This window comes from Schistocerca serialis, chromosome 3 (assembly GCF_023864345.2).
Source record: "Schistocerca serialis cubense isolate TAMUIC-IGC-003099 chromosome 3, iqSchSeri2.2, whole genome shotgun sequence".
NCBI classification, from domain to species: domain Eukaryota; kingdom Metazoa; phylum Arthropoda; class Insecta; order Orthoptera; family Acrididae; genus Schistocerca; species Schistocerca serialis.
In genome coordinates, this window is record NC_064640.1 from 802,833,084 (window position 1) to 802,977,262 (window position 144,179).

A 144,179-nucleotide genomic window follows, 5' to 3' on the forward strand; every position below is an offset into this window, starting at 1 on the left:
GACTTTATCCATTGGTTAGGTGTTCCATAAATACGATAATAATTTGATTTGTGGTGACATCCCAGAATTTATACAGCACATTTAGCACTGAAAGTTTGACGGAATATGATGGAAATAAATCTTCATCACCACGCACCTATCTCTTTACAGTGTTTATTTTATGGTTATTTCTACGAAAATTTGGGGCACAATATTATTTCTTGTTGTTATTATAAGATTTTCTGTGTAGTTAATAGATTCCAGCACTGCGCTTTTATATCAGCAACAGAATCTACTGGTAGCTTTTATCTTTGAGATTGTTGTTGACCGATGAATGTTATCTTGCGTTTGGTGGGAGATTTGTTTGACAATGTCAGGGGGCGACCCGTGATCAACTGTTGTAGTGTCGTTTCTTCGTGTGTATGTTAACGTAACACCGAATGTTTGCGTTCTGACGAGCGTTGATATGGGGAGTAGGGGATAAGGTGTTGCTAAGGCAGCTGTTTGCAACACAGAGGTGAGTGTGAAACAGAAATTACAGAAAACTAAATTGCCATAGTGAAAAATTTATGTAACGCTTGTATAGAACATGAGCTGGTTAAATTTACATTCGTTGTTAATCCATGTATTGTGGTATACAATTACTGTGAGGCTCAGGGCATCAACCTATTATTGTTATGTGAGTCTCTCGTGAAGAATACGCAAAATTCGTAATTTTTCCTGACGTTGAGGCTACAGATTGTTTTCACAGGCTAAAAATGATTGTTGAATGAAATAAACACTATGAAAGTTTGAAAGTTCGTTGGTGTCATTGGACTGTTACTGTCCATTAACTGAGACTGTGCAGCAGCAATATTATTATCGTGTGTTCATAATGAATTATGCAATTAACATGAAGTTATTTTTTTCATTTCTTGTTGCATATACCGCAGCATTTTCAGTCCACTGAAATAAATTTTCATTAAAAACTGGATTATTCCTCTTCTAAATCCATAAGGTACTTTGCTATTCAGCAAAGGAACTGCCTGCACATAATCACGGCTGTACTGTTGTATTCTAAGCCAGTAAGTTGAGGATTTTCATCATGAGTGCTAAGCGTGTTTTTGTTTGTCATTCCATTTTTTATGGACCAATTATCTAACGTATGAAATTCGTTTTAGTTTTTCAGACAAATTAATGCAGTGAATATAGTTTTCTTGCTTGCTCTATACTGCTGCGTGTCATTTTGAATAAGAATAAAGAGTTTTTATCAGCTGTTGATCATATTAATTGACAAAGTCTTTTTCCATGTGTTATTCTTTGTCAGACAGCGACATCAGTTTACAAAAACACTTTATATACAAACATTCAGTAAGTACAATATATGTTAAAACCGTAAATAAATTTGATGAAATAGTAATTGTTTTAAATATAATAAATAAATTTTTATAAATTGATGTACAAGAATTACTGCACTTAGGTCTATCATTTTGAAACTTAGTAACTATTGTACAATTGAAGGATGAGTAACACACTGAGTTAAGCCATTATCTTACAAACTAATACCAGCATTGTTGAGATCATAGACTTCTTGTGTACTATAAATCCATATCTTACCTTTCTGCTGTTTCATCAGTTTTAATCTGCAGTTCATAACCAATAAATTATGGCCAAAGTCAGTATGTGCCCATAGAAATACCTTACATTTTAAAATCTAGTTTCTATATCTTTGTTACTTGTACATAATCCATCTGAACACTTCTTGCGTCTCCACGTTTCGAGTGTGCTGTTTTCTTTAATCTTTCTTAAACCAAATATTTCCATTGATTAAATTTGGCTCTGTGCACATTCTACCAACCATGTTGCCTTTTAATTCCTTCCCCCCACATCCATGTTTCCTACAATTTTTTTCTGCTCTTCCTTATCCTGATATGAAATTCCCATCTCCCATTACATTTAAATTTCCATCGCCCTGAACTAACTGTATAATCTCTCTTACCTCATCATACAGTGTTTCAATCTCTGCCTCATACACTGAGCTAGTAGGGAATCATGTAGTATTGTGGTGGGTGTTGCCTTCATGTCTATCTTGGCTACTATAATGCATTCGCTATACTGTTAGTACTGGCTTATTTGCATTCCAGTTTTTTCTCTTATTATTCGACTTGCTCCGGCATTGTCACTATTTAATTTTTTTACATTTTACTCAACTGACCATAAGTCTTTTTTTCCTACCACTGCACTTCAGTAATTCCCACAATACCTAACTTCAACCAATCCATTTCAGTTTCCAAATTCTCTAATCCATCTGCCTGATTAAGGGATCAAACATTCTGTCCTCTGACCTGTTGAATGCCAGTTTTGTTTTCCCTGTTGGTGACATCCTCCCCATTAGTCCCAGTCAGAGATCCAAATGGATTGAATTTTACCTCTGGATTTACTTGTGATGAAGGTGGCAGAGGTAAAATGCAGGGAGCAAAAGGCTATTTACAATTTGTACGGAAACCAGAGGGCAGTTACAAGGTCGAGGGGCATGAAAGGGAAGCAGTAGTTGAGAAGGGAGTGAGACAGGGTTGTAGCCTATCCCTGATGTTATTCAATCTGTATATTGAGCAGGCAGTAAAGGAAACAAAAGAAAAATTGGGATTAGATTAGATTCAGTTTTCATTCCATAGACCCAAAAAATGAGATGATTCTCGTGGGTGTGGAACATGTCACGAAGTATGACATAAAACATTTGAATGTAATTCTTACTACCCTGATCATTTGTCAGGAGATAGTCAAAAATAAGCTAATACAATGCAGTAAACTGGGACAGCTAATAATTACAGAATTAACACACTGTCAGTATGAAACACTGTTATCCACTATTAATAAATTTATCATATGCAAAATACCTAATCTTGAGCGTTGTGACGAAGTGTTGTCAAAATTGAAATCTAACAGATATTTTTACCTAAGCTGACTTAACAGTCTCTGTAAAGATATTCATCTATGGAGTAGGATGAGTTGCCTATCAACAATTCTTTCAAACTCTGTTTAAACTGTGCTTTATCTGAAACCAAGTTTTTAATGGTTGCTGGCAATTTATTAAAAATGTGTGTTCGTGAATATTGGACCCCTTTTTGGACCAAGGTAAGTGATTTTAGGCCTTTATGTTGATTCTTCTCATTCCTAGTGTTGATGCTGTGTACTGTTGGAAATAGAGATGTATTACTTGCAACAAATTTCATTAAGGACTAAATATACTTAGAAGCAGTGGGTAGAATACAAAGTTCCTTGAACAGGTTTCTACAAGATGTTCTTGAATTTACACCACAAATGATTCTTATCACATGCTTTTGCACCCTAAAAACTTTTGCTCGGTTTGATGAGTTGCCCCAGAGTATGATCCCATATGACATAATAGAATGAAAGTAAGCAAAGTATGCAAGTTTGTTTATATCTCCTACATGTGACATCATTCTCACGGCAAATACAGACTTGTTTAGGCGCTTAAGCAATTCTGTGGTATGCCCTTCCCAATTGAATTTTTTATTGAGCTGTAATGCCAGAAATTTAACACTGTCAATCTCTTTGATCTGCATGTCTTCATATGGTATACTCATGCTGGAAGGAAATCTCTTACAGGTTCTGAACTGCATGTAGTCAGTCTTCCCAAAGTTTAATGACAAAGAATTAGCTTTAAACCACTTATTACTGTCAGTGAAAATTTGATTAGCAGCTATTTCTAAATCTGTACTTGACTTGCTACTTATTGCAGTGTTTGTATCATCTGCAAACAGAACAAACTTAGCATCTGGCATTGTAACAGACGAAAGGTCATTCATATACACAAGAAAAAGTAGGAAGTAAAGTCCAGGGAGAAGAAATAAAAACTTTGAGACTTGCTGATGACATTGCAGTTTTGGCAGAGACAGCAAAGGACTTGGAAGAGCAGTTGAATGGAATGGACAGTATCTTCAAAGGAGGATATAAGATGAACATCAACAAAAGCAAAACAAGGATAATGGGATATAGTTGAATTAAATCGAGTGATGCTGAGGGAATTAGAGTAGAAAACAGGACACTTAAAAGTAGTAGATGAGTGTTGATATTTGGGCAGTAAAGAAACTGATGATGACCAAAGCAGAGGGGATATAAAATTTAGACTAGAAGTGGCAAGAAAATCATTTCTGAAGAACAGAAATTTATTAACACCCAATATAGACTTAAATGTGATGAAGTCTTTTCTGAAAGTATTTGCCTGGAGTGTAGCCATGCATGGAAGTGAAACATGGGGGATAATAAACGGTTTAGACAAGAAAAGAATAGAAACTTTTGAAATGTGGTGCTACAGAATAATGCCGAAGATTAGAAGGATTGGATGAGTAGATCATGTAACTAATGAATAGGGTTGTGAAGAAGAGAAATTTGTGGTACAATCTGACCAAAAGAAGTGATCAGTTGGTAGGACACATTCTGAGACATCAAGGGATCACCAATTTAGTACTGGAGGGAAGCGTGTGGGGTAAAAATCGTAGAGGGAGACAAAGAGGTGAATACAGTAAGCAGATTCAGAGGGATATAGGTTACAGTAGTTATTCGGAGATGAAAAGGCTTGCACAAGATAGAGTAGCATCAAGAGCTGCCTCAAACAAGTCTTCAGACTGAAGACCACAACAACAACGATGCCATCATCATTAGCTCATAAAGAATAGTTGCATTCCCTTGAGAAAAATAATGGTTTTAGTTCCTCTTCCTATCAGCTATTCACAGTGCTGACGTAGAAACTCTATAGTGGGTAAGTGTTACAAGCCCAGATCAGCCATTCATGTGGACTGTTTCTCGTGCAACTACTCCAAAGACTGTTGCTCAGTCTTCAGGAACTAAAAGTTTGTCTAGCTTCTGCACAGACACCTGTCTGTTGTTGCTGCATCTACAGTATGATTGTCCCATTGAAGCATGCAAGCCATCCTGTCTGGACATGGCCCATTGGGGTGTCCCATATAGCCTTGAACTTGTTCTCAGCTAAGTGTCTTACGGGTATAGCTTATACTCTCTAATAATATTTCCTGGGTCTTGTAGAAATGAGATTCTGAAGAACATCTGTAAACTACAGCAACAAAAAATTATTGTTCATGAAGTTTGGACATGATTGTGACTCATACTCCAGGGATCTATTTCTGTGCTTCAAATACCCAGTGGTGGTGCTTCTGCACCCGTACTCTGTGACTCATTGCAACCTGGGTACTGGGTACTACTGGTTTCTGTTCTATACAGCGTATTGTTGGTTCCAGTCTATAAGACTGTTCACTAGCTGTAGTTGTTTAGTGTACAGGATTGAACAGCCAAGTGATTTCCCCCACTGTAGTCTGAATATCTGTTTCTATGAACCATAACAGTTGGCCATGACACCTGCTGTTTTCAACACACTCTGACCTGCCATTGTTGGTGCTTGTGGCACTGGTTTTCTGTATATTAACTCTTTCAGGTACGATTTTTTTCTGGCAGATGGAAATTTTTGATTTATGTGTTAGTGCTGTAGGTGATTTTTAACAGTTTTAGATGCAATATTTATACAAAAATATGTACCTATTTTCAAATCACACTTTGTACATTTGGGTTCATTTTAGGGACTAAAATAACAAATTACAGAGTATTCTCTATTGTAATAAAGAATAAAGAGATCATTCAGTAATTACCAAGCAAAATAACAATATTTAATTACAATGTAAAATACAGTGAACCAACTACTTCCATGTATTCTTTTGGTCATAAGGCTTATGTGCACTGTCATAAGCTGCTGCACACTGCTGCATTGACTTGCTGATATTTTTGTAGTGGTGCCCAACAGTTGGCAGCACTTGCACATAAGGAAAAGGTTGAGCATTCACAAATGTGTGCCTCAAGTTTCCATTGGGAAAAATACTTCTGCTGCAGCTAAGACACAGTGAAAGTTAATGTAGACAATTGTAGCCAAAGGGGCTGAAAGGGTTAAGGTAGTCACAGTACACCCTTTAAATTGTGGTATGGGAAGTGCCCCATGCCTTCATTACCTCAAGAGTGTGGGTACCCAGTGATATAATGTGTGTAACAGAAAGCAAAGTAAAATTTGAAAACAAACTGAAAAGGTTTCTCCTTGACTACTCCTCCTATTTTGTAGAATAATTTCTATTGTTATGATGTGTAAAAGGTGGTGGGCAGGAATTGCTAACTCGCATATGGTGGGGGGAGCACTTGTGAATGATCAGCATGTTCACAATATAGTTTGTGATTTGAATATATAAAGTGACTCATTCTACATCACTTTGAGCTGTCATGAAGATGACCCATGGAACATGAAACTAACTTGTTGATGGTTCAGTGACCATTCTTGCATTCAGGAGGACCTGTGTTAAAACCACCATCCGACCAGTCAGTTTGCAGTTTCTTTTGGTTTATCTCACTCACTCAATGTAAATGCTGGGATGATTCTGCTATTGTCATCTGTAGTCATTAAACCTTAATCTTACTTCCTTCTTACCATTTAGTCCTCTGCAGATTTAAAGTACCAAGCAGTATTTTATCACTGGTCCTGCTTGAATATTATACGCAGTCCATAATTGTAGTAAATATAGGTAATTCCTTCATATGGAGTACTGGTTGTTATACCAACTAGTCTTGTCAAAAATGAGCTCATAGCTAGGTCCACTTGCTTCTTGTATGAAATGTAGGATAAGAGGGTGCAAATGGAGGAATTACAAACAAATGTAGGACATGAAAGTAAAAGACATAGGATGGCATGATATGATAGAAGCTCAAACTTTGAAAGCTGACTGAGCGAGGCTGTCCAGTGATTAGCACAATGGACTTGCATTCAGGATGATGATGGAGCAAATCTGTGTCCGACCATCCTGATTTAGGTTTTCTGTGATTTCGCTAAATCATTCCAGGGAAATACCGGGATGGTTCCTTTGAAAGGGCACATGGCTGATTTTCCTTGTCATCCTGTATGAGACTGTATTTTGTTTCTAATGACCTCATCGTTGATGGGACATTAAACACCAATCTTCCTTTTTTGAAAGCAGAACTTTGACATAATACTATATTGATGAAATGATAATTAAATCAAGACCCTAAACTGTCGACAGACGTTGATATACAGCAGGGACAGTTGAAAATGTGCGTCCCAACCGGGACTCAAACCCGAGATCTGCTTACATGGCAGACGCTCTATCCATCTGAGCCACCGAGGGCACAGAGGATAGTGCGACGACAGGGATTTATCCCTTGCACACTCCCTATGGTACCCACATTCCCAACTTAATGCCCACACACTACATTCGTAGTGCCCCTGCCCATTACACTCATTAATGGCGGCAGACAGTCTTACCGAGTACCGTGAGAGTTCGGGCAATGTGTATGCATCCAGCACAGAAGAAGAAGGTCAATGGCCAGCTAGCCTTAACTATGTATCTGTTCTTTCGGACACGTCCGAAAGACCAGATACCGTCTTCATATAATACTATATTATTCTTGACTTTGTTAGTTACAGGTTATATTATGACTGGCTATAGTATGCAAATTATTTTCTGTGATTCCAGTAATATTAATGACATTGGAAATAATAACAGTAATAATAAAATAAAATTTCTCTGAAGGCTAAAATGTGGGGCATGTCGACAATTTTCCAGATCTCTGGTAGATTTACTCCTGCACTATTGACGATGTAACTGGTAAGTTATTAAACCAAAAAAGAAAAGGCTGTTTGTTAATGTGGTTATGATAGGTGTCAGGTTATGCACTTTAAAATAAGCTTGTCAGCTCTGTGTAAATGCAACGCACTGTACATGTGAACTTGTTATAAAAATTTTTGACAATATTTTCTACATTAGATGTACTTTATTTAATTTCACTATTGCAGTTTTGGTCTTACAATTATTTTAAGGTGTCAGATACTGACTGAAAAATGCAGTTACAATGTTATAAAATGTTAATTACTGTCTGAGGCTACTCTATTTTAAAATGTTAATTTACATCAGAACTACGTGAACTTAATAACAAACATGTCTTTAAAATTATTATGAATGTATGGCCTTATTACATTGTGAATTCATCTGTTGGCATATATGTGTCTTATTGGTTTGGATTTCACTTAATTAGGCTATTATAACTTTCTTCAGATGCAGAACAGTTTCTGGATTGGGAGCAGAATCTCAGATTTCCTCTTCAAGGACTTTTCAACTCATACGTTAGCTGGTAAGTTGAATTTTTTGGTTATCCACTCTGTCTAGAATCATTTCATAATGTTGTCCAGAGTGAAACACTGTAGTGATGATAACTTAAGTCAAATTCTAATTTTTTATAGAAAAATAGTTAGGTATCCACCTAAAATGCATTACTATACAAATATTTATAAACTGCCAGGTGGGTTGCAGTGGAGACCTATAAATTTGTTCTTACGAAAGGAAATTACATACCTGTGATCACCAGACACTATTTAAGTTGGAAGAAATGTATTCAGAAATGTAAATATGATTAGACTTTAGCTGCACAGTTTATAAATAACAAATGAAAATCTGTTCTCGACTAGGACTTAAACCCAGATTTACCACTGTACCCAAGTGGTTGCCGTAACGAAGTAGCTGTCCAAGCTCCAGGACTGACCCATATCTCCATGTGCCACTGAGTGTACATGACCTGCAGTCACACAATTTCTGTGCCTGCATTGATGCTTGACAGAATGAAATTATAGTATACTGAAAAACACAGACACTGCATATAGCAATTTTTGTCTATGATAGATCACTATTGGTGAAGTAGAAGAGATGCTGTGAAAAAGACAGTAGATTTCCAACATTTTAAACACTAATACAAGTGTGTGTAATATCATGTCGCAGGATTGTGGAAAGACGTGGCAATGGACCATAGAAGCAGGAGGAGAACAATGCCTGATAATGATTGAATCCAGAGGACCTGTATGGATGATATATATGTTGCAAGAATGTTTCCAGCCTGTGCGTTTCAGAAATGTGAAGCATTTGAACCTATTGATACCGCACTTCAACTTTGAAGTGTGACATAATGATGTGTGGCATTTGACGCCGTACAGAGTAGTGTAGCCTAGGCTCTAGGTTAGGTTGGTAGGTGATAGCTTTGTTGTTAGTTGGCGGAGCCGATGAATTTGTTGTCATGAGAATAATTATAATTCTTGTTTTGTCATGTGTTTCACGCATATAGGATTTCGCTGAGTGACTGATGTGTGCCACTTTGATTACACCGTGGGCATCAGTAGATAGATGGGTTTAGTAGATTCAGTATTTCCAGAACATCTGGTGTTGAGGCTGGAGGAAGAAAGATCCAGATGACGTGGCTTGAGGAGCAGTTGTTGAAATCTAACGTTATATTTAGTAGCAAGTGCTACAACCAGATGGCTTGGTTGGCATTCAGCCATAGTTTATCGTACCCATACTCCCAATATTTAATGGGTGCAACTACTTCCATTGAGTGTTTTGCAATTGTGTAATTGTGCAGTAATGGATTTTTCTGCTCATTTAACTGCAGTATATTACACTTATTTATGTTAAGGGTCATCTGTCAATCCCTGCAGCAAGCTTCCTCCATTTCACTACAATTTTCTCCCGTTCTAGACAATCTTTATGTAATAGTATCATCCATGAAAGGCCTCATTGAATTTATGTTACTATCCACTATGTTATTTATATGTTTTGTACACCAGAAGTTACTTTTATGTGAGAAGATTCCTCTCTGTTAAGAATGATGTGCTTTGTTGTTTGCTAGGAACACTTCAGTCCAATTAGAATACTAGTCTGATATTCTGTCTCTAGTATTTTATTCATTAGGACACAGTGTGGAACTGTATTGAGTGCATCATGGAAGTCGAGGAACACTGCATCTACCTGGGCAATGGTGTCTGCTGCCGTCTGGATCTTACAGACTAACAAAGCAAGCTATGTTTCAAGAATCACCCCTCCTGCATGGTTCTCGAGCTCCTTAACCTCCACCAGCTGAAACTTCACATTGTAATGGTTAATTATACCCCAACTGGTGGTATCTCCACTGTTAATAATTACAGAATCTTTTGTCTGCCAGCTTCTCTATTACATCAAAGACACAAATCACTGTTCCACTAGCTTTCCACAGTTCTTGTCCCTTTACTACCTGGCACTTTTCGCTGAAGATTCTTCTTTTCTTTACAACACTGACAACTTCCATCGCATTCTGCCATTGAACGTAACATCTTCCAACAGGCAGCTGACTTCAAAATCATAATCTGCTTCCTGGTAACCATAACCACTATATTCTTACCAGTATCTACTTCCCCTTTTAAGATGTCACCTGGAAACAAATCTGTGGCACTGTCATGGGCACTAAAAAGGGATAGTTCTTCACCAACTTGTTCACGGGCCTGGTTCAGATGCACATAGATAATACCTTTAGGATCTTGACACAAGTTAAGGACATCCTGTCCTCATACTTTCAGAATCTCAGCACTTTTTGCCCCATTTTATTCACCTGGTTCTCTTGAGGCAAGTGAGTCATCTCCCCGAGCGTCTACATCCATTTCATTGAAGGCTCCTTAAGAACATCTGTTCACATGACAGCCAACAAACACCAATTTTAACAACTGCGACCCATTCCAAACCATAAAAACCCTTTGATTAAAGTGCGGTCACACTTTGGTACCACTTATGCAGTAACAATCAGTCCCTTTTTCAACACTCAGTCCCCCTTTCTTAAATTGCCATCACAGCATGGCCATGCCTGACCCACTTTGTGCAGAAGTATATCTCCACTGCATACATAAAACATTACTCTCACACTTTCTGGCAACATTTCAGAACCTCTCTGTTGTTACTCAGTGCCACCCAGGACAAGAACCACTTAACTATGTCCCTCAGTGTCTGTGCCAAGGTGCTACATTTTGCACCTAAGGGAGAACCTACACTATGTGATCAAAAGTATCCGGACACCCCCAAAAACATATGTATTTCATTTTGCTGCCATCTACTGCAAGGTACTTCGTATCAGCGATCTCAGTAGTCATTAGACATTGAGAGAGAGCAGAATTTGGCGCTCTGCAGAACTCACAGGCTTCAATCGTGGTCAGGTGATTGGGTGTCACTTGTGTCATATGTCTGTACTTGAGATTTCCACACTCCTAAACATCCCTAGGTCCACTGTTTCTGATGTGATAGTGAAGTGGAAACATGAAGGGACACGTACAGCACAAAAGCGTGCAGGCTAACCTCATCTGTTGACTGATGTAATGTGTAATAGGCAGACATCTATCCAGACCATCACACAGGAATTCCAAACTGTGTCAGGATCCACTGCAAGTACTATGACAGTTAGGCGGGAGGTGAGAAAACTTGGATTTCATGGTGGAGCGGCTGCTCGTAAGCTATACATCATGCTGGTAAATGCATTGGACGATTGGACAGTGGCAAAACTTTCTGTGAAGTGACAAGACACAGTACACAATGTGGCAATCCGATGGCAGGGTGTGGTCATGGCGAATGCCTGGTGAACATCTGCCAGTGTGTGTAGTGCCAACTGTAGAATTTGGAGGCAGCGGTGTTATGGTGTGGTCATGTTTTTCATGTAGGGGGCCTTGCATCCCTTGTTGCTTTGTGTGGCACTATCACAGTACAGGCCTACATTGATGTTTTAAGCACCTTCTTGCTTCCCACTGTTGAAAAGCAATTCGGGGATGGCAATTGCATGTTTCAACACGATCGAGCACTTGTTCATAATGCACGGCCTGTGACAGAGTTGTTACATGACAATAACATCCCTGTAATGGACTGACCTGCACAGAGTCCTGACATGTAGCCTATAGAACACCTTTGGGATGCTTTGCAATGGTGACTTCATGCCAGGCCTCACCAACAGACATCGATACCTCTCCTCAGTGCAGCACTATGTGAAGAATGGGCTGCCATTCCCCAAGAAACCTTCCAGCACCTGATTGAAACCGAGCGAGGTGGCGCAGTGGTTAGCACACTGGACTCGCATTCGGGAGGACGACGGTTCAATCCCGTCTCCAACCATCCTTATTTAGGTTTTACGTGATTTCCCTAAATCGTTTCATGCAAATGCCGGGATGGTTCCTTTGAAAGGGCACGGCTGATTTCCTTCCTATTCCTTCCCTAACCCGAGCTTGCGCTCCATCTCTAATGACCTCGTTGTCGACGGGACGTTAAACACTAACCACCACCTGATTGAACGTATGCCTGCGAGAGTGGAAACTGTCATCCAGGCTAAGGATGGGCCAATACCATATTGAATTCCAGCATTGCCAGTGGAGGGCGCCATGAACTTGTAAGTCATTTTCAGCCAGGTGTCCGGGTACTTTTGATCACATAGTGTATGTTTCTGTATCATCTTCCAGTGAGATTCTATGAAGGGGGATTCCATATCATTCCATGTAAACAGCTGTCTCACAAAAATTTCTCCATAACCCTCGCAAACAGTGCTCTGCATTGTATCTGTAGCACCAGGAAGGCCCTGTAGTACTCTGGACTCACTGTTCTGCCATATAGAATGAAGTGGCACACTATGATGCCCCTGACGTCATATGCGACGATCACCATCAGTTTCACAGAGGAAGGATTCTGACGTTCTGTCCCATTGGTGATATGGCATGTTACTACTCCGTGGACTGACGTTTGAATTATGGTTCATATTCCATGGTCCAAAATTCATTGATGGTGATTATTCATGACAGTTGTGATCACTGTTCTGTTGCCAGTTTGCTAGGTATTCAAAGGATATTGCATATCACATCCACTTGTGAAGGTTCATGTGGTACCTGCCACAATATGATTTTGTGCAGTTGCAGCTCTGTGCAGAGTATCCTGTGGATGGTGTGTTTCTCAGTGTCATTAGTCTGCTGTAAAGCCAGCAGCAGCAATCATGTGTCTTCCTCCAGGAGCTGCTTGATGATGGGACATGCCATTTTGGTCCAAACATTGACAGGTCATCCTTTGTATTGCTGGCAACAGAGCATGCACAATGTCGGCACTAGTACAGTGTATATCCACCTTTCGCAGCAATGCAGGCTGCTATTCTCCCATGGAGACGATCTTAGAGATGCTGGATGTAGTCCTGTGGAACGGCTTGCCATGCCATTTCCACCTGGTGCCTCAGTTGGACCAGCGTTCGTGCTGGACGTGCAGACCGCGTGAGACGACGCTTCATCCAGTCCCAAACATGCTCAATGGGGGACAGATCTGGAGATCTTGCTGGCCAGGGTAGTTGACTTACACCTTCTAGAGCACGTTGGGTGGCACGGGATACATGCGGACGTGCATTGTCCTGTTGGAACAGCAAGTTCCCTTGCCGATCTAGGAATGGTAGAACGATGGGTTCGATGACGGTTTGGATGTACCGTGCACTATTCAGTGTCCCCTCGACGATCACCAGTGGTGTACGGCCAGTGTAGGAGATCGCTCCCCACACCATGATGCCGGGTGTTGGCCCTGTGTGCCTCGGTTGTATGCAGTCCTGATTGTGGCGCTCACCTGCACGGCGCCAAACACGCATACGACCATCATTGGCACCAAGGCAGAAGCGACTCTCATCGCTGAAGACGACACGTCTCCATTCGTCCCTCCATTCACGCCTGTCGCGACACCACTGGAGGCGGGCTGCACGATGTTGGGGCGTGAGCGGAAGACGGCCTAACGGTGTGCGGGACCGTAGCCCAGCTTCATGGAGACGGTTGCGAATGGCCCTCGCCGATACCCCAGGAGCAACAGTGTCCGTAATTTGCTGGGAAGTGGCAGTGCGGTCCCCTACGGCACTGCGTAGGATCCTACGGTCTTGGCGTGCATCCGTGCGTCGCTGCGGTCCGGTCCCAGGTTGACGGGCACGTGCACCTTCCGCCGACCACTGGCGACAACATCGATGTACTGTGGAGACCTCACGCCCCACATGTTGAGCAATTCGGCAGTACGTCCACCCGGCCTCCCGCATGCCCACTAGACGCCCTCGCTCAAAGTCCGTCAACTGCACATACGGTTCACGTCCACGCTGTCGCGGCATGCTACCAGTGTTAAAGACTGCGATGGAGCTCCGTATGCCACGGCAAACTGGCTGACACTGACGGCGGCGGTGCACAAATGCTGCGCAGCTAGCGCCATTCGACGGCCAACACTGCGGTTCCTGGTGTGTCTGCTGTGCCGTGCGTGTGATCATTGCTTGTACAGCCCTCTCGCAGTGTCCGGAGCAAGTATGGTGGGTCTGACACACCGGTGTCAATGTGTTCTTTTTTCCATTTCCAGGAGTGTACATGTCATAGAGTACACTGAATGCCCAATGAGGCATTTAATATGTAGTACGAGGGGCGTCCAGCGAGTACTGCAACAATTTTTTTTCTTAAATTAAATTTTCCCTGAGACATTTAAGTCTCTAATTTATCTGCGATAATGTTGGAAGCTGAAGAAGTGAATTAAAATTTGTGCTGCAGCTGGGACTCGAACCCGGGCCTTCTTGCTTACTAGGCAGATATGCTGACCATTACACCACCACAGCATTATGGTCAACATAGCTGCATGAAGTACCGAAGTTGGGGAGGGTATTTGACTTGGGTAGTTCGTGCAGCTATGTTGACCATAATGCTGTGGTGGTGTAATGGTCAGCATATCTGCTTAGTAAGCAAGAAGACCCGGGTTCGAGTCCCGGCCACAGCACAAATTTTAATTCACTTCTTCAGCTTCCAATATTATTGTAGATAATTTTTTTTCTGAAAGCAAGTTGGTTTTATTCATGATAGTAATACAACATATTATTCCCCACACTTTTGGCTACAAAACCTTATCTTTCAGCATACCTCCATTCAGTGCAATGGGCTTACGCTACCTTACTGGGAGGGCATGTATGCCTGTATGGTTCTGTTGTACTGGTCGATATCAGAGTCAATGTCTTGCTGCTCACTGAGTGCATCCTTCATTGGGCCAGACAGATTGGTGACAGAAGGTGTGAGGTCAACAGTGTAGGGTGAATGAATAAGAACTGTCCAATGCTGTTTTGTGGGCGAGTGTGTCAACACTACCAACAGAGATGTCCAGTTCTGCAGCAAGGTGTTTGATTGTGATTCATTGATTCAAACATTGCACAAGTCACAGCAATGTGCAGCTGACTGGCATGCGGTAGATAGAACAGGTTAGTGTGACCTTGTTGCAGTGATTGACAGACACCTCGCCCAACAACTCAACATGTTTTTGTTCAATGCCAGATCTTCATAGACATTCTGCAAGCACCTATGAATATATGTGATGCTCAGGTTTTCCCCAAAAGAATCTCTGACAGCTCTCTGATTGGGACACATCTCCATTACAGACACCATTTTGAAGGCTGTTTGAAGCACTGCCACCTATTGGGACTTCATGAAACTATAAGGGCTTGAAGAGGGAATATGAGGTTTGCTCAGAAAATTCCAGAACTTTGTCCACAAAATTTTTTGTGCTTACCTTTTACTTACTGTGCATGGTATCCTTCAAAATCTGCAATTAGTACACCACTCCCAGTGGCATTTTCAGTTCTGGAAGCGGTCTTGATATACTTCTTCCTGTATCGCACGAAGTGCCGTCTGTGAATTTTCTTTTATCTTGCCTATCATTGTAAGTCTTCATCCTTTCAATGAGGTTTTCAACTTTGGGGGGGGGGGGGGGGGGGGGGGAATCTGCAGGGTCCAGGTCTGGAGAGTACGGAGAATGAGGGTTAACAGTGATTTCATTTTTTGTGCAATAGTCACACACCGACAGGGATGAATATGCAGATGAGTTATTGTGATGCAGGAGCCATGACTTGTCTTGCCTCAGTTCATGCCTTTTCTTTCTCACATTTTCTCTCAGTCATCACAACCTATCCCGATAAAACAATCAATTAACAGTTTGTCCCTGTGGCACGAATTTGTGATGAACTAATACTTCAAAGTCAAAGTAAGTTATCAGCATGGCTTTGACATTTGACCTGACCTGACAAGCTTTTTTTGGTCTTGGAGAAGCTTTCCTGGCCCATTGTGAAGATTGAACCTTGGTCTCAATATCACAACTATAGGCCCATGTCTCATCAGCATTTATGATTCTCACTCTCACTTGTGCAATCCAAAAACTCTTCACAGATTACGAGGTAAAGGTCTTTCTGGTCTTTATTCATGAGCCTTGGGATGAACTTGGTGGCAACATGATGCAATCGAAGACGCTTTGTCAGAATTTAATGACATGATCCAACGGAAGTGTTAACATTCTTCTGCAATTTCTTCGAGAGTCAGTCTTCAATTGGCATGCACAATTTCATCAATGTTCCTGTCATGAGCATCATTGGTAGATGTTGAAGGGCGTCCTGAATGAGGGTCATTTTTAACACCCATCCAGCCATTTTTAAACTGTGTGAACCATTTGTGGCACCAAGTAAAGCTTAAGCACTCACCACTGTAGGCTTCCTGCGTCATTTGGTGTTCCTGTAAAGGTTTTCTTGAGTTTCACCCAAAATTTAATGCAGACACATTGCTCCTCTAACTCTGTCATCTCGAAATTCGCAAACTTGCAACACAATGTTCTACGCAATACAGTACTGAACAGTAACTGACAGACAAACAACAACGAAACTTCTGGCAGTTACACTTTAAACACAGGCATGTACAACGGTGCCAAATGCATTGTGCTCCAACACACTATTGGTGGGAAATTTTGAATTTTCTGGAATGTTTTGAACAAACCTTGTATTCCATAATGCCCCACAACAAATTTTTTCAACCAGACTTAGCTGAGAAAAAAAGTGTTGCATTACTTATTGAGTGCATCTCGTCTTTGGAGGATGTAGTTGAGACGAAGTTTTTCACATTTTTCATACCATATGTGATTTGGGCCCTACTATTCATGTTATGATGAGCATGAACTGGGATGTTTATTTAAACATTCTCAATGACCAAATGTTTCCCTTCGTGATTATTATCTGTAGTCACTTCCACCCTCCAAGGTGACACAGTTGTGTTCATGGGACAGAGCATGTGTTTTGATGAGCACTCAGTTGCACCTTGACTGACACCTTATCTTAATGAATAGAAAATGTCTGGGTCTATTTGAAACAGTGGAGGAAACCCAAGCTTGGCAGGCATCAGTGGAGGGACTTGATGAAGTGTGTCCCACAACTTAGGGAAGGGAGGGCTATGTTTTTCTGAGGGAGCTCTTCCAGCAGTGTTGGGGAGATATATATATAACAGTCTGTAGTGGGCAGCCACTGGGGTGCTGCACCCTTCCTCTCCCCTCCCCCCTCTCCCCTCCCCCCTCCCCCCTCCCATCGCCCCTTCCGCAGATTGTATAAGGCTTGCTCAAGCATCAAGACTCTGTGTGGATCCACATTTGTTTGTTTGCCTAGCAGCTTGTGGGCTCTCAATGGAATGACCTAAACTCAACTCTACACATGATGCGATGGGTGTACTAACAACTAATACCTACACCCACCCAACAAACAGAGCTTGGTTAGTCAGTCTGCTCGAGAAGAAGTCTCAGAATTATAGTAACAGGACACTGCCATAACACTTTCATTGTAATCAAGAGGGCAGGTAGAGTCTTTGAGAAGGTCTCTCCTTTCTATATTCGCAAGGCACTGGAGGGTATTGCTGGGTCCTTAAAAGTGTTAAATGTCTTCATAATGGAACACATCTAGTTGAAACTGCCATGTCAGACCAAGTATATAAGCTTCTGGGATGCAAGGCCTCAGTTGAGTACCCTATTGTGGTTGAGTTGCAGAACACCCTTGACTTCTTCAAAGGCGTGGTTACCTGCTCTGATATAATGGAGATAGACCCTTAGAAGTTAAGTGAAGAATGGACAAATAAGTGCAGAACTATGTGAGGAGAGTCAGTGGCACATCCAAAAACTGCAGCATTTATTTTAATGTTCAAAGCTGTGGAATTATCTGAACATACTTTTGCAGGCTGTATCTGTTGTAAGGTTCAACCATTTGTTGCCAACCCAATGCGATGCTTCAAATGTCAAAGGTCTGGTTATACCACTGTGGAATGTAAGGGAAGGCTGTGTGTGGAAATTGTGGAGGCTCAGCTCAAGAACCAAATAATAATGTATGAACTGCTGTGAGGATCACACAGTATGGGACAGGAAATACAGGGTCTATAATGAGGAAAGGGAAGTTCAGGAGTTGAAAATTATGACATGCATAGCTTATGGTGAACTAAGACAATTTTCAAAACTATGCAACTTCTGATGTTTGCTACTTCTTTTGCATTGGTCCTTAAGAAGCCAGTTGCCAAGTTTGATGCCTCCACACAAACCTCGACCACAGATTCAAGTACAAGGACATACACTTTTCAGTGTCCCTGTGGGAAGAAAAGCTACACTTTAGCCTGAAATCATTCAAAAGCCATCAACAATGGACTTGGACCCTCAGCCAGAAACTGCAGCACACCATCAGAAGCCCACTAAATAATCCTCCCAATCCATGCAAGTAACTTCTCACATGATGTTGTTGTTGTCTTCAGTCCAGAGACTGATTTCATGCAGCTTTCCATGCTACTCTATCCTGTGCAAGCTTCTTCATCTCCAAGTGATTACTGCAACCTACATTCTTCTGAATCTGCTTAGTGTGTTCATCTCTTGGTCTCCCTCAATGATTTTGACCCTCCACGCTTCCCTCCATCACTAAATTGGTGATCCCTTGATGCCGCAGAACATGTCCTACTAACTGACCCCTTCTTCTAGTCAAGTTGTGCCACAAATTCTTCTTCTCCCCGATTCTATTCAGTACCTCCTCAGTAGTTACATGATCTACCCTTCTAATCTTCAGTATTCTTCTGTAGCACCACATTTCGAAAGCTTCTATTCTCTTCTTATCTAAACTATCAATCATCCATGTTTCACATCCTTACATGGCTACACTCCATACAAATACTTTTAGAAAAGACTTCCTGACACTTAAATCTATACTCGATGTTAACAAATTTCTGTTCTTCAGAAAAGCTTTTCTTGCCATTGCTAGTTTACATTTTATATCCTCTCTACTTCGACAATCATCTGTTATTTTGCTCCCCAAATAGCAGAACTCATCTACTTCCTTAAGTGTTTCATTTCCTAATCTAATTCCCTTAGCATCACCTAATTTAATTAGACTACATTCCATTATCCTCGTTTTGCTTTTGTTGATGTTCATCTTATACCCTCCTTTCATGACACTGTCCATTCCGGGCAACTGCTCTTCCAAATCCTTTGCTGTCTCTGACAGAATTACAATGTCATCGGCGAACCTCAAAGTTTTTATTTCTTCTCCATGGATTTTAATTCCTACTCCAAATTTTTCTTTTTTTTCCTTTAATGCTTGCTCAATATACATATTGAATAACACCGGGGATAGGCTACCACCCTGTCTCACTCCCTTCCCAACTGCTGCTTCCCTTTCATGCCCCTCGACTCTTACAACTGCCATCTGGTTCTTGTACAAATTGTAAATAGCCTTTCGTTCCCTGTATTTGACCCTTTCCACCTTCAGAATTTGAAAGAGAGTATTCCAGTTAACATTGTCAAAAGCTTTCTCTATGTCTACAAATGCTAGAAATGTAGGTTTGCCTTTCCTTAACCTTTCTTCTGAGGTAGGTCGTAGGGTCAGTATTGCCTCAAATGTTCCAACATTTCTATGGAATCCAAACTGATCTTCCGCAAGGTGGGCTTCTACCAGTTTTTCCATTCGCCTGTAAAGAATTCACGTTAGTATTTTGCAGCTGTGACTTATTAAACTGATAGTTCGGTAATTTTCACACCTGTCAACACTTGATTTATTTGGGATTGGAATTATTATATTTTTCTTGAAGTCTGAGGGTTTTTCACCTGTCTCATACATCTTGCTCACCAGATGGTAGAGTTTTGTCGTAGTTGGCTCTCCCAAAGCTATCAGTAGTTCTAATGGAATGTTGTCTACTCCTGGGACTTTGTTTCGACTTAGGTCTTTCAGTGCTCTGTCAAATTCTTCATGCAGTATCACATCTCCCATTTCATCTTCACTTATGTCCTCTTCCATTCCCATAACATTGCCCTCAAGTACATCGCCCTTGTATAGTTCCTCTATATACTCCTTCCACCTTTCTGCTTTCCCTTCTTTGCCTAGAACTGGTTTTCCATCTGAACTCTTTATATTCATACAAGTGGTTCTCTTTTCTCCAAAGGTCTCTCTCATTTTCCTGTAGGCAGTACCTATCTTACCCCTAGTGATGTATGCCTCTTCATCCTCACATTTGTCCTCTAGCCATCCCTGCTTAGCCATTTGGCACTTCCTGTCAATCTCATTTTTGAGACGTCTGTATTCCTTTTTGCCTGCTTTATTTACTGCATTTTTATATTTTCTCTTTTCATCAATTAAATTCAATATCTCTTCCGTTACCCAAGGATTTCTACTAACCCTAGTCTTTTTACCTACTTGGTCCTCTGCTACCTTTGCTATTTCGTCTCTCAAAGCTACCCATTCTTCTTCTACCATATTTCTTTCCCCTGTTCCTGTCAATCAATCCCTAATGCTCTCTTCGAAACTCTCTACAACCTCTGGTCCTTTCAGTTTATCCAGGACCCATCTTGTTAAATTCCCACCTCTTTGCAGTCTCTTCAGTTTTAATCTACAGTTCATAACCAATAGATTGTGGTCAGAGTCCACATCTGCCCCTGGAAATGTCTTATAATTTAAAACCTGGTCCCTAAATCTCTGTCTTACCATTATACAATCTATCTCAAACCTTCCAGTGTTTCTAGGCCTCTTCCATGTGTACAACCTTCTTTCATGATTCTTAAACCAAGTGTTAGCTAAGTTAGATCAAGTTACGCTCTGTGCAGAGTTCTACCAGGCGGCTTCCTCTTTCATTTCTTATCCTCATTCCATATTCACCTACTACTTTTCCTTCTTTTCCTTTTCCTACTATCGCATGCCAGTCAATAACTACTAAATTTTCGTCTCTCTTCACTATTTGAATAATTTCTTTTATCTCGTCGTACATTTCTTCAGTATCTGCGGAGCTAGTTGGCATATAAATTTGTACTACTGTGTTAGGTGTGGGCTTCATGTCTATCTTGGGCTAAAATAATGTGTTCACTTTGCTATTTGTAATAGCTGACCCGTGCTCCTATTTTTTTTTTTTTTATTCATTATTAAACCTACTCCTGCATTACCCCTATTTGATTTTGTATTTATAACCCTGTATTCACCTGACCAGAAGTCTTGTTCCTCCTGCCAATGAACTTCACTAATTCCCAATATATCTAACTTTAACCTACCCATTTCCCGTTTTAGATTTCCTAACCTACCTGCCCGATTAAGGGATCTGACATTCCACTCTCCGATCCATAGAACGCCAGTTTCCTTTTCCTGATAACGACATCCTCCTGAGTAGCCCCCATGTGGATATCCGATTGGGGGACTATTTTATCTCTGGAATATTTTACCAAAGAGGACGCCATCATCATTTAACCATACAGTAAAGCTGATTGTAGTTTCCCCTTGCTTTCAGCCGTTCGCAGTACCAGCACAGCAAGGCAGTTTTGAATAATGTTACAAGACTAGGTCAGTCAATCATCCAGACTGTTGCCCCTGCTACTACTGAAAAGACTGCTGCCCTCTTCAGGACCCACACGTTTGTTTGGCCTCTCAACAAATACCCCTCCGTTGTGGTTGCACCTATGGCATGGCTATTTGTATCACTGAGGCACACATGCTTCCCCACCAATGGCAAGGTCCATGGTTCATGGGGGGAGGGGGGCGGGGGACTTCTCACATAAGTAAAGAAAAAAAGGTCACACAAAAAGTCATTCAGAAGTGAAGAAAGTGGCTTCAGATAAACCCTCAGATAGGTGAGCACTCTCCCTTTCCAGTGCTGGTTTTAATTTTGAGGATATTTATATCCACATAGGGAGACAGGAGAGCCAGGCACTGTCTAGGGTTCCTCTTGACCTCACGGGTAAATCAGCACCATTGAGAGGAAGGACAAGGACAACCATTACTAATAAATGGTGTCCACAGGGACTTCGGTGTTACAATGGAACTTAAAAGGATACTGCTTATATTTGGATGAATTACAGCTCCTGGACCTATAGAGACTGGTCTACACCTGCTTACAAGAAACTCATTTCAAAGTCACCAACTCATCTACATTAAGGGGCAACCACCTGTAAAGGAAGGACGATGTTACTGGAATAGGGCTAAGGTTGGAGTGTCTGTTCTCATCAATAACAGATGCCACACCATTCCTGTGCCTCGTTATCATGGTCATACAAGCAGTTGCAGTGGAAGTTCCCACACCAGTGTGTTCTTTAAATCTTCTGTCTCATGATCTGTTGGATGCAGTTGCATTGACAGAACTCGTCCACATACTTCGGTGCCCATTCCTCTTCACGGGGGACTTCAGTGCACACAGTGTGCTGCGGGGCTTGGCTACCTCTTGCTCCAAGGCTGAATTATCAAATGCCTTGTTCATTCAGAAAATTGCAACTCTGCTCAGATAACACACTTTTCGAAGCTGCAAGTCATCTACATCCATTGATCTTTGTTTTTACTCACCAACTATTGCAGATTCAGTTCAGTGGGAAATGGTCACAGATTTGCATTCCAGTGTGGATTCGCCTGCTGACTCGGTTGCAGTACAGTCAGCAGGTCACCTTCAAACAACACGATTGTGCTCAGGAGATGGTGCACATTATCACCTGTGAGATCTGACGAGCTGCCACAGATTCCATTCCCCTGTCTAGCAACCATATCAGACAATGGCCTGTTCCTTGGTGGAATGACAAGCTGCTCGGCAGAGCCAGGCATGCAGCTTTACAGAAATTTAGACGTTAAAGGAAACCTTGATGCCTTCAGACCTGCGAGAGCATATGCGAGGTGAGTGATAAAAAAGAACAGAAGAGGAACTCTTGGAAGGAATTCACAGCTTCCTTTAATTGGGCAACTTCCAGTCCACAAATTTGGGAGTCAATACAGTGGATTTCAGGCAAGGCCAGTACACCTCCCTTATGGCCTTACTGAGAAATGGAGTCTTGATGAGAAATGGAGTCTTGATGGACATGCCTAAAGACATGCCTCAGTTTTTAGCTGAGAATGATTTCAGTCAGCCAGACAAAACTCCTGCATTCTAGGTGATTGTAGGATTGTGGAGACGAGGTGGCTCCCTTTCTTCTTATATTATCAGGAGGTGTACAATCTTCCATTCTTCATGTGAGAACAGGAATCAGCTGTTTACACGGCCAGAGACATTACTCCAGTACCAGATCAGATTCATTATCCCATGCTCTGTCAACTGTGCTCTGAAGCCAAAGGCAAGCTCCTATCTTGTTTCAGTCAGATCTGGTTTTATAGACTGTACCCCATGACCTGAAAGGAGGCAATATCTATTCCATTTGGATACCAGGTAGGATCATACAAACCCTAACAGTTATTGGAGCGTAATGAGTGCATGGTCTACCACCACTTCTGGCTCCTCAAATTTCAAGGTCATCTATGGTGCTCCCAGTGAAGTTTCAGGTGTTACCATTTGGCCCTTGACAACTTCTGCTGGAGATTCCTTCTGAAGCTGAAATCATTTGGTTGGTTTGTTTTCTGACCTCGAAAAAGCATACACCACTACTTCGAGGTACAACATACTTTGCCAGCTTCATGAATGGCGACTGTGGACGTCTGTTGCTTCTTATTCTATCCTTCGTCAAGGACCGGTGCTTTCGATATTGTGTTGATAAGCCCTGTCTGACTGCTACATTCAGGATAATGGCGTCCCCCAAGGCAGTGTACCTAAGAGTCACATTGCTTGCAGTTGCTATCAGTAGCATGTTCTCCACAGTCCAGAGCACTGTTAAATGCTCTTTGCTTGTGGATGACTTCACTATCTTCTGCTCTTCCTCCAATCTTAAGATGACAGTGAGGTAAGTCCAGCTAACAATCAGAAGTCTGTAAGGTTGGGGCAATAAAACTGGTTTTAGGTTCTCAACAGAGAAGATCACCTGCATCAATTTTAACTGTGCCCGTCAGAGTTTTAACTAGCCAGAGCCCACAGTGGGAGGTAGTGTTTTACACTTTAAGGCCACTATGTGCTTTTTGGGCCTGCTATTTGACTCAAAACTAACCTGGCTCATGAAAGATTTGCAAATGAAAGGATTCAGGTCACTGAATATTTTTAAATACCTGAGCAGAAAGGTGTATAGATTACAGCAGAGGATTTATGGATTAGCCTGTGTTTCCTAGCTCAAGATGTCAGACACTGCCCACTGTGAGAGCATTCGGATATTGTGTGGAGCCTATCGGATCAGCCTATTTCCGAGTTGGTGTACAGAGGCTGGTGAACCATCACCTTGGATTTGGCAGCACCTCTTTCTGGCTCAACAGGCCATGGGAATTTCAGCGTTGCCTCAGTCATTGGTATTTAGTGCAGGAATCTGTCCAAACTTCGAAACAGAGTCCAGGAATTGGTGCCATGCGACCAAGCCATTTGGTATATGTGCTACTGATTGTCTCAAGGATCTAGATACATCAGGCTTCTGGATACACAGCCAAGGATGGAAAAACTGGTGCTTTGGTGTGTTCAGATGCCCAAAGTGATTTTAAGCCTGATACGGTACAAGAAAACTTGTATTCCAGATTACATTTTTATAACTCTGTTTTCTTTAATTGTAAATACATACCACCATTTTGTCATTGTATATGCAGATGGATCCCATCAACGCCCTTGGTTGTTCAGTGTTTTCCCTGATATGGTTTTCTAAGTGCACCTTCCAAAACAACTTGTAAATTATTGTGCAGATATATATGGCATTATGGCACCACTGGAGTCAATTCTTGAGCATCATAGTACGAGGTTTCTTCTCTGTTCTGACTCGCTCAGTGCGCCACAAGTGGCTCACCAAATGTGTCTGGTGGACCAGTTGATTCAGCTCATCCAGTTGATTCAGGTCACCCCTTACTTTGGGTACAGCTCTGTGGCAAGGTGTCTTTTCTTGGGTACCTGGACCATCAGGATACAGGGAAAAGGCATAGCTGACAAGCCAACAAAGCAGCCAAAGGAGCATATCAGAATGGTGTTGTATGTTGATGTGCCATCCCCTTGCCCACCATCATATCAATATCTGACAGATGAATTGTGCGTCAGGGGGAAACTGAATGGTTGGAGGTGACAGAAAACAAACTGCATTCACTCAAATCGACTACACAGGTGCAATGGACTTCATGCCATCCCCACTGACTGAAAGAAGTTCTGCTCGCCAAACTGCACATAGGACATAGCCTTTCAACACAAGGTTTCCTCCTCTGGCAGGAGGATCCACCACTATGTGGAGTTTATGGTGTGCCACTTTCAGTTCAGTACATTTTGGCTGTGTATGTCTTACATTCTGATACAAGGGCAGTCCTTGGTTTGGCTGGAGATCTGCCCGCTATCCTGCCAACACTGACACCAGTATTAAATGGGTTCTGAAATTTGTGAACTGTTGGGGCCCACCAGTAAAGTGATGGGGAGGGGAGGTTGACTTTGCATTATAAACTACTACTCATGTGGGGGGAGCCTCCCCCCCCCCCCCCCCCCCCCTCCGTCCCCAGCTCACAATGAGAATAACATCTACATCTACATCCATACTCCGCAAGCCACCTGACGGTGTGTGGCGGAGGGTACCTTGAGTACCTCTATCGGTTCTCCCTTCTATTCCAGTCTCGTATTGTTCGTGGAAAGAAGGATTGTCGGTATGCCTCTGTGTGGGCTCTAATCTCTCTGATTTTATCCTCATGGTCTCTTCGCGAGATATACGTAGGAGGGAGCAATATACTGCTTGACTCTTCGGTGAAGGTATGTTCTCGAAACTTTGACAAAAGCCCGTACCGAGCTACTGAGCGTCTCTCCTGCAGAGTCTTCCACTGGAGTTTATCTATCATCTCCGTAACGCTTTCGCGATTACTAAATGATCCTGTAACGAAGCACGCTGCTCTCCGTTGGATCTTCTCTATCTCTTCTATCAACCCTATCTGGTACGGATCCCACACTGCTGAGCAGTATTCAAGCAGTGGGCGAACAAGCGTACTGTAACCTACTTCCTTTGTTTTCGGATTGCATTTCCTTAGGATTCTTCCAATGAATCTGTCTGGCATCTGCTTTACCGACGATCAACATTATATGATCATTCCATTTTAAATCACTCCTAATGCATACTCCCAGATAATTTATGGTATTAACTGCTTCCAGTTGCAGACCTGCTATTTTGTAGCTAAATGATAAAGGATCTACCTTTCTGTGTATTCGCAGCACATTACACTTGTCTACATTGAGATTCAATTGCCATTCCCTGCACCATGCGTCAATTCGCTGCAGATCCTCCTGCATTTCAGTACAATTTTCCATTGTTACAACCTCTCGATACACCACAGCATCATCCGCAAAAAGCCTCAGTGAACTTCCGATGTCATCCACAAGGTCATTTATGTATATTGTGAATAGCAACGGTCCTATGACACTCCCCTGCGGCACACCTGAAATCACTCTTACTTTGGAAGACTTCTCTCCATTGAGAATGACATGCTGCATCCTGTTATCTAGGAACTCCTCAATCCAATCACACAATTGGTCTGATAGTCCATATGCTCTTACTTTGTTCATTAAACGACTGTGGGGAACTGTATCGACCGCCTTGCGGAAGTCAAGAAACACGGCATCTACCTGGGAACCCGTGTCTATGGCCCTCTGAGTCTCGTGGACGAATAGCGCGAGCTGGGTTTCACATGACCGTCTTTTTCGAAACCCATGCTGATTCCTACAGAGTAGATTTCTTGTCTCCAGAAAAGTCATTATACTCAAACATAATACGTGTTCCAAAATTCTACAACTGATCGACGTTAGAGATATAGGTCTATAGTTCTGCACATCTGCTCGACGTCCCTTCTTGAAAACGGGGATGACCTGTGCCCTTGTCCAATCCTTTGGAACGCTACGCTCTTCTAGAGACCTACGGTACACCGCTGCAAGAAGGGGGGCAAGTTCCTTCGCGTACTCTGTGTAAAATTGAACTGGTATCCCATCAGGTCCAGAGGCCTTTCCTCTTTTGAGCGATTTTAATTGTTTCTCTATCCCTCTGTTGTCTATTTCGATATCTACCATTTTGTCATCTGTGTGACAATCTAGAGAAGGAACTACAGTGCAATCTTCCTCTGTGAAACAACTTTGGAAAAAGACATTTAGTATTTCGGCCTTTAGTCTGTCATCCTCTGTTTCAGTAGCATTTTGGTCACAGAGTGTCTGGACATTTTGTTTTGACCCACCTACCGCTTTGACATAAGACCAAAATTTCCTAGGATTTTCTGCCAAGTCAGTACATAGAACTTTACTTTCGAATTCATTGAACGCCTCTCGCATAGCCCTCCTCACACTACATCCTGACTTTTCCTCAGAGCACTGATGACCATAATATTGAGTGCCACACATTCAAAATAATAATAATAATAATAATAATAATAATAATAATAATAATAAACCCCGTGGAGGCCCGGGAAAAGAATCGGCCTACGGTATGTTCTGCCAGTCGTAAAAGGCGACGAAAAGAACAAACCACTAATAGGGCTAACCCCCCTTTTAGTGTGATTAGTTGGTTCAGGACAGAACTAAAGAAGCCTCGGACAAGCGCCGTCATGGTCGGGGACGACGCTTGAACCCTATGCCCGCCCACAATGGTAACGACACTGCTAGCCAACTGGAAAATGATTTAAATCCAAATAGAGGTGTTTTGCAGGATATGCTTCCTGCAACCACCCTAGAAGGAAAACAAAGACAGAGGATGAGATGGTCAGATGAAGTTAATCGACACCTCATGTTCTGTTATTACCAAGCAACAAACCTAAGAACCAACACAACTGGATACAGATCACAAGTATACACAACATTTATTACCAGATACCCAGAATTAAAATTTTTAACAGAACAACGATTAGCTGATCAGATCCGTGTAATAATAAAAAATAACAGGATACCCCAGTCAGAATTAGAAAACATCAAACAACAAGTACAACAAATACTGGATCAAAATAATGTGCAATCAGAAGAAGAAGAAAATACAGTAATGGACTCAAACATCCCAGAGCAAACAAACAAAGAACAAACAACGCGCACCAATTAAACAATCAGAGGAAAACGAAATCTTAAGACAGCCACCAGAACAAGCACAAATAGAACACGAAGTGACACAGATGTTAGATATAGAAGAAAAATTTCAGCTAACATATATAGAATACAAAGACACAAATACAGACATTAGACCATTCTTGCGTAGACCACCAAATAACCCACAAGTCGAAACAACAATAAAAACTATCAACACAATCATACACAACAAAATAAATGAAAACACAACTATGGAAGAGCTACAACTACTGGTTTATATAGGAGCACTCACTACACTAAATATACACACTAAGCAGAGATCAGAACCAACCAACACACAGAAGAAACCCACAAAACCAGCATGGCAACACAGGCTACAGATCAAAATAGAAAAACTGAGAAAAGACATCGGACAGCTAACACAATTTATAAGAAATGAAATCTCGGAAAAAAAACGAAAAAAGTTAGGTAAAATCTCACAACAAGAAGCGACAGAGCAATTAGACGAAAAGAAGCAGAAATTACAAGCATTAGCCAAACGACTCAGAAGATACAAAAAAAGTGAAAATAGAAGGAAACAAAACCAAACATTCAACACAAACCAAAAGAAATTTTACCAGACAATAGATAACACACACATTAAAATAAACAATCCACCAAACATAACAGACATGGAACACTTCTGGAGCAACATATGGTCAAACCCGGTACAACATAATAGGCATGCACGGTGGATACAAGCAGAAACAGACACATACAAGATGATACCACAAATGCCTGAAGTGATAATTTTGCAACATGAAGTCACCCAAGCAATTAATTCTACTCACAATTGGAAAGCCCCTGGAAATGACAAAATAGCAAATTTCTGGTTAAAGAAGTTCACCTCAACACATTCACATCTAACTAAATTATTTAACAGTTACATTGCAGACCCATACACATTCCCTGATACACTTACACACGGAATAACATATCTGAAACCTAAAGATCAAGCAGACACAGCGAACCCAGCTAAATATCGCCCCATAACATGCCTACCAACAATATACAAAATATTAACTTCAGTCATTAAACAGAAATTAATGACACATACAACACAGAACAAAATTATAAATGAAGAACAAAAAGGCTGTTGCAAAGGAGCACGAGGATGTAAAGAGCAACTGATAATAGATGCAGAGGTGACATATCAAGCTAAAACTAAACAAAGGTCGCTACACTACGCATACATTGATTACCAAAAAGCTTTTGATAGTGTACCCCACTCACGGTTACTACAAATATTGGAAATATACAAAGTAGATCCTAAATTGATACAGTTGCTAAACATAGTAATGAAAAATTGGAAAACCACACTTAATATCCAAACAAATTCAAATAATATCACATCACAGCCAATACAGATTAAGCGTGGAATATACCAAGGAGACTCATTAAGTCCTTTCTGGTTCTGCCTTTCTCTGAACCCACTATCCAACATGCTAAATAATACAAATTATGGATACAATATTACTGGAACATACCCACACAAAATCACACATTTGCTATACATGGATGATCTAAAACTACTGGTAGCAACAAATCAACAACTCAACCAATTACTAAAGATAACAGAAGGATTCAGCAATGATATAAGTATGGCTTTTGGAACAGACAAATGTAAGAAAAATAGCATAGTCAAGGGAAAACATACTAAACAAGAAGATTACATATTGGATAACCACAGCGACTGCATAGAAGCGATGGAAAAAACGGATGCCTATAAATATCTAGGATACAGACAAAAAATAGGAATAGATAATACAAATATCAAAGAAGAACTAAAAGAAAAATATAGACAAAGACTAACAAAAATACTGAAAACAGAATTGACAGCAAGAAACAAGACAAAAGCTATAAATACCTATGCCATACCAATATTGACCTACTCATTTGGAGTAGTGAAATGGAGTAACACAGACCTAGAAGCACTCAATACACTTACACGATCACAATGCCACAAATATAGAATACATCACATACATTCAGCAACAGAAAGATTCACATTAAGCAGAAAGGAAGGAGGAAGGGGATTTATCGACATAAAAAACCTACATTATGGACAGGTAGACAATTTAAGAAAATTCTTTCTAGAACGAGCAGAAACTAGCAAAATACACAAGGCAATCACTCATATAAATACATCGGCTACACCACTGCAATTTCATAACCACTTCTACAACCCTTTAGATCACATAACATCAACAGACATGAAGAAAGTAAATTGGAAAAAGAAAACACTACATGGCAAGCACCCGTATCATCTAACACAGCCACACATTGATCAAGACGCATCCAACACATGGCTAAGAAAAGGCAATATATACAGTGAGACAGAAGGATTCATGATTGCAATACAGGATCAAACAATAAACACCAGGTATTACAGCAAGCATATTATTAAAGATCCCAATACCACAACGGATAAATGCAGACTTTGTAAACAACAAATAGAAACAGTAGATCACATCACAAGCGGATGTACAATACTAGCAAATACAGAATACCCCAGAAGACATGACAATGTCGCAAAAATAATACATCAACAGCTTGCCTTACAACATAAACTTTCAAAACAACACATTCCTACATACAAGTATACACCACAAAATGTACTGGAGAATGATGAATACAAATTATACTGGAACAGAACCATTATAACAGATAAAACAACGCCACATAACAAACCTGACATCATACTCACCAATAAAAAGAAGAAATTAACACAACTAATCGAAATATCCATACCCAATACAACAAATATACAAAAGAAAACAGGAGAAAAAATTGAAAAATACATCCAACTGGCTGAGGAAGTCAAAGACATGTGGCATCAGGATAAAGTTGACATCATACCAATTATACTATCAACTACAGGAGTCATACCACACAATATCCACCAGTACATCAATGCAATACAGCTACATCAAAACATATATATACAGCTTCAGAAATCCGTAATTATTGATACATGTTCAATTACCCGAAAGTTCCTAAATGCACTATAACACATACCGTACAGTTAAAAGGAAGTGACGCTTGATCAAGGTCCGCGTCACTCCATTTTTAACCGGACTTAACGTCTGAGAAAGTGAAGATAATAATAATAATACTCTGGTAGAAAGCAGGTATCACTCCTCCCACCTATGAGTAATTGAGTTCCCGCAATTCTAGTAAAATCTGCAATTATGAAATTTCACTATATTTATTTTTAGTGTGTTTACAAGCATACACTTACTCATTCTGGGGTCTCCTGTATATCTTTCACCTAAGAACCTTATGTTTCTGCATGAATAGCTCCATTTAGTTGTTTTTATTTCTTAAATATAGTACAGTATAGGCCTAACTCATTTTTGCCAGTAATACCTCAGGTCACAAAGAATGGGTACAATATGCAGAACATACTTAATTTAGTATAAAAAGGTACCAATTAATAAAGTATACACATTTTCAATGTTTTCCAGCAGATACAAAAGTTCAGCTCTTAATAAAATACAGTGAAGAGGATTCATTGGTGTTCTATTCCTTTTTCTCCACCAGTGAGTGTATTTTCTGAGCTAATAGATATCGGGCCTTCTTTGAAAATGTTAGACTTCTTTGCCTCTTACTCTAAGCTTCACCTCTCAAAGTAAACAAAGGGGTGCTGTGGCAAGGCACTGAAGTTGCATTCATGATGACAGCAGTTTAAAGCCCCATTTGGCTGCCCCTGTTCATATTTTCTGTGGTTTCCCTGAATCACTTAAGGCAAATGCTGGTACTGTTCCTCTGAAATGGAGAGGGCCAGTTTCCTTCTACAACCTGAGCATGTACCCTATCTCTAATGACTTCATTAGTGGGGTGTTAAACCCCAGTCTTTCTTTCTTATTCTTTCTTCCTTCTGTCAAATGCGATAATATGATCAATATATGTTAACATTGTAAGTTCTTATTGTTTGACATTTATTTTGTATATCTACCTTAGTTGTATTCTTTATTTGATTATGAAAATATTGCATTAATTTGTTAATGGTAATGGGCTATGATTTTATTAACTTGTTCAGTATCTTTGTGACCAATTCACTTAGGAATTATAGAATAAATATTGAATTTGTACATATCAATTCTTCTATAAAACACATATTGTTTTTATCACATATTACACATTTATGAGGGCCTTCTAATTGTGGGTCTATAGAACGAACATGTCTACTGAGTATAACCTCCTCCAAAGAAATTTGGTGTTATTGTTTAACTGGATTGAATTCCATGAGGCTGGTAGGTGTAAACTTAGTGATATCGAGAATGAATTGACACATATTCATAATGTGAAACAGTTCTGGATAATTTTGAAAATAATTTTGGTAGGAGAAATATAAATAACCTGAAATTACTTTCCAGAATATTTTTATCATGCTGCCAAAAATTATGTTAGTAGTTGGAAATATTAATTAAAATTTAGTGTGTCTTTTTACATTTATTTTCCAGGTTTCATAGCAATATGTTTTGGACTTAGTGCATTAGCAGTTTTGTATGAACTGTTGCTGGTATACCAGATATTGTTGAAGCAAACATCTGGTGTATGGAGGCATGGGAGAAGTAGGATGGTGCACACCTTGCCACACAGAAGGTAAAGTAATTAGTAGGATGAAACTGAGGAAAGAAACAAGATGAGTTTCACAGTATTGCATAGTAACTACGGATCTGAACCTGTATCTCAAAGTCAGAGTGAATGAGGCTCAAATCCCTATCCAACATTCTGAAATTAAGTTTCCTGTTTCTGTTCTTCAATAATTTTATTCAGTATCTATTTGTTTTGTGTTCTATTTGAAGATGAAATGTCAAAGATGATGGCTCTTGAAATGTGACTGATATCTAGGTGTGGGAAGAATTTATCTTTGTACCACTGTTGTTTAGTTTTTGTGCTTCATATGTTCAACTTCTGCAGCTCTCTCTCCATGTTCATAGATTTTGAGTCACAGATAGGCACAACAAAAAGACTCTCACAGTTATAGTTTTCAGCTGCTAAGGCCTTTGCACTCACTACATCTACACCTACATTTATACTCCGCAAGCCACCCAACGGTGTGTGGCGGAGGGCACTTTACGTGCCACTGTCATTACCTCCCTTTCCTGTTCCAGTTGCGTACGGTTCGCGGGAAGAACGACTCCCGGAAAGCCTCCGTGCGCGCTCTAATCTTTCTAATTTTACATTCGTGATCTCGTCGGGAGGTATAAGTAGGGGGAAACAATATATTCGATACCTCATCCAGAAACGCACCCTCTCGAAACCTGGACAGCAAGCTACACCGCGATGCAGAGCGCCTCTCTTGCAGAGTCTGCCACTTGAGTTTGTTAAACATCTCCATAACGCTATCACGGTTACCAAATAACCCTGTGACGAAACGCGTCGCTCTTCTTTGGATCTTCTCTATCTCCTCCGTCAACCCGATCTGGTACGGATCCCACACTGATGAGCAATACTCAAGTATAGGTCGAACGAGTGTTTTGTAAGCCACCTCCTTTGTTGATGGACTACATTTTCTAAGGACTCTCCCAATGAATCTCAACCTGGTACCCGCCTTACCAACAATTAATTTTATATGATCGTTCCACTTCAAATCTTTCCGCACGCATACTCCCAAATATTTTACGGAAGTAACTGCTACCAGTGTTTGTTCCGCTATCATATAATCATACAATAAAGGATCGTTCTTTCTATGTATTCGCAATACATTACATTTGTCTATGTTAAGGGTCAGTTGCCACTCCCTGCACCAAGTGCCTATCCGCTGCAGATCTTCCTGCATTTCGCTACAATTTTCTAATGCTGCAACTTCTCTGTATACTACAGCATCATCCGCGAAAAGCCGCATGGAACGTCCGACACTATCTACTAAGTCATTTATATATATTGTGAAAAGCAATGGTCCCATAACACTCCCCTGTGGCACGCCAGAGGTTACTTTAACGTCTGTAGACGTCTCTCCATTGATAACAACATGCTGTGTTCTGTTTGCTAAAAACTCTTCAATCCAGCCACACAGCTGGTCTGATATTCCATAGGCTCTTACTTTGTTTATCAGGCGACAGTGCGGAACTGTATCGAACGCCTCCCGGAAGTCAAGAAAAATAGCATCTACCTGGGAGCCTGTATCTAATATTTTCTGGGTCTCATGAACAAATAAGGCGAGTTGGGTCTCACACGATCGCTGTTTCCGGAATCCATGTTGATTCCTACGTAGTAGATTCTGGCTTTCCAAAAACGACATGATACTCGAGCAAAAAACATGTTCTAAAATTCTACAACAGATCGACGTCAGAGATATAGGTCTATAGTTTTGCGCATCTGCTCGACGACCCTGCTTGAAGACTGGGACTACCTATGCTCTTTTCCAATCATTTGGAACCTTCCGTTCCTCTAGAGACTTGCGGTACACGGCTGTTAGAAGGGGGGCAAGTTCTTTCGCGTACTCTGTGTAGAATCGAATTGGTATCCCGTCAGGTCCAGTGGACTTTCCTCTGTTGAGTGATTCCAGTTGCTTTTCTATTCCTTGGACACTTATTTTGATGTCAGCCATTTTTTCGTTTGTGCGAGGATTTAGAGAAGGAACTGTAATGCGGTCTTCCTCTGTGAAACAGCTTTGGAAAAAGGTGTTTAGTATTTCAGCTTTACGTGTGTCATCCTCTGTTTCAATGCCATCATCATCCCGGAGTGTCTGGATATGCTGTTTCGAGCCACTTACTGATTTAACGTAAGACCAGAACTTCCTAGGATTTTCTGTCAAGTCGGTACATAGAATTTTACTTTCGAATTCACTGAACGCTTCACGCATAGCCCTCCTTACGCTAACTTTGACATCGTTTAGCTTCTGTTTGTCTGAGAGGTTTTGGCTGCGTTTAAACTTGGAGTGAAGCTCTCTTTGCTTTCGCAGTAGTTTCCTAACTTTGTTGTTGTACCATGGTGGGTTTTTCCCGTCCCTCACAGTTTTACTCGGCACGTACCTGTCTGAAACACATTTTACGATTGCCTTGAACTTTTTCCATAAACACTCAACATTGTCCGTGTCGGAACAGAAATGCAAATGCAACTCATACACATGACTGCAGTCTTGGGCAACTGAAACCACACTGCGAGCAGCAGCACCAGTGCATGATGGGAGTGCTGACTGGTGCGGTTGAGGAGGAGGCTGGGGTGGGGAGGGGGAGGGATACTATGGTGGAGGTGGTGGACAGTGAAGTGCTGCAGGTTAAACAGTGGGCATGGGAGAGGTTGGAGGGGGAGGCGGGGTGGGAGGGAGTAGTGGAAAAGGAGAGGAAATAGAAAGACTGGGTGTGGTGGTGGAGTGACGGCTGTGTAGTGCTGGAATGGGAACAGGGAGGGGTCTGGATGGGTGAGGACTTTGACTAACAAAGGTTGAGGCCAGGAGGGTTACGGGAACATAGGATATATTGCAGGGAAAGTTCTCACCTGCCCAGTTCAGAAAAGCTAGTGTTGGTGGGAAGGATCCCTATGGCACAGGCTGTGAAGCAGTCATCGAAATGAAGGATATCATGTTTGGCAGCGTATTCAGCAACAGCATGGTCCATTTGTTTCTTGGCCACAGTTTGTCAGTGGCCAGTCATGTGGACAGACAGCTTGTTGGTTGCAATGCCTACATAGAATGCAGCACAGTGGTTGCAGCTTAGCTTGTAGACCACATGGCTGGTTTCACAGGTGGCCTTGCCTCTGATGGAATAGGTGACGTTAGTAGGTGGTGGTGGGTGTATGTATGAGACAGGTCTTGCATCTAGGTCTGTTACAGGGTTATGAACCACGAGGTAAGAGATTGGGAGCAGAGGTTGTGTAAGGATGGATGAGTATATTGTGTAGGTTTGGTGGATGGTGGAATACCACTATGGGAGGGGCAGGAAGGATAGTGGGTGGGACATATCTCATTTCAGGGCACAACAAGAGGTAATCGAAATTCTGGCGGAGAATGTAATTCAGTTGCTTGAATACCGGGTGGTACTGAGTTACGAGGGGAATGGTCCTAGAGGGACTGCTCGTCACTGCAGATGCAACAACTGTGGGTGGCTGGGCTGTACAGAAGGGACTCCTTGGTATGGAACAGGTGGCAGCTGTCGAAGTGGAGGTATTGCTGATGGTTAGTTATTGGTGATTGTTAAATTCCATCCTGGATTTTCCATTGTCTGATTTTTGTCCCTATATTTGATATTCAGTTGTCCATTACATTTTTCAAGACGGTTAAATTTTTAATTGTAGTTTTGGGAACAAAGCATCATCATGATGTGGGGTTAGATGGACAAGGTCTGTTCAAAAAATTAAAGAACATTCGTAATTTAGCACCAATGGTGTGTTGGAGCGAAATGCAGTTGGCATCCATGCACACACCTGTGATTAATCTTCAACTGCTGGATGTTTCATTGGTGTGAGTCTGTTAGTTACTGTTCAGTGCTGTATTGAATAGAACATTGTGTCACACAGTTTGTGAATTTCGAGATTGCAGAGTTAGAGGAGCAACATGTCTGCATTAAATTTTGCGTGAAACTCAAGGAAACCTTTAAAGAGACACAGTAAATGATGCAGGAAGCCTATGGCAATGGGTGATTAAGCTGTACTTGGTGTTACAAATTGTTCGCATGGTTTAAAAATGGCCAGACAGAAGTTAAAGATGACCCTCATTCAGGACACACTTCGACGTCTACCGATGGTGCTCATGTCAGGAACGTCAACAAAATTGTGCATGCCAATCAAAGACTGACTGACTGACTGAGAGATTGCAGAAGAATGTAACATTTCAGTTGGATTATGTCATGAAATCCTGACACAGCATCTTGGAGTGTATCATGTTGCCACCAAGTTCATTCCACGGCTCATTAGTAAAGACCAGAAAGACCTTCATCTCTCAATCTGTGAAGCTTTCAGATTGTGCAAATGAGAATGAGATGTACCTTAAGAGAATCATAACTGGTGATGAGATGTGGGTCTATGGTTATGATGTTGAGACCAAAGTTCAGTCTTCACAGTGGGTTGGGAAAGGTTCTCCAAGACCAAAACAAGCTTGTTGTGTCAGGTCAAATATCAAAACCATGCTGATAGTTTTCTTTGGCTTTGAAGGATTAGTTCATCACAAATTCGTGCCACAGGGACGAACTGTTAATCGATGGCATTATCAGGATGTGTTGCTATGCTTCTCGATGGTTACCATGTTTGTGTAGAGGCTCATCGAACACTGAATTCTTCACATGGTGTCACATACACTTGGCTGCTTGAGGGTATGACTCTGTAATCAGGGTGTAACTTCAATCCATCATGTTATGGAGAGGGTCGATGCAGAATTGGTGCCTACCCGCACTCATTTCTTAACGTTTGTTCGAGTGGAGCTCCTATCTAAGATAAAGGCATGCTATTAAGTCAGGAGATGCCTTTCCCCTCTCAGAATCATGAATGCTATGATACTGTTTTTACTATGAGGGAGCTTGAATGTGCTCTCACCTTGTCACGATCCCCTGCTCTAGTATCGGATGATAATCATATTTAGATGTTGCAGCATCTGTCTCGTGGTGGCAAACACTTTCGCCGTCATACATATACTCACATCTGGACAGATGGCACATTTTCCAGACGTTGGCGTGAAGCTACTGTAATCCCCATTCTAAAGCATGGTAATTACTTACGTCTTGCATCCAGCTACCACCCAATTTCCCTCACCAGCAATGTAACAAATGTTCGATGGTCAGCTGGTGTGGTGGCTTGATTCTTGGAATTTATTAACAAATACACAATGTGTGTTTCATAAGCACTGCTCTACAGTTGATCATCTCGGCACCCTGTCAGCCGATATTATGAACAATTTTCTGTGGATATTCCATACTGTAGCTGTGTTTAATTTGGAGAACAGTTACATACAATGGGCATCTCCATACAGTGCACATGTGTGGTTTCCGGGCAGCCTGCCCAATTTTATTTGGGGTTTTAAAGAGACAGGGTTTTTGAGGTACATGTGGGTTTGGCTTCATTGAACACCTTTTTTTAGGAGAATGGGGTGCCTCAGGGGTCTGTGCAGAGCATAGCCCTATTTACCATAGCAATTAACCCTATCATGGACTGTCTCCCGCCAGGCATCTCAGGCTTTCTTCTCGTTGATGACTTGCAATTTACTGCAGCTCTCAATGGACCTGTTTACTTGAGCAACAATATCAGTGATGTGTTGACCATCTTTACTCAAGGAGCTTCACAATGGCTTCAATTTTTACACTGAATTTGTAGAGGCATAAGGAGTTTTTTCTGCTGTCCTTACATTTCAGTCCTGTTGCTCTTTCGTTTGTCAAAACTATGAAATTCTCGAGGTTCACACTCAATAGGAAACTCTTCTGGTCATCCCATATATCTTATATCGCTGCACACTGTACCTGATCTCTAAATATCATATGTTTTTTAAATGGTACTTTATGGGGATTGGATTGGAAAATTCTCCTCCTCTTATATTAATCCTTTGTCTGATCAAAAATGGTCTATGGGTGTCTCATTTAATCATCTGTGTTACCGTTTATTTTATGCTGTCTCAACACAATCCACCATCAAGGCACACGTTTGCCCACTGGAGCTTTCTACACTACTCTAGTTATAAATCTCTGTGCTCATGCTGCGGAAGTACCACTGTCATACCAGTATGATGTTCTCCTCAGTAGATGTGTGTTCCATCTGTCCTTTATGCCCAACCATCCATCCTGTGTGTCCTTTTTTGATGAATCACTTGAGCCCAATACAGGGTAAGCACAACTTCTTTGTTGCCTGCAGCAGTTAGCTTTTGTATACTGATTTGGAAGCTTAAGGTTACATTACCTGCCATTTTACTGATGGGTGAGAACCCTTCACTGTCTTGGCTTTTCATCTTGGACTTATTTTGCTTGCCAAGGCCACTACTCTAGATTCGACCTATCGCTGTAAGGTTTTCAAACTTTGCACACAACTTGGAGACAACACCTTCGTGTACAGTGATGTTGTAAGACTGACCATGGCATCGGACGCTCCTTTGTCATTGGCAACAAACATTTTAGGTATCAGCTTCTAGAACAGCACTTGATTTTTACTGCAGAGCTTTCTGCTCTCTATCAGTCCACCTGGTACATCCGATGTCACAGGCTTCTCAACTGTGTATTATCTTCATATTCGATTTGTACCCTCCAGAACCTCTGTATGCCATACACATACCAAGCCATTGCGAAGCTCCTTGAGTAAAGACGGTCAACACATCACTGATATTGTTGCTCAAGTAAACAGGTCCATTGAGAGCTGCAGTAGATTGCAAAGTCATCAACAAAAAGAAAGCCTGAGAATCAAAGAATACCTCCACTCACTTGCTGATGATGGAGCGTGATGTTCAAGTGTGTCCATGATCATGTCGGAGAGTTGGGGAATGAAGCTGCCAATGCTGCAGTCCAACTACGTAGGCCTTTTAGCTATTCTGTCCCTTCAGATGATCTCTCTGTTGCCAAATGTAGGAACATCGTGTCACTCTGAAAGGAACACTGGTATACTCTATATGGAAACAAACTCTGGGAAATTAAACGCCTCCCAAGGGCTTGGACGACTTCCTCTCACCCCACTCATCGTGAGGAGATACTTTTAGCTAGGTTGCATATTGTGAACTGTCGTTTCAGTCACTGTCATCTGTTAAGTGGAGACCTTGTGCCACTCTGTGTTTACTGCAACCAATCATTGAGAGTATGCCATTTTCTGGCCCAGTGCCTATTTTATAACCGTTTATGTTTTAATGAATGTTTGCCATCTCAGTTGTCAGATATATTTCCACATATAATACGAGCTTTAAATTAATTTTATTTTTCATTTGTTGCAGTAATATGGCGAAGGAAATTTAATTTTCAACCATTTGAGCAACCTCATCAAAGGGGAAGTGATGGTTTTTAGCTATCCCTCTACTCCATTCAGTTATGATCTGAGTGTTATTGACTTCCAATTCATTCATTAATTGACCTATGACCTCAGTTGTTTTGCATTCTTAAGTGACAACAAACTACAATGTCAAGTGTAACCCAGTTCCAGTATGTAACAATGTTAAACCTTGTATGTAAAATATTTTATATAAATCACTATAACATCAGAATAAACTTCCTGTATACACCATTTCTCTGCAATGCACACTGAGATGCTATTTAGTGAAATAATTGTGTAGAAAGTGTAAGATGTCAAACATATGGCCTCCTGTCTGCAACCATACCATCCAGCCGCTCTCCTCAAATGTGCAGAATCAGCTCCCAAACTCAACTGATCAGCTTGAAACTGTTAGCTTGGTGGGCATTATTGGTATGAGCCAAAGGCACACAAAATGCTACCTCTACATTCCTTAATAATAAAGTAGTTGTAGAATATTGGTGAAGAAATGAATCTGATTAGGGGGTAAAACAGCTTACTATCAAGAGGATTGCTGCTATGGTTGTCAATAAAGTCAGAATTATTTATTAAAGAAATATAAATAAATGAAAATATGCCTTCACTTCACTCCACCTATTACATCGTACATCAGCTAACATTTTCTCAACTTAATAATTAAGTGAGGCTTGGGAGTGAATTTTATGGCTCCCAGAGTCAGAAATGTTGCAATGTACTACATAGTAAAAAAGTTACTTGTATTTATTAATAACAATCATTTAAAAAGTGCACATTGTGAAAGAAATTATCCCTTGAGCAGGGGCAACTATGTATAAAGTGCGCCAACCACTAATAACATTGTTTTGCACTGTTTCATTGTTGTTTTACAGTTGCAAGCCCATACCTATTTGGTCATTACTGCTTCAGCTTACACACTGGTAAGTTGTGTTGTCATATGTCCAAGTGAACAGCAGAAATGCAAAATAAACAGTTAAGTAAGTGAGAAAAAATTTACGATCTGTGCTCGAAAAATGCCCCAGATTCTGAGCTGGCAGCACATCCCACAATGAGGCGGTTGTCTACACGATAATAAGTAATTGAATAAGTGTTTGTTGGCTGGGATTTGATGCAACTGCGCTGTTTAATGCTCTGAGTGGGTCACAAAAAAAATTAAACAGTAATTTAACTCACATAATGTATGTTTATTTTATTGTTTAATTAAACTAAGATTAAACTGTGATTTTGCTCATACTACTTTACCTTTCAAATATAATGACAGCTGTTGTCTACATGTTTACAAAGTACACCATGCCCCGCTTTGTGTTATGAAAATCGGTAGGCCCACTCGAGGGTTAATAACACAGACAGAAGAGCTAAAGCTATATGAGACTTAGCTAATCCACAGACAGCCAAAGGAAAATAAAACATTGCAATTTATGCTAGTTGACAGATGCAGATGATTTTAAGAACCATTATATAAATGTAGTAGATACAATTGAATTAACAGGAAAAACAGAAAAATCAAGGCAGTCCTTTGAAAAATGCATCTCCGTAGCAATGTCCTACTTCAGACCTAACTGTATTGCACATACACGTACATATATCTGCATAGTTCTGCATGACTACATTGTCCTGGCCAACTTGTTTGTATGGGCACTGGCCTAGAAACATGTGCCTATTGACGAATAAATGCCTGATCTGTATAGTGTGTTCTTACCTTGAATCCTTCCATTATTTATATTGCACCAAGGACTTTCCAAGGACATAACATTTATTCGTGAAAAACTCTCACCCACTTCCCCTTTTGAAATTAAGAATTTGTTAATCCTTGCCAAAATAAAAAGTAGACTGAAGAGAGGTCAGTAATTACTGATCTATTTCATTGCTGAAACCCAAATCCAAATGTCTAAAGAAAGTAATTTACTCTAGGACAGCATCCTGATTTGCTTGTAATGATATGCTTAGTGATCCATAATTTTGATTTCACAAGGATTTCTTAACTGAGAATGCAATTTACACATTCTTTCAGCCAAATATTAAATAACAAAAAAATTGACATTTAATTTTTGTGTCCTCATGAAGGAAATTCAACATGTAAATCACAGCACTTTGTTTAAAATAAAAGTTTACTGGAATTAATTATGTAATTGACAAATGGTACACATCATATTTAATTAAAATAATGCAGAAGATTGTGGTGTGTGGTTCAGTGACTACAGACAGGGAAGATTTTTCTTATATACTGGGGATTAATTAATGGAGTTCCACAGGGTACAAACTTAAATCCTCTGTTTTTACTCCTATATATAATTGACTATACATTGAGTATGAAAGAAGTGGATGTTACTCTTATTGCAGATTTACTGTTAGACATACAACAAGGGAAGTTGTAAATAGTACTTTTTAAAGTGTTATTGCCTGTTTTTCTGCCAATGGTCATTGCTTTAATTACAAATTGTATTGTCCGCTCTGCCTGTTAGTGTGCATTATTTAATTTTTTGTAATTTGCTTTGTACAATATGTATAAAATCTTGTTTCAATTAAGTTAGGTCATCAGTCACCACTTAATGTTATATTAGTTAATTCTGGCAAATAGTGAAGGTGTTGACTGGAGATGTTACTGTAACTCTCTCCAGGATTTATAGAGTTTTCAGCAGGAACAGGCCCCATGCCAGAGTAGAATGTGTAGTAAGGCATTCAAAGAACGGGGTGGTGAGAAGGGCTTGATAACTGGCAGATTGTACAAAAGTAGGTAGAATTAAAAAGCACAGAAACAGCTTCATGTTAGAGACAGAAACGGGTTTCATAACTTCTGAAGTGGAGAGGAGTCTCAAGTATCTGTAAGGGTAAGGAGACTGTAGCAAATTTTGAATATAGTGATAAAAACGTAAGGTAGAGAGGAGGGTTGGGAAGAAGAAACTTCTGCTGCTCGGTAGTAGACAGTGAAGATTGTCAGGTAGGATATGAGAACTAGAACACTAGTATATCTGTACCTATTCCAGAGCTCAGTCAGTGTATCAGCCATGACCTTGCAAAGAAGGCTCCTGGACCTATCACCGTTGTGCATTTTGTTTAATTGTTTGCATGTCATGATCAGCAGTGCTGTGAAGCTAGTTACTGTAAACCTAGGAATAGCTGTGATGGAAGCTGGCATATCCCAAATTGATGTGATACTGGTCATGGCTATCAGTAGACAGTATGGGGTTTTTCAAAGCAAGGGCTACACCTGAAATAGGTTATTGAATTTACTGGCAGAGAATGTAGTGGGTGAAATCAGATTCGCATGGCCCAGTTCCTGTTGTAATGGGGAAGACTGGTAGATCTTTTTAGTGTGAATTTGACTAACAGGAATCCCTACTTGTGTGTGGTCTTGGTAATTATATAAGGTAATCTGATGGTTACAAAGGAAACAGACTATTGTGCACTACTGATATTTCATCAAAATGTTAGGGAAATCCAGTCAGTGCTGCAGAAATAAATCTTGACTGTCATATATAGTGTTGACCCATTTCTTCTTCAAGTATTCTTTATGGGCATTAGTAGCTGCCATCTGTGCCAAAGATAACATTCTGTTCAGATTGACTGAAGTGTCAAAATTTTGTTCTGAACAAATGTTTCTGCAATTTATCAAGTGTTTATGTATCAGTAAACTACACAGGGAACCAGTATATGAAGCAGTAATTGGTAGAAGTGTGTGTTTCCCTCAAAGAAGTAATGTATAATATCTTTTAGTGCCTTCTTTTATAGAATATAATTGGTTTGGCTGGTTGGTTAGGAGAGTAAAGGGACTAAACTGCAGGGTCATCAGTCCCTGTGGTGATTTGGAAAGTAAAACGTTCATATAAAAAGGTCTAGTGAACAGACTGATATCTCAATGATAACTAATTGAAAAATGCACACATGTGCATGCAAATGGAGAGAGGGGCCAAGGAGTGCCAAATAACACTGAGCACACTTAGTTGATCAAAATTTATGGGCTGTAGGGAGTCAAATGTAGTGAGGCAAGTTTTATAATACAGTGAAGCAACACATAAACATAAAAGTTTGTAACAAGCTATGAAAAACTGGAAAAGAGATGCCAGAATTTTGGTGAAAATGTAAAGAATACAAGTTGTGAAAAAGAAAATGTGTTTACATGTGACTACAGAGAATATTGGACAACTGTGACCTATAGTTGTGCAAAATATGTGACTGTTTATAGCTTAATATTGGAAAAATGTGAAATAAACAAAGACTGTGTTAACACCACAAGTGAAAAACTTGTTCCTGATTTGTGACATACAATTTGTTGTATAGTTGTAATGTGCAGCCCCCCTTCACAACCTTTCAATAGATATTCAAAGCTGTATAGTGGTCTGGCTCCAGACTCCTACAGTCGTCAGGAATGAGCCGGGTGGGATGTGATGGTGAGAGTCTAGTTACACTTGAGAGTGCCAAGAAAACATCATTGACAATAACACATTTATTTAGCAGTAATACAGGATTGTTTTCCAAAGCACTGCACCACAGCTGGGCCGGCAGAGTAGCATCTCATCAGCGGTGGAAGGTTGGCATTCATGCGTTCATCTTGCAGCATCACCAGCACAGCAAAGCATTGGGCGACAGCTGCTACATCATGGGTGGCCGTCGACCATGGAATCTGGTGGCCTCCAACTCTGCGTATCGATCTCCATGGTGCTCATGTGGAGTTAAGCTCCAAGTCCTTATGAAGTACTCAATGGCTCATAGGGGTTGGCTCTCAGCACCTGTGTGGGGAAGATGAGCCAGCAGCCTCAGTGTCTGCCACAGGAATGGGATGAGCAGCAGCGGTACCCACCTACTCGAAGGCGGATGACAGACAATGTCCAGGTCATGCAGATGAAGCCTTCAGCAGGCCTGCAGGGTAATGGCGGCCTCTGCATCCCATCGAATTGTCTTGGAAGTTGGCAGTGCAGCTGGCAGCAGCCACGTCCACCTGGCTGGACTCGTGGTTCCATAGACAGTTGGATACAGTGTGCCGAGGGTTAATTTCCCTAGCCTCCCCTCTCACTGGATAGCTGCAGCTGACACAAGGGCTGAAACTATGCAATGGGCAGCCAGCAATCGGTGCTCATCAGTCAGCCATGAGTTAAGAAGGATGGGATATTTATGTTGGCACTTCCCATGTGCTTTGCGGCAGCAAAGATTGCTATGATATCGTGTGTCCTGGCTTTTCCTTGCTGTCATATCTCCTTGTGACTTCAGACTTTGTCAACTTCATCTTTCAGAGGCTCTTTGCTCTGCTGTCTTTGTACCTGAATATTTATTGTTGTGTTATTCCCAGCCTTCCTTACGAAACTCTGCATTGTCACTACTATGATGGTACCTCTCAGCTCCCATGATGTCATTATGCTTTGCTTGCAGACTTAGGAACTTGGTTGTTCCCTCGTGTTGTGATAGCTTTTGTGTTTGCCGCATCTCGCTCAGCATTTCTCCCTAGCTGGTAGTCTGCTGATCATTGACACAGGTGGTTCAGCTTCTGGGAGCCAGGGCTACTAATCTGGGGCATAACAGCTGAATGATATCAATGCTTTGACCAATTTCAAAAGAAGCATTCACTGGTGGTTTCTAGTGGCAGTTTTATTTACACTGACAAAAAAAATGGTTCAAATGACTCTGAGCACTATGGGACTTAACATCTATGGTCATCAGTCCCCTAGAACTTAGAACTACTTAAACCTAACTAACCTAAGGACATCACACAACACCCAGTCATCACGAGGCAGAGAAAATCCCTGACCCCGCCAGGAATCGAACCCAGGAACCCGGGCGTGGGAAGCGAGAACGCTACCGCACAACCACGAGCTGCGGACTTACACTGACAAAAAAAGCATTCTTACCATTGGAAATTACATTGGTGATGAATAAAGGTATTTTGTTTAAACTTTGTTCTTGTCTTGCGACACAATTCAAGGAACTTTGAGATACACCTTGTGTGATATATACACTACTATTGAAATAGGATAAAATAAATGTATCGTACGTTACCTATCTGGCTAGTTCTTCATAAGAAACTGTAAAATTTACCAAAATTTATTGAGAAGTTTGAGATTGTTAATGTATAGAAATAAAAAAGTTAAGTTAAATTTACAAATAATGAAAATGTTTGATAGGAGTATATGGGTATGTGCATCAGCTGCCATTGGGAAAACAGAATGCACACAAAATATAATGACAATAATTTATATTTAAAGAAAGAGGGAAATCATTTTGAGAATGAAGGTATCAGATTTTGGTACAACATTAGAAATGAATTACTTTCTTAATATGAGTAGTAAGTCATTGATGCATAAATTTCTGCATGACATAATTTGTGATTGTTACAGGTTGTACTCTAGACTTTTCCAAACATTGCTGTACACTGCTCAAGTTCTTCTTTCCTACATACTAATGCTATCTGTAATGACATACAATACTTACTTCACTGCATCAGTTGTACTTGGTGGTGGCATTGGTTATTTTCTACTATCAAATTCAGTTTTGGAACTGAGGGACTTTGGTGGCTGTGACAACTTTGCTGATGATGGCAGTAATAACAGTGAGTACTTTTAATGTCTCCAGTAGTAAGGATGCCATTGAGATATATGAGAAATAGTATGAAGGAATTCTGTCCTTTACATGTTCTTAAATGCTGTGTGGTAAATAGCAGAATAAAATGGAGGTTTCCTTACAGTAATAATTGTAATAATTCATGGAAATAACAAGTACCCATAAAGCTGAAGGTAACTGGACAAATGAGACACACAACTTTCTTATTTGGTCACACACACACACACACACACACACACACACACACACACACACACTGGAAGAGAGAGAGAGAGAGAGAGAGAGAGAGAGAGAGAGAGAGAGAGAACAAGTGGGGGGGGGGGGGGGTGGACCACAGCTCATAGATATAGACGTATGTGTATTGATGTGCTGTGAAGAATAACAAAAGTACACAAACTGAAGTACCAAGGTTCAGATATATTTTCTGGGCTTATGTACTACACAGTGCCTCCAATGGAAGGCGAGGGAGTAATTATCATATTATTATTATTTTTTTTTTCTATAGGCATGTATGATACTATTGTTTTGGCCAGCGTTAAAGATAACACCACCTATGTAGCATATGGTAGCAATGATCTCTGGGTGTCTGATATGAATAGATGGTGGTACGTGTTGGTGCTACTGCTCACAAGGTGGGACCTTTGTGGCTATGCATGTCACTGGGTGACTACTGCAGAACTGAAGGGAGTAGTTTGATGAGAAATAGCTGCCATTTGGCCAACAATAATTCTCAGAGCCATGAGCAACTCTCAAGTGAAGCTCACAGTACAGTAGCAGTGAGAGTTGATTGGTGAATGGTGATACCTTTTGAATTTGTTTGAAGGAATTGCAACATATGACCACCTTACATGAAATAGTGTGATTTGGTTTCCTTGGATTGTTGACTTTCTGTTGCCTTTCAAGATATGGAGGCCTTTTGTGCTTCAGCCTGTATTTCACTTGTGAAACATGCCCTAGCTGTTAACATACCCATCATTTCATAGAAAAGGTTAGCCCTTTAAAGAACATAATTTTAGAGTGTCATATGTCACTTTGTGATAAATATGATCATATCACGATGTGTGGTTGAAGTGGTTACATGTTCACATCCCATCAACAATGGACCTGGTGCACAGTATTTTGGAAAATTCTTTATATGATGTTTGGAACTTTAGTAGTGGCAACTATTTATCTGCAGCTCGTACAAAATAGATTTGTGTTTTGAAGTTTTACTGACCTTTAAAGTAGTCACCAGCACTGTGTATAACTTGGTGCCAGCGATGTGGAAGTCTAATTGTGTTGACAGTTTGAGCGTCGCTGTCTGTTGCCCGGTGAATTTGTAACAGTTCAGTTTTGGAACACAACCTACGACCAGCATAGAGACAGACGTGATAACACTTTCTGCAGGACCTGACCATCATTTTGGAGGACAATGCTCAAGCACGTACAGTGCAAGCTGTTACTGATTTGTTTGACTGATGGGGCTGCTAAGTGCTATACCACCTACTGCACTCACCTGACTTAAGCCCTCGTGAGTTCAACTAGATTTCTAAACTGACAGAAAGACTTCACGGCATTCGCTTCAGAATTGCTACAAATTCGTCAGGCAATAGACTGTGCTGCTCGAACTGTCAACACAACTGGCACTGCTAAGAGTATCCTACGACTTCCACATTGCTGGCAATGGGCTATACACAATTGTGGTGACTACTTTGAAGGTCAGTAAAATTTGGAAAACAGGTATCTATTTCGTATGAGCTGCAAATAAATAGTTGCCACTATTAAAGTTCCAGTATTCATGCTGTTACTGGATGAAATAATTCATTTTCTTTTCTTTCTGGGCATTAGTGGCCATTGTGGATTTGGATAAACCCTTTCTTTCAGATACTGCATGAAAAAAAGAGGCACTGTCAGATCATGTGAATATAGTAACTGAACTACCACTGAAATGATGCTATTGCTGCATAATGACACATTGGTACATATTTTAAGAATATATTATGATATACCATACCAGGTGTAAAAGGGAACATTTTAGCTTATTACATCATATGATGTTACTATATGGATCTGTTTTTTTTGGATATGTTTAAGCGTTCTCTCCAGTCTTTTGCCCCTTTTTGCTGCTTGGCAGAATATTTGATAATTTACTGTTGGCTGATGAGACTAATTCAAATTTGTAGTACATTGTAAAAATATTTAATATCTATGGGCTTTGGTGCACATTAATAAGTAAGTAATAAATTGCTATAGTAGTTATAACATCTAACACACATAAGTAGCAGAGTAGTCAGGCAAATAAAAGTGATTACACAGCTATTTCTAACTTACTGTTTAATATTTGTGTATTCTGAAGTTATATTTTTATAAGAACTATTAATTATTTTCAGATGTTCCTCATGTAGTAGTAGTGAGGAACTTGTATCCTCCTCACTACTTTATCTGTGTGGTATTTTTGGGTTTTACATATGTAACTGATTACTTTTATCCTTCATTTTCAGTCTTACGTTATGATGTAATTTGAAATGAGCCACTGCTTTATCTTTAATAGTATTTGTATCCTTTTTGATCTGGTCTCAGCTTTCTTAGACATGGTATGTTATGCAAGTAATCACTTATCTTCTGGCTAATTCCCCCTCTGCTTCAACTTGCTTACTATGTTTCAGTGGAGTTGTTTTGGCTTAATGTTATTTGGCTACAATAAAATGTATGGATGGGGAGCAGTTTTTGGTCCTTGTCTGTGCTTCATGTAACATTAGCTTTATATGTTTTCTCATATTTTGTGTCAGTTTTACAAATAGCTTTGTCAGAAATGAGGAATTCTCCAAGTATTTTTCTGAAAACACAAGGAGAACATTCTAGTAACTAAATACAAGGCAATGCCACTCCATAACTCCTCAACAGATTGAGAATGTTTCCTGTACTACAGTATCCAATTACTTAAACATTCTGTCCCCCTGGGGATTCCTAGTGTACACCATCTTTTGAAACTTGGGAAATTTAATAATCTAACACAGCACGTGAACTGTTCTGTGGTACCAGAATCAGAATTTTATTGTCTCATTTCATACTTGTTAAATCATTAATTTAGTGTACAGGAGACTTTTTAAGTTTATAACTATAATAGGTTTCTCATGGAATACAACATTTACTAGAACTATAAAAATCTGATTATATATACTATTAATTTTTATCCTGCTCAGATGGTCAGATCATCATTAAAAATTTTAGTAGAGTAAAAGCGTTTTTGTACCAGAGGGCTGTATAATTTTCTTTTTACTGAATTACTTTCAATCGTTCAAAAATTTTTCTTCTTAACTTATTGTATATTTTCATCACCATATATTGTGGGGTCTGTGCAAAAAGGCTGCATCTGTCTAGGAATCATGAAACTTTCTCTGTTCCTAGTTTCATATCCATGCTGGAAGTTATTTGGAGAATACAATTCTGGACTAGTATTTGTGAAAAGAATTATTTCTTAGAATTAAAGTGAATGAGTATATGTTTAGGTCTCTTAATAGAGGCCAACACGATTTTCTTGGCTTTGCACTACACATGTTCCTTATACTTTCTTTTTATAAAGTTAATATCTTGTCAAATTGCTAGCATTTCCTCAAAAGGCAAGGTTGTATCTCACTACCTTCTTCATGTCTATGGCAGTGAAACTGGCTAAGATTGACAAAGCAATTGGCAGGCTGTTCGGTTTATTGTTTAAATAGTCTATATGTGAGGTCCAAAGCAGATTTCTGTCCAACTGTATTTCTAAGGATTTAACACTTTCTGCTTCATTTAGTTCAAGACTTCAGTGCAAAATTTTGATATAATTTATTTTAGACTGTTTTGTCTTCAACTGCATAAGCTGTGTTTTTGAAATATTTTGTTTTAGGCCATTTACATGGCACCACACATCTAGATTTTCTAGAGTTTTTATGACATTCTCAGGAATTTCTTCTGCATTTTTATTTTCTATCATTATTGATGTGTCATCAGTGAATAAAGCTGAATTATACTTCATATTTACGGTTAAGTCGTTTATGTAAAAAAGAAAAAGTATTGGGCCTAGAATTGATCGTTGTGGTACCCCCTGTGAGATAGTTCTCCATTTTGAGGAGTATTTTCCTTTGTCTGATGTTATGATTACCCTTTGGTGTCTCTTTGTCAAATATGACAACTGTAAGGCTCTGCCTATAATTCTGTATTTTTGGATTCTATTTAATAGCAATGAGTGATTCACACAGTCGAAGGCTGTGGATAAGCCACAGAAGATTCCTGCAGTGTTTTGTAATTTATCTAAGGTGGAATTAACTTTATTTATGAATTAATTAATTGCATAAATTGTACTTTTGCCTTTTTGGAAGCAAAATTGATTCTTTGAAACACTCTTAAACTTGTGACAGTAATTTTGAATTCGGATTGCAATGATCATTTCAAATATTTTAGGAAATGCAGGAAGAAGGGAAATTGGATGATAATTTCCCATATCTTCTTTAGAGCCTTTTTTAAATACTGGTTTCACTTTTGCATATTTTAGAATGTCTTTAAGGTAGCCTTCTTCAAGTGATTGATTAATTATTTCAGACAGTGGGTGTGCTATTATATTTGAAGCTGCTTTGATGACTTGGGCAGGTATTTCATCCCATTCCACAGAATTTTTATTTTTTAGGTTTAATATGGTTATTTCTACATCTTTTAATGTTTTATTGTCAAATTCTTGCTATGACTGGACCCAAATAAATGCACATTATCTTGATAGGAGTCTACATCTACATCAGATTTTGCTACTGTTATAAAAATTTTTTAAAACTTCCTGATATTTGAGCAGGATTTACAAGTTTTTTGTCTTGTATCTTTGGTGTGCCTTTCCTTTCCTTTTTTTATTTACTGGAAGGGGATACGTGATATAAATGCCTCGACTCATAAGCTGGTATACACATGAAGATGAAGTTGAGAAGATATCACACTGTCAGAGATGCTAAACATCAGTGTTAAGTAAATGTCAATTAAATCTATAGAACAGTCTTCTTTACATATGTTTTCAAATTATTTACACTGTGAAATTGAGAAACACAAATACTGTGCAATGAAAAAAAAAAGTTTTTTGATGCAACTTACTGGCAATGGGGAAATTGGACAAACTTGGTGGAGATTTATAAAGTAGTCAACTTCTTTGTTTTTGACAGAAATGGGTAGCTGAATTAGTGTCTGCACTTGTTTGCTTGAAGAGGATCCATATGAAGGACTTCGAAAAACTGCAATCTCATATGAAACCAATATAGATAAGAAAATTTACAGAGCAGTCATCCACCATTTTTAGCTCTTGCACTTGGAATTTTGTCCAGTTCACAAATTATTTTTATCTTTCAATTTTTCTCATGCTGCATTTTTGCTGTTGTCATCAGATCATAACCAAGAAACACAAAAATATAAGGACATTGTATGTCATGAAAGTGGACCATACAATGCATAAATAAATGCCGACTGGATAATGAGGTGATACATTCATATTTCTTCATTGTGATCAGATGATGGTGATTGCTAGAACATGCCACGAGGAAAATAAGATGATAAAAACAAATTTTTTTTGTAGTCAAAACTCCGTGTGCAAGAGGTGAAAACATTGAAAAAAGTGCACAATATGTCGTAGATCAATTGACAATTGAAGTTTTATGAAGTAGCTAATGCCATAGGCATATCCGAAGAAGGTACATTTTGCATGAGTAATTAACTATGAGAAAACTTTGTGCACAATAGCATTACATATTTTTGCATGCTGCCCAACATCAATGAAATGAAATTCTTTAGCAATTACTGGAACATTAAAAAAATTGACATTGTAAGCCAATTTCCCACTTAAGCCCATCTCGCACGGAGTAAGATTCACTGCAATCTTACTTGCCACCTCACGGGACCACTCCCTTGAGGGCTCTGTATTTGCTAGCCGTCTGCCCTGCAGGGAGCTGTACATATTTCTAATGATACGTCCAATGCCATATTCCTTATGAAGCTGTACTGGCTGTACTGGCTGTACTGGCTAATCGGGAGTCCAGTATGGTGACTGATGTCACATCCTGCAGGACAGGAACTCTGAGACAATGCCAGTTAACTCTCAAGAGCAAACAGAATGTGACGCACCCGCCGGCTAATCTGCAAACTTTCTCAAATGATTGTAAAGAAACTGTTCAGTAAAAAATTTGGTTCTCACACATCTTTTAGCTTTATTCATCAATTTCTTGTTGAACTGCCTATCATTTTGTTAATTGTCATATTTACTGTGATATTTTAGGATTTAGTAAACTACTCCATGAATTTCGGAAAGTTTGCAGTGAAAAATAGAGGTTTGCTATGAATTTGTGTTTGGTGCAAGTTGTCATATGTTGCTGCATATAAAATGTAACTGACATTTTAAATTTTTCTTTAAAATTAAAAAGATATTGCAATCTACCACCAGTCTTGAGAAAATGGATTGTATGTAAAGCACTGAGTCACAAGTTCGCGTGCTAGCCGAAAAGCCAGTATGAAATATTTACAAAATTCCTTGTATCTTGTAAATAATTTCAGATATCGAAGCAAGATTTTGAAAAAGCAGTATGTAAAGAGGAGAGTATTTCACGATATGATTAATATGTGAAACTCCCATATACCACAATATTCAAGTGACTACCGATTTTTTCTGTGAAATGATGTAATATTGAAGTGCCATCAATAGCTGGTGAAACGAGAACTACTGTGGGTTTGGAACGATATATGTGAAGAAATTAGTTTATTTTTATACTGAGAATGGGCATTTTCATAAACTATTGTCATGACTTTACATCAGTTGCTGTTTTATCATTCTGTCACAATGTCTGCTGCATTATTATGTCAGTGAGGTGAATATTTATAAAGTCAACTGTATTTTGGAAAAGACACTGATTAATGTGGCAACAAGGAGTCTTAGGTATTACTCAAAACTCATCACTGATAACCTCTCTCTGAAGAAAAGTAAAGGTGATGATAAGTCAAGGGAAAATAAATCGCAACTTCAATTGAAATTTTGGTGAAATCCTATACCTCAGTGTATGTTTCATAATGAATGCTAAGTACTGAAACTGGTGAAATCCTATACCTCAGTGTATGTTTCATAATGAATGCTAAGTACTGAAACTGGGCAACAGATTTTATTTCAGTGTCCCAATAATATAAGAAGTATTAGAAGAGTTAACAGTACACAGCATGCCACCTTTTCTTTCCTATTCCTATACAAAATGAGGGATTGTACTTTTTCACCACAAACATCTTTTAGTTTGTCAAAGATGTTGGTAATCTGTTTACACCTTGATAGGTAGTTGACTGGATTTGTGTGTGGATGTGAGCAAAGTTGATGACACTTCACTCTCAGCTCATGGCTGTGTCGGCTTTGGTTACGCAGCTTAAGGCTGCATTGGATAGGCATCACTGTTGTGGACCAGCCATGGGGATCCAATGGACATCCAGCATGGCCAACAAATTTTCTGTTCGGTCTGCACTGGTAGCCAGCCTGGGTACTGCTCGCATTGAGATTGCCTCCTTACCCATGGTCAAGTGGGAGCTCACCTCAGGACATGGCAAGCTGCAGAAGCTAAATGTAAGGCCTCGCCCTTTAGCGTGACAAACAGGTTCCAGGTGCTATCTGTGGCTGACAATGATCAGCCAGATACAGTCTCTTGTCCTGTTTCAGAGGAAATGTCTCAGCCTGCAAGATACAGGCAGTCACAGAGTGTGGAATTATTGGTAGTTTGGAGCTCCAGTGTTAGGTGTGCAATGGGGCTCCTTAGGGGACATGGCTGCCAATGAGGAGGAGAAATCAGTGTTCGCTCCTTTTGCACAACAGGTAGAGTCCTTCCATATGTGGAATAGATCCTGCCGGATGGTGTGCCAAGCACATGGTGCAGCCAACTGCTGGTGGTGGCTCATATCAGTGGTACCAATGATGTGTGTCACTTTGGATTGGAAGAGATTCTCTCTGGTGTCGAGTGGCTATGTGAAACGGCAAAGGCTGTCAGTCTTGCTTGCAAGATGAAATCAGAGCTCAAAATTTGCAGCATAGTTGACAGGACTGATTGCAGACTACAGAGCTGAGTGGAGGGTCTGAATCAGAGGCTCAGACAGTTCTGTGACCATGTAGGCTGCAGATTTCTTGACTTGCACCATAGGGGGATGGTATTTCAGGTTCTGTTAAATAGGTCAGGAGTCCATTATGTGCAGGAGATGGCTGCATGGGTAGCAGGTCTTGTGTGGCATGGACTGGTGTTTTTTTAAGAGGGTAGAGGGACATGGGAAGATGCAAAAAGTGCTTTAGTCTCAAAGGTTGCAGGTCGAGCACAGGAAGAACGTGATCTATGAATCATTGGTATAACAGTTGTAAATTGTCGTAGCTGTGTTGGGAAAATACTAGAGGTTCGTGCGGTAGTAGAAAATACTGATGCTCAATTCATTACAGGCACTGAAAGTTCAGCTGAAATTTTCGCAAAGGATTTAATATTGTTCAGAAAGTACAGACCAAATACAGTTTACGATGGCATGTCTGTTGCTTTTAGAAGTAGCTTATCTTGTAACGAAATGGAAGTAGGTAGTTCTTGTGAGTTAGTATGGGTTGAGGTCATTCTTGGCAACCAGAATAAAATAATTATTGGATCCTTTTACTGAACTCCTAACTCAGATTTTAACAACTGCTGAAATGTTCAAAGAAAACTTGAGTCTTATTCCAATCACATACCCGACTCGTACAATTATACACTGAAGCGCTAGAGATACTGGCGTAGGCATGTGTATTCAAATACAGAGATATGTAAACAGGCAGAACACGGTGCGGTTGCCGATGCCTATATAAGACAAGAGTTTGGCGCAGTTGTTAGATTGGTCACTGCTGCTGCAGTGGCAGGTTATCAAGATTTAAGTGAGCTTGAACGTGATGTTATAGTCGGCGCACGAGCAATGGGACACAGCATCTCCGAGGTAGCGATGAAGTGGGAATTTTCCTGTACGACAATTTCACGAGTATACCGTAAATATCAGGAATGTGGTAAAACATCAAGTCTTCGATATAGCTGTGGCCTGAAAAACATCCTGCAAGAACGGGACCAATGACAACTGAATAGAATCGTTCAATGTGACAGAAGTGCAACCCTTCCACAAATTGCTGCAGATTTTAATGCTGGGTCATCAACAAGTGTCACCGTGTGAACCATTCAACGAAACGTCATTGATATGGCCTTTTGGAGCCAAATATCCACTCGTGTACTCTTGATGAGTGCACGACACAAAGCTTTATGCCTTGCCTGGACCCGTGAATACCGACATTGGACTGTTAATGACTGGAAACGTATTGTCTGGTCGGACGAGTCTCATTTCAAATTGTATCGAGCAGGTGGGCGTGTACGGGTATGGAGAAAACTTCATGAATCCATGGACCCTGTATGTCAGCAAGGGACTGTTCAAGCTGATGGAAGCTCTGTAATGGTGTGGGGCATATGCAGTTGGAGTGATATGTGGCTCCCGATATGTTTAGATAAGACTCTTGACAGGAGACACGTTTGTAAGCGTCATATGTGATCACCTGCATCCATTCATGTCCATTGTGCATTCCAATGGGCTTGGGCAATTCCACCAGGACAGAGACATCTTACATGTCTGAAATTGCTCCAGAGTGGGTCCAGGAACACTCTTCTGAGTTTAAACACTTCTGCTGGACACCAGACTCCCCAGACACGAACATTATTGAACATATCTGGGATACCTTGCAACATGCTCTTGAGAAGATATCTCCACCCCCTTAAACTCTCATGGATTTATGGACAGCCCTGCGGGATTCATGGTGTCAATTCCCTCCAGCACTACTTCAGACATTAGTCGAGTGCATGCCACATTGTGTTGCGACGGTATGTGTGCTCGCGGTGGTCCTATATGATAATATGCGGCTGTACCAGTTTCTTTGGCTTTTCAGTGTAGTTGGTGGCGACTTCAATTTACCATTAATATGTTGGTGGAAATACATGGTTAAATCCAGAGGTATACATAAAAATTATTCAAAACCATGGTAAATGCATTCTCTGAAAATTATTTCGAGCAATTAGTTCATGAACCCACTTGAACGGTAAACAGTTGTGAAAACACACTTATCCTCATAAGAACAAATTATCCTGAACTAATAATGGGCATCAAAATGGGTACGGGGATTAGTGCCCCAGGGTTGTCGTAGCAAGTTTGAATACCGTAACTCCCAAATCCACCAAAAATAAACAAAAAATGTATGTATTCAAAAAAAGCAGATAAAAATCTGTTTGATGCCTTCCTGAGAGACAATTCCCACTGTTTCCAAATTAACACTGTAAATATAGACCAGATGTGGCTTGAATTCAAAGAAATCGTACTGACAGCAGTGAGAGATTTATACCAAATAAATTAACGAATGATGGAGCTGATGCCCCATGGTCATATTTAAACAAATGCAAAATCCCCAAGATTGCCCACCTTTTAGAGAAGCTCGAAATTTAGTGTGGACTACAATGTGAGATGCTTATAACAGTTTCCACAATGAAACTTTGCCTCAAAACCATAGCAGCAAGACACAATCAGTGCCTTCTGTGCCCGATAGCAATGGAAATACTATCGACGGTGCTGCTATAGTAGGGTTACTAAACACAGCTTTCCAAAATGCCTTCAGCAAAGAAGACAAAGTAAATATTCCAGAATTTCAATCAAGAACAGCTGTCATTTGAGTATCTTAGAAGTAGATATCCTCAGAGTAGCAAAGCAACTTAAATCACTTAATAAAAGCAAGGCTTCCAATCCAGATTTTATGCCATATAAATTCCTTTCAGAGTACACTGATGCAATACTTCCATACTTAACAATCGTATACAACCGCTCATTCGATGAAAGATCTGTGCCCAAAGACTGGAAAGTTGCACAGGTCACACCAATATTTAAGAAAGGCAATAGGAGTGACCCACTTAATTACAGGCCCATATCATTAACACTGATATACAGCAGGATTTTGGAATATGTAGTGTGTTCGAACATTATGCATTACCTTCTAGAGAATGGTCTATTGACACATAGTCAGCATGGATTTAGAAAAAATCATTCTTGTGAAACACAACTAGCTCTTTACTCACATGAAGTTTTGAGTGCTATTGTCAAAGGATTTCAAATTGACTTCATATTTCTAGATTTCCAGAAGCCTTTTTGTTATAAAGTCAAGTTGAACAAATATTTTTCAAGGACGACACAATACATGTAAGTCACAGATCAAGTAAACAAAGTAAGACGGGTGTACACTTTAACAGTCAAATCAGAACTGAGTCCGAGTCTAGCGGCTGCTGGCTGGCTGGCCGCTTAGGTGGAGCTGCTGCTGCATGGCTGGCAGACAGCACCGCATGTAGAGGACGCGCATAACTGCATGGCAGCACTTTGAAAGATCGGTGAGTCACAATACTTTTGATGCAGTACCTAACAAGTGGCCTATAAGCAAACTGCACACTTGTGGAATATCATCTCAGTTATGCAACTGGGTTTGTGATTTCCTGTCGGAGAGGTTACAGTTCATAGTGATTGACAAAAGTCATCGACTGAAACAGAAGTGATTTCTTGTGTTCCCCAAGGTTGTGCTATAGGCCCTTTAATGTTCCTTATCTATATAAAAACAATTTAGGAGACAAATGGTTCAGATGGCTCTTAGCATTGTAGGACTTAACATCAAAGGTCATCAGTCCCCTAGAACTTAGAACTACTTAAACCTAACTAACCTAAGGACATCACACACATCCATGGCCGAGGCAGGATTCGAACCTGCGACTGTAGCGGTCGCGCGATTCCAGACTGAAGCGCCAATTTAGGAGACAATCTTAGCAGCCATCTTAGGTTGTTTTCATATGATGCATTCGTTTATCACGTAGTAAAGTCATCAGAAGGTCAAAACAAATTGCGAAACGATTTAGATAATGTATCTGTATGGTGCAAAAATTGGCAATCGACCGTGAATAATGAAAAGTGTGATGTCATCCAGATGAGTGGTAAAAGTAATTTGTTAAACTTCAGTTACACGATAAACCATTCAAATCTAAAGGCTGTAAGGCCAACTAAATACCTAGGAATTGCAATCACAGACAAATTCAGTTGAAAAGAACACACACAAACTGTTATGGGGAAGGCAAACCAAAGCCTGCGTTTTATTGGTAGGACACTTAGAACATGCAACAGATCTACTAAAAAGACTGTCTAAAATATGCTTGTCAATATCTCCTTTGTAATACTGCTATGCGATGTGGAATCCTTGTCAGATAGGATTAATGGAGTACAGCAAGGAAGTTCAAAGAAGGGTAGAATGTTTTATATTATCGAAAAATAGGGGAGACAGGATCAGTGGCATGATACAGGATTCAGAGTAGAAATCGTTAAAACAGAGGTGTTTTTCATTTTGGTGGGATCTTATCATAAAATTTCAATCACCAAATTTCATCTCCGAATGCAAAAGTATATTGTTGACGGTGACCTACATGGGGAGAAACTTTCATAATAATAAAATAAGGGAAATTAGAGCTTGCATGGAAAGATGTAGGTGTTCTTTTTCCACATGCTATTCAAGAGTGGAATAATAGAGGATTATTGTGAAGGTGGTTTGATGAACCCTCTCCCAGGCACTTAAGTGTGATTTGCAGAGTGGCTATATAGATGTAGATGTGGATCTTTTTCAGTCTATCTTCTAAGATAAGCTGTAGGGACAGTATTGCCTCACATGTTCATACAAGCTGATCTTTCCTGAGGTACGTTATTTTTCTATAAATAATTCATGTCAGTCCTTTGCAGCTATGACTCTTTAAACTGATGGTTTGATAGTATTCACACCTGTCAGCACCTGCTTTCTTTGGAACAGGAATTGTTACACTCCATGTGTCTCATATATCCTGCACATCAAGTGTAATAATTTTTTTGTGGCTTGCTCTCCCAAGGATCTTAATAATTATGAGACAATTTTGTCTGCTCAGAGGACCTTGTTTCTATTTAGGTCTTTCAGTGCACTGTCAAATTCTTCATGCAGTATCATATATCCCATCTCATCCTCACCTACACCCACATCTCTTTATATAATATTATCCTCAAGTTTTCATGCCTAACATAGATCTTTTATATATTCCTTCCATCTTTCTGCTTTCCCATCTTTGCATAATACTGGCTGAAATCTGAGCATGTGATAATCATACAGCAGATTATCTTTTGTCCAAAGGCCTGTCCTGTAGTCAGTCCTGCTTAGCCATTTTGCGCTTTGGCAGTCTCATGTTTTAAACATCTGTGTTCACTTTTGTTTGCTTCATTTGTTGCACATTTATGTTTTCTTCTTTTGTCAGTTAAATCCAATATCTCTCTTGTTACTTACATATTTCTACTAAGTCTTACCTTTTTATCCATGTGATCCTCTAGCACCTTCCCCGTTTTAGCTTTTAAAATTACCCTTTCTTTTTCTATTGTATTTCTTCCATGTTTCATCTCTCAATTCTAGCAATTCTTCTTCTATTGCATTTATTTCCCCTGTTTTAGTCCAAGGTTGCCTAATGTTCCCTCTAAAAGTCACAACTACCTCTAGTTCCTTCAGTTTAACCAGGTCCTATTTCCTTACTTTTTGCAATCTCTTCAGTTTTAATCCACTGTTCATCACTAATAAATTATGGTCAGTCTACATCTGCCCCTTTAAATGACTTGCAGTTTAAAATTTGGTTTTGAGCTCTGTCTTACCATTTTGTAATCAGTTTAATACCTTCCTCCATCCCTAGGTCCCTTCCACATATAAAACCTTCTTTCATTATTCTTAAACCATTTGTTAGTGAAGATTCAATTATGGCCTGTGCAGAATTCTGCCTGGTGGCTTCCTCTGTCATTCCTTCTCCCAGCTCATGTTCTCCTGTTACCTTTCCTTCTCTTCCCTTTCCTTCTGTTGAATTCCAGTCTCCAATTCACATTTAAATTTTTGCCTCTCTTAACTATTTGAATAATTTACTTTATCTCTTCATACAATCTTTCAATCTCTTCATCTGCAGAGCTAGTTGGCATATAAACTTGCACTGCTGTGGTGGGTGTTGGGTTCTTTTCTATCTTGCCTATGATAACACATTGTGTGTGTTGTTCACTGTAGCTTATCCACATTCCATTTTTCTGATTCATTATTAGGTCTCGTCTTACATTATGCCTGTTTGATCTTGCATTGTAAGCATGTCCTGACATGAACCGAAGTCCTGTTCTTCCTTCCACCACACTTCATTTGTTCTCACTATATCAGGCTTAACCTATCTATTTCCCTTTTTAAATTCTCCAACATGCCTACACAATTAAGGATTATAACATTCCATTCTCCAACCCACAGCCCCCCAGGGGGTCCACAACTCTTTTGTGGATACGTGCGTGGCGAGCACGGGGCCCCGAGCCATTGCAGCCTTCTTTCTCTCCAGGGCTGCATTTCCTTTCCCTTCCCCTCCTTTCCCCTCCTTGCTCCTTTCCTCTTGCCCTCTCCTCTCCCTCTCTTGGTGTCCTTGCTTATGTTGGCCCCTGCTATCCTCCTGGTTCTGTTGGTTTCCCAATTCGGCTTTGGTGCATAATCATCTCCTCCTTTTGGCATTCCTTGGTCCCCCTCTGGGGTTTGACCTCCATTACAAAATTTCTCCTCCGTAGTGTGAGCCATTTGGGGAAGAGCACCTTACCTAGTGTCTCCAACGTGCACCCTCCTAGTACATTCCACCTTTTCTTTCACGTCGTTGTCTGATACTAGGGTGCATAGCCAGCACGGTAACCAGCCCGTGTGGTGGGGTCGCTATGTACCCTTTTGGTTGAGCCCCCTGAACACACAGGGATCACACTTCTGACACCTGAGCTGTGACCTCCTCATGCATGCCTTGGAGTGGTTGCTCGTCATCCTGGAGCTTTGGAACTCCCAGCAATGGCCGCCGTGCCAGACGGCCCTTGCTGTGGCTTGGTGGCGCCCGTGAGGAGAGCCCCTGATCGGAGTGGGTGGTACCAGGCCGGACGCTATGCAAATGAAACGCATATGGGTCCAGAACTCTGGCCATTCTTCTGCGGCCGTCTCTCTGCATGGAAGTGATTCCTCAAGTGCTGCTTCTCGTGCCCCTTCGGCCTTCCCTTCCATGGCTACCCCCTGGGAAGAGGGTCAGGCCCGTCGGCTAGGGGCAAAACCTTTCCCCCGTTATCTAGTTTGCACCAGGACTGATGGAGATACTTTCACCAATACCAAACCTTTATTCTTAGTGGAACACATTGAAGACAAGTTTGGCGAAGTGGACTCCCTGAGCAAGGTGCGGTCGGGTTCGTTGCTGATAAAAACTGCTTCAGCTGCCCAATCTGCGGCCCTTCGTGCCTGTACCCATCTCGGCACAATTCCTGTGTCCATTACCCCCCACCAGTCTCTAAATATGGTGCAAGGTGTGATTTTTCACAGGGACCTCATCCTTCAAACTGATTAGGAACTTCCAGATAATCTCGGACGGCGGGATGTTCACTTTGTTCGGCGTGTTCAGTAGGGTCCTAAAGACAATCGTATTGATACTGGTGCCTTTATCCTGGCCTTTGAAGGGGATACCCTCCCTGAGAAAGTTAAGATTATGGTCTATCGCTGTGATGTGAAGCCGTACATCCCACTTCCTATGAGGTGTTTTAAGTGCTTGCGTTTTGGCCACATGTCTTCCCGCTGTTCCCAGGCCCCTCTCTGTGGTGACTGTGGACGTCCACTCCATGAGGGGAGTCCCCCTCCTGTATGTGTAAATTGTCACGGTAGTCATTCTCCACGTTCACCAGATTGCCCAGTATATAAGAAGGAAAAAAAGATACAGGAGTATAAGTCCCTCAATCGTTTAAACCTACACAGAGGCCCGTCAGAAATATACACGACTTCACCCTGAGTCCATGACATCTAGTTACGCCTTGGTTACATCTACACCCCTTCCTCCCCCTTCCTTACCCCCATCCCGGACCCCTCTCCTCCCCCCCCCCCCCCTCCCCTGCGGCTCCCACACCTTCTCCTATGGGCACTGCTCCCCCTCCCCAGCCGGAGAAGTGTCCCACTCCTTTGGCGTCTGCCGGTCAAGGGCGCCTCTCCCGGGATGCCCCTTCCCGGCACCTTCCAGGCCAAAGGTCTGTTGCCGCGTGACGACCGCGAGAGCCGCGGTCTGTCGGCCCCCAGGTCGCCCGGTCTCTTTCTGTTCCTGATCTTGCTGCAGCTGGCTCCTTTATGCCACACAGCCCTCCTTGATCTCAGCCTGAAAAGAAGAAGAAACATAAGTCCCGGAACAAAGAGCCTCTGGTGTCACCGGAGGTCCCTTCCCCGACTTCACAACTGGATTCTGACCTGTCGTTCATGGATGTCGCCCCCTCCTAGTTGGTGACTCGTGGGGACCCGGCGGTATGACTGGATTTAGCGTGTTCAGCCCCTATTTAAACCATCGTTCTGTGGTTCTCCAATGGAATTGTAATGGATACTATCGTCACCTTCTGGAATTGAAATCCCTTCTTTCGTCTTACTCTGCAGCTTGTGTGGTTCTCCAGGAATCTCATTTTACTGATGCTCACTCACCGACCCTCCGTGGGCTCCGTGTTTTCTGTCGAAATCGGGTCGGACCCCTGCGGGCTTCTGGTGGCGTTTGTACATTGGTCCGTACAGACATTGCTAGCACGTGGATTCCTCTTCAAACTACATTGGAAGCGGTTGCTGTTAGGGTCCACTTAGACTCTGCGGTCACAGTTTGAAATCTTTATCTCCCTCCTGACAGGACTCTTACACCTGCTGCCTTAACTGCCCTCCTTCAGCAACTTCCTCCTCCCTTCCTCCTCCTTGGGGATTTTAATGCTCATCATCCCTTGTGGGGCAGTGCCTTTCCATCTAGACGAGGTCTTCTTATAGACCAATTTATTGCGGACCACCACCTGTGCCTTCTTAATGATGGCTCCCCTACTTATTTCAGTGCCGGTCATGGTACCTTTTCTGCCATTGATCTTTCTCTTTCTTCTCCCTCTCTCCTCCCTTCATTACACTGGTCGCCACACGACGACCTTTGTGATAGTGATCATTTCCCGTTGATTATCACGCTCCCTTCCCGCTCTCCGATGGACAGGTTACCTCGTTGGTCTTTCCAACATGCCGATTGGCCTCTATACACTGCACAGGTCGTGTTTTCTCCCTCTTTGTCAGGTTGTATTGATGACGTCCTACGTGACGTGTCTGACGCGATTGTTCCCGCTGCTAGCCTTGCTGTCCCGCGCTCATCTGGACCATTTCGTTGCCGGCAAGTCTCATGGTGAAGTACGGCCATTGCCATTGCCATTCATGATTGCCGTCGAGCTTTGCAACACTTTAAGAGGCACCCATCCGTAGCCAGCCTTACTACCTTTAAACGCCTTCGCGCTAAAGCCCGTTATTTAATCAAACAGAGCAAGCGGATATGTTGGGAACGATTCGTTTCTTCCCTTGGTTCTACTGTCCCTCTGTCACGGGTATGGGCTACACTTCGCTCTCTCCAAGGTTGCCATCGGCAGTCCACCCTCCCAGGCCTTCACCTTCCAGATGGCATTTGTACGGACCCATTAGTTCTTGCAGGACATCTTGCGACCCATTTTGCAGTGGCATCAGCGTCAGCCTCCTATCCAGCTGCTTTCCTTCATCAAAAACAGGGGGCTGAAGCTTCCACCTTATGTTTCACCCCTTGTGAGTCAGAATTTTACAACGAACCTTTTACTGAATGGGAATTTCTTTCTGCTCTATCTTCTTCTCATGATACGGCCCCTGGCCCAGATTCCATTCATAACCAACTGCTTCAACATCTCAGTGCTCAACAATGGCAACATCTTCTTGGGGTGTTTAACCGTATCTGGCTCCAGGGTGACTTCCCTTCTCAGTGGAGGGATAGCATTGTGGTTCCTGTCCTTAAGCCTGGTAAGAACCCCCTATCTGTTGACAGCTATCGGCCAATTAGTTTGACCAATGTTGTTTGTAAGTTACTTGAACGGATGGGTCCTCGAATCTCGGGATCTATTGTCCCCTTACCAGTGAGGCTTTCGAGAGGGACGGTCTCCAATCATCATTTACTTCGCTTGGAATCCGCAGTTCGGCAGGCTTTTTCCCAGTGCCGCCATTTGGTTGCAGTGTTTTTTGACCTTCGCCTATGACACGGCCTGGCGCCATCACATCTTACTTACCCTTCATCAGTGGGGTCTTCGGGGCCCACTCCCGATTTTTATCCGCCAGTTCCTGATCCATCGGTCATTCAGAGTTCGAGTTGGTACTGCTTTTAGTTCTCCACGGACCCAGGAGAGGGGCATCCGACAGGGTTCTGTCTTGAGTGTCCTTCTTTTCCTCATTGCTATCGATGGACTTGTGGCCTCTGTCAGTCCCTTGGTCGCCCCTGCCCTGTATGTGGATGATTTCTGCATTTGGGTTAGTTCCTCCTCGATGGCATCTGCAGAACGGCAGCTCCGGGTAGCTATACGGCGTGCCTCTGCATGGACCCTCTCACACCGGTTTCAATTCTCTCCTTTAAAATCGCGGATGGTCCACTTCTGTCACCGTACTACGATCCACTCTGATCCAGAGCTCTATCTCGCTGCACAACGATTTCCTGTGGTCCCACAGTTTCATTTCCTGGGTCTTCTTTTCGACAACAAGCTCACTTGGCTGCCCCATATCAGACTCCTGAAGGTAGGATGTTTCCGTAAACTCAATGTCCTTCGCTTCCTTGCCCACTCCTCTTGGGGTGCGGACCGTTCCCTCCTCCTCCGTCTTTGTGTTCTAGTTCTGTCTCGCTTGGACTATGGCTGTCAAGTTTATGGTTCAGCTGCTCCTTCCACACTGCATGTGCTGGATCCAGTCCACCATCGTGGTATCCGTTTGGCCACCGGTGCCTTCCCTACTAGCCCTGTTGATAGTCTCCTGGTTGAAGCTGGGATGCCCCCCCCCCCCCCTTTCTGTTCAGCGGTCCCAGCTTCTGGTGTCTTATGCACTCACTATCTGTTCCTCTCCCAGTCATCCTTCCTATTCTATCCTGTTCCAAGACCATGGACGTCGCCCACCCGACTCCCGCCCTCGGGCGGGTTTACCGGTTGGGCTCCGCCTTGCGTCTCTTTGCTTTGATTTTCAGCTTCCTTCTTTGTCCTGTCTTCCTCGCTCCCTCCCCTCCACCCCTCCTTGGTTAGTTCCTCGGCCTCGAATTCAGATGGATCTCCGCCGAGGTCCGAAAGATTCCATCCTCCCGGTGGTGTTCCGTTCCTTTTTCCGCCAAATTTTATGGGAGTTTCAGGATGCTGTTGTTTTTTACACTGATGGCTCTAAATCTGCTGATCATGTTGGGTATGCCTTCATGTCCTCTGTTGGAACGGAAAGTCATCTGTTGCCACCTACATGTGGGGTGTTTACTGCGGAATTGATGGCAATTTCCCAGGCCCTTACCTTTATTAAACAATCCCAAAACAACCGCGTTTTGTTATGTACGGACTCGATGAGTGGCCTTCTTGCTATTGACCAGTGTTTTTCGCGCCATCCCTTGGTCTCTGCCATCCATGACCATCTCGTTGATATTCACCGTGCTGCTTGTTCCATTGACTTTCTTTGGGTCCCTGGCCATGTGGGTATCCCGGGTAATGAGCTTGCTGATCGTTTGGCTGGGGGAGCAGTTACTTACCCCTCGTTTTCTGTAACCCCTCCTGCGGCGGATTTACGGCTTCACATCAAATCCCACTTCGCACAGTCATGGGCCAATTCTTGGGAGGCTACTCCCCTGTCTAATAAACTTTGTGCAATTAAGGTGACACCAGGCCCGTGGCGTTCTTCCTTTCGCCTCTCCCGAAAGGACTCGACCACACTGTGTCGTCTCCGCATTGGCCATACCAGGCTTGACCCATGGTTTTCTTTTGCGTGATGAGCCACCCCCACTATGTGGTTGTGGAGCCTTCCAGTCAGTAGCCCACATTTTGGTTGAATGCCCCCTTCTTTTCGCTCTGCGTGCTAAGTACAGACTCCCCCACACTTTACCTTTGATGTTGGCTGACGATTCCCGGATGGTCTCTCTGGTTCTCGGTTTCCTCCGGGAAAGTGGTTTTTATTCTCAGTTTTAAGGTTTTTAATCTCACTCTGGTGTTGGGGCAGGGCGGTGAGTGTTTGGGTGTCTCCCACGGTAAGCCGTGTTTGGAGATTCCCGATTCACCTCCCTGACCGAGATCCTCTTTTCTTCCCCTTTTACTCTGTTTTTAACTTTTTTTTTTTAAGGATTGGTTAGTCTCCTTTTCCCATACATATTTCTACATTCTAGCGGTTGCACCTTTTAAGTCCCAGGTGGTCTTGCCTATGCTGCTTCAGCATAGTGTTGGGTTCGTTCTCTTGCCGACTTCCCTCATTTTGTTTTTTACCAATGACAACATGACTGCCCTTTTACGTTTTTACCTTTTTCCGTTTTATTGTTCTGACTTTCTTGATATGTCCCATTAGTGGAATGGAGCATATTTGAAACAAGGGACTGATGACCTTGCTGTTTGGTCCCTTAAACCTCAAACAACCAACCAACCATCCAACCCACAGAATACCTGTTTTGTTTTTTATGATGACGTCCTCCTGAGTAGTCCTCCTCCAGAGATCCTAATGAGGGTTGTTCCACCTCTGGAATATTTTACCCAATAGGATGCCATCAATATGAAGCCATAGAGTAAAGTTGCATGCCCTCAGGAAAAGAAATGATGAATGTAGTTTCCCCTTAGTTTCAGATGTTTGCAGTACCAGCATAGCAAGACCACATTAGATAATATTGCAAGGCCAGTTCAATCTTCCAGCCTGTTGCCTTTGTAACTACTGGAAAGGCTGCTGCCCCACTTCAGGAACCACTGGTTACTCAGGCCTCTGTACATATATCCCTCCATTGTGGTTCCATCTACAGGTTGGCTATCTGTATCCTTGAGGCACCCAAGCCAACCTGCCTCGGCAAGGTCTGTGGTTCATGGGGTGTCTTCTAAATAAGTGAGACTAATTTCATAGCAAGACCTTTCGCCACTTTTCAAAAGCTTTTTGTTGTATGAACTGTTCATTGTCCAAATTTCTTTACTGTTGCAGGAAAATACCTCTAAAAATGACATCATAACACTTAAATTAATTTTTAGTGTTAACAGATTTCCCTTTTTCAGAAACACTATACCTGATATTGCCTATCTGCATTTATATCCTACATATTTTGGCCATTGTCATTTATTTTTTGCTCAAACAAAAAAAAATCACTAACTGATTTTAGTGTCTGATTTCCTAATCTTAATTCCTTGATCATCACTGTATGTGTTACAGGGATTAATTTTTTATTTCGATCCAATACTGCAGACAGACAAAGAACTATACAAGTACTTAGTACATTGAGCCCCACCAGACTACAAGGTAGACCCTGGGGCATTCATCCTCACTTTTGAGGGGATACGCATCCAGGCAAGGTCAATTTCATGTTTAAAACTGTGATGAGAAGCACTATTTCCCATACTCAACATAGTGTATTAAATAATTTTACCCATTTTGATGTTGTAAATATCAGTGCTTCAGGCATATGTCTTCCTGTACACGTGACCCAATTTACAGACTGTGGCTGACTACTTTACGGGAAATCATTGGTGTGCTACCACACATCTGTGTAAGTTTCAAGAACCACCACCCTCCCCATTTTGTGAAGTGTGCCATCCTACTCTAGAAATACGAAATTCATAAATCGAAGGTCAGAGGTTATCTGTCATATATTGAAGCTCAGAAAAAATGTAATCATTTGTATCCAGTCTCAGTAATGTTGACTTTCGCCACAACTGTGGCTAGATCATTAGCAGTACATGGTGAGTTTATTTCGTTAGTGGTGACATATGCTAGTTGCATGAATAACTTGAACGTGGAGCTGACACTCTCTCCCCTTTGTGGTTCCTGTGGCACCATCTTCAGGAACCAATCCTTGCATCCAGCCAGAGACACAGCTTCTTCCTCCAGCATATACTGGTGGCAGGGCTCCTTCCTGGGTACCCTCTCCCCATAAATTTACAGATAACAGTGGATAAGCCATCACAAGAATCTCAACTGCTGAAAGTTGAGGAAGAGGAGGAGAAGAAACTCCGGTGACTCCTGGGGCAACAGCACCTCCTCCCTCCCCCCTCCCCCCCAACCCCATGCCCCCCACTCTGTCCAACTCCAAACCGATGTTTGCGATGTTCGTTGTTCATTAATGTTGTTCAACTCTCCTGGGACATGGTCTCTTTACATGTAACCGTGACACCCTCAGTGTGATGATACAATGAAACTGCAGTGAATATTACTGTCACCTGCTGGAACTACAATTAATTTCCTCTTGTTCTGCAATGTGTGTTGCTCTCCAAAAAACACAGTTCACTGATGACCCTTTCCCAACTCTTCGAGTTTATGGCACAATCTGTCAGAAACATGCTGGCTCTGAGAGAGCATTTGAATGGGTCTGTACTATATGCACAGACTAAGTTGACACTCGGCGAGGTGGCTGTTGGGAGCCATTGTAAAGGCATTGCCCATGAACTGACACTCCCAACAGCCACCACACTGAGTATCAACATAGTTTGTGTGAATATTACATTGGTTTGCATAGATGTTGTCAGTGGAATCCCCCTGTTCCTGGTTGGAAACAATAGCAGTGTGAATGCAAACAACCTGTGCAACCAACATTTGTGAAGTTTATTTACCTCCATGCAGTGCAGTTACTTTGAGATAACTTCCTTAACCCAGCAACTCTCTTCCCCTTTTCTGTTGCTTGGGAACTTCAGTGCGAAACATCCCCAGTGAGTAGAGGGGTCCCTGTGGTAAGGAAATTCTGATTAACCAACTTCTTTCCAAGCTTGTTCTGTGCCTCCTCAATGACAGTACTCCTACCAGCTTTATTGCTGCCCATGACACCTATTCAACTATCAGCCTTACAATCTCTTCTGCCAGTATTGTGGCTTCACTGCAGCAGTAGCTATGTGATGACCTTTGTGACACTGACCCCTTTCTGGTGATCCTGTCACTTCCTTGTCACCACCTGACAGGCTATACCACATAGAGCTCTTCAAAGAGCCAACTGTCACCTGAGGTGAGGTCGTGGTAGATGTCTGTCCTGTGATGCTACTGGAACTTCTATTCCCCTTTCTGCAAGCACCCTCTACTGCCAGCAGAGACCTTGGTGGACCAAAGGCATTGCAACAGCTATTTAGGATTGTTGAAAGATCCTGCAAAATCTCGAGCTGCATCCTTCACTGACCACCCTCCTCACTTTTAAGAAGCTTCACACTAAGGCTTGCTGTCTAATTAAACACAGTAAGAAGTAATACTGGGATCACTCTGTTTCATTCTTTGGGACATATTTCTTCTCATTCTAGGTGTAGACCAAGCTCCATAGTCTTCTTGGCCACTGAGATCAACAACTGTTCTGGTTCTCTTCCTTCAGGTGGGTGTTTGTGGCAATGTGCCAGGACTTGAAAACATTGAGTCCCATTTTGTAACAGCCCCAGTAGTCTTTCAAATGCATAAGTGACAAGTAGAAGACCTCTCACTATCCTTTATTATCCCCCCCCCCCCCCCCCAATTCTGCCACCTGCCACACTGAATTATATAACGAATGTTTCACTGATTCGGAACTGGGTAATGCTCTTGCTTGTCACAATGCAGAGCCCTAGTTGCGGATTCAGTTCATAATCAGGTGATCCAACATGTGAATGTTACTCAAAGGCTCCATCTCCCCATGGTCTTCAGCCTTGTTTGGCTTGAAGGTGTCTTTCCTTCACTATGGCGAGACAATATTATGGTCTCAATCCTTTGGCCAGGCAAATACCCAGTGTCTATCAACAGGTACCAGCCAGTTAACCTGACCAATGTGCTCTGCAAACTTCTTGAAAGGATGATAGCCCACTGATTGTGCTAGGTTCTTGAATCGCAGAGCCTTTTGACCCCATCAGTGTGGTTTCCAGGAGGGACAATCCTAAATCTACCATCTGGTTATGTTGGAAAAAGTGATCCAATATGCTTTTCCTGAATGCCAACACATCATAGCAGTCTGTTATGACCTACCTGAGGCATATGACCCAGCTTGGCACCTTCACATTTTACTCACCCTTCATGACTGGGGCTGTTGAGGCTCCCTACTGACTTCTATTCAGTTTTCTTTTTTTTCCCACACCATTTGCTTCAAGTTAGACTTGGTACATCACTCAGCTTCCAGTGGGTACAGGGGAATGGCATTCTGCAGGACTGTGCTAAGTTTTACACTCTTGATGATTGCCATGAGGGGGCTATAGACCTCCATTAGGCTTCCGAAGGGTCTCCTCTTGGACACTTCCCCATTACTGTCAATTCTTTCTTGCAAAGCAAATGTCTATAGTCGTACCACAGGTCGTCCCTGACCCAGAACTCTACTTGAGTAGCAAGCATGTGGACATTGTTGCACAGTCCTGATATTTGGGGCTTCTGTTTGATAAAAAGCTGACTTGGCTGCTCCATATTCGTCAACTAAAGACCAGCTGCATGTGGAACCTTAATGCTCTCCACTTCCTTGCCCACACCTCTTGGCGTGCGGATTGCACTACTCTATTCTGTTTTTACCATATGCTGGTCTCATAGGCACCTTCATCTTTGAAATTGTTGGACTCAGGCCATCAACATGGAGTAAGACTGGCAACTGGCACCTTAAAGACTAACCCCTTAGACTGTCTCCTTGCTGAAGCATTAGTCTTTCCCCTTCATTTCCCACTGTACCAATTCTTGCTCTCTTATTCAGTCAACGTCAGACAATTTCCTAATTATCCAACTTATCACATGCTTTTTGTATATGGGGGGCATCAACTTCATGACACCCACACTCAGGTGAGATTACAGTTTGAATGTGCATTGAGGCCTTCTGCTGGGGCGTCTTCCTAACCTCGTCCAGAATGTGCTCTCCATTCTTATCTGCACAACCCAGACCATGAATGGGATCCATCTGTTTCAATGTCCTAAAGTCTGTCTTACCCATGACCTTTCAGCATTTGTTCCTTTCAGTTCCTCTAGAGTATCATGGTGCCACTGTCATTTTCACTGATGGCACTAAAACTGTAATTAGAATGGGATCAGCTTTTATATCGCCCACTGGTCAGGAAAAACATTCATTGCTGGGAATGTTTAGTGTTCTTACACTGAAGCTGATAGCCATTAACAGAGCCCTACATTTTATTAAACAGACTTCCTTTAAATTTGTAGTGACTCAATGAGCAGGCTACAGGCCACCAATCCATGTTACACCTTCTCTCAGACCTTGGTTATACTGCCTGCTCGGTTGTCTTTCTGTGTATTCCAAATCATGTAGGTATCTCAGGCAATGAAGTGGCCAACCATTTGGCTAGAGAAGCGATTATTTGCCCAACATGCACTTTGACAATTCCAGGTGTGGATTTGCAAGTGCAAATAAGATCTTTGCTCATTCATAAATGGAACAGCATCTGGTGGACTACTGTCCCCTTTAATAAATTCCACACTATTAAGGAGAATTGTGCTACTTGGCACTCTTCCTTCTGTTCCTACTCACTTTTGGGAGGATGACAGTTCAAATCCCCATTCAACCATTCAGAGTTAGGTTTTGCATGATTTCCCTGAATCAATTCCTCTGAAAGGGCATGGGCAATTTCCTTCCCCATCCTCTCTAATCCAAGCTTGTGCTCCATTTCTAATGACTATGATGTTGATGGGACATTCAACACTAATGTTCTTCCTTTCCATTCCTTCTGGAAGGAATCCACTGTCCTATGTCACCTCCACATCGGTGATACTAGACTAACCCGTAGTTTTACGTAACAAGCCACACCCTTGTTGTGGTTATGGAGCCTTACAGTCAGTAGCTCACATCCTGGTGGAATGCCCCTTTCTTCTGGCTCTCCATGCTAAGCATGGTCTTCTGTATTCCTTACCTCTAATATCAAAGGATGACTTGCATACTGTAGAACTGTTTCTCCATTTTCTCTGTGAAAGTGGTTTTTACTCTCAGACATAAAAATTTTAATAATACCTTAGGGACGGAGACAGCAGTGGTTGGGGTTACAACATTCCTGCCATATATCGGGTGTGGGAGCCTCTTTACCCTACCTCCCTTGCCAGTTGTCACCGTCATCCCACTTTTAGCCTTGGTTTAATTGCTTTAGATGTGGTTTGCCCCTTTTTCTGCAGCACCATATTTTCTGTTTTAGGGACAGCACACCATTGAATAGTTGGTGCTGTTCCCCCTCAAATGCATTTACTGTAATGGGTAGGGGGTGGGAGGATTGTGGGTGGGATGGCTGCCATCACATGCAGAACCCCAGCGACACTTGCTTGGGCCCACCCACCTGCTGCCTTGATTATTGTTACAGTGTTGATGGGCTAACTGAGTCCATTACATTTCTAGCCTTCTCACTTTTACTTTTGTGGGACTTCTGACTTGAAGGCATTCTTTACTCTGCAACTGTCTTTGCTCTTAAGTGTTGGTGGGGGGAGTCGGATGCTGGTGTAGTTTCTCTCACCACAGATGAGTTCTGGGAGACCAGGTGTCTGCTGTGACCTATGTACCAGTTGGATCCATGTATTTTTACTTCTCCTTAAATTATTTCTCAGCTCTGGCATCAGTTTTGGCTTCAGTGCCTTGATTTTACCACTTCTATGTGCTTTCATCATTGGCCTACATTTGTCTCTTAACTCGCAACCACCCAGCCACCCACCCACCCACCCACCCACCCACCCACCCACCCACTGACGACGACGACAACGATGATGATGATGACAGGAACTACTGCTAATTCTTCCTCTTCCTCTTCTTCAATAGCGACAATGACGACGACAACCTAATGCAGTTGGGGGGTGGGGGTGGGGTGGTTTCACCATCTGGGAGTCATTGTCAGTACTCTCTGTACCATCTGGATCCTGTTTTTTATGGAATAAATATGTCCAGATTTCCTTGAAGGAATGTCATAATTTTTTTGAGGGTTGGTTCCTCGCTGTATCCTTTACAAGTACAGTGCAGTTACAGGGTACGCTTATAGGTAGTTCTGTAATGTGTCATCTATTTGCAAGCACAGTGTTTTCCAAGAGCCAGATGTGAGATCTGGTCCCATAGGTGGTCTGGATAGGGCATTGTGTTGGCATGTTGTACTGTTGGCTGATAGTGAATTGAATGATTGTCATTTTTGAGGAAGAGGGCCCAGCATTGTAGGCATGTCGTGTTTTACGGAAGGCAGTTCTTAGGACTCTGGAAGGAAATTAATGGTTTATGGTCTGTTATGAGGTGAAATTTTGTCCTGTAAAGAAATATGCGGAATTTTTGGATGCCAAATATGATAGCCAGAGATTTTTTTAATTTTTTTTATTTTTGTTGTTGATTTATTTGAGAGTGATCTGGGCTGAAGTCAGTGTTTTGGAGGCATAAGGGATTAGCTGTTCACACCCATCATCGCTTTAAATAAGACAGAATGGCCTTGATGCCATGCTAGCAAGGATAAGGTGTTTTTGATGGATCATAGATTACCAAATGAGGAGTGAATAATAAACATTTTAACTTGTGAAGAGTCTCCTGAGACTGCTGTGAGCATTCCTATTTTAGATCTTTCTTACATAGATTATTAAGGGCTCTGGCAGTCTAGGTGGTATTTGGTATACATTTTGCATGATAATTAGACAAAGAGATGACTGAAGGGCTTTTAAGTTCATAGGCACCTGGATTTTTCTATGGCTTCCACATGCTGCCTAGTTAGTTGAAGTCCTTTACAACTCAATATGCGGCAGAAGTACTCCACTTGATCTTGAAAGAATTCACTCTTTTGTTGGTTATGCGTCAGTCCATTTTGTTGGAGGCTCTGGAACAGTAGACATAAGTTCGCAAGATGTTGTTCCCCTGTAGTGCTACTTGCTAATGTATAGTGCAGTAATATATTTTGTTCTAAATGTTTTGAAATAGTTGCTTAAAAAATCGTTTGAAAATTGTTATCACCCTAGCAATTCCACAAGGCAGTCTATTGTCTGTACAATTCCAATGTAGTGTTGATGGCTATGAATTGGTTGGACTGTTCATCTAGTAGCAGACGCAAATTAGCGTCAGAAAGGTTGGTTTTTGAAATTACTGCCCATCTGATAGTCTTGACATCAGTTCTCTTGTCTGTGGAATGGCATAGACATTACTTTCTGATTGTGCTTACATAGTTTATTTAAAGTCACCAATGGAGCCATTTAGTTTTCATATCACTACCAACGGTTTTGCCCATTAACTGGATGTGACAGCTGTGAGGTTGTCTTGTTGCACCAGACAAACTAATTTCAACTTGAGATAATCTTGCAATGCTACTGATACTGGTCTAGCTCTAAAGTAGAGACATCCTGCAGAAGACTTTAGCTGAATGTGAGCTACATAATTATTTGCACACCCTAAATGTGGTGCAAATAGTTCTGAAATTTCAGTGCACAGTGAATGGAGATTGAGTGGTACGACTGCTGTTACAATGTTGCTGTCACCTACTATTTTACAAAGAAAATATGAAAAACCATCCATCTCAAAAATGTCTTGTACTTGATGACTTGATGGCACAGCTAAGAAAGTAATGAGACAACTGACTTTTTGTACTGTTACTGTGCATTTAGTGCTCAGAAGTAATCGGTGCTTGCTGTAGGACTATAACCTTGTTATGTCAGCTGAAGAGACAGAGAACCAAATGGAGCATAGGTTTCCTCATTTGTAATAGGAATTGGTGAATTGGTTTAAACAAGAAATTTTATTAATTTGTTGTTAAGTGTTAATGATAGAGAGAACTTTCGCAGTTGCTCTGTGAAAGGTTTCAGCTGAGGCTAAAACATGTTCATGCTGGTGCAGTGTCATCTGTGCAATGCAATTTCGCTTTTGTAAAGTTCCATCACGTTTACTTGTTTACAGCACTGTGCACATTGCATTTCCCTAGATGGCCACAGAGTGAACATAACTGGGCAACCTGGCTACTGCTTCCTGCTGTTGTTATAGCAAGGATGGATGGTAGAATGGTTACATGAAGGCTGCGAGTCAAATACGAGCCACCGCTGTTTCATTTTTTCAGTTTTGTCCATAAATGGATGTTAAGGTTTGAAGCCTGAGTTGAATGACAAAGACGAAGCTCTTAGGGGCTTATCATTCATTTCCTGGCTACGAGCTTGGTGACCCTGGGGTTCATGAGCTGGGGACTGGTAAGTACCGCTAGTCCTTGTCATCGTTAGCTCTGGGCATGCTTCAACGACCACTATGTAGAGTGGCAGTGAAACATTGTGTATCACAGGGAACAGGCATCTTGGCTCAAACGCCTGGATTCCGAGGATGGTAAAAACCTCTATACAAAAACCCTCTATCTCGTGTGCTGTGCACTGATGAGACACATTGTTGTTGAAGTGGGACAGCCGTTAACAGGCGACCTCTGGGTAACATGATGCACCTTAGTTGTATAGAGTTTACCTAGGCATGTGGGGCTTTGTCTAGGTGGACTTTTGTTTCTCTAGCTGCTCATGGGTCTGGGACGGATCCTTCAAAATTTTCTCTTCCTCCTCTCAGTGGAAAGGGTGGCCAATCAAACAAGAGGGCCCTTTTTGCCAGTCCTCCAGACTTGGTGTTTACGGAGTGTCTTTCAATCTCTATTAACAGAACACGTGCTGGTCGCCAGAAAGTGTTTCTTATAGTTAAATGGAAAGAGGGTAGCTTTGAGAAAGTCTCACTTTTTTACATACAAAAAGGTTTATAGGACATTGTTAGTACTTTCAGATCTTTGAAGTGCCTTGAAATGGGACTCTGTTGGTAGAAACAAGTAATTCCCAACAAGTGAAGTACATCCAGAAATCTCAGTGCCTCAAGGGGTATACGCAATTGAAAGCAAACTGCAAAACACCTTCAACTACAGCAAAGGTGTTGTCACTCGCAGAGATCTGGTTGACATTCCCCAATAAGAACTGAAAGCTGAGAGGTCCCAGGAAGGAATTGTTGATGTGCAAAACATAACAAAAAGGGTGGATGGCGATCTTGTGAAATCAGACTCATTTGTGCTGACTTTCAGCAGCACGAAATTTCCACAGCAAGTTGAGGCAGGTTTCCTTCACCTCAGTGTGTGACCTTATTTCCCAACCCCATGCGCTGTTTTACTTGCCAGCACTCTGGGCACACCACCATAGGATGTAAGGGGAAAAAACCACCTGTGGCAAATGTTGTGGCTGAGGGGTTGGTTGGTCATTTCCTGTAAAGTGTGTAAACTGCTCTGGGAGTCACCCTGTCTGGAGTAGGGACTTTAATGTCTTGAAGAAAGGAAGATACAGGAGATCAAAACTACTTATTGTATCTCATATAGTGAGGCCAAAGATATCTATGAGGCCATGCAGCCCCTAGTGTTCATTATCTCCTTTATGTCTGTCCTTAAACAGCCAGTTCAGAAGACCGATGCTGCAACACAAATGGAGGTTGCTAGTGTTAGCACTAGTGCCTGCATTTGTCATTGCACTGGTGCTGCTGCAGCCACTCCAAAGCCTGTACCTCCTCCCAGAACATCAGACAAGGCCATGGTTGCCAAAGTTGTGGAACTCCCTGCCCCTCCTCAGGTTCAGACTGATCCACCGTTCAGCACTGCCACTACAACCTCTACAACTGTGGCTGCAAAATCTCCCCAGACAAAAACACCAAAGGCTAAAGAAAGAATGAGCCCCAATTGAGATGGGAAACAAACCTCCACATTATGTGATAGACTCTTATAGACCATTTCCCCTGACCATTTCTCTTACTGGGAGACTTAAATACCCATAATGTATTATGGGGCTTGAGGTATACTTGCTCACGGGGTTGAGTCTCGGAGAACCTCACGATGTCTCAGGAGTGGTGCATCCTGAATACAGGCAGTTCCACTCACATCACAGTTGCTACTGACTTGTCCTCAACCATCGACCTCTTCTTCTGCTCTCCTGCCCTTTCAGACTCAACCCAGAGGAGAGAAACTGATGACCTTAATTCCAGTGACCACTTCCCCCTGTGGCTCCACCTACTGGATGGAGGATTGCTTGAACAGACGCCACTGAAATGGATGGTCAGCAGGGCTAACTAGATGCTGTTCAGCCAGCTGGCTGTGTTTGAACACCATGACAAGGTCTAGGAATGGGTGGACCACATCACACAAGTGATCCATCATGCCGCTGACTTATTGATCGCCGGCCGGATTGGCCGTGCAGTTCTAGGCGCTACAGTCTGGAACCGCGGGACCGCTACGGTCGCAGGTTCGAATTCTGCCTCAACTAGATGCTGTTCAGCCAGCTGGCTGTGTTTGAACACCATGACAAGGTCTAGGAATGGGTGGACCACATCACACAAGTGATCCATCATGCCGCTGACTTATTGATCGCCGGCCGGAGTGGCCGTGCAGTTCTAGGCGCTACAGTCTGGAACCGCGGGACCGCTACGGTCGCAGGTTCGAATCCTGCCTCGGGCGTGGATGTGTGTGATGTCCTTAGGTTAGTTAGGTTTAAGTAGTTCTAAGTTCTAGGGGACTGATGACATTAGAAGTTGAGTCCCATAGTGCTCAGAGCCATTTTGAACATATTGATCCCAAAGTCTTCAGTCATATTAGAAAGCAGTCTGTACCTTGGCGCACTGATGAGTGCTGTTCATCAGTCTGGGATAGGTGAGCAGCTCTTTGACAGTTTAAATGCTGCCCAACAGCTGACAGCTCAGCCTTTAGAGTCAGGGCAGCCAAGCCTTGATGTGTGATTAAGGAGAGCAAGAAAAGCCCATGGAAAGCGTTCCATCAACTGATCCACTTGTTCTACGGGAGCATAGGGAGCCATCCTGAGGATTTCTGGTATACACAGTCGTTTACCAGTATTGTCAGTGCTGAAATAAGGGTATCTCCAAACAACATCTGGAGACATTGCTCAGATGATGGCAGAGCATTTTGCAAAGACTACTGTCAGTGCCAACCAGGATCCTGGGTGTCACAGCTACAGTGCAACTGTAAAAATGTGCAAGGTGGATTTCAGATCCAACGGTTCTAAATATTACAACTCCCCTTTCTCCCTGTGGGAACTGTAACTGGCACTGTCTGAGACTTATGATACTGCATCCAGTCACAACCAGATCTGTTACTGAAAGTTTCAACATTTGTGTGCAGTGTCAAAGGAAATCCCCCTTGAATGTTTTAATTTGATGTAGCAGACAAGTCACTTTGCCAGTCTTGGAGAGAGGCAGTTTTGATCCCTCTCCTTATACTAGGAAGGGATTGCATGTGTCCCAATAGTTACCAGAGTATTACCTTAACAAGCTATCTCAGAAGACCCTTGAGCAAATGACTGTCATCTGGTCTGGTTGTTAGAGACCAGGCAACTTCTTAGCTGGACTCAATGTGCATTATGGAGATTTCAGTCCACTGTCGACAAACTGACTTGCTAGAGGCAGCTGTTCAGCAAGCTTTCCTTTGTAGACATTGCTGTCTCAGTATTCTATTTGACATCAGTAAGGCATACGACACTACTTGGAGAGACAGTATTCTAGAGTAACTTAATCAGTGCGACTTTCATGACTGCCTCCCACACGATTTTTATTTGTGTGTGTGTGTGTGTGTGTGTGTGTGTGTGTGTGTGTGTGTGTGTGTGTGTGTGTGTGTGTGTCCATTTTTAATTTACCTAACTTGGATATGAGGGACACTGTTCTACGTTTTAAAGACTCAGTGAGGTTTCTGGGCCTTATTTTTGACTCGAAATTGTGGCTGCCACACTTGAGAGACCAGAAAGTCTGAACCCTGAAGGCTCTGAATGTCATAAAGTGCCTGCTCCAATTTTATAGGGCTTTCATACTTTCACAGCTAGACTGTCGGTGCACAGTGTATGGATCGGCAAGGTCTTCTTATCTGAAGATGATCGACGCTATCCATCATCACCATGAGGGGATGTGCTGTGGCTGGTGCACCACAACTTACAGTCAGATGGCAACTCCTCATGGTGTGTTAGGCATGTGAGTTCCTGGCAGCCTGAATACACCGGCATACCATACTGCTGCTTGTCCACCTCTGGGCCACCTTTTCTCCAGTCATCCATGAGCCCATCTGGAATGTGCATGCGGCGTATGCTGCAGTCCCTTAGTGTGGAGCAGGAACAACCCCAGATCCAGGAATTTTAACCATCTGTCACCCTTGTTACTGCAAAGGCCCAGAGTAGTTACAGACTTAGTGCAGTACAGGAGAGGTTGCACTCCTGCATATGTTTTTAATACATTATTTAAGGACATTATAACGGAGCTGCACACCTTTACAACTATCTTTATGGATGGATCGAAACAAGGTGGCTCTGTTGTTCTCCCTGATTGTGTCCTCAAGGTCCCACTGCCTCAAGACTTTACTGTCTTCGATGCAGAATTGTATGAGATCTTGTTGATGCTTGAGCTTACGAGACGTGATTAGAGTATTAAATTCCTTGCCTGTTCCAATCCTGAGTGTGCCCTTCACTCTATACAATGCTTGTACCCAACAGATAAGGTAGTCCAGAATATCCAGGATGCTCTCCTCCAGCTACAATTACTGTGGAAGGGGTTGTCTGTCTGTTGGGTGCCAGGACACTGAGTAATGTGGGGAATGAAAGAGCAGATTTAGTAGCGAAGAAGGTGTGTCACAATGCTCATTTAGCTTGGTGTGCCCTCCCCCTGCATGTTATTGCCTTGCTATTGAGATAGAGTCTTGCATTGATGGGAGGATGAGTGGCCGGCAGTGGCAGACAATAAACTGCATCTAGTAAAGCCCACAATGCGGCCATGGCATAGCACCTTCCAGCCAAATCGATGGGATGATTTGCTCCTTAGTCGTCTTCTCATAGACCACTGCCCTATGTTGCATACCTTCTTGCTCTGGTGAGAGGACCCTCCAGTGTGTGGTGATTGTGGCATACAGATCGCTGTGCACCACATTCTGTTAGACTGTGTTTCACTTACCGACCAGTGGGCAGTGGCAGTTTTGCTGACAGATCTGCCCTCTATTTCAGGTATCATTCAAACGAATATGGTGAGAGATTTAAGGTTTTGTGATGCATCCAACATGTTTCCAAAAATTTTAGGGAGATGTTCTTTAACGTGTTAACAGGCTGACTGGCTCACCTATGTTTTTTGTAAGTGGTCAGCCAGTCACATTTCTCGGTGTCTTTCTTTTAGTTAATTTTAATCCCATTTGTAGCACCATTTCGTGTTCACAATAGAGGGAGTGTGTGATGAATGCAACTGAGGTGGGAGGGAGTGCATGAGTGTCATTTAGTATTTACTGCACTTTCAGCAAAATTTTGCTGTTCTGCATTTGATATTTTAAGCTCTTTTGTAGAGGCCATGTTGATTTCTCCAAATTGGGCTGTGCTGCAGCTGACATTTCAAATGTTTTTGCTATTGTTAACATTTCTTCAATTAATTTCAAAGCCTGTACACAAACTTTGTTATTGGGTCCGTGTGTAATTATTACATCATCCACTAATGATTCAGCATAGGATTGTTTACAATTTTGATTTTCACACAAAAATCGTCACATACAAGTCACCCCTTTGAGATCGGCTGCCCACGCAGCATACGATTGATGTGACTTCTTGGAATAATGGGAGAATTTGAGCCAACCTGCTAGAACAAGGGTTTTCTAATGCTTAGAGAGCAAACTATGGATCTCAGAAAAATCTAACTCAGGTTTATTTTCAGGATGTAATTTTTGTGGTAGACACATTATTTGCTGTATTGAGCCTGGCCTCAGTAGCCAGAGGCTCTGGCCGTGTGTGTGTGTGTGTGTGTGTGTGTGTGTGTGTGTGTGTGTGTGTGTGTGTTTATTTATTTATTTATTTATTTATAATGAAGGCCTTTTTGGCCAAAAGCTTACTTGATGGCAGCTTTTTTGTTGTGCCTATTTGTGACTCAGCATCTCCACTATATGTTGAGTAGCAAGCATCCTTTTCATAATATTGTCATTATTTGGGGTATAGTAGATAACAGAAAAGCACACTGATAAGCAATGTTGGTTATGTTACTCACCCGAAATTGGAGCGCCAGGCATCTGTAGTTTGAGTCACAGCCTTTGTCTTTTGGCTGAAATAGTGTGAATGGTTGTGGTGAATGCTACCCTGGCTTCGTGCGCTGGAATACATCTACATCTATGTGACTGTTCTGCAGTTCACAATTAAGTGCCTGGCAGAGGGTTCATCAAACCACCTTTAAACTACTTCCCTACTGTTCCACTCTCGAACAGCATGCGGGAGAAACAAACACTTAAATCTTTCCATGTGAGCTCTGATTTCTCCGATTTTATTTTGATTATCATAATACGGGTCGCCCAGTGTCAAGCAAATCCATCACTAATCCATAGCACAGCAATCCAAAATATAGTCCAGTAAAAATACAGTAGAGAGCCAGGTCATGGAAGTAAGGTATAAGCACGGTAGAGACTTCAGCGTAGCACGATTCAAAGTGTGTTGCAGTGACTTGCGAGCCAGTTTTTATCTCCTCCTTGATGCCAGTGGCCAGGCTCTTGCGATGGCCTGCTGGCTCCTTGTACCAGCTGCCAGAGAAGTCATTGATGACAGACATTGCAGCATAGTGGCCTTGCTGTTGCATGACAGACACATAGTACCAGCTTTCCATTCCCTGCTTTGTACTGGCTTGCCAACTGATCTCTTGAGATACAGCTGCTTCTCTTGGAAGATTTCTTTAATTTCCCAGTAGGCATCATCTATCTTTCTCATTGTTAAGCATGTTTCAACAGATTTGCATTTCTTCTGTAGCCATGCCTAGTTTGCCATTGTGCACTTCTGCCAGTTTCATGTTTTAGTTGTCTCTGTCCCCTTTTTGCCTGCTTTGTTTACCGAATTTTTGTGTTTCCTCCCTTCATCAAATAAGTTCAGTGCCTCTTGTGTTATCAAAGGATTTCTACTAGGCCTTGTCTTTTGGCTATTTGAGGCTTGTCTGCCTTCACTATTTCATCTCTCAAAGTGACCCAGTCTTTTTCTGTTCTTTTCCTTTACCCTGTTTTTCAATTGTTGTCTAAAGCTGCCTTTGAAATTCTTGACTACCAATGATCTTTGAATTTAGTCATGTCCCATCTCCTTAACTTACTGACTTTGTGCAACTTCTTCACTTTTATTCTATAGTTCATAACCAATAAATTTTGACCATGGTCCATATTTGCTTCTGGAAATGTTCTGAAGCCTATTTTTTTCCTCAAACTCTGTGTCATGCCATTATATAATCTTACAAGGTTTATAATTTAAGCAGCAACCAGCCACAAGTATGGCTTAAGAAAGTTTATTTAACTCAAACCATTACATGTTTTGGATTCTTACACAGCTATCTTCAGACAGCTTCTTACAGCTTTCCTTTCTTTCCTGCTGGGACCACATTTTGTTTTTGTTGCTGATGTTGTGCACTAAGTAATGAACACACAACAAGGTTTCATTAGGAAAGAAAGGAAAGCTGTAAGAAGGCATCTGAGGCTGGATCTGTAGGAATCCGAAACTGGTAATGGTTTGAGCTAAAGAAACTTTTTTTAAACCATACTTGTGGAAGGTTGCTGCTAAATTATGAGGTATATAATTTTACTATGCCATGTCTCTCAACATGTGAACTGCTGACAAGATTGCATTTTATAACTATCTGAAACCATCTGTTGTCTGTCCAGCTCCCTTCCACACCTACAGCTTCCTTTCATGGTTAATAAAACCAAGGGTTAGCAATGATTAAATTGTGCTTTGTCCAAAATTTTACCTGGCAGCTTCATTTTTCATTCCTTTCCCCAATTTCATATTTTATCACTACTTCTCCTTCTCTTCCAGTCCCCTGTCACAGTCAAATTGTTGTCTCAAAATAATGGGATTCTCAAGACAGAGGTATATGAAAGAATATGTCAAAGTTGGAAATTTGATAACAACACAACAGAACCTCGTAAATTTTTGTTGACTGTTAAGAAACCATTAAAAGCTCTTGAATGTTCATACTGCTGTGATGATTTAGCTCTGTATGAGTGTGACTCTGTGCTTTTGGTGGAAGGAGAGTGTTTTTAGCTATAGATGAAATGATACTGCAAGTGATAGATATGTGCAGGTGGCAGGAGATATTAAAAAAAAATGATCAGGTTCAGAAGATGAAGGTAATAATTTTAAAAAAAGGATATTAATTAGGCTGTATTTTAGAACTCCCATAGGTCTTCTTGAACTCCGTCAACAGTCTCTAAATTGTACAAAATTTAAAGTAATTTAGTTAAAAGACAATTTTCTTCACAGTAACAAAATCAGAAGAGAGGAACAAGTGATATATATATATATATATATATATATATATATATATATATATATATATATATATATATATATATATATATATATATATATATATACAGGGTGTTTCAAAAATGACCGGTATATTTGAAATGGCAATAAAAACTAAACGAGCAGCGATAGAAATACACCGTTTGTTGCAATATGCTTGGGATAACAGTATATTTTCAGGCAGACAAACTTTCGAAATTACAGTAGTTACAATTTTCAACAACAGATGGCGCTGCAAGTGATGTGAAAGATATAGACGACAACGCAGTCTGTGGGTGTGCCATTCTGTACGTCGTCTTTCTGCTGTAAGCGTGTGCTGTTCACAACGTGCAAGTGTGCTGTGGACAACATGGTTTATTCCTTAGAACAGAGGATTTTTCTGGTGTTGGAATTCCACCGCCTAGAACACAGTGTTGTTGCAACAAGACGAAGTTTTCAACGGAGGTTTAATGTAACCAAAGGACCGAAAAGCGATACAATAAAGGATCTGTTTGAAAAATTTCAACGGACTGGGAACGTGACGGATGAACGTGCTGGAAAGGTAGGGCGACCGCGTACGGCAACCACAGAGCGCAACGCGCAGCTAGTGCAGCAGGTGATCCAACAGCGGCCTTGGGTTTCTGTTCGCCGTGTTGCAGCTGCGGTCCAAATGACGCCAACGTCCACGTATCGTCTCATGCGCCAGAGTTTACACCTCTATCCATACAAAATTCAAACGCGGCAACCCCTCAGCGCCGCTACCATTGCTGCACGAGAGACATTCACTAACGATATAGTGCACAGGATTGATGACGGCGATATGCATGTGGGCAGCATTTGGTTTACTGACGAAACTTATTTTTACCTGGGCGGCTTCATCAATAAACAGAACTGGCGCATATTGGGAACCGAAAAGCCCCATGTTGCAGTCCCATCGTCCTTGCATCCTCAAAAAGTACTGGTCTGGGCCGCCATTTCTTCCAAAGGAATCATTGGCCCATTTTTCAGATCCGAAACGATTACTGCATCTCGCTATCTGGACATTCTTCGTGAATTTGTGGCGGTACAAACTGCCTTAGATGACACTGCAAACACCTCGTAGTTTATGCAAGATGGTGCCCGGCCACATCGCACGGTCGACGTCTTTAATTTCCTGAATGAATATTTCGATGATCGTGTGATTGCTTTGGGCTATCCGAAACATACAGGAGGCGGCGTGGATTGGCCTCCCTATTTGCCAGACATGAACCCCTGTGACTTCTTTTGTGGGGACACTTGAAAGACCAGGTGTACCGCCAGAATCCAGAAACAATTGAACAGCTGAAGCAGTACATCTCATCTGCATGTGAAGCCATTCCGCCAGACACGTTGTCAAAGGTTTCGGGTAATTTCATTCAGAGACTACGCCATATTATTGCTACGCATGGTGGATATGTGGAAAATATCGTACTATAGAGTTTCCCAGACCGCAGCACCATCTGTTGTTGACAATTGTAACTACTGTAATTTCGAAAGTTTGTCTGCCTGAAAATGTACTGTTGTCCCAAGCATATTGCAACAAACGGTGTATTTCTATCGCTGCTCGTTTAGTTTGTATTGCCGTTTCAAATATACCGGTCATTTTTGAAACACATTTTCAGGCAGACAAACTTTCGAAATTACAGTAGTTACAATTGTCAACAACAGATGGTGCTGCGGTCTGGGAAACTCTATAGTACGATATTTTCCACATATCCACCATGCGTAGCAATAATATATATATATATATATATATATATATATATATATATATATATATATATATATATATATATATATATATATATATATATATATATATATATATATATAGACACACACACACACAAAGAAGATGTGACTTACCAAACGAAAGCACTGGCAGGTTGATAGACACACAAACATACACACAAAATTCAAGCTTTCACAACCAACGGTTGCTTCATCAGGAAAGAGGGAAGGAGAGGGAAAGACGAAAGGATGTGGGTTTTAAGTGAGAGGGTAAGGAGTCATTCCAATCCCGGGAGCGGAAAGACTTACCTTAGGGGGAAAAAAGGACAGGTATACACTCGCATACACACACATATCCATCCGCACATACACAGACACAGACATTTCAAATGTATGTGCGGATGGATGTGTGTGTGTATGCGAGTGTATACCTGTCCTTTTTTCCCCCTAAGGTAAGTCTGTCCTTTTTTCTCCCTAAGGTAAGTCTTTCCGCTCCCGGGATTGGAATGACTCCTTACCCTCTCCCTTAAAACCCACATCCTTTCGTCTTTCCCTCTCCTTCCCTCTTTCCTGATGAAGCAACTGTTGGTTGCGAAAGCTTGAATTTTGTGTGTATGTTTGTGTGTCTATCAACCTGCCAGCGCTTTCGTTTGGTAAGTCACATTTTCTTTGTTTTTAGGTATATTTTTCCCACGTGGAATGTTTCCCTCTATTATATATATGTGGGAGTAAATGTTCTTATGTACATTGACTGTTAAGTAAATTTTAATGTAAATGTTTCTACAAAGAGCAATTTTTACATTTAAGTTCATTCATGATTTTGGTTTAGGTCCATCTGCTGGAAGGGGAAGTCGTGCTGCAGGAGTGTTGAAGACTGTTGCAGAAGACATATCAGATTCTGTACTTGCAGGTGGTAGCAATAACTTGAATAATAGGAGTACTACTCCTGAAATTGTGACCGCATGATGGATTTTTAAGAAAGGACGGACTGATAGATAGTAGCTTTTCTTTTATAGTGTCTTTATTGATTGTCTGGAATATGACGTGAGCTTTTATTTGAAATTGCCTTTTTGTGTATATGTGAATCACTAAGTCTTGATTCTGATGTACTACAAGTTAAAAAATAAAAGTTAAAAAAAATAACATGACATTTTTATTTAAAAAAAAAAAATCCTCATCCAGACTTCTTTCACAAAGCTAAGTGAAAGTACTTGTCCAGTAACAGGAAAAGAAACTTCAGAAATATGATTTTATAGTCATGTGAAGGCATTTGTGATTGGTAATACTGGTTGAATCAGTTTGTGTTTCCTGGCACAGTTATTTTTGTACTATCACTATATAGGTAATAGACATCTGAACATGCATTTGAAACTGTTGAAACCACTAATGTAAAAAAGTGATTGCGCCAGGAAATAAAAATTATTGGATAAACGCTAGTTTATCACAGTTGGCAGCTGTGTCCTAATAATGGTGATTTTTGTTTGATATTTTATGACTAGCATCAACATTAGGGTTGTGTTTGAGCTCAGAAATAGGCAATTTTCATTTTGGTCATGTAGAATTAAGTTTCTGGCAATAGGACTATAGTGTGTGAGGCAGATACTAGTGGAGATGGAGGCCAGGGGAATTTTGAAATTGAAAGATGTGTTACACGGACGATTGCAGTTCACGGGAGCTGGTGATGGTTGACATGGCAGCTTTTACAGGAGGCCCTTCCTCTGCAGGGATACGATATGTCTGAAACGTGGGTGTTTTGCATGTACAAGGGGGGCTGATGACCCTGTAGTTTGGTCCCTTTACTCCCCAAACCAACCAGCCAAGCATGTACACTGATCAGCCAGAACATTATGAGCACTGACCTACTATCGATATAAACCCATCCAGGCAATAGCAGTCTGACTTGATGAGGAATGATTGCTAATCAGACACATGCATGGTGTATGTAGAATGGGGAAGGTGCGCAATCTATTTGAGTTTGACTGAGGACAGATTTTGGTGGCCCGTAGGCTTGACATGAGCATTTTAAAAACTGCGTGCCTTGTGGGGTGTTGAAATGATGAAACCAAGTCTGGATGTCACAGGGTTGGTTGGCCACCCCTCATTACAGAAGTCGGACATTGTAGGCTGGGAAAACTGGTAAAACAGGACAGGTGGTGACCAGACTGTAATGCTGGGCAGAGTATAAGTTTATGTGAACACACACGCACCGAACACTCCTAAAGATGGGCCCTCCGCAGCTGATGACCCATGCATGTGCTACGACATTGCCAACTACAACTGAAATGGCACTGGCCACTGGGGTAGTGGCAGAGCGTTGCATCGTCTGATGGATCTCGGTACTTTATCATGCCAATGGGAGGGCATGAATCCATCTTCCTCCAGGGGAACAGCTCCTCGACATGTATACTGAGGGACAGAGACAATCTGGTGGCAGGTCCATTATGCTCTGGGGAACATTCCTGTCAGCATCCCAAGGCACCATGATGGCCAAGGAGTATCGTATACTGGTTGCAGACCATGTACTTCCCATCATGACAATCATGTTTCCTGATGCAGTGATATTTTTCAGCAAGAGAATGATCCATGTCACAAGACCAGGAGAGTGATGGAGTGGTTCGAGGAACACAGTGGTGCAGTGGTGAGTTCCAATTGATGTGCTGAATCCCCCCCCCCCCCTCCCCAACTCACCAAATCAGAACCTGATGAAACACATCTGGGATGTGACCTGAATGTGGTGTCAGAGCTCATTCCCTCCCCCCCCCCCCCTCCCCCTCCTGGAATTTATGGGAATTAAGTGACTTGGGTGTGCAGATTTAGTGCGAACTCCTTCCAGCGACCTACCAAGGCCTCATTGCTTCTATGCCACAATGCATTGCCGGTCTTATCCGTGCCATAAGTGGACGTACCAGCTATTAGGTAGATGGTAATAATGTCCTGGCTGATCAGTGTGTATGACCAATGTGGCAAGAAGTTATGAGGTGCTGTGGCATAAGGGTGGACCAGGATATTTTGTAGATTGGATGGGTGGTAGAATGCCATTTTGGAGGAGATGGAAAGTATTTTGAGTGTGATATCCTACATTTCACAGCATCATGAAATGTAGCCAAAGACCTAGTTAAGGATGTGGTTTAGCTTTTACGGTCACTTCTACACCAAAATATCGTTCCCATGTACTTAAGCTACTGACAGATGATGTATTTGCAGTTTTAGAGAAATCCCTATCCCAGTATACTGAAGTTCACTTGACCGTTACAGACAGGTTCTACCTCCCTAAAGTGGTTAGCACACTGGACTCACATTCGGAAGGATGACAGTTCAATCCCGTGTCTGGCCATCCTGATTTAGGTTTTCCGTGATTTCCCTAAATTGCTCCAGGCAAATGCCGGGATGGTTCCTTTGAAAGGGCACGGCCGACTTCCTTACCCATCCTTCCCTAATCTGATGAGACTGATGACCTCACAGTTTGGTCTCTTCCCCCGAAATCAACCCATCTCTACCTCCCTAAACCAATACAGCATACAAATCTCCCACAGAATACACACATTCTCATAATACATCAGCCATCCCTATTAACCACCTGTGAAGGATCACACTCTGCACTACCCATTACTACTATGGACTGGAACTTTTAAACTATACCTTCTGTAGGGGATTCCATTTTGTTTAATTGTACCCTCAACTGAGTAATATCCTTCCTAAAATCATTCCCTTATCTTCCAGAATTGTGTTCCACTGCCCATACAATCGAAGAAATATCAATCCTTATGGCATGCCACATTTGTATCTGGAAAGACAAGTCCTTTCCCATGCACCTACCTACATCATGATATTTCATTCTGTTACAGACATATGTTATTCTTTTTGAGAGATGGCTGCTTGTGGAAGTAGCCATGCCATATTCCAACTATAACATAGCTTCTGTACAGCCTCCTATGTGGGCATGTCCACCAACCAACTGTACATCGAAACGGATGAACGCCACCAAACTGGGACTGAGAGCAGAGTTGATCATCCATTGGTAGAATGTGCCACTGAGTACAAAATACTTAATTTTAATGGTTGTTTCACAAACTATACAATTGTGTATCTATCCCATCCTTCCCCACCATCAGAGCACCTGCTTCTCTGATGTGCTTAAATTGGAATTGCCCATACAAAACAAACTTCAGTTCTCAAATTCCCTTGACCTCAGTCTCCACTAGTCTCTGTACCATGGTCATTTCCACCCCTTTTCTCATGTCTTCTCTTCCTCTTTGTTGCAACAGCTCCCACAACTTTGTTTTAGTTGGATTCATCCATTTACTGAAATAAAGTCTCTGTTTTTCTGTGTTAAACGTGTACACTTGCTCTTGCTGATGCCATGTTGTTAACATTTTCATTACAGTTCCTCCCTCCCTCCCTCCCTCCCTCACCTTTTGCTTGTTGCTGTTTGGATGTCTGTCTGCTGGTCAATATCTGAAGCACTGATACAGTTTGTTGGTAAAATTGCTGGAACTGATGAAATATGAATTAAGAGTGATTGTTAGACAATCTTATTAGGCAAACCTTAATTGCAATTATCTTTGAAAACATCTTTATGGTAGTGTCAAGCTTAGTGTTGGTTGCCATATCATTGGGGTATTACTGCTATTTAACCAAATACATCAACTTTTCAAAATCAGCAGCAAAATTAATATGGAAGTGCTGCTGTGGTTCATCTGGGGTCAGCTATTGTCAAAGAGCTGTGTGAGGTGCAGGTGGAATTTTTGCTGAAGTAGTACCACCAGAGAACTCCACTGGATGACTGACACAACAAACTTTATTAATTCGGAAAACAACTTATTGTAGTGGGAACACCAACGACGGAGCGGCTCACAATAACAATTCAATAACACACGTACAGAGGAAAACATGTAACTGAGCTAGAGGTGGCTGGGCTTGTCTATAAAAGATGTCAGACAGCCAGTAGAGTGTGCAGATGAGAGGCTGCACGCACATCCACAAGTGGCGGCTTCTGATAGTTGTCAAACTTCTAGCTGTACCTGATGACTTCTGTGGCACATCTTATGACTGTGTGTCCTCATCTTAGGTGAGGATCTATGTGGATCACTACACCCCTACCCCCCTGGGGGCTGAGCATTGCTGATCCCCGGGTGAGATGTGGATGGTTGACGTGAGCAGAGTACTGGTGCCCCCTCTCACTTTTGGAGCATGAGATGACACAACCAGCAATGGGCAGTCCAAGTTGGGATCCGTGGCGGTGTCCGACGGCAGTGTGGAAGGTGGAGGCGACAGTGCCGCAGGCTGAGACTGCTCCTGTGACATCAAACTGACAAGGGCTATGCACTCTGGCTGGAACGCCACTGAAGCTGCTGCTGGAGGTTGTGAAGATGTAGGTTCGTCGGGCAGAGGCACTGCCGTAGGTGGAAGAAGAAACTAGAACCCTTGAGGCTAGGAGATGCCCATTGACCAGGGTGGTACTGTAGTTGGGACGGGGGGTTGGGTACTAACCCAGATGCAGAGCTGATTTTGAAGGCACCAGACATCCTGGTCCACTGTCCCTGTGATGCAGATGTGGTGTCTGTTCTGGTGCATGCTGACTGTTGGTATCTAGTGGGGGTGCTGATCAAAACCATACTCTCAGACAGCTGTACCTGGCGTAAAACCTGGAACACAATGGTTGGCGAGATCCAGGATGGAGGAGATGGAGCAACATCCTTGGCTGGCACCCATGGAGAAGCTCCACTGGGTTTGCAGGAAGTAATAGGAGATGTCCAGTAGGACACCAGAAAAAAAATTTAATGCCTCTTCAGTGTAGAAGTCTTGCAGATATTTCTTCATTGTGTCTTAAAGGTGTGAACTGTTCACTCGGCCTCCCGTTTAGATTGTGGGTGAAAGGATGGGAGCAAACATGGTGAATTCCTGACCGCACACAGAAGTCGTGAAACACCTGAGACAGTAACTAGGGTCTGTTGTCAGAAATGAGGGTAACTGGAAGACCTTCCACAGAAAAAAAATTTGGAGAGAGCTTGAATAGTGACCTCAGTGGTGGCTGAGGGGCACTGGGCCACCTCTGGAAAATGTGTGAATGACAATCAGCCAGAACAAATTTAGAAACAGACTCACAAAATCAACAATGATGTGTTCCCAGGACTGGGTTGCTGAATTCAATGGAGAGAACGATGATGCAGGAGCCACTTGTTGACTTGCATTCTGGGGACACACAGCAACCAAGTGTTCCAGCTCCCAAGCAATGCTGGGCCAGTAAAGATGTCTGTGAGCCAAGACTTTGGTTCAGGAAGCATCCCAGTGTCCTTTGTGTAACAGACGTGAAACATGGCACTGCAAAATCCTAGGAATGATCAGCCAGGGAGCTGCATTGTCTGTGGAGATGAGGAGGTTCCCATCTAAGGCCAACAGATGATGGTGCAAGACAAAGTAGTGGCAAAGCAGATCAGATGAGTGGCCTGGCGGATAAGACCAGCCCTGCTTTATGAGGTGGACTATGTGCCTTGGCAACCAAGGCACTAGTGATCGGGAAACTATCTACTGCTTTGCGAGAGGAGACATCCAAATGAAATCATGAGCTCCACCTGATCGAGCTTGAGGACTGTGCCAATGGGCAGCTGGTACAAAGCATTGGTGATGGAGTGGTGCCCCATGGGGCAAAAGTAATCTCATAGCTGTATTTGAGGAGGAATGAGGCTCGCCGCTGCAACCTTTGGGCCGCCTTATTGGGGACACAGGCGGATGGACTACGTAACAAAATTAAGGGCTTGTGGTCTGTAATTAGTTGGAATTTTGTGCCATATTAGAAAATGTGAAATTTGGTGACTGCATATACAATGGCCAGAGCCTCCTCCTCTACCTGAGAGTACTGGACCTGTGCTGGACTGAGAGTTTTGGATGCAAACGCCAGTGGCTGCTCCGAGTGGTCTGCATTCCAATGTGCAAGGACCACACACATGCTGTGCTGTGGGGCATCCGTAGCCAAAACCAGTAGGTTGTTGGAATCGAAGGTAGCTAGACGTGCCAATTGGAGTTGTTTCTTCAGCATGGTGAAGACCTGGTCCCACACTGGAGACCACAAATTGAGTACCTTTGCAGAGAATCAGATGCAGTGGGTGCACAATGGTGGACTCCCTGTGGTTTGAACTGGTGGTAATATGAAATTTTTTCTTTAAAAAAAACCTGCAGTTCGTGCAATGACAAGGGGGACAGGATATCCGTAATGGCCCTGACAAGACTCTCCGTGTATCGGACTGTGCCCTGAGATGATGTGGCTCAGATAGTCAAGAGAGGGATGGAAAAATTTGGACCTCTGCAAGACTGTAATGCAGGCCCATGGCCCAGATTTTTGAAAGAGGGCCTGGAGGTTTTGCAACAAAGATGTCATATAGGTAGTTGAAGCAGTATGGAATAGTGGATGTGATATGTTCCAAAACTGTGGGGACACTTGCCACCCCAGACATCAACTGTTGATATTGATAAAGGCTGAATGTCGGGTAACAGGTGATATGCTTCACAGAGATCAGTTCGTCAGGATGTGGCAATGGGTACATGATAACCACAGTCTGTGAATTCATGGTGGCCTTAAAATCGCTGCAAAGGGACAATTTACTAGAGGGCTTCTTAGTGATGACAAGGGGTATGGCTCATTCAATAGTGGAAATGTGAACCACTACCTTGAGAGAGGTGAGCTGGTCCACCTCCACCTTCGCTTGGGAACGGAGGGCTAGAGGAATCTGCCTAGCATGAACAAATGTTGGAGGAGTCGACTGTTTCAACGTTATGTGTGCTTCAAAGTCTGTGGCATACCGTAGGCCTTCCATAAAGATATCCTGAAATTCTGAGCACAGAGATTCCAAAGACTGATATGGGACCTCAGCAATCTGAAAAGGTTGGCTGAACTAATGTCATGGACAAGAATAAAGGTAATAGATTGAGTCACTAATTTATAGGTTACAGGCAGCACGAATTGGCCAAGCAATGAGATTTACTGTTTACCATATCGCCAATAAAGAGACACCTCAGCGATGAGGCATCTCTTTAATGGTGATAGCTGTGGAGAGGTAAGGTCTGAATGTGTTTTGGCAGAAAGCAGGCAGACTGCTGTGCTGATGTCTATATGCAGGCACAACTGTCACAAGAGACTGAAACCTCAATAATAAAAAAAAAACTTGTAGCAATCATGATCAGAAACTGGCTATGATGGAGACACTTCCTGAATGTCCATATCCGTGGTCTCGGGTACTGCATTCTGTGGTTCTGAGTAGCAGATTACCACAACATTGCTTTTTTCCGACACTTATGACACAGTCTAATACTGAGGACATAGTGATCTGTCACATTCGAAGTAATATGACAGCAACAGGGTGCGGTGGCTGGAATACTGTATATAAATCATTCAAGAGCCGCTGCGTTAGCTGGCTTGCACCATCACAACTTCGTCCTCATCAGATGCACTAGGGCCATTCTGTACCACCACAACATTACGTCAGGATTGTACTTGCTGACCAGCAGTATGTGAGACATCATACAACTGGGCAATTGGCAAAACCTCTTCGAGGGAGGGTTTCTGTAACTGGAGGGCCTGTTGCTGGACATCCGTAATCTGGGGTAGAGAGGATAACATCAAAAACCATGACATCCACATATGACTGTTTTGACTTGTCCGTGACAAAATGGCACTTGCGACTAAGGCTGTGAAAGGTCACGGCCCAGGCATGATAATAGCGACCATTGGTAAAATTAAACCCTAGTGAACATGATGTATGTGTGGTGGTGATAAGAAGAAGACAACAATGAACATAAGGTGTCAAATGCCAACGAGGAAGATTCCTGCAATGGGGACAACTGCTGCAACACCTGGCACAAGGTGGGAGAAATCCGTGACAAAAACAGTGCGTGATGTACCTCTGCAGTATGTGTGTTGGCAGGTGTGATTTTTGTATGCTTCATTCTCCAGTGATCTTTATGTTGGAGGTTGAAATATTTTGGCAGAGTATGGGAAGGACAGTGACACAATACTGATTTTTGAGTGTTGTGATCACTAGTACAAATGACAGTGCATGTTTATGAGCAAAAAACGGCATAATTCAGATTCCATAATTTCTGACTCAGGCTACACATTTTTGACATAATGAAATAGATGCCTTAAGATAGAATCCTGTTTTTATAGTATTTTTGGCTGTGTTTGGAGAAATGCATTCTACCATGTTGTTATGACCCCCTGACCTCAGGGGTCATAATGTGCCAGGATGAATGACATGATTTGGGGGAGAGGGGTGAATCATGCTGGGGCCTGCAGAGATACGAAGGTAAGTTGGGCATTGACTTGTATGTTTGTCATCACAAATACCTGCACTGGATTCTGCTGCTCTGTGCACCCGGCTGCTCCATCGCAAGGACAGAGTGGCCGGGTGTCAGAGCAGCAGCTTGCAGACTGTGAGATGATATCACCCAGAGAGCAGAGGCTGGCCGCCCGTGTGTTCTCTGCTCCTCTGCAGTGCCAAGTTTGGACTTGTCTCACCATGGCTGTGGTGCTTCTGTACAGTGGAGCTTGATGATTGATTCAGTGGGCTGACTGGGTACCCAAATTCACTACTAAATGTTCATTGCGGTTGGCCTGTGATTTAAATGATTCAGTGGGCTGGCTGGGTGTCCAAATTCACCACTAAATGTTCATCGCGGTTGGCCTGCGACTTAAACTACCATCATTCTCTGCACTTCCAGGTGCAGACAGAATAGTGACATAACTGCTCTCTTGACCTCCTGTGTAACCTCCCCCTCACTTATCGACCTTAATGACAGTGAAAAATTAAACCGCGTGTACCTAATGGAAATTTGGGAAAAGCAATCGTCACCGAAGTTAATCTGTCGGTAAAGAGGGAGGAAAGGGTTACATCTAAATGAAAGGAAAAATGCAAATGAAACTGGTGGAAATTAATTTTGAAAAGGGGTAAAGTTAATGAAGAAAGTAAATGTGCGGCTGTTACGTTAACAATCAACTAGCGGTAATTAGATATTTGAGATTTGGGGGAAATTACGGTCGCCAGTCCTAAGGACAATTACTATAGTAACTGAAAAAGAAAGGTAATTACACATATAATTAGCACTAGAAGCGTGGCAACTGAAGGTTGACACGTGTAGTGTGAAAACTGAAAGTTTGTCAGAAGTAATAAATTTCGCTACACTCTGACTTAATTTAGCAAAAGAATTAATAAAACTGGAAAATCGAAAGTTAATTTAGTGACTGAAGTTAATAGTGAGCTTTCTTTCTGAAGCACATCGACATTCAGTAAAATAAGGTTAGTCTTGGACTACCTCAACAATCATTTCAAAAGCTACTTGAATCTACGCAATTTAGAAATAAGAGAATTAACTTTGAACTTGAATTAAATGATTCTGAACAATTAACAATAGTAAAATTTAGTACGTACCAAGCTGAGCTGCAGTCACAGGTAACTAAAATACGGTAACACAAACTCGCACTCTTAATTTGTGCTTGTGCAATCTAAATATTGTAGCCAGCTGAACTTTGAAATTAAAGCAGTGAAATCGAATGATGCTGGCGTTTGAATTTCAACGACCCTCGGGCTCATTTCGGAAAAGGAAGGGACCCTGCTTGGCAATGCAATTGGGACAATGAGCAACAAAGGTTCATGCTAAGTTGCTGTAATTTTGCGAGGCAAATGGAACAATTTGAAAAGCTGAGGTCTGCCATACAGTTCTGAAACTTTACGTGCTTTTAGTCTTCCTTGTTGGTTGATTGAAGGTTTGAAGCCGTCGATCGAGGAGGTGGCGACAGTCACTCATTGTCGGCCGTCGCTGTTGCAGAAGCTGGATGTTGGCGCGCCTTCTTCTCGACACGGTCACCAGGCGAAACGGGCTCTTGATGTGCGCCAGCTAATGCTTCCCGTCCGCGACACCATGTCAGAAACTATCATCGCAAGTCGAGCGCAATTACATGCTGCTGAACCCGGAAAGCGCGGCAACTCGCGGGAGCGTCACACAACACCTCCTCCACTCGCTACTCCAGCCAGACCCCGACTGTTCTGCCCGCACTCCACGCGGCAGAGTTAACACTCCCAAAGATCCTACACACTTTGAGTCTTCACACGACCTATCGATGTAATCGTTCGATAGCAGTTTTCCCTAGGCAAGACCCAGCGTAAAAATACAAATAATATTTACGAAACAAACCAATTATACATCGACATAAGTGCATAAATATATATATATATCCAAACAGTAAAGCAATTACAATATATAAAGAGACAGAAATGTCATATCTTGAGGTAACAAAACGAGGAAAAAAATAATAGTACAATAGATGGAAATAGGATGATATGCATTTCCGGCGTTACACCTGGACTCCCTTATTTATACTCCTTTTCTTACACCTCTCACGTAGTCCCGCTGGAGGGGATGAGTGCAGTGTTCCTTAATAATTATAGCATCAGATTTTTCTAGCCTGCTTCAGCCCCCACATACAGGGTGCTAGGCACTTCTGTAACTGCAGTATATGGTTTTTTTCATAGTATGTCAATGCCCTGTGTTGCACCTGATTACTCCACACCCATACCCATATGTGTTTATAGAGCCTGCCAGGCCATGCTCCCTCACCTCTGAGCGGTGTTGTAAACTAGCCTCGTGGTACTATTTGCTTAATAACAACATGGCCAGTGCCCACTACCTGATGTTTCCATTGGTCCCTTAATTTCTACCTTCTGACCATAGGTGCACAAAAATTTCAAGAATTCCACAAATCCATGCCTAAACTTATTCATGGCGCAGCATACCGCCTCTCTTCCGAGGACATTCATCCCAAGTCTTTAATATTGGGCTCCCACTAAACAACCTTAACTCTAATAATTGATATGTTGATGGCAATCCCCCAATTTCAGAATTTTGTGTTCCCAAACAGAAATTCGAATCAAAATTGTATTGCCCCCTTAACTAAATATCATGTACCTTTATTATGCTCTTATTTAATAATTAAGTCCTCAAGACTAAGTGCTTCCCTGGCCAATGCTAGTCAACCATTCTACTGGTAACTGGAGTATTAGCACATCTACAGCCTGTGTCTGCTTGCGTTTTATCCATAAAAACAGTACACAAAACCTGCTAGAAACACGCCACAACTGGGATAAACTTTCTACTAACACTTTCTGCTGCTGTTGTTCCCGAAAATGGTGTATATATTGTTACATTTGTTCCACCAAAATCCTTCCTTGCTGGGACTCTATTAATTTGTCGAACAATGACATAAGTTCTGTACTGAGTGTGTTGTTTAAATAGGCTAAATTTTGAATGGGTAGTACCCTCAGAAATCCTTCCAACTAATAAAACATATTCCGTGATGATGTCGCAACAATTGAGCATCCCGATTACCTCACAAGTTGTCCCATTAATAACACTAGCCAACAAAATTTTACTTTTTTCCTGTAAGCGGCATGAAAACATCTAATCTTTATGTTTTCAGTTGCAGATGACGAAAATGTTGATGAAAATCCTAGATTTGCTACCGTTTTGGAGTTATGATAACTTTACATTATTGCCTATATAAGCTTATGCGTGTATTCACCTTCGTGTTATCCGTTAGAGGAAGATCACTGAAGGCACAACCACTTTGTTTGGCATTTGTAGTTCCCTACCGATGATTCCCTGACCAATATCCAGCAGTAATCGCTATCTGCACTCTACTTTCCCTGGTCTCTCATTTCCATGTCTGAACTTTGCTGGTGGATGTGATCTCTGTGCTCGTCAGTTACAGCACCACAGTTGCCAGGAAAGAAGTTCAAAAAAATGGCTCTGAGCACTATGGGACTTAACATCTGAGGTCATCAGTCCCCTAGAACTTACCAGGAAAGTACTTGGGCTCTAACAAACAGATCTGTATGAACATTTGGTTACAGGACCATTATGTACCTCTGAATGTCGTGGTGGGTGTCGTTTTTCTGCAGACCTCTGCAGTCATGCTCTAGATATCAATGCAGGTGTAATTGTAGACGCCATACGCAATGCAGCAATCTTAACTATAAATGTAAATGCGGAATGTCAATAAAATGCTTCGATCAATACGAATGACTGCAAAATGCACAGTGAAAAAATGCAAGTTGATCGCATGGCGTATTTGCACATTCTATAATATCAGTGTTGAACGCCACGTCAATGACACTTTTAAAGTTGTTCACTGGTTCACCAATATTGTAGCCAGCGTTCTGCCACGCGTAACGAAGCATTGGTCTGTATACTCCCGCAGATAACTGATTGTAAATGACAGAATGCGTATTCATGATAAAGAATCTGTCGTGCAATTTCGGCTGCATATTACTGGAACGTAGTTTAATGAAGTCTGTTATTCTCTTGGCATATATTTTATATTGCCTGAAGAAATACACATCCAGAGGTTGTGCATATTTTGTAGTTTTAGGCGGAATGATTTTTAAATCTACATGTTTTCTGCCAGATGCTTCCAGTAGTACTCATTCATCCTTATGTCCAGACCAGGAGTCACAAAGTACTAATGACTTTCTCGACAAATGTGGATTCAAAACTGACAGAAAAAACATCTTCAGATGTTGTTTCGTCATCTTCCCACTCACACTTGCATCGACGACGACATTTGGAGGGCACCGCGTTTCTATTTCCCTTGACACGCGGTGTCCAAACTGTCCATTGGATTCTTGGAAGGAAATATAGAGTTTGTCTGCCAATCGTCCATCCATTGATATAGCATCATCGATCGTGTAACTATGTGTTGCACAGTTAACTGATTGCAACATCGCGACAGTGTTTCTCTCCCCTTTCATGGACAGTGTTCTGTCACAAGAAAGTTCATAGTTGAACTGACTCTGATCACAGTTCCATACAGAACTAATATCGATGTTTTCTCTCATGATATGCTCATTGACGTCAGCAACAAACGTTTGAACTCTTTCAATCAGCTCTTCTTCGTCATCCTTATCTTTTCGTGCTTGGAGCATAGTGATACTGTGTGATGTTATCCTAAACTCCTTTTTCAAATTAGTAATAAATCCTAGTGAAGCTGCAAAGTTTGTACACCTGAGATTTCTGACTACGTACAATGCCCAATGTTGTAAATGCCAATAATGAATGGCGGAACTGCATTCTCGCGCTTCATCGAATTTCGCCATTACACGCTCCTTGATGGTCTTGAACAGCAGTGTACGATTTCCTTTGAAAACTGTATTTCCTTCTCTTTTCTTTGCCACGTAATCCAGTATGTTTTTAATATTGCTTTTAGACTTCAGTTTAGGGTATCTTTTCAGAAGCTTGTCGTATGTGTCGAAACCTCTTACGTAATAATCATCGTACATGTTCTCCAGTGTGTTGTCATCAAACGCCGTGATGATACTTGCAACTTTAACTTTCTTCTTGGGAGACGGTTGGTATTCACTGTCATTGCTTCCATCGCCTCTTCCTGCACTTGCCGTAGTACTACCGTTTGCAATGAGTTGTTCGTCATTATCATCCCTATCATCATCATTATGTGTTAGTGTTACAGCAGTATCTGTTTCTAACTTATGCTCATATTTCTGCACAATAATAGATACCAGAAAACATGTGAATGATTTGTCTTCTACACAAATACCATCTTCACGAAGAAGGGTTCTTCGTAACTTCATCTCAACCAATCGCAATACATTAGCAGGATTGATTACCAATCGCCGAGCCATCTGATGCTTCAGTATACAAATAATGTCACAAAACGCAACTCCAGAGGTACACTGCCTGTCCGTAGTGGTCCCAACTTGCGTACCGGCAGGTCAGTGTGCAATGCGGCATGGCATACGCAGAGGCCTCTAACGGACGACTGCAGAGTTTTCCAGATGCGGGAGTATCACTAGTGCAATAAGAGACTTTTACATTATTTCTCACCCGATTTTGGTGTATTTGTGTTTGTTCGAGCCCAAGTACTTTCCCTGTTAGAACTACTTAAACCTAACTAACCTAAGGACATCACACACATCCATGCCCAAGGCAGGATTCGAACCTGTGACCGTAGCAGTCGTGCGGTTCCGGGCTGCAGCGGCTAGAACTGCTCGGCCACCAGGCCGACAGGAAAGAAGTCCAGGTGCAACTCTAGGAAAATGTAACTTTGAGGACATGTTGCAACCCAGTTTATTGTAGCAGTGTAGAATACTTTCCACAAGATGTTTATAGTTTTCTGCCCTCTTATTTCCTAGAAAGTTCATTAACCCTTTAACTGCTCTGGACATGTTAACGTGTGCGCCTTTGTACCTGTCCCTAGGTGCTCTGAACGTGTTTACACATGCCACAAGTCCTTCTGCCTGGTACTCTGAACGTGTCTATGCGTAGACATGTTCAGAGTACCAGGTAGAAGGACTTGTGGTGTGCGTAGACACGTTCAGAGCACATAGGGACAGGTACAAAGGTGTGCGCATTAACACGTCCAGAGCAGTTAAAAGGTTAACACTTGAACAAAGGCATCACAAACTAACTTTTTATCACCAGTCAGGTGGTGTAAAATGCTCATCCTTGCACTGTTTGCATATCTGGGGACCCACGAAAATCCTCTTTCATGTTCGCCTCACTAAAAAATGTGGAAATTTCTTGTGCAACTAGAGAAATGCTTCCCCAGTTTTGTCAGGAGCATTAATGAAGTATTTCATTAGGTTCAATTTTATGTGAAGAGCAGGGAGAATTATGTTCTAGGATTCAACAAGTGCTTTGTGCATAACATTATGAGATCCTGGGTCAAGTCATTAACACTTAGGCCGATCTTTCTTTTTATAATGAAGTGCTTTGGCACAGCTATCCCAGAGGTGAGGCACAAGGAGCAACAGAATTTGGTGTACCCATGTTGCAGCCCAAGTAGTATGCCTATGAGTTTCAGCCATTTAAACTTGTGATAGTTCAGTTGCAATAGCAATTGTTTAATGTTTCTTTCATGTAACTTGCATACCAGAATGAAATCGATGGTAACATGGTGCCGTTATGCAGTAGCATCCTGTTGAGACTTACTTTGGAGGAGTTGAACAACCTTCATTGACTACTTTTATAGTCAATGCCCATAGCTGCCATTAGTACCTGTATGTCACTATAAAATACTAAGTTCTTTTCACTTTCGAAGATGGAAGGAATGACATATGGCAGTTATGGAATGCAGTCATATTCACGATCTTATCAAGACAAGTCCCCTGTTGTAGTCTTGACGCCAACAGTTCAGTTTTACCTTTCGGCAATTCCAGATCTCTCACTAGGTCATTAAGTTCATAGTGTTTTTTTTTAAAAAACCTCTGTACACTCATCGTTACACACAAAATCAGGATCTTCGAAGAACTGGGTTTTTAAGGTGATGGTGCAGCACTAATTTCACTATTGGCCTTGTCACTATCACAAACAGTTGGGAAAGGAAAAGGCAGTCCGTCTCCATGAGGCACTGGTTGCATGGACGATGGAATGTTAGGATACATCAAGGAAGACTTTTTCTTCTTGTACCATGTGTTAATGGAATTGTCATATAAATGTAACAACTATTCACGTGGTTTGATGGCTCCCGCCAGATCATGGATATAGCAAAGCCCATGGAAGCTCTTTTATGACTGGACTACAAATGAAGACTAAGGAAACAAGATATGCAACATTCTTGAGGAGCCCAGGACTTGTCCTGGTCCCTTATTTCACAGCCAAAGTACAGTCTACATGCATTCATGATATACACTGACGTGACAAAAGCCACGAGATACCACTTAATATCACGTCGAACCTCCTTTTGCCCAGTGCAGTGCAGAATATTGACGTGGCATCGACTCAACAAGTCGTCGTAAGTCTCCTGCAGTAATACTGAGCCATGCTGCCTTTATAGCCATCCATAATTGAGGAAGTGTTGCTGGTGAAGGATTTTGTGCACGAAATGACCTCTTGATTTCGTCCCATAAATGTTCGATGGGAGTCATGTTGGGTGATCTGGGTGGCCAAATCATTCTCTTGAATTGTTCAAAATGTTCTTCAAACCAATTGTAAACAGTTGTGGCCTTGTGATGTGGCACATTGACATCCATGAAAATTCCATCATTTCTTGGGAACATGAGGTCCATGAATGAATGGCTGCACATGGCCTCCAAGTAGCTGAACATAACCATTTCCACCAGAGGACCCATTGCATTCCATGTAAACACAGCCCACGCCATTGCGGAGCCACCATCAGCTTGTACAGTGCCTTGTTGACCACTTGAGTCTACGACTTCGTGGGGTTTGCGCCACACCCAAACTCTACCATCAACTCTTATAATCTAAAACTGGGTCTCATTGAACCAAACCACAGTTTTCCAATCATGTAGGGTCCAAGTGATATGGCCACAAGCCCAGGAGAGGCACTGCAGGTGATGTCGTGATGGTAGCAAAGGCACTCGTGTTGATTGTCTACTGCAATAGCCCACTGACTCCAATTTCGCCACACCATCCTAATGGATACGTTCATCATACGCCCCACATTGATTTCTGCACTTATTTTATGCAGTGTTGCTTGTCTTTTAGCAGTGACAACTCTTTGCAGATGCAACTGTTGTGAATGCCTTTGGCCACCATGTTGTTCATGGTGAGAGGTAATGCCTAAAATTTGGTATTTTCAGTACACTCTTGATACTGTAGATCTCGGAATATTGAATTCCCTGACGATTTCCAAAATGGAATGTCCCATGCATCTAGCTCCAACTAGCATTCCATGTTCAAAGTCTATTAATTGCCGTCATGCGGCCATAACTGTGTCAGAAACCTTTTCACATGAATCACCTACGTACAAATGACAGCACTGATGCACTGTCTTTTTACACCTTAGTGTATGCAACACTGCTGTCACCTGTTTTTGTCACCCCAATGTTTGGCATTGTTAGCCTCCTTTACAATTTCAATGTAGACTGTCCACAAATGTAACAAATTTGTCAGCATTGTTTCCATGTCTGTGAGGCATATTGAATCACAGGAACTACAATGACCACAAGCACTAATTAGGAAGTGGCACACCCACAAAATGGAGTCTTTGCATTGATGTTTGAAATTAAGTAGACCAGCCGCTGGAGCTCTAGAGAGAGGATACATGTGTATCATTGGCTGTGGCGTAAGCATTTGAGGCAGTGCGCTCATTCTGCCATGGTGGCTGTAGTAAACGCGGCTGCGTGACTGGAGACAGGATGGCGGCTGATACTGCAGAAATATGCTCTGCTCCTCCCTTCCTCTTCCTTTCCCCTTATTGCTTCGAGCCTGGGCTGAAAGTACTGTCAAAATACTCACAGCTATTGTTGCCTGAAATTTTATCCCTCTGTCTACCATCAGCAGAATTTCAAAGCCCATATAGAAAGGGATTGATAATGAATGCTAACGAAATATAATTTGATGTACCTCCTCTAAACTGGAAATGAGAGCCAATTCTAGTTTTTCATTGTCGCTTTCGCTATCAGCATGGGTGATATAGTTAACAAACAGTTATATTTTCACTGTTGGCTAGTGTAAACATTCCACTGCCCCAAATCTCGAGTTTCCTGTACTCTACCAAACTTGCTCCTTTGTAGCAGTTCAAACATACAGCATCTGGCGTGAGTACTGATGAGTACTGAGTATAACCAATGTGTTCCTATTCTTTGGAAGTAAATTTGAGCTGGCAGAAGCTCCTTCCCACAACTCGTCCCATTTACTTCCCCCAGAAACAAACTCGCTTCACATATCCGCATATCAGGTTGTAACTGACCATGTGTAGAACAACATTACTCTATCACCCCCTCCCTCCTTCTGTGAACAAACAATACACAAAAAAAATCAATGATAATAACATGAATAAAACTAACAACTGTGCAAAAAATACCCCTAAGGTAATAAAAATACACACTCTCCAACATATTAATCAAAAAACCTCCAACAAATTACTGTCCTACAACTTACTTACGTGACCTTAACCTATATGACACATCATGCACCTTAAGTTGCTCACCAGTTCCAGGTCCCTTCTTTTTGTTCCTTGTAGCTTTCTCCTCAAGGTTGGTTGCTGGTAACTGAGGTGTCCCTATGACCCTTCCTTTAAATGGTTTTATGCAACTGACTTGTATTACAGATGTTTTTGTAGGGAAATGTATCTTCACGTTGACTGGTGGGGTAATTTCCACAGCCTGGTATGGTTCCTGGTATTTAGTTCAAAATTTGTTTTCCCCTTTTGGCAGATAGGGACTTGTGAGTATCACCCACTATCTCACGTAGTACTGAGGCAGCTTGCCTTGTATCTGTTTGGCTGTTCTTGCTGTACTACTGCCTTTGTGTTCACCTTCTGTTCAGTCCTTATTCTTCTGGCAAACTTTGTTACCGACTCGCCATCTGGCCATAATTTAAGAGTCAAGATGTCAAAGGGAGACAGCAGCTTCCTGCCATACACAGGCTCAAAAGGCGACCAGCTTGTTGCAGTGTAGACCTTTGAATTACACGCACAATGGACATAGGGGAGATAGGTGTCCCAGTCGTCGTATCTGGAATTAACGTAATAGCAATTTTGAAATTGGCTTGTGCTAACATTTGGTGCTGCCTTGGTCTGTGGGGGTGAAATGGAACTCATCCACAACTTCTGTGTACACAACACGTGACACAATTGTTTCATTAAATCTGAGATAAAGTTCGTTCCCTGATTTGTAACTATGGTATCAGGTACCCCAAACTTCAATATCTAATTGTTTGCTAACACCTGCACCATGGTATTAGCCTGTTGGTCTTGATTTGGTATCATTGCCAAAAATCAAGAAAAATGGTCAATGACCATGAGAACATACCTATTCCCTGTCATTACATTAAACTTCCTACCGCACAGGTAGCATCGAAAATACATACCACCACATATGACTGCCAACATCTCTTTCTCAGTTGTTGAGTACTTATGCTCCGACTTGTTTAACTGCCTCAGAATGTAAACTGCCAGATGTTCTTGAGCATCTACCATCTGTCCCAGTACACAACTGCACAACTGACTGCCTCATTTGAAGCATCACATGAAAGGATAAACTCTTTCTCAAAATCCAGAAAAACCAGTACTGGATCTGAAACTAATATATCTTATAATTTTTCGAATGCCACTTGACATTGCTCCATCCAATGGAATTTTGCCCCCTTTCGCAGTAGGTTGTTCAAGGGTTTGGCTATTTTTGTAAAATCATGAACCGCCAATAATAATTACAAAGGAAGGTGAATGACACTACCTGATTAGTCACTTGTGGTGTCAGAAAACTTTGAACTGCATCTGTAAGATGAGGATTGTTCTATCATCCACATACACATACAAGCTTTTGGTTTTAATTCCCTCAATACCCAATCTAACAACAGCTGAAAAGTTGCCAGTGCGTTCTTCAGTCTGACAGCATGAACTTGTCATGAAAATGGCCACCTGGTGCTGTAAATGCTAATCGCAATGATTCATTCCCCATTACTGTCACTCACCAAACTTCTGTGGACAAAACAATGCAAACTATCCAACTCTTCATTACTTAAGAGTGGTTCAACAATGTGTAAAATTGGTATCCATTGAAACCCACACTATCTTCCCCATACCTGCTGGTATTTTATACTGCTCATCAATCATTACTGAAAACCTATGCAGTTCAGTTTGTCTCATCCCTATGATAGTTGAACCTTGCACCATTGCCTCAACTGTAACTATTTCCCTCAATTGGAACAAGCTGAGTTGTTCTGCACATTGCCAAAGATAACCTTAGCAAGAATTTTGTCGTGAAAGTCTAGCCTGTGAATCTTTGAATAACTTTTGCCTATGCATGGCAATACGTCAGTGCATTCCCTGAATTTAGTTTTCCCAACCAAAAATACCAGTACTGCTGTACACAATGATTTCACACTATTATTGCTGACCCTACGTAATTTATACTGTGAGGGCCCCAGTATCCTCTTTCCCACAAGGTCCAGATGCCCCCCTACGTCTGCTACTCACCATGCCCACTAAGCAACATACAATCTGCGCACTAACTTGTGCATTGTTACAGTCTGTCGTGACTGCCCTCCTATGTTTGAAGCACTGCATTTTACAGCTGCTTCCCTTGCCAGGGGTTCCCACCTTTTCTGTTTCTACAATCAGACGACTGTTGGCTCACTCTGCGACACTTTGGCTATCTTCATTGCTTCCTTATATGCCCCTCCTCACCCTATCTATAAAACTTGATTTTGGAAGTGAAAACTTGGTGGTGCACTCTGGCTTCGTTGGAATATCCACTTCATCTATGTGTGTTGTTATCCTAAGAGCTGATGCTCAGTCCTCTGGATTTACCACTTGTATCCTCCATGACGTCTCCACAGGAATACCACATATACAGGGTGTTACAAAAAGATATGGCCAAACTTTCAGGAAACATTCCTCACACACAAAGAAAGAAAATATGTTATGTGGACATGAGTCCAGAAACGCTTACTTACCATGTTATAGCTCATTTTATTACTTCTCTTCAAATCACATGAATCATGGAATGGAAACACACAGCAACTGAACGTGCCAGTGTGACTTCAAACACTTTGTTACAGGAAATGTTCAGAATGTCCTCCGTTAGCGAGGATACATGCATCCACCCTCCGTCGCATGGAATCCCTGATGCACTGATGCAGCCCTGGAGAATGGCATATTGTATCACAGCCATCCACAATACGAGCACGAAGAGTCTCTACATTCGGTACCGGGGTTGCGTAGACAAGAGTTTTCAAATGCCCCCATAAATAAAAGTCAAGAGGGTTGAGGTCAGGAGAGTGTGGAGGCCATGGAATTGGTGCGCCTCTACCAATCCATCAGTCACCGAATCTGTTGCTGAGAAGCGTACGAACACTTTGACTGAAATATGCAGGAGCTCCATCGTGCATGAACCACATGTTGTGTCGTACTTGTAAAGGCACATGTTCTAGCAGCACAGGTAGCGTATCCTGTATGAAATCATGATAATGTGCTCCATTGAGTGTAGGTGGAAGAACATGGGGCCCAATCAACACATCACCAACAATGCCTGCCCAAACATTCACAGAAAATCTGTGTTGATGACATGATTGCCCAATTGCGTGCAGATTCTCGTCAGCCCACACATTTTGATTGTGAAAATTTACAATTTGATCACGTTGGAATGAAGCCTCATCTGTAAAGAGAACATTTGCACTGAAATGAGGATTGACACATTGTTGGATGAACCATTTGCAGAAGTGTACCCGTGGAGGCCAATCAGCTGCTGATAGTGCCTGCACACGCTGTACATGGTACGGAAATAACTGGTTTTCCCGTAATACTCTCCATACAGTGACGTGGTCAACGTTACATTGTACAGCAGCAACTTCTCTGACGCTGGCATTAGGGTTATCGTCAACTGCACGAAGAATTGCCTTGTCAATTGCAGGTGTCCTCGTCATTCTAGGTCTTCCCCAGTTGCGAGTCATAGGCTGGAATGTCCTGTGCTCCCTAAAACGCCAATCAATTGCTTCGAACGTCTTCCTGTTGGGACACCTTCGTTCTGGAAATCTGTCTTGATACAAACGTACCATGCCACAGCTATTGCCCCGTGCTAATCCATAGATCAAATGGGCATCTGCCAACTCCGCATTTGTAAACATTGCACTGACTGCAAAACCACGTTCGTGATGAACACTAACCTGTTGATGCTACATACTGATCTGCTTGATGCTAGTACTGTAGAGCAATGAGTTGCATGTCAACACAAGCACCGAAGTCAACATTACCTTCCTTCAATTGGGCCAACTGGCGGTGAATCGAGGAAGTACAGTACATACTGACGAAACTAAAATGAGCTCTAACATGGAAATTAAGTGTTTCCGGACACATATCCACGTAACATCTTTTCTTTATTTGTGTGTAAGTAATGTTTCCTGAAAGTTTGACCGTATCTTTTTGTAACACCGAGTATTTCCTGCCTCCTGCAACAACACCCTATTAGCTTCTGCATTCTGGGTCTGTACATATGTCTTCTCATTCAGTTTGTGGATTCCATCCAAGAATGCCTCCACAGACTTGTTGCACTGCATTGACGAAGTACTTAGTATCTCCTGAAGAAACTGCACACTATTTTGCTTTTGGTATTGCTGGCACAGTCAAACAACCCTTTCCTGAAACGTTTGTACTTTAATTGAGGTCTCATGGTATGCAACATATTTTGTGGCATCCCCTGCCAACCACATAATAGTAACATGCAGGGCTATTCCGTCTGACCACCCATGCACTTCCGCAGTGTCCGTAACATCCTTAATAAAAATTGTCATGTCCTCTGTTGCCTTTTCCGAGAAAGGATGGACTAAGGTGCCCACTGTCAGGTGATATGGAAGAGAATACTTCAATTGTGGCTGAACGTGACCCACTTTCTCAGCTTGTAACTCACGATTAACTTTGAAATTTCTCTGTTAACACATGCACTTATAATCCTATTAATGGCATTCTCATGCGTGTGCTACACTGTTTCCAAATAATGGAACTTACAAACTTGTCACAAGGAAGCAAAGTATAACACTACCGCTGCAATTGCCTAAATATGACTTAAACGCACAGTATGTGTTACCCTCTGGCAGGATTTTTAAAAGTTTGACAGTGTGTTAGTTAACAGACAGAGGGAATTGAACATGAAGTTCTTAATAATAGCAGTTGGAAGACAACAGAAAGACTAAAATTTTATAAGAAATTACAGTAACAGAGCTCCTGTAAATGAAATATAAAACAGTTGCCAGCCTAATTAAGCATAATAATGTGGAAACATTATTTTTAATGAATCTATTTTTATTCTTTCAAAAAATAACTTTCATAACTCCTTTCATAATCAAGTGCAATGAACACCTACAATAACCAAACGAACTACACACTGGGTAGCAGTAGTTATCAACAGCATAGTTAAGCTATCACAGAAATGGAAAAGAGACTTTATCCCTGTTAACCACAATCTTCACTTCTACCTTTCACCAATTTGGCACATGAATTGTTCCCTAGGGCATACACAAGACTAAGTGGCATCTGGTAAGAATTAAAGTTTGACTAACACGTATATACACATCTCAAATGCGGTAAGATAACACTGTACACATACCTTTTATATATACTCTTTTAAATAATCACTTCTACTTTCTTTAGCTAGAAAAAAAAAATTATTCAGTTTGGTTTTTTCCTGATATAAAATAATGAAATGCAGTCCCACAAACCATCCCTTCTTTACATAAGTAAACTATACACACTTTCCAGAAATATTTTGCATTGTGAAAAAATCTGAATTACTGCCCCACATAAGATCATTTATCTTGCAAAGTTTAACATTATTTGCACTAACAATACTCTGTAAAACTTCAGAAATGACTTCAAGTAAGAGTTCAACTTCAAAAAGCATCAAAACCAAATGTTTTATAACACCACTTGGGAAGCAAGTGATCTTCACTGACAACTTTCATACCACTGAACATTAAAACACTGATATTTGTAAGATGGAAGCAATTCAAAACACATTGGAGATTTTTTATAAATTAATCAGTGTGTGTCTACCTTGATTTCAATGAAACCATTAATCTGACTTTCCACATTTATATATTTTTGCATTCGGAAATTAGACGTAAGCAAATAACACAGAGTATTATCAGTTTTCACACACAGGATGCTCATTATTTTGAGGAGAGGACCCTGTTAGGTACAATGAAAGGAGTAAATTCATGGTTTGAACACAAAGTTCAGAAATACTTGAATTATTATTACAAATTAAATCACATAAGTACTCTGTTTCATACTGTTATACAGTTCTAACCTCTCAAATCTGATGAAGTGGTGGCGAGCAAGTGGCTTCAACCTGGTCTCTCCATTGGCAGGTCAACATGAATATCATTTTTAGAGCCATTTCCAATGTGAGAGCACCATTTCACAGCCACAATTACACCCGAGGCCATTCCATCTCAAATTAGATACTGGTTGCCTCAATTGGCACCTGCGCTGTTGACTGGTTGGCTGCTGGCTCCGGACTCATTACTGTGCTCTCTCACTTCCCGCCCAGATTGAGTGCCAATTCCACCTTTTAGCTGGGACCACACCATTTCTGTAGTGGAGGGGAATCACTATGTCTTTTACATTATAAAATACAAAATCCCTAAGTATGAACCAGTTTTTACACTGCAGTTTTTCATACATACACAAACATATTTAATAAAATTCCATTATTTAAACACACTATTATGTTAAACAATTTATACATCATAAAGTACCTCCTCTGTCCAATGATCCAAAGAACTTAACTAGTAATGAGTAAACACTTCTTAAATAAAGTTGCACTGAACCGATTGCTCACAATCGGTTGTGGTGTTACACATGCCGCATATTTCACTGAGGTTTCCCATCAGGTATACATTGATGACACATCAATAACATCTATGCAGTGTTCGGCAGGCAAAAAAATTTACTCCATCCAATCACACTTGGGCATAAAAAAAATTCACAACATACAATAAGCATACTAAGAAACCGAGCAGTTTATGCACATTACTTTCAAATCAAGACAATACATCAACAGTCATTCTCCTATTACTTTAAAAAACAATTAGTTGATCATTAAACAAAACATCATCAAACATACTCATTTCATGTAGAGGTACCATAATTCATCTTTATTCTATAAGACAATAAGCAAACAGTACACAATATGACCTACATAACTTGAGAGAATGTTATGGCATCCAAGAGAAAAATAAGTATGCATATACAAGAACATGCGTAACAAAAGCACAAAACATTTTACACTGTACACTTCAAATCCCAAAAAGCATTTTTAGATTTCTCAAAAAAGAGATCTTTCAATACTGATCTCATTAATAGCAGTCCAAATTTTTGTTAATCACACAAACAAACAATTACATCTATATAGAACCTAGTATCATTATTCACTGACCTCATTTTAAAATGCAGTCAATTTTAGAAAATTCATTGCAAAACACATGCAACAATAATTAGAAAAATAATTAAATATTTTGCTGCCTGCAGTAGCATTTGGCAGTCCATTTTAGCAAACACTTAAACACAAATTCACTTGGAAAACACTCAAAATACTTTTACTTTTATACACTGCCCATCCCTGATCTATGGCAGTCCAAGATAAATCTATGCATTCTTGCCCTATATTGGAAAGTCTTTCTCACTGCCCGCAAAGTATGCCAGGCAGTCCCCTTTCATTTTTATCATTCTTACTTAGCTGCCCAATTTTACATTTTCCTGGCAGTTCATTTTTCCACACTGCAATTATTCATTATTGCAGCCTTCATTTTGTCACATCCATGAACACACAGGTACAAAATATCTTTGGTTATGTTATATGGAATCTGAAACTTACAGACAGGTATTAGAAATTTGGTAATAATATTCTTTCCAACAAGATAACACTTGGTAACACACACCATTATTAATAATATATACATATTAAAGTACATAGACATTTTCTCCATTTTTTTCATTATTATTCACTCCTGTGGACATATAGTTTTAGGTCGACAATATTGCGTACCACTAAAGGTTTTCTAGACTTTGGGTACACGAGAAAGTAATCGTTAGTATGTGGCATTCCTTGCACCTCAAATGGACCATTATAAATATATTTAAATTTAGAGATTTCCTGTTTTATCTCACTGGATTTTTTGTGATTTTTCACTAAAACAAAGACACCAATTTTGAATTTAGCTATTTTGAGGCCCTTATCATGCCTTTTAGACCTGCGTCTGCCTTTTCTTTCATTCTTTTACTAACCAAATCCTTTTTTCACTTAGGTCAAGCCCTACAATGGGTGGAAACTGCAAAGTTTCTTCAATCACACTCTTACTTTTATAATTTAACAGAATTTCTTTAGGTGTAAAACCTGTGGTTTCATGGTAGAGGGTATTCATTATATTTTCAAGATCTGTAACAAACCTGCCCCAAGCCTTGTGATTGTGGTGGTAGTAAGTTGTTAGCCGGCCGGTGTGGCCGTGCGGTTCTAGGCGCTTCCGTCTGGAACCGCGTGACTGCTACAGTCGCAGGTTCGAATCCTGCCTCGGGCATGAATGTGTGTGATGTCCTTAGATTAGTTAGGTTTAAGTAGTTCTAAGTTCTAGGGGACTAATGACCACAGATGTTAAGTCACATAGTGCTCAGAGCCATTTGAACCATTTAGTAAGTTGTTATTTACTGAACGATCACCTATATCTGTTGGCTTCTTCAGCCTCCTGCTTTCTACATTGTTTACAATCCTGACCAACTCTTTGCCATCGTATCGTATTGTCAGGTGGCTCTTTCGGTTTTCGAATTTCAGATTCTTTCATGATTGTGATCAAGGCTTGCCCCAGTATTGTATCATCTGGAGGCTCTCTCAATTCATGCCCCAGCACCATATTATCCAGCAGCTCTTTCTTGTTTGGTTCAGTTTCAATTTTCGGGTTTTGTTTTGAAAAAACTTCCATTTATTCTTTCATATCCACATTTTCATTTTTCATCCATTTTTGGTAAAAGTGTATTCATTCTCGTCTACTACTTTATATTCTCCCACATCTGAACTATCACTGAGTTTTTCTTCATTATCTGATTCAAGTAAGAATGCAACTTTCAGGCAACGAGTTAATTCATTAGTTGATGTTTCAGTAACTTTGGTTTATTGACTATCTTCTACATAATGCACTTGGTCTATGGTTCCAGGCACTTTTTTGATATCCCTTTGAATAACATCAGCTTTTATTTCATATTTACTGTAATCATCATTCACTTCAGTAATTTGCATGTCACATTTGGACTCATTCTCCTCCTCACTATCACTAACAAATGATTGTGCAAGATTTCTGTTAATCATAACCTCATCTATATTACCGAGGGTTTCATCCTTCACTCTGTTTTCACTTATACTGGCCATATTATTATTTTTCACCTTATTCTCCCCAACAATGGCAGCTCGCATACCTTCTGCGGCGCCTTCATTTCTTTCAACCACTTCCTTTAATGTTGCTGCATGCATGCCTTGCACGGCACTTCCTATTCTCACTTCATTTCTGCTCACTGATTCTGTCTCTACTCCTATGCCTCCCTTATTTATAATGTCATTGGCTGTACAACTTTTTTCGACATTAATTACCTCCTCCCACTCTTTTTCTTTCCTTGACAACTCTTTCTTGCACAACATTTATTTCTTATTACTTTCATTAATTAACATTCTCGAATTTTGATCAGTTTCAGAGACATTTGCCGCCAAAACCTGTCTACTGAAGTAATCGATTCCGTTCTCCCTTTTCAGCACAACTGTCTCGGCCGCACGGTGACCAGCTGCTTGCCTCTCAATGTTCATCATCCACTGCGGCTTAGGTGGCCAGTGCTCACCTGTTACCTTGATGCTTGAGTATGACTCATATGTGACACCATCTGTTACTCTGCGCGCCCTGACTAGCAACATGTTCTTACAGTCAACTCATTGCTTGCATTCATTACTCCTATTATTTCTGTGTAATTTCTTTCATTTGGGCCTAAAGTCACTGTTCACTCGGATCTGGCCTGTAAAACACGCGGCCTCTAGTTTCCCATATCATCCCTATTTTTCAAATTTCGTGGCATAATTCTTCTACCATGAAATGACATGTTACCGTGACGTCTACCTCTGCCTCTCTGTATCATATTCATGCGATAGCATTCATTTTCATTTACTTTGTTTTGGTCATAGTTTTCTCTCATCCTGTTGTTATTATTCAGACAGTAGTCACGGTTTCCCCTCCAATGGTCTTTGTCTTCAACTCTTTCTAAGAATGATGAGAAGCTCTTATGGTTGATTCCCACATATCTCTTTGACTCCTCAGGGAGCTTCTTCCACAGTTCCCACACTGTTTTGGATTCTGTTTGTCTAGATTTTAAATGAATTAATTTTCTGTACCATGTTTCGCAAAATTCTTTCAAAGAATTTCTGCCCCTATTATCATGTAGCATAGCCATTATAAATTCTTGCTACAAATGGTCCTGCTTCTGTTTGGACTAGTATTATTCGATAAACTTCTGTTTGAATTCATCAAATGACATCTGACTTGTTTGTAAATTTAATCCCCATCATTTAGCATCACCTGCTAAAGCACTAATCATTACATTGATTTTCTCTTGGTCTTTCAAATAATCTGGAGAATTCCCTTCGCAGTTTTTCATAAAATCGAGAGGAAGCCACCCTTATGTATTCTGGCTGGGTTGAACCGTTCTTCTCCCTCTAGTAGTTTACTACTAATTACTCTTTCAGTAATGTGGTTAGGTCTTTCTCTTAATTTTCTTTCAATGCTGTACATTTTGCCTTGAGTCTGATAAGTGTTGTGCTCGAACTTCTTTTCACAGTTTGTTATCTGTTTATGTAACTCTCTTTTGGTTTCTGTCACCAATTGTCTCATTTGAGCAATTTTGGTGTTTTGTTAGTTAGTATTTCGGGTTTGAGACCAAACACTTTTTCGTCAGTTTTAGTTACTACTATAGGTTCTACCTGATCTTGAATTTTTATTATTTCTGAGTCAAATCTTTCATTAATGTTATTTATTTGTCCTTGCATATTAGCAACATTACCATTAATAGTATCTACTTCAATTTTAAGGTCTCTAATGGCATTACTCACAACGCCTACTTTTGCATCCACTTTTTCAATCTATTTGTTGATCTTAATCTCTTGCACTTCAGTCTGATACTTGGTTTTTCCTCAAGTGCTTTAATTTGGTCATTAATGTTACTACTGTGAGTAGCAACCTGATTTTCAGTTTGGTTGTTTATAATACTACTTTGTGCTTTGAGTTGCTTATTAATTTGTTGACCTTGTACTGTAATCTGAGCAATCAATATTTTTAACAATTCTGTCATATCTAATAGTTTTTCACTTTTCTTTTCTGCTGCATCCTCGAATTCAAATTCTACTTGTCGCGACTCCCTCACTTGACTTTTAACCTTCGGTGAATCAAACATATCCATTCATTCGTTGATACATCCGCTATCTTTACTCAAATCCTCTTCCCTGCCTTGTTCCATTTGTGATATGTTCAGTATACGAATCTGATCATTTACGTGTTCGTGATAGTCTAAGTAAGACTGCTGTCGACTCATGGCGTCATCTGTTGTTACATCTGTCAAACTACTGCCACCAAATGCATTCTGTACTCTCCTATCCTGCTCGTCCTCTTTTATTTTTGGCTTTTGTGTCCATCTTTTATTCTGTTACTGTTTTGTATCTTTAGCTTTCTGCTCTAGGAAAAGTTCTACAAACAATTTCTCCTAATATGTTACAGGTTCGTGCCGCTGGATGTTTATTACTCGTTCTACTTTTGTTTTGAACTAATTCTGACAGTGAAATTCAATAATGTTCTGTCACACAGCGCCATGTATGACACTATTACTGGTGTTTGCATGTGTGTGCTACACTGTTTCCAAATAACAGAACTTACAAACTTGTCACAAGGAAGCCAAGTATAACACTACCACTGAAATTTACCTAAGTATTACTTAAACACACAGTATGTGCTACCCTCTGGGAGGATTTTTAAAAATTTGACCATGTGTTACCTAACAGACAGACAGAATTTAATATGAAGTTCATAACAGTAGCAGCTGGTAGACAACAGAAAGACTAAAATTTTGTTAGAAATTACAGTAACAGAGTTCCTGTAAATGGAATATAAAATAGTCACTGGCCTAATTAGGCATAATAATGTGGAGAAATTAGTTTTAATGAATCTATTTTTACTCTTATGCCAACATCCTTGCCGCAGTGGTAACACTGGTTCCTGTCAGATCACCGAAGTCGCTGTCGGGCTGGGCAAGCACTTGGATGGGTGACCATCTGGTCTGCCGAGCGCTGTTGGCAAGCGGGGTGCACTCAGCCCTTGTGGGCCAAGCTGAGGAGCTACTTGATTGAGAAGTAGCGGCTCCGGTCTCGGAAACTGACATACGGCCGGGTGAGCGGTGTGCTAACCACATGCCTCTCCATATCCGCATCCAGTGTCACCTATAAGCTGAGGATGACACGGCGGCCGGTCAATACTGTTGGGCCTTCATGGCCTGTTTGTGAGGAGAGTTATTTTAACTCTTGCAAAAAGTAACTTTCATAAATCCTTTCTTAATCAAGTGCAATGAGCACCTACAGTAACCAGACGAACTGCACAGTGCGTAGCAGTAGTTATTAACAGCATAGTTAAGCTATTGCAGAAATGGAAAAGAGACTTTACCCCCGTTAACCACAATCTTCACTTCTACCTTTCACCAATTTGGCACATGAATTGTTCCCTAGGGCATACACAAGACTAAGTGGCATCTGGTAAGAACTGAAGTTTGACTAACACATATATACACATCACAAATGCAGTAAGATAACACTTTACTCATACCTTTTATATATACTCTTTTAAATAATCACTTCTACTTTCTTTAGCTAGAAAAAAAACTATTCAGTTTGGTTTCTTCCTGATATAAAAGAATGAAATGAGGTCCCACAAACCATCCCTTCTTTATATAAGCAAACTGTACACACTTTCCAGAAACATTTTGCAGTATAAAAAAATCTGAATTACTGCCCCACTTAAGATCATTTATCTTGCAAAGTTTAACATTATTTGCACTAACAATACTCTGTACAACTTCAGAAATGACTTCAAATAAAAGTTCAACTTCAAAAAGTGTCAAAACCAAATGCTTTATAACACCACTTGGGAAGCAAGTGATTTTCACTGACAACTGTCATACCACGGAACATTAAAACACTGATATTTGTAAGATGGAAGCAATTCAAAACACATTGGAGATTTTTTATAAATTAATCAGTGTGTGTCTACCTTGATTTCAATGAAACCATTAATCTGACTTTCCACATTTATATATTTTTGCATTCAGAAATTAGGCATAAGCAAATAACACAGATTATTATCAGTTTTCACACACAGGATACTCATTATTTAGTAATTTTGGGGAGAGGACCCTGTTAGGTATCATGAAAGGAGTAAATTCATGGTCTGAACACAAAGTACAGCCATATTTGAATTATTAATGCAAATTAAATCACACAAACACTCTGCTTCATACTGTTATACAGTTCTACCCTCTCGAATCTGATGAAGTGGTGGTGCAATAGTGGCGGTGAGCACGTGGCGGCTACCTGGTCTCTCCTTTGGCAGTAATATGCTCTATTTAGTTCTCCTTGGTGATGTGAATATCATTTTTAGAGCCATTTCAATTGCGTGAACACCATTTTACAGCCACAATTACACCCGAGGCCATTCCATCTTAAATTATATACTGGTTGCTTCACTCAGCACCTGTGCTGGCTACAGACTCCTTCATGTGCTCTCTCTTTTCCCACTCAGATTGAGTACCAATTCCACCTTTTAGCTCGTGCCACACCATTTCTTTTGCGGAAAATACAAAATCCCTAAGTATTAACCACTTTTTACATTGCAGGTTTTCAGACATAAACAAACATATTTAATAAAATTCCATTATTTAAACACACTATTATGTTAAGCAATTTATACATCATAAAGTACCACCTCCATCCAATGATCCAAAGAACTTAACTACTAATGAGTAAACACTTCTTAAATAAAGTTGCACTGTACTGATTGCTCACAATCGGTTGTGGTGTTACACATTCCATGAGTTAAAGCAGTAATCGGTTCTGCAGTAGTAGTAGCATGTATTTCCATGATTTTGTGTACTCTACTTTGACCTTAATTCAACTGTTAAAAACAAAGAAAAACAGAAGTTCCTGTTTAACCACACCACCCACAAAAATCTAACTACAAATGATTGCTTCTGATGAATCATTGCCCATTTCTACTCAGTATTATCCAGATGACCAATTCGCTTACACACACAACGAATAGATGCTACAACTCTGGTATGCATCAAGTCATGCCAAGATAAATTACAAAATGGACATCTCACTGGCAGAAATTTATCATGTTCACCATTAGCTCTATACAAAGAAAAAGTCTGTGGGGTTCTGTGTCTTCACAACAGTAACTCTAAACTTTGCATACCTTAGCTCACACAATTAACTCTTACACCAAGAGCAGACGCCACAAATAAGATAAATAAAACTAGATTCATACACCACATTGTGCTAAGCTGACACCACTGAATCCCCCCCCCCCCCCCCCCCACTGGAGCCCACCACTTTTCAGTGAGTTTGTGCTTGTCTACCACAGCACCCTGGCCATTGCAGCGCCTCTTCCCTTTCCATGTTGGATGTCCCTTCTCCTCCTGCTGTTCTTTTTTTCCACCCTTGGGGAACATGTCTTGGATATTTTTGGGAATGTGTTGTGAAGTTTTGGTGGCCTGTCATCAGAACAGTCCCTTGTCTGCTTTTCCTTCTTTCTTCATTCTCCATTCTCCATTTCCTCCCCTTCCTCTGTTTTGGTGTTTGAGGTCTCTGTTTATTGTTCCTCCCAACCTTGCGTCAACAGGTAGGATTCGTACATACCCCCTGGTACACCCAGAGAGAGGTGTTTGCATCAGCTGTTATCTTCACAGTTACCGGTTGGTCAATCTGGTGTCTGAGTATGACTTGCTGAGGTGTGAACAGTCGGCCCCCTTCCCCCCCCCCCTCCCCCCCCCAGCCCCCCATTTGAAGGAGGAGTGCACCATCAGAGATGATGGCAATAGTGAAGAATTTTTTCGCAATGAGCCAATCATCTTCGTCTCTGCCTACACTTACTAAACATAAATGGAATGAGGCCAAAGTTGTAATGGCTCTCCTAGCTGCACCTCAGTTCCTCATGGTGTCATGTACAGAAGAAGGTAGTCGTTTGCTGCAGTTAATTCATTCATTATTCAGAAAGGTGTTGATGTAAGTGGAGGCCCTGTGAAATCCTGCTCTCGCTTACATAATGGGACTTCGCAATTTTCAAGCCCAACAACTGCTTATAGCTTTGCTCCTACACAGCTATCCTGTTTGTGTTGAGACCCATTGTATGCTGAATTCTTTATGTGGTATTATTGACATTTAGCTGCTTGATGGTCTGACTGAGGAGGAAATTCAAAATTATCTCTCTGATGAGGGCATCAGTGCAATTCATCTGGTAATGGAAAAGGTTGATTCAAACTTAGTGCCTACATGCACTGTTTTTCTCACATTTGATTGAGCAGTGCTTCCATCAAAGATTAAGGTGGACCATGCAGTCATCATGGTCTGACCAGACATTCCAAACCCAATGCATTGCTACCAGTGACAACGTTATAACCACACTCGCATGTCCTGTCAACACTTGGCAATATGTGTTACTTGTGGTAGAGACACTCATGAGGGCAATTGCTCATCTCCTTCTCCCTGCTGTATAAATTGTAATTGTGACCCTGCCACTTCATCTTGAGAATTTCCCATGTACCTTGATGAGCAGGCTGTCCAGGAGATCTGGGTGAAGGAAGAAGTACCCTACCCTGTCGCTTGCAAGTTGTTACTAGTTGAAAGCCCTGCATTTTACCATCTGGCACATACATTAACATTCTTGCCATGCCTTGTTCCATGATGGACATGGTCATGCAGACTTGCAACCTCCAGTTCAGTACTGCAATTGTGAAGTCGCCCAGTATCAGGTAGCATCCTACAGCTGCACAAAAAGTCACCAAATCTTCACCTTTGCATGAAATCACCTGCTACACAGCTGGCAGGCAGAAAAGGACAAAAGGGAACACTTACATGAATACCTTTTATGTCGCTCCAGTCAACCAACATCTGAGTCTTCGTGTGCCCATCGTAAAGTCTCTAAAAATTTGAACAAAGGCAAACATTCTTCTCCTTCCCTGACTTGGGGATCCCCTTCAACTGTGTTGCTGCATCACCTTAATTTTGCCGGTGTGTGCCAGCTACCATTTTTCTGTTCTGGAATCCGCAGGACAACCCAGGGTAAATGCCACTGTCTCTGTAGATTTCATGGAACAGGAGTCTCTAGCATCTGCACTCTGTCATTCTTCAAAGGCTGACACTTGGCAGCCACTGATGTGACTGTCCTTCATCTGTTTCCTCCTCCCCATTCCCTGTTATGACTCATCTCCAATGGAATGTTCGTGGCATTAGATCCAACAAGAAGGAATGATGGCTGCTCTTGGAATTGCAGCGACCAGTTGTTTGCTGCCTCCAAGAAATGAAATTGTGATGTTGCAACTGCTTTGATCTCTCACATTTCCTTCCTGTCCTCTTTGACCTTGCCCCTGAGGACAGCATTCCATCTCATGCTGTTCATTTGCGATGATATCCATAGCCAACCCATCTCACTGAACACTTGGTTGCAACTATTGCAGTTTGCATTTTCCTTCCTCGTTTTGCCTTTTCTTTTTGTAATGCCTACATACCTTCGTTATTTGCTGTCACCTGGGCAGACTTACTCCAGCTCACTGGTCAGCTCACTGACCCCTTTTTGCTGTTCAGCAACATTAATGGCCACCATACCCTTTTGGGCTCTTCGAGAACCTGTCCGAGAGGTTGCCTCTTGGCTGATCTTCTCAGTCAACTCAACCTGACCTGTCTTAGCACTGGAGCATCCACTTTCCCTTCCCCATCATCTCCAGTGGTCCATTCTCTCTGAAAGTCAAGCGAACATTTCCTGTGCACTGTCCATTTGCTGATTCCTACCCCACCAGCGTGTAAACCCAATTGACAGCTTTCTAAGGCCTACTGGAGGCTTTATTCCTGCCTGGTGACCTTCAATGAACAACATTTCCCCAGCTGTGATGACGTTACCATCACAGAATCTTCCATACCTTGCAACCCCCTGCGGGTTCGGGGGTTAGAATAGGCCCGCGGTATTCCTGCCTGTTGTAAGAGGCGACTAAAAGGAGTCTCAAACCTTTCGGCCTTCTGTGATGGTCCCATCTTGGGTTTGACCTCCTTTTTTCTTCCAAATTTCCGTCGTCAGTGCGTGCCATTTGGGGAAGGACACCTTACGTGGTGTTTTTCTATTGGTCCATCATGCTCCACCATCTTGCATGTTACCTATTGTCATGTGGGGGGGACTACGCCCAACATCTTCTGGGTTGTCTCCTTCTCGCCTTGTGCGCACTCTTCTTCTTAGCGCCTACGACAACTGTGGACCCTTTAAACACCTAAAATCCAGCATGGTAGCCAGTCCGTTGTGGTGGGGTCGTCATGTACCCTCTTGGTGGTAGCCCCCTGACCACGCAGGGATCGCACTACAGATGCCAGAGCTGTTTCCTCCCCATGCATGCCAAGGAGTATGTGCCCATCTTGTCTGGGGCACGGGGACTCCGGGCAACGGGATATCGGCCAGGTACCCGTTGCTTTGGCTGGGTGGCGCCCTTGGGGAGAGCCCTCGTTCGGAGTAGGTGGCATCTGGGCGGATGTGGCGCAATGAAGCGCAATAAATCACACCAAGCTGGTGGTCGCACGGCCACCAGCGTCTCTAAGCGAGGTAGAGTCGACTTCGATGCTGCGCAATATGACCCTCAGACGTTCCCCTCGTTGGCTGCGCCATGGGAGGGACGCCGATCTAGTGCCAAGCGGGAGCCTTACGTACCGCAATACCTTGTCTGCAGCAGGACTGATGGTGACTCCTTTCTTCCGACGAAGCCTATGTTTTTTGTGGAACACCTGGAGGATAAGTTTGGGGAAGTGGCGGGGTTGTCAAAAATGAGGAATGGGTCCATCCTCCTCAAGACGTCCTCCCCAGCCCAGTCACGAGCGTTGCTCTTGTGTGATAAGCTGGGTGACGTCCCTGTTACCGTCACTCCCCACAGTAGCTTAAATATGGTCCAGGGGATTATTTACCATCGTGACCTCTTGTTGCAATCCGATGACGAGCTGAGAGCCAACTTGGAACGACGTGGTGTGCATTTTGTCCGTCGTGTCCATAGAGGTCCCAAGCCAAACAGGGTGGCCACCGGTGCCTTTATCTTGGCCTTCGAGGGTGATGTCTTGCCCGAGGTCAAGGTGATGGTTTACCGTTGCGATGTCAAGCCGTACGTGCCTCCCCCGATGCGGTGCTTCCAGTGCTGGAAGTTTGGGCATATGTCCTCCCGTTGCCCATCCAGCGCTACATGTCGAGATTGCGGACGCCCCTCTCATCCTGATTCACCATGTGTGCCTCCGCCTGTATGTGTCAACTGTGGGGAGCACCACTCTCCATGCTCGCCAGATTGCCCCGTTCTTCATAAGGAGCGGAAGATAATGGAATTTAAGACCCTGGACCGGCTTACTTATCGAGAGGCTAAACAGAAATATGAAAGGTTGTATCCTGCTTCCATTCGAACATCTTATGCTGCAGCCACGTTATCGTCGCCCACACGAGCGACGGTTGTCGCTTCATCTGTGCCGCCTTCCGTGGGCCCTCGGGGCCATGTATCTCTGTCTGCCCCCCTCGTGCCTGGGGGCAAGCCTTCCTCTGTTGCCCCCTTAGCAGTTGGGGGCAAACCCTCTTCTGTCGCTCCCCCCATGCTTACTTCGGGAGTGACATCTGCTCCACAACCGGGAGGCTCGATCCCTCCCCCTCCTTCTCCGCCGGCGTTGCCTCCGCCGGTTCCTCTCTCGCGGAAGGGGTCCCTCGGGGCTCTCCCTTCCTCCGTTTCTTCTCCTTCCCAGCCAGATGTCAGCCAGTGGCAGAAGGTTCCGCCACCTGCTGGTCGTAGGGCTTCTGCGTCGTCGTCAGCCTCCGACGCTCCTTCAGAGAAGCTCTCCCGGCCCTCTCACCCTAAGGGCCGACGTGAGAAGAAGGAACGGCATGTGTCCAAGAAGAAGGACGTTCCGGCGGTTTCAGCACCGCCTGCCGTACATAGTCCTGGCTCCGGGGATGAGGTGGAGATCCTCGCCTCTGCCGCGGATCTCGCCCTCACGGAACCCTTGGGGGCCTCTCCTATGGACTCAGCTGCCTCTCCCCCGGTGGCGGCAGTTGGCTCTCTGAGGCGCTGTCTGCCTCTTAGTCGCATTCACGCCCTCCCAGTCCCTTCCTGTTTCCATTCTCCAATGGAACTGCGGTGGTTATTTCCGCCACCTGCCTGAGCTCCGGATGCTTCTGAGTGATTCCCCTGTTCTCTGCATTGCTCTGCAGGAAACTTGGTTTCCGGCACTGCGGACCCCCGCCCTTCGCGGTTATCGGGGATACTATAAGAACCGCGCTGCCTGTCAACGAGCGTCAGGTGGGGTTTGTCTTTTTGTTCACCACTCTGTCTGTAGCTCGCCAGTACCCCTTCAGACGCCTTTAGAGGCAGTCGCTGTCAGGGTTGAGCTCTCGCCGGCTATTACTGTTTGCTCTGTTTACATTCCTCCAGATGGGGAGCTCCCCCGACATGTCTTGGCTGCTCTGCTGGCTCAACTCCCGCCACCTTTGCTGCTTCTAGGCGATTTCAATGCCCACAACCCTCTATGGGGTGGGACTGTCTCCGATGACCACGGTCGGGCCGTGGAGCATGTGTTGGCTCAGCTCGACCTTAGCCTCTTGAATGCCGGTGCTCCCACGCATTTCAGTGTGGCCCATGGCTCTTTCTCGGCCATCGATCTCTCTCTTTGCAGCCCTGGACTTGTCCCGTCCCTCCACTGGCGAGTGCATCCTGACCTCTGTGGTAGTGACCATTTTCCCATCTATTTGTCACTGCCCCAGTGTCATTCTTCTGGGCGCCTGCCCCGCTGGGCTCTCCACAGGGCTGACTGGCCGGCTTTTACTTCTGCTGCAACCATTGAGTCTCCCCCACAGGGTGACATTGACGGGGTGGTCCGTGTCTTAGCCACATCCATCATTTCGGCGGCCGAGGCTGCCATCCCCCGCTCTTCTGAACTCCCTCGGCGGAAGGCTGTACCCTGGTGGTCGCCGGAGATTGCTGAGGCTATTCGCGACCGTCAGTGGGCTCTCCAGCGTCATAGGCGGCACCCGTCTCTGGAGACTCTCATCGCCTTTAAGAGGCTCCGTGCCTTGGCCCGCCGTCTTATTGCACGGCGTAAGCAGGAGTGCTGGGAGCGGTATGTCTCGTCCTTGGGCTCCCGTGTCTCCCCCTCTCTCGTGTGGTCCCGGATCCGGCGGATTTATGGATACCAGACCCCTATGGGTGTACCTGGGCTCTCCTTGGACGGCGCTGTCTGCACGGACGCTGCCGCCATTGCTGAACAGCTTGCCGCGCACTTTGCGACGAGCTCGGCGACTGCATCTTATCCCCCCGCCTTTCGCTCTCTAAAAGAGCGAGCCGAGCGGACGCAGTTCTCATTTCACACGCGTCGTTCTGAAAAATACAATGCTCCTTTCAGCGAGAGGGAATTCCTTGCTGCCCTCGCCGATTGCCCTGATACAGCACCAGGCCCGGACTGCATCCACGCGCAGATGCTGAAGCATCTCTCCCGGGACTGCCAGAGACACATTCTCGCGGTATTTAACCGCATTTGGAGCGAAGGCGTGTTCCCGTCGCAATGGCGAGAGGGTGTTATTGTCCCCATCTTGAAGCCCGGTGCGGACCCACTGGCGGTGGACAGCTATCGTCCCATTAGCCTCACCAACGTTTTGTGCAAATTGCTCGAACGTATGGTGGGGCGGCGTTTGTGTTGGGTCCTTGAGTCGCGCGGTCTCCTCGCTCCATCCCAGGGTGGCTTCCGTCGGGGCCAGTCTGCCACGGACAATTTGGTGCGGCTGGAATCTGCTATTCGTACGGCCTTTGCCCGACGTCAGCATCTCGTTGCTGTATTTTTCGATCTGCGGAAGGCGTATGACACCACATGGAGGCATCACATCCTCGCCACGTTGTATGAGTGGGGTCTTCGTGGTCGGCTCCCGGCTTTTCTTCAAACCTTTCTATTGCACCGCTCTTTCCGGGTGCAAGTCGGTGCCGCCTCTAGTTCTTCTTATACACAGGAAAATGGGGTCCCGCAGGGCTCGGTGTTGAGTGTGTCCTTATTTCTAGTGGCCATTAATGGTCTGGCTGCAGCCGTGGGGTCGTCGGTGTCTCCTTCTTTGTATGCCGACGACTTCTGCATCTCATTTAGCTCCACGACTACGGGAGTCGCCGAACGCAGGCTGCAGGTAGCCGTTCGGAAGGCAGCATCATGGGCTCTGACTCACGGTTTTCAGTTCTCTGCAGCCAAGACTCGAGTTATGCACTTCTGCAGGCGTCGGACGGTCCACCCTCATCCTGAACTTTACCTCGACGGCCACCTGCTTGAAGTGGTGGACACTTGCCGCTTCTTGGGACTCGTGTTTGATGCCCGGCTCACATGGGTTCCTCATATTACTCAGCTGAAGCAAAAATGCTGGCGGCACCTCAACGCCCTCCGCTGCCTTAGCCACACGTCTTGGGGTGCGGATCGCTGCACGCTGCTGCGATTATACAGAGCCCTTGTGCAGTCTCGGCTTGATTATGGGAGCCTGGCCTATGGGTCTGCATCACCCTCAGTGTTGAAGTTGTTAGACCCCATACACTACTGTGGGGTCCGGCTTGCAACTGACGCTTTTCGTACGAGCCCCGTGGATAGTCTACTGGTGGAGGCCGGGGTTCCCCCGCTGCGGATTCGCCGCCATTGACTGCTCGCCGACTATGCTGTCCACGTGCATTGCTCGCCAGGCCATCCCAATCGTCGCCTGCTTTTCCCTGCCATGGTCCTCCATCTGCCCGAACGGCGACCTAGGTCCGGGCTTTCCATCGCTGTCCGCGTTCAGTCCCTGCTGTCGGAATTGGGTTCATTCCCTCTTCCGCCTCCCTTCCGGGTCCGTGCACCTATGCCTCCCTGGTGTTTGTCCCGGCCGTCCGTCCGTCTGGACTTGGCACAGGGACCCAAGGACTCGGTTCCGCCTGTGGCCCTCCGTCGCCGTTTTCTTGCGCTCCTCGCCTCATTTTCGGACTGTGAGACTGTCTACACTGATGGTTCCCTGGTTGATGGTCGCACTGCCTACTCTTTTGCTCATGCTGCCCATGTTGAGCAGCGCTCCTTGCCGGCTGGCTGCAGTATTTTTACTGCAGAGCTGGTGGCCATATTGCATGCTCTTGAGCATATGCGTTTCTGCTCCGGTAGGTCCATCGTGATCTGCAGTGACTCCCTGAGCAGCCTTCAGGCCATCGACCGCTGCTATCCCTCCTCTCCTCTGGTGTCCTCCATTCAGGAGTCTGTTACCGCCATTGCCCATTCTGGTCGTTCGGTGGTCTTGGTTTGGACGCCCGGTCATGTTGGCATCCCAGGGAACGAACGTGTAGACAGACTGGCCAAAGGGGCGATCGACGCCCCGGCTTTGGAGATCGGCCTTACGGCTCGCGACCAGCAGCTGGTGTTGCGCCGTAAGCTGATTGGGATGTGGGCTGCTGAGTGGCGTGGCATGACAGCCCTGAATAAACTGCGGGCTGTCAAGGGGACGACCGATGTGTGGCGTTCCTCCCTGCGGGCTTCTCGGAGGGACTCGGTAGTCCTGTGTCGGCTGCGCATCGGCCATACATACCTGACGCACGGCCATCTGTTGCGTCAGGAGGATCCCCCTTTGTGTCGGTGTGGGTCCCGGCTGACGGTCGGCCACATTTTGCTGGAGTGTCCTCGACTGCGCACACTCCGGCAATCTTTTAATCTCCCGGGCACTTTGGCTTTGGTTTTATCCGACGATGCCTCCATGGCTGACAATGTTTTACATTTTATCCGTAGTAGTCGTTTTTATGGTTCGATTTAGGGAGGTCCTGCGCCTTTCCCTTTCTGTGTCTTTTGTCCTTGTGTCTGTTGCTGTTCTGGTGTGCCGTCAGATGGTTGACTCTTTCCCTTTTTTTTTTTTCTCGTGGTCAGTCAACCAGTCTCCGGCCATCCTCCTTTCTTCTGTTTCTTTCTGTCTGGTGTTCCTCTGTCCTGTTCTTGTCTGTAGTGTTTGTTGCTGCATTTGTGTTCTTTTAGCGCCTGGGGGGACGTTTCCTCCCCCTTTGGTTTTTACCTGCTCCGTAGATTTTCGGCTCGCCAGATTTTGGAATGGGGGACTGATGACCTTCGCTGTTTAGTCCCCCTTAAACATCCCAACAACCACCACCACCACCTCCATACCTTGCACCTCTTCTTAACTGCACCATGTCCCGGTGCCCTAGTGGACTGAGACATGCCACAATGTAATTCGCACATGGAGATGTGCTCTCTCTGTTTTTGACCATCATCCTATGATGGCAAACTTTATTCATTATAAACAGTTGCATGCACAGTGTTGTTGCATTCTTCGGGATAGCAAAAGAGCTAGCTGGATTTTCTACACTATTTCTTTTAACAGTCTCACTCCCTCTTCCGTCATGTGGGGCATCCCTGTCAGCTCTCTGGGACCAAGGTTCATTCCCCGATTTCTGGCCTGACTGTAGCAGATGATGTCATTAACACCTGGGGCTGCTATTTTGCAGAGACTTCTAGCTCCACCCACTATCACCCTTTCTTAATCCCTTGGAAATGAGTGGAGGAGGCTTGGATGGTATCCTTCTCCTCTCAGAATCATGGATGCTACAATGGCGCCTTTAGTATGAGGGAGCTTGACCATGCTCTTATCTCATCCTGATCATCTGCCCTAGGGCCAGACTGATGTTCACATCTAGATGTTGCAGCACCTTTCTCTTGTGGGTAGCACTTTCTCTTCCTACATACAATCGCATCTGGGCAGATGACATGTTTCCAAGACACTGGTGTGATGCCTCTGTATGTAAATAGCGGGTTTTAATTGGGTCTTACACCCTAAAAATATTTAAGTATTTGAAAATAACTAATACAGCACTATAGTAATATAGTAACACAGTACTAAACTAGTACTAACATTTCAAAACTGAAAATTTAACATTATGTATGTATTTAATTCTCTATTTTATAAAGATTCTTAATATTGCTCTAAATGTCATTATTACGGCTAGAATGTCTTTAGAAAGGTGCAAATGTCGACCGTCTGACTGGAGTACTGAATATGAAGTCATTGATGACTGGTCGGATATCCAATTCATCCAACACATCTTGGTGGGCATGAAGAACAACCAAGTTGTTCAATCACTTCTGTCCCATTGTTGATTGGAGATATGATTTCAGACATCTAAGGGTGCTAAATGACCATTCTGCTGTTGTGATTGGAACTACCTGGAGAAGCTTAATGCACTTCACTACTTCACATAACATTTCTCCAACTTCAGGCTCTTGTGTAATGTACTTTCTTACACCACGCATGTTTTTTTAAGACCAGTGGTTTTTTTATTAGCAATATCAGCTAACATATTCAAGTGTAAGTGCAGTCTCTCAATGTCTAGGTCATTTTTGAAAAACTTAGTTGGTTTTTCCAAATTTGTTTCACCTCTGTTTTCTAAAAGCAAACATTCTTGTTCAACTGCAGTGACCTGTGTGAGTCTAGTTGAAGCAAACTGTTTGGTAATGCAAGATTGCACTGTTTCACAAACTTCATTGTAAATAGCTTTGTAGTATTCCTTTGGGGTTTTAAAAGTGTGTGGTGAACTGGCTTCATTGTTTTCATACTTCTTTGGTATACTTCAATTCCGAGGAAGCGAAGGATCATCAACTTGTGAAGGTTTTTCTTTTAAACACAATTCCCAAAAGTGATCAGAACTATCATGCCTTCCATTCAATATACAAATCAAGCCCTCATATATTTTTTTCTAGATCAGTATCACTTAGATGATGGCATTGAATGTTTTCATTGACACCCTCTACTGGGTTCATTTCATGGCAATAAAGATGTAAAAAGAAATAAGTCTTGAATTGTAACATTGACTCAAGGTAGTCTGCACATTTCTAACCTGCCTTTGTTTTGTCCTCTGCAGAAAATGTTTCAAAAAACTCAAGTTCTTAAAAGATTTCCAATATTCTCAAGTTACTAGAAGCTCACATAGTCCATCGAGTTGGGCAAAGGGGTCGTAGACCAAGCGCTCTCACATCGTATGCTTCTGAAAAGTTCCATCCTTTTGTTGGATTCCCTTACGGTGTTTATTAAGCCCATTGCTAAAGCCATAATATCCCTCATAGACGTAAGTTGGCAGAGACTGTCTACAACTGCCAAGTCTAAAGTGTGAGCAGTGCAGTGCACATAACGTGCGTTGATTGTATGTCTAAAATTAACTTTTTTAGTTCTTTGAACTTACCTCTCATATTCGAGGCACTGTCCTCTTAAGTTATCCATTGACAAATCAAGATGAGCATAAACATCTTTTAAAATACTAAACAGAGTTTGTGATTCAGTGTTGGGGCTCCTGTATAAGCCAATAAAGTCTTCATTGATGATTGAGGAATCATTGACAGTACGAATACAAAATTACACTTGTTCATGAATCGAAGAATGACTTGTTTTGTCAACCATAATAGAAAAATTTTCAGTCTGCTTGAATGAAGCCAATACCTTTATCAACACAGGCTTTCCTAGTAGATTCCAGTGATCTCATTTTGAATATCATGGGATGTCCACTTATACCCAGAATGCCCTAACCAATCTTTAAACTCAGGTATGTCATTCTTTCGGAGTTCCAACAATTCAAAAAAAATTTGAGTTTACATCTTCGTGCCCTCTAATTGCTAGTCCTTGTCGGCATAGAAATTGCACGGTAGTAAAAATTGTCACGAGAGCTTCATATCACTATCTAACTGTTCATTCAATTGGGAGGCCACACTTCGGTTAGTGATAGAATTTAGTTTCAGAATACCTTCTTTATGCATAAATGTATTTTCATGAAGACAGAATTTTTGAAAGCCTTTTTCCAGTTAGAAAACCCTACAGAAGTAAATGCACCTTCTTTTTTTTAAGAAAATTGTAATAGATTTTTAGCATCTGCCTCTTTGAAGGTTTTGCAAAAAACTTTTTCGGTAGATGCTTCATATTCTAGCCATGTATATTTGATCAACCAAGACTTCTGATATGTTCTTCCCTTACTGGATTGTCCAGGTTTTGGCTGTGAAGGGTTATCGCCTGAAGATGACGAGGCAATTGACGACACAATAATTGTTGGAGGTTGACTTGCAGTATCATCAACTTTCAAGCGCACCTTTTTGGTAACAAATTTGTCCATTGCAAACTTAATTCACAATACACCAAGGGACTAAAGTAAACAAATAAAATATAGTCATATAAAATAGTCCACTAGACACTAAAGTCGCAACACTAAAGACGTCTGCAGCATGCACTGAATGAAACTATCCACACTGAATGAAAGTGACAGCAGGGTGGGCTTTATATAGCTGCAGCATCATAATGTCTCGAAGCGACAAGGCGATGTAAGGCAGACAGTTCCAGATGCTTCTGCTCCAGTCCTTTTGATGTCGTCGCAGCCGCAGCTGCAACCACAGCTTTGGCCCATTGGCACCAGACTTTACCAAGAGGTTTGTGCACTGGGATAAATTGTATGTGTGCCCTCAGCACTGTAGCCCTATCATGATTCACACCACTTGTTTTCAGTTAACCTGCTTACTACAGTAATAATTATTTGTTTTAACTCAGCACTGAATGTATTTTAAAAGGTAACTATCGTCAAACAAGGAAAATAAAAAATTCCAACATATTTTGTGATTTTGCAAAGCATAATATAACTAATAATTTTCTTAAATTATTAGTGGGGCTCCGCCCCCCCCCCCCTCCCCAAACGAATTTTCAAGGGGGCTCGGGCCCCCTCAGGCCCCATGAAGTTAGTACCAGTGCACAATAGCATCAGCCATTTCTGTTGATACTGTACTTATTTGGGTCCTGTCTATTGTGCAGCACAGTTGGCCAGAAAAACCACTGAGCCATGCCTTGGATCACTTGCATAATTACTTCTCCCTCCAGCACTGTCTTTCTGTGTGTGACAGGATTCTTTTGTTAGCTACAGAGGACGCTGCTCCTGGGGTTGTGATTCCCACTTCCTTATGCTGTAATGTACTATGGCTTCCGCATGTAGGTCATTGGCGGACCTCTCTCACCAATCCATAGCCTGCTGGCATGTATATTGGCTGGGCATAGGTCGGCACATAGGTGGCTTATTACCACTTGCACTCACTGTGTTCAGCAACAGGCAGCCTCACAGGCATCTTTCTACCTCTAGCTGATGCTGCAGCTCTCATAGGAGTGTCTACAGGTCGATTTTGCTGGGCCCCTCCTATATTAGTATTGGCTCATTGTAGTGGACACCTATTCCAAGTTTCCCTATGTGGCACATTGTCCATCCATGTCCGCTGCGGCTACTATTTCGACCCTAGCTAAGACTTTTGCAATTGATCGACTTCTTTATACTGTGGTTACTGTTAATGGCCTCCAGTTTCTTTCTAGAGGATTTGCATCTTTTTGTCAGGCTAGTGGTGTTTACCATGTCACAGCTCTCCTGTTTCATCCTCAATCTAATGGTGAGGACAAATGCATGGTTCAGATGTTTAAAACTCGGATGTGGAAGTATGTATCCGGCAGCTCCCCTAAGCTACTTTAGACAGTTTTTTGAGTTCATACTGTTTCATTCTAGTCAGGGACAAGAGCCCGGCAGTGCTGCTGCACGGACGCCAACTATGGACCCTCCTTCACTTGCCACATCTGACACTGCATCTGCCACTGTCACCAGCTCCGTGACGATTCTGGCTAGGTGGACCTGTGTGGGCTTGTGGTTTTGGCCGCCAGCCTAACTGGGTTCCTGCCATCATTGAGTGTTGCCAGAACGGGTGCCTGTGCATCATCTGCACATCTGGAAGGCAGGCGTCCTGTAACTTCGACTAGCTGTGGCCACGCATTGCGGGATCTATTTAGAGGGCCCACTGCCTCCCCTGCCCCTGCTGCCACCTGTTCCTGTGTCACAGATGGTCCAGTTCATGCCCCAGCAGGGTTGCTGCCTGGCAGATTGCTCTCTGGGTTTCCTGCCTCCACCCCCACTGCTCGACTGCCATTGCTGGTTCAGTACCTGCTGCACCTGAAGCCAGAGTTGCCATCATCTCTACTGCCGGGTCCTGTGTGGCCACCATCTCCAACGCCCCCACTGGCTCCTCCAGGGCCAACTGCTGACCTTGACAAGGATGTTGCTATGGAGACACCACCCCTGGACCTGCCCTATGGCCTCTCACAAGAGGGCAGCAGCACATCAAAGTGCCTCCTCATCACTTCCTCCCCAACTCACTGGCACTTGCCTGCCACATGCTGCAGCAGTCGTCATCGTAGGGTGATCAAATGAACGTCAGCCCGGTCATTGGTGTTTTGTCTGATTTGTAATCACAGTGCCTTGTGAGATAAATGTTCTTGTTTTCTTTTTCATGGTGCCAGTGGCTTTTTTCAGTACCAGTGCTTTTTTTCTGTACCAGTGCTTTTTTTCTGTACCGTGTATTTTGCTGTGCCTAGTGTTATTATGTACGAGGTCTGTTCAAAAAATTCCAGAATATTCATAATTTCGTGCCATGGTGTGTTGGAGTGAAATGCGGTTTGCATCCCTGCACACCCCTGTTTTAATGTGTAACTACTGGAAGTCATGTTGTAAGTCTGTATTGAATAGAAAGTTCTGTTGCACAGTTTGTGAATTTTGAGATGGCAGTGTTAGAGGAGCAATGCGTCTGCATTAAATAAACTCAAGGAAACCTTTATAGAGACACACCAAGAGTCGCAGGAAGCTCACAGTGAGACACACTCGGTGTTACGAATGGTTGAATGGTTTAAAAATGACTGGATGGAAGTTAAAGATGACCCTCATTCAGGACGCCCGTTGACATCTACCGATGACCCTCATGTCAGGAACATCATGAAATTCCAATCGAAGACTGAGTGTCCAAGAGATTGCAAAAGAATGTAACATTTTAGTCACATCATGTCACAAAATGCCATTGACCTTACTGCAGTGGTAACACCGATCCATTCTTTTCTTCTCTATTGTCACAAATTACGGGGTTGTGGTTAGTTTGGGACCTAATACCACAGCTTACATTGCTGTGAGGAGAATGAGCAGCAGTTAAATGTACACTCTTGTTTGTCACAAATATTTGCCTACTTCTTCCTAATATGGGTGGGAGAGCAGTGTGCTGACCTCACACCCCTTCATATCTGCATCCAGTGATGTCCACAGGCTGAGGATGACATGGTGGTCTGAAAGTACTGTTAGGGTTTTTTGAGACTTGTTCAGACAGAGTTTAGGGATCATGTCATGAAATCCTGACAGAGCATCTTGGAATGCATCATGTTGCCACCAAGTTTGTGCCATGGCTCATGAGTCAAGATCAGAAAGACCTATGTATCACAATCTGTGTAGAGCTTTTGAATTGTGAAAATTAGAACTAGATGTTCCCTAACAGAATTATAACAGGTGATGAGATGTGGGTCTATGTTCATGATACTGAGCCACTGAAAGGATGAAAATTTGCAATGATAGACGAGATAAAAGAAAATTTCCAGATGGCACTTCGCGTGACCCAGCTAAAGGCATACCGAGACTAATTCTGGAAGTGGAGACAGCGTTAAGAGCAGTGAATCAATTGTGGAAGAGAATATTTCAATGGAGTCCATGCACAATAAGTAAAAGGTAAGTGTAGAAAAATTTTGTCGCCAAAGTTCCGGAATTTTTTGAATAGGCCTCGTATGTGGTTTTCCCACCCATGGAAGGGTGGAGTACTGTATGTCCACTCACAATGCCTGTGATTTCAGAGATTGTGCATCTATACAGTTCACAGGCTCACTTACAGAGGCTACAGGGTTTGGCACCCTGGCATGCTCTGATGAGCCGTCAAAGAAACAATGTAATTTAAACAATATCAAATGAGTGCTTGGCCTATTCAGTAACCTGTATTACTGTTGTCCAGTCAATGTGTTCATTGCTGTGTGCTACCTGCATTTCACTGTGTGTTGTTCTATAAAGTACTACATTTGATAAATTACACTTGTTCTTGCTATAGCAGATGTGTGCTAATCCTGGCTGGTGAAGCTTTATGAATAAAGTCATCAGGTTATTTAGATGGTCTTGTAGATTGTTCCTTGTCATGATAATGTCATTGAGATAGTTCATACTCTGTGGTATATCTACATCAGCATGTTCATTCACTGTATTTACTGAAGTATAAGATGAACCCAAACATGAGATCACTGTCACCCCCCCCCCCCCCCCCACCTTTCTTTAAGAGGCTCCTCAATGCATTTTTGTTTTTAACATATTCTGATTAATCAAAATTACAACCTGTATTATTGATATAAAGTACCTGCCTAAGAAAGTTAAAATTATACCTATTCTAAATGTATGCCATTTATTTATACTCTATATTTTGATAATACAAGGAGAAATAAAATAAATAAAAAGAAACTGTTTACGTTAAGTTTTATCTTCATTCCTTTTTTTGCTTACTATCTAAGCCAGTTTTCTGTGGTATTAATATTTTGGCTATAACTTAGATCAGGGCCAGCACCAGTACAGCAGTGTCTCTGTATTGCTAGTAGGTTGGCAAGGTATCAGATTTAATTTTGCATAGTGAGTGGGATGATACTTTCATGTAACCAGATATGAGAAAAGAAGCAATCAGTTTCTAGTGCCAAAATTGGAACCATTCTTTTCTTCTCTATTATCACAAATTACGAGGTTGTGGTTAGTTTGGGACCTAATACCACAGCTTACATTGCTGTGAGGAAAATGAGCAGCAGTTAAATGTACACTCTTGTTTGTCAAAAATATTTGCCTGTTTCTTCCTAACATGTTGCGATTTTCGAGGTTGTGATTATGGTAGGACCTGAGGCAACAGCCGTTTTTTCCAGATGCATAGCAGATTTTGCATTTATATTGATGTGAGAATGCGACAATAGTCCTTTGTCTGTTGCTTCCAGACATATTGTCTGCTTGCTGCTCTTTCGTTGTTTGCATTAAACCAGCAGCTGACCCCCCCCCCCCCCCCCTTTTTGTTCCCATCATACCTCATGGTGAGTTTTAACAGCAATGCTACAAGTATACAACTGGTTCCTATCTACACATAATCACCTCCTATGGTATACATTCCAACAATTGGCAATGTGATAGGATTTGCTGTCTACTCACCACTTCCCTCTCCACAATCGTCATAATCCCAGTCTTCGTTTCAGCTGGTGTCACTGTCCCACCTCCAACCCTTCCCAATTCTTCAGTTGCCAAAGCTTCATCTGCAAATGTATGACAAACTATGTGTTAATCTATTACACAACATAAATACACTCCTGGAAATGGAAAAAAGAACACATTGACACCGGTGTGTCAGACCCACCATACTTGCTCCGGACATTGCGAGAGGGCTGTACAAGCAATGATCACACGCACGGCACAGCGGACACACCAGGAACTGCAGTGTTGGCCGTCGAATGGCGCTAGCTGCGCAGCATTTGTGCACCGCCGCCGTCAGTGTCAGCCAGTTTGCCGTGGCATACAGAGCTCCATCGCAGTCTTTAACACTGGTAGCATGCCGCGACAGCGTGGACGTGAACCGTATGTGCAGTTGACGGACTTTGAGCGAGGGCGTATAGTGGGCATGCGGGAGGCCGGGTGGACGTACTGCCGAATTGCTCAACACGTGGGGCGTGAGGTCTCCACAGTACATCGATGTTGTCGCCAGTGGTCGGCGGAAGGTGCACGTGCCCGTCAACCTGGGACCGGACCGCAGCGACGCACCGATGCACGCCAAGACCGTAGGATCCTACGCAGTGCCGTAGGGGACCGCACCGCCACTTCCCAGCAAATTAGGGACACTGTTGCTCCGGGGTATCGGCGAGGACCATTCGCAACCGTCTCCATGAAGCTGGGCTACGGTCCCGCACACCGTTAGGCCGTCTTCCGCTCACGCCCCAACATCGTGCAGCCCGCCTCCAGTGGTGTCGCGACAGGCGTGAATGGAGGGACGAATGGAGACGTGTCGTCTTCAGCGATGAGAGTCGCTTCTGCCTTGGTGCCAATGATGGTCGTATGCGTGTTTGGCGCCGTGCAGGTGAGCGCCACAAACAGGACTGCATACGACCGAGGCACACAGGGCCAACACCCGGCATCATGGTGTGGGGAGCAATCTCCTACACTGGCTGTACACCACTGGTGATCGTCGAGGGGACACTGAATAGTGCACGGTACATCCAAACCGTCATCGAACCCATCGTTCTACCATTCCTAGACCGGCAAGGGAACTTGCTGTTCCAACAGGACAATGCACGTACGCATGTATCCCATGCCACCCAACGTGCTCTAGAAGGTGTAAGTCAACTACTCTGGCCAGCAAGATCTCCGGATCTGTCCCCCATTGAGCATGTTTGGTACTGGATGAAGCATCGTCTCACGCGGTCTGCACGTCCAGCACGAACGCTGGTCCAACTGAGGCGCCAGGTGGAAATGGCATGGCAAGCCGTTCCACAGGACTACATCCAGCATCTCTACGATCGTCTCCATGGGAGAATAGCAGCCTGCATTGCTGCAAAAGGTGGATTTACACTGTACTAGTGCCGACATTGTGCATGCTCTGTTGCCTGTGTCTATGTGCCTGTGGTTCTGTCAGTGTGATCATGTGATGTATCTGACCCCAGGAATGTGTCAATAAAGTTTCCCCTTCCTGGGACAATGAATTCACGGTGTTCTTATTTCAATTTCCAGGAGTGTATATTGACCTTGGTGGCAATAGTTTAATCTGTGAGTGTAAGATAATCCTGTATTTTTCAAATGATGATTTTAGGATAATGCCTCTTCTTATAATTGGGTATATACAGTACATCTACACTCTTCAAGCCACATTATGAAATGTGGCATAGGATATTTCTGATACCACTATCTTTTCCTCCTCTTTTCTGTTCCATTCATGAATAGATCATGGGAAGAACAATCATCACTAAAGCTCAGTTTGACATCTAATTCTCTGACTTTCATGATCATTTTGTGATATGTATGTGGGAGGAAGTAAGATGCTGCCCGACTTTTCTTGCAACAGACACTTAAAATATCATCATTAAATCTCTCCATGACAGACAATTTTTTTTGTTATTGTAGCTTTTACTGTAGTTTCTTGAGCATCTCTGTAATTTTCTCTTGTTGAGAAATGATCCCATGATGAAACACACTGGTCTTCATTGGATCCTCTCTACCTCTTTTATTAATCCTACTTGGCAAGAGTCTGACACTGGTGAACGATGTTCAAGAATGTTCGAACGAGTGTTTTGTAAGCCAGTTAATCCATGAGTGTATTAGGCTCAGTCCCGCCTGAGGTCCTCCGCCGGAATTTTCTCTCTGTTCTTGGCGAGTTTGGGGGCTCAGAAATAATCTACACAGATGGATCACTGGTCAACGGTCTTGTTGGCTTTGCTTACGGTCATGTTGGCCATACGGAACAACACTCCTTGCTGGATGGCTGCAGCGTATTCACTGCAGAGCTGGTTGTCATCTATCACGCTCTTGAACATATCGCTCCTGCTCTGGTGAATCCATCATCATTTGTAATTTTGTAATAATAATAATAATAATAATAATAATAATGTTTATTTGTCCATGTTAACTTTACAGTCTTGGACATCATCATTTTTTGTACAATTATCAATATATCAATATCATGTCATTCCAAGATTTAATATATACATCAAGTAGGACATTGTATATCATTCCATGCAATAATGTTATAAACACATTAGCACATTATATAACACTACATACATATAATGATTATATACATCAATTAGCCAATTATGACAATACCACCACTAATATACTGCAGTATGTAAAAGAATAAACTAACAGTACTGCAGCTCAGAATTCTTTTAATGAGTATAAACATCTTTCAAAGATGAGGTGACTTACCGAACGAAAGCGCTGGCAGGTCGATAGACACACAAACAAACACAAACATACACACAAAATTCAAGCTTTCGCAACAAACTGTTGCCTCATCAGGAAAGAGGGAAGGAGAGGGAAAGACGAAAGGAAGTGGGTTTTAAGGGAGAGGGTAAGGAGTCATTCCAATCCCGGGAGCGGAAAGACTTACCTTTGGGGGAAAAAAGGACAGGTATACACTTGCACACATGCACATATCCATCCACACATACAGCCACAAGCAGACATATTTATGAATCCAACAATTACGTTTGTTATTGTCACTGTTGCATTTCGAAATCTTTTCTGTCATCTTATTTTCCTCTTTCTGTTTTTGCCAGTAGTTTCACTTTGTATTAGGTCTTTAAATATGTCTGCTTGTGGCTGTATGTGTGGATGGATATGTGCGTGTGTGCGAGTGTATACCTGTCCTTTTTTCCCCCAAAGGTAATCTTTCTGCTCCCGGGATTGGAATGACTCCTTACCCTCTCCCTTAAAACCCACTTCCTTTCGTCTTTCCCTCTCCTTCCCTCTTTCCTGATGAGGCAACAGTTTGTTGCGAAAGCTTGAATTTTGTGTGTATGTTTGTGTTTGTTTGTGTGTCTATCGACCTGCCAGCGCTTTCGTTCGGTAAGTCACCTCATCTTTGTTTTTATACATAATTTTTCCCACGTGGAATGTTTCCTTCTATTATATTGATATAAACATCTTTCTATTTACAAATTTTTCAACTTGCCCTTGAAAAGATTGCCTTGGAGTTGCTTTATATTTTTTGGCAACTTATTATAGAATTGTCTCCCAGTTACATATGGACTGTGGTCTGTAGCTTTCTTGTTAGTCCACATCCTATGATAGTCACTTTTGGCTTGAGTATTGGAATTATGGGTGTCTCTGTTCTTTACACTATTTTCCTCGTTCTCTTTTACAAACATTATGGTCTTAAATACTTACAATGAGTACACAATCAGTAATTTATAATTTTTGAAATAGTCCTTACAGGACTGGTGTTTGCTTATATTAGGAATTATCCTAACTGCTCTTTTTTGAAGCCTGAAAATGTGATCCATATAGACAGTGGGTGCTCCACCCCAGACCTAGATCCCATATTGCAAATGTGAGTGCATTAACTGATAATACACTTGTTTAAGGGCAAGGGGAGCTATTATATTTGCAAGACGTTTAGGTAAATAAATATTACTAGAAACCTTTTTACAGGTGGAGCCGATATGCTGTTTCCAAGTGAGATGGTCATCAATCAATATGCGTAAAAACTTATGTTTGTCAGATGTTTCAACTGTCGAAAGTGATTGAGTATGAGTATTATTAAAACATAGCAAGAACTTTGTTACTACAGTCTTGTCATTATTCAGTGTAAGCTTATTCACTGTTAGATATTCTGTGATCATTTCAAAGTTCTCTTTGTTGCTTTGGAATGCTGCCCGCTCTGTACAGCCCCAGCTGATAAAAGATGTATCATCAGCATAGTTCACTAGTTTGGAGTTTTGTGGCTGTGTTATATCATTAATATATACTATAAACAAGAATGTTCCAAGTATACTTCCTTGGGGAACTCCACAATTGACAGTTGTGTATGCTGACTTTACTGTTTGGATCTTACTTTCATTCTTATAATTTAGTTTTGTGCACTGTCTTCTATCATGGAGATAAGAACTTAGTAATTTTAGAGCTACTCCTCTTATCCCATAATTTTCTAACTTGGATAACAGTACTGCATGATTCACAGAATCAAATGCTTTAGACAGATCTAGGAAAGTCCCTATAACTTTGTTTCCTTCATCCAGCCTTTTCAGTAGTTCATGGAAAAAAAGTTGCTAATGCTGTTATTGTAGATTGTCCTTTTCAAAACCCATGTTGTGTTTCGTTTAATAGTTTGTATTTACAGAAGAAGGATTCCATTTGATGTAGAATTATTCTTTCAAGCAGCTTGGCAAGTGTTGAAGTCAAAGAGATTGGTCGGTAGTTATTTATGTCTGTGATAGCCCCCTTTTTATACACTGGTTGTATCTCAGTGATTTTTAAAAGCTCTGGAAAGGTCCCCTGGCCAATTGAACTGTTAATCGGATGTGTTATTGGTTTTATTAACTCATTTTTGCATTCTTTAAGTAGTGTGGATGACATGTCATCCTAGCCACTAGATGATTTAACTTTGAGTTTTGAGATTATATTCATGACTTCAAACTCTATTACACTCCTTAGGAAAAATGAATTACTCATTTTAACTGATTCATCTTTTTCTTCTCTGCATGCCTTACTAAAATGTCTAATGAAGGCCTCAAATACAGACTTTGGTTCATTCAACAGTATTTCATTTTCTTCTAATGCAATGTTGCTGCAGCCTGGTTCTCTATGTTCACATTCTTTGTTTACAATGTGCCAGGCTGTTTTGCTAATGTTACTAGTTTTTCTTATCTGTTCAGCATAATTAAGTGCTTTTAGTCTCTTCAGGGATTCCCTGTATGTCTTTCTGGTGCTTTTGTACTTTGTTAGGAAGTACTGCAATTTTGTTTCTCGGAACAGCACATAAAGGTCCTTCATATTTTCCTTTAGTTTATGTATTTCTGGGGGAATTTTAAGTTTCTTTGTGGGATCTGATTTCTTTAGTTCTTTTTTTTTTACTATTGGAGATGCCTGATTAAACCTGTTGTTGTTGTTGTTGTGGTCTTCAGTCCTGAGACTGGTTTGATGCAGCTCTCCATGCTACTCTATCCTGTGCAAGCCTCTTCATCTCCCAGTACCTACTGCAACCTACATCCTTCTGAATCTGCTTAGTGTATTCATCTCCTGGTCTCCCTCTACGATTTTTACCCTCCGCGCTGCCCTCTAATGCTAAATTGGTGATCCCTTGATGCCTCAGAACATGTCCTACCAACCGATCCCTTCTTCTGGTCAAGTTGTGCCACAAACTTCTCTTCTCCCCAATCCTATTCAATACTTCCTCATTAGTTATGTGATCTACCGATCTAATCTTCAGCATTCTTCTGTAGCACCACATTTCAAAAGCTTCTATTCTCTTCTTGTCCAAACTATTTATCGTCCATGTTTCACTTCCATACATGGCTACACTCCATACAAATACTTTCATAAATGACTTCCTGACACTTAAATCTATACTCGATGTTAACAAATATCTCTTCTTCAGAAACGCTTTCCTTGCCATTGCCAGTCTACATTTTATATCCTCTCTACTTCGTCCATCATCAGTTATTTTGCTCCCCAAATAGCAAAACTCCTTTACTACTTTAAGTGTCTCATTTCCTAATCTAATTCCCTCAGCATCACCTGACTTAATTCGACTACATTCCATTATCCTCGTTTTGCTTTTGTTGATGTTCATCTTATATCCTCCTTTCAAGACACTGTCCATTCCGTTCAACTGCTCTTCCAAGTCCTTTGCTGTCTCTGACAGAATTACAATGTCATCGGCGAACCTCAAAGTTTTTATTTCTTCTCCATGGATTTTAATACCTACTCCGAATTTTTCTTTTGTTTCCTTTACTGCTTGCTCGATATACAGATTGAATAACATCGGGGAGAGGCTACAACCCTGTCTTACTCCCTTCCCAACCACTGCTTCCCTTTCATGTCCCTTGACTCTTATAACTGCCATCTGGTTTCCGTACAAATTGTAAATAGCCTTTCGCTCCCTGTATTTTAACCCTGCAAGCTTTAGAATTTGAAAGAGAGTATTCCAGTCAACATTGTCAAACGCTTTCTCCAAGTCTACAAATGCTAGAAACGTAGGTTTGCCTTTCCTTAATCTTTCTTCTAAGATAAGTCGTAAGGTCAGTATTGCCTCACGTGTTCCAGTGTTTCTAAGGAATCCAAACTGATCTTCCCCGAGGTCGGCTTCTACCAGTTTTTCCATTCGTCTGTAAAGAATTCGCGTTAGTATTTTGCAGCTGTGGCTTATTAAACTGATTGTTCGGTAATTTTCACATCTGTCAACACCTGCTTTCTTTGGGATTGGAATTATTATATTCTTCTTGAAGTCTGAGGGTATTTCGCCTGTTTCATACATCTTGCTCACCTGATGGTAGAGTTTTGTCAGGACTGGCTCTCCCAAGGCCGTCAGTAGTTCCAATGGAATGTTGTCTACTCCCGGGGCCTTGTTTCGACTCAGGTCTTTCAGTGCTCTGTCAAACTCTTCACGCAGTATCGTATCTCCCATTTCATCTTCATCTACATCCTCTTCCATTTCCATAATATTGTCCTCAAGTACATCGCCCTTGTGTAGACCCTCTATATACTCTTTCCACCTTTCTGCTTTCCCTTCTTTGCTTAGAACTGGGTTTCCATCTGAGCTCTTGATATTCATACAAGTGGTTCTCTTATCTCCAAAGGTCTCTTTAATTTTCCTGTAGGCAGTATCTATCTAGTGAGATAAGCCTCTACATCCTTACATTTGTCCTCTAGCCATCCCTGCTTAGCCATTTTGCACTTCCTGTCGATATCATTTTTGAGACGTTTGTATTCCTTTTTGCCTGCTTCATTTACTGCACTTTTATATTTTCTCCTTTCATCAATTAAATTCAATATTTCTTCTGTTACCCAAGGATTTCTACTAGCCCTCGTCCTTTTACCTACTTGATCCTCTGCTGCCTTCACTACTTCATCCCTCAAAGCTACCCATTCTTCTTCTACTGTATTTCTTTCCCCCATTCCTGTCAGTTGTTCCCTTATGCTCTCCCTGAAACTCTGTACAACCTCTGGTTCTTTCAGTTTATCCAGGTCCCATCTCCTTAAATTCCCACCTTTTTGCAGTTTCTTCAGTTTTAATCTACAGGTCATAACCAATAGATTGTGGTCAGAGTCCACATCTGCCCCTAGAAATGTCTTACAATTTAAAACCTGGTTCCTAAATCTCTGTCTTACCATTATATAATCTATCTGATACCTTTTAGTATCTCCAGGGTTCTTCCATGTATACAACCTTCTTTCATGATTCTTAAACCAAGTGTTAGCTATGATTATGTTGTGCTCTGTGCAAAATTCTACCAGGTGGCTTCCTCTTTCATTTCTTAGCCCCAATCCATATTCACCTACTATGTTTCCTTCTCTCCCTTTTCCTACACTCGAATTCCAGTCACCCATGACTATTAAATTTTCGTCTCCCTTCACTATCTGAATAATTTCTTTTCTTCACTATCTGAATAATTTCTTTTATTTCATCATACATTTCTTCAATTTCTTCGTCATCTGCAGAGCTAGTTGGCATATAAACTTGTACTACTGTAGTAGGTGTGGGCTTCGTATCTATCTTGGCCACAATAATGCGTTCACTATGCTGTTTGTAGTAGCTTACCCGCATTCCTATTTTCCTCTTCATTATTAAACCCACTCCTGCATTACCCCTATTTGACTTTGTGTTTATAACCCTGTAGTCACCTGACCAGAAGTCTTGTTCCTCCTGCCACCGAACTTCACTAATTCCCACTATATCTAACTTTAACCTATCCATTTCCCTTTTTAAATTTCCTAACCTACCTGCCCGATTAAGGGATCTGACATTCCACGCTCCGATCCGTAGAACGCCAGTTTTCTTTCTCCTGATAACGACATCCTCTTGAGTAGTCCCCGTCCGGAGATCCGAATGAGGGACTATTTTACCTCCGGAATATTTTACCCAAAACCTATGGTTAAATATTTCACAGAAAAAGCCCCACTTTTCATTAATACCTTGTGATCTAATGACTCCTTAAGCAGCCTACAAGCTCTCAACCAGTGCTTCCCTAGGCATCCTTTGGTACTGTTAATCCAGGAGTCTCTTTATGCCCTCTACAGCAGTGGATGCTCAGTGACCTTCATTTGGACCCCAGGCCATGTTGGGGTACCAGGCAATGAACATGTTGACCGCCTGGCCAAACAGGCCACCAGTAAACCATTTCTGGAGATTGGCCTCCTAGAGACCAATTTGCAAGCAGTCTACTGCC

The 144,179-nt window shown here is 42.3% G+C and overlaps 1 protein-coding gene and 2 non-coding genes across 3 annotated transcripts; 2 read left to right on the forward strand and 1 right to left on the reverse strand.

The window, feature by feature from the left end:
* The first annotated feature begins 291 nt into the window (after nt 1-291).
* On the forward strand, nt 292-86,698 carry LOC126470650 (probable low affinity copper uptake protein 2). The gene is made up of 5 exons (XM_050098631.1): nt 292-496; nt 8,103-8,178; nt 32,566-32,707; nt 46,318-46,529; nt 86,401-86,698. The coding sequence occupies exons 2-5, from the start codon at nt 8,103-8,105 to the stop codon at nt 86,535-86,537; spliced, it is 567 nt and encodes a 188-aa protein (XP_049954588.1). The 5' UTR covers nt 292-496; the 3' UTR covers nt 86,538-86,698.
* Nucleotides 14,406-14,478, reverse strand: Trnat-agu (transfer RNA threonine (anticodon AGU)). Its single transcript has one exon. It is a non-coding gene; the product is annotated as a tRNA-Thr (tRNA).
* Nucleotides 14,564-14,636, forward strand: Trnat-agu (transfer RNA threonine (anticodon AGU)). The gene has a single exon. It is a non-coding gene; the product is annotated as a tRNA-Thr (tRNA).
* Nucleotides 86,699-144,179: the final 57,481 nt, after the last annotated feature.

Excerpts from the sequence above, each read along its gene's own strand:
- LOC126470650 (XM_050098631.1), top strand. The coding sequence starts at position 8,103 with ATGCAGAACAGTTTCTGGATTGGGAGCAGAATCTCAGATTTCCTCTTC. Across the intron at positions 32,708-46,317 it reads CACACCTTGCCACACAGAAG|GTTGTACTCTAGACTTTTCC; the intron begins GTAAAGTAATTA and ends TGATTGTTACAG. Across the intron at positions 46,530-86,400 it reads TGATGATGGCAGTAATAACA|GTCCATCTGCTGGAAGGGGA; the intron begins GTGAGTACTTTT and ends ATTTTGGTTTAG.